We start from the raw sequence: 117835 nt of genomic DNA, 5'->3' as shown, positions 1-117835 counted from the left end.
CAGAGACAAATGGTTCTTTATTGACTTCTGAATAGGAGCTACAGTAAAGCAATGAAAAGACGGGTGTTACTGCAGCAGCAGAGCTGTTAAAATTTGTATGTGCGCCAGCAGAATAAAATTACTGAACCCTGATTATTTTTACAGCTCCCCGTAGCTCCCGGACTGCAGGTGTGATCGTAACACAAGGGGGCACAATGAGAGTAGAAAACACGGAAACACATTAAGGAAGAAGAAAAGCAGAGCAAATCATTCTGTAGTTAAAAAATAAAATGAAATTAAATGTCCATCGTCAGGCCTTTCCGAGATGTTGTCCTTTGTATAGAGCCATTCAACAGCAATACAGCTTCTTTCTTCTTCTTCTTCTTCTTTTTTTTTTCCAAAGATGGGAGCATTTATCTTACTGGTCAAGTGGTCCTAAACATTTCACAATTTTGTCAAAGAACTGTTGAACTGTTGAGAACCACTTAATCAGACAGACTAGGCACTTCTTCATAGCAAGGTCCGTCCTCTAAACTGTTGAGCCCGCTAGTGAAGGAAAAAAGTAGGCAGCATTAGATTCTGTAATCTGTTGAGGTACAAGTAAACAAATCACTACAGTAGATTTCACAAATACGCAAAAACCGACAGCCAAAGTGTTCCGAGTACTCACCTGCAGAGGGGTTCTTCTTTTCTCGTGGTTGTGTTTCTGTCATCCCAGCCCAGACTGACTAACTGCAGAGTTAAGAGCTCTTTATATAGCGTTTTGGGGCTTGGTTCATACAAGCCTCACATTCAGGCAGGAATGAGGCCCATGCAGGTCCAACCGGATGAGCTGGGTTCCACCAGTAGGAGCACGACGGAACAGCCACACTCAAGACAAAGATAGCGATTGCAGGCTCAAAAGTCACATGAGCATAAGGAATTTTATATTCTCTCTGGCTTTTATAATTTGCATAATTTCTCATCATCAGTTTTCTGACACAGCAATTAGGCTGTGTGAACGTGGGTGCTGTGTTTGGGTTTCATATAATAACACCGATTTTGAGGCAACACTCTGGCTCCCTGTCAGTTTTAAGATGATGTTGCTAGTTGTTAAATCACTGCCCTGGCACTAGATTTTCATAGAGGTTTCATAGACATGGCCTCATATTGGCCCCATGGATCTGAGGGACTCCACTCTTTTTTTGGACTTTTTTAAAAATGAAAACGCAACATTATCTTTTTAAATGAGGCTTTTCCTAAAGGTTGCCTTAAGAATGGCTTATTTTCTCAGCCTTTTTATTGTTTTATAATATTGTTAATTTTCTTTTAAAAAACATTTTACTAGTTTGTTACCTCTGCATAGGAGTTTTTTGTTTTTTTTTTGTAGTGTTTGCATGTAATCTTCAAGGTCTTCAAGATCAACTTATGTATAAAGATTTAAAATATCTCACATTTGACCTCTGACCTCTCCTTCAAGGTCAATAGATTGCTCCGAAGCTCAAAGTGATAATAATGCCATATAGAGCTATTTATTAAAAATTTTTTTAGTGTGATTGTTTGTATTGACAGCATAATGTGTTATTTTTACAGCACTACAAAATTCTTAATGTGCATTTCAAAAGAACAAAGAAAACAAAATGAATATATATAAAATACAACACTGTTCCATTAAAAGTAAATACTGCCTTGCTTTTTGTTTAATTATTGTAAGACTTGATATTCAGAGTTGTTAACTCTGCTCTGTGAAGCCCAATTATTACTCATGTCACATTTCTTGTAGAGAATACAACAGCAGTGCGTGTACGGTTTTAAAGGGTTTCAGAGTTTTGAGCAACATGGTGGCAATCAAAGGAGACATTTCTCTGAAAGAAGAAATTTATTTCTTTTTCCACAGAAGAAACTAAATTTCTCAGAGTTTTTGGAACACAACAGCAGTGGAAACAACAGAAAACATTTCAAATAATTATTAAGATGTATATACACTCATGTGTTATCACAAAACACTTACATGTGAACGACTAAAACCTGGACTGCTTTTCAAAAAGAAAGGTAATGTCAAACAGGAACAGCAGTGTTTAACACTTACTTATTGCTTTAATCAAAGTAAAGAAAGAACTGCATGTCATTCGTTTGTGCTCACAAGTGCAAAGAATATGAAAAGACATTTAAAATGCATAAAAGAAAACAGAAACTGTGGCAGTTTGAAGCATTTGTCTGTCTCACACAATACTCTGGATTTCCCCTTTCCATTTTAAAGACAGAGATATGTGACAGTTCCAGCTCAACAGTCAGAACAAGAAACACACTAGCTGAGGCTCAAAGGTAACTGCAGTATTTTGAAATACCTGTTGGAGCAGAAGTAAATGGTCTGCTCTTGGACCAAAGGTATACTTTGGTTGAAATGTACTACTAGGTGCTACAGTTGGATAAAATAACATAATAAAAACACATCCCTATTCATGTATATGATACTCTGCAGCATCTCAAAATAAAAAAAATTAAAAATCTGTGAATGTACCCTGTACTTCCAGATATCATGAATATATTCCTACACAAGAAGAAAATACTACTTTATAAAGTAATGTTACAGTTTTTTTTTTTTTTTTAAACAACTCCAGTGAATTTCACCCTTCACCCTTAATCCTCTGACTGGGCACCACATTAACCAAGTTTCTCCTTCAAACACAGCAATAAAATATTTGATTATAACATGCAGCGCTGTAACATGTTTCCCTGTACACGGACAACTCTAACAATTTCTCATATGCAACCATCTACTCTTGTCTTTTCTGCACACCGTGCACCTCAGTGGTTACACAATACCTTGTGCAATTAATGTTTTTGGAGGGGAAGACTGCAGCAGCAATGGCTTTGAAGAATACTTGTAATCAGTTGACATTCAAGAAAAGAGCAACCAGACGGTGTGCAGAGGATGGCTCGGCGGGAACTGGATGCCAGTGGAGAGCGATTCCTGTCGGTTCAGGTAGCGCCGACTCACTGTGCCGACGGTGCGGCCTTGAATTGGATTACTCCGCTCTGCCATCGTGGCAAACAGAGAGGATTAATATGCAGAGGTGACTGGTGTTTCAGCAGTCTTCAATAAAACGCTTCACACGCAACCACAGTTAAAAGACACACGATCAGATTTTATCTGATGCATAACAGGTCTGACACATGTTTGGCTCATAATTGTGCAGTAGTTGCTTCTCAAAGTGAATAGATTACAAATTAAGCTGGCAATTAGCTTTTTTTTAAAATTAATGATTGATTATTTAGTCTATTAAACCTGCCTGTCACAGTTTCTCAGAGACAAAAAGGGGAAAGTCTTCAAAGAGCTTGTTTTGTTCACTCTAATCTAACACGCAAACATTTTCTGAACATAAAATAAAGAAGCAGCTAATCCTCACATTTAAGAAACTGTAATTGGTGATTAAGGAGCATTTTTGCTTGAATAATCATACAAATGATTAAATTGTTTTCAGTTTTGTCATTACACCTCTATTCCAAACTTTAATCACACTTTATATTAGAATAATTAAATATTTTAATTTGCACTGGCAAGAGGGACTTTTACTTTTACTTTGACTTTTATAATATATAATAATACATCTTTACCTTACAATATAAAGCGCCTTGAGGCGATTGTTGTTGTGTTGGGATGCTATATAAATAACACTGATAACTAATAAATAACACTCAGTTGTGAGTTCAAGCAATCAATTCTGAGTAGGTGTGGGCGCATGCAGAAAAACAGTCTGTGTGGAGACCTAAAGAGTCATTCCACTGGTCAAAATGTTATCTGGAAACCATCGGCTATCAGCTCACATAAATTTAGGTTCTTAACCAGCCTTTTAAAATGGATCTGTATTTGTAAACTATGGCTGAACAGGAAGCATGGAACTGGATATCCTGGTTACTGGATATCCTGGTTACACTGGGCACCCTAGGAAAAAAAAAAACAGGCAGCTTCCCCCAGTTTTTCCATCAGCACACTAGCCGATGGCTTTCCAGATTAGAGACATTTCTGTGAAGATTCTGCATGTTCTTCCCACCCAGACTGGTGACCAATCCAAGTGTATGCAATTCATCTTTTACAATTTATGCTGGGATACACAACACAGTGCCCTGAGCAGGATCAGGCCATGAAATGAGTGGGTGGATGGATAATAAGCAAAAGGCATTGCAGACAAAGAACAAAGGGTGCCAATGCAGCCGTACAAAAGGTGGAATCTCATTCTCAGCACAGGGAACGTGGAAAGTGGGAAATACACAATTGCACTACATCTTATTTACCTCATCAAGATCATCATCATTAAACTCAGCAAATACATTCTGGAATTAAACAAAGCAAGTGATTGAGTGAAAACTGTAGACAGAGAATTAACCCAGTTGTGTTTTGCAGTAGACAAATAGAGATGTAAAGCAGAAAAATGGGAAAGGCAGTGCGTACCTTAGATTTTTTGCTCATGAGTCGGAGCAAAAATGCTACCACTTCCTTTTTGCCGATAGCTTGGGCCTGTGACGGAGGATGATGGAGAGATTTTTTTTTTTTTTTTACTTTGGGAACTGAGAAGTGTTAATAAAAACAGAAATATGTTTCCCTACAACCCACCAGTTGAATTGCTGTCTGCCCATCATAGCCTGGTTGATTCAAGTCTGCTCCAGCAAGGCTCCAAATTTCCAGACCTTCCAGGTCACCACTGACTGCCAGGCTGACACACACAAAATGAAAGCATTAATACAGCAAAGGGATTCATTTCCCCAAATCAGTATTAATATAATATACAGCGGGTGAAGAACTGGTTGTGTAAAAAGATTTTTGAAAGACTGGGAAAGCATATCATTTGAACATTCAGTATCACCAAGTTATATGATCCACAGGAGCTTGAGTTTTATCCTCATAGTGACACACGCAGTGCTTATCATATAAAAGGTGTGTTCCTGAAACTGGAAATCAGAACGGTCTCAACAAAACCTGTTCAGTGTCTCGGGCAGCAAAAAGAAAAGCAAAGAAAAAAAACATGGGCCAGCCACTGAGGTACATACTCACTGACACTAGAGATGCAGAACAGATCTGAAGCTATGCTGTCAGGGAGCATTCCTACAGTTTGTGTAACAGTGGGACAACTGGTTGTACCTGTGTCAGCTATGTAGGATGGGTCATTAGTGACGGTAGAACAACGAAGACCTTTTTGGCTCTGTATGTGCACAACTAAAAAGAAAATGTGTCTGACCTGCACATTTCGGTTCCTGCTTCCTCCAACTCATGCCTGGAGAAGTGGGCTCCGGTCTTTCTCAGCAGCTTCACAACTTCCTTATGTCTAGGTTAGAGAACATGTAATCAGAGAGTGTAATTATTACTGTACAACACATGTAATCCTTTCTATTAATATGAGGGCATCTCAAATGATCACTTTTTTTGTATAATTTGGAAACCTTACAAGTCGGCCCTAGTAACATTTACAAATCTCTTTTCCAGATGGCACGAGTCTGAAGGAATGTAGTAACGTTTATGGGTTAATACAAAAGATTAGGACAATAAATGTCTCTTTAATTGCAGCAATATTAAGACATCAGATTGTGATGCATTTGATTATGTGCCTGTGCGCAATCAAGAGCGGCTGCTGCAGCACACACACACACACACACACACACACACACACACACACACACACACACTGCTCTTAATGGCAATGGCAGACAGACCTAAACACTCAGAAGTATGGTTACACTTCACTCAAAGTGACAATGGCAATCCTTGTGCGACAAGTCCTTTCCACATAAGGCAAAAATGCGCGGGTACTCCATCCCGGTCACTTAGATGTCGCTGAAGCCATAGAGCTTACATGTTTTAAAAGGGCTTCTGTTTAATAAGCATATTAATTTAAATCAGCCCAAGCAGACACAATTAAGTGTAATTAACTATTCAGGGAGAGATATAATGCTAATTTTAAACACTTTCATTTTACACTTTGATGATTTTCAACTTCTAAATTTTGACTTGCAGGGAGAGCGTCAGTGTGGCAGTATTTGTCATTTGGCAAGTAAAAACAAGTTCGTTATCCCCCGCAATGAGCCGCCCACACAGGAGTCACCTGCAGTGATGTTCACAGTGACGAGAAGTGAAACAAAACGGCCGAAAACTTATCACCATTGCCCCATGGACTTTCGAAATAAGAACTGTGTAACAAAGCAAAAGGGGTACATTAATATGAGTTCAATTTTATGCCTAATTGAGATATAGAGAGCAACAGCCAGAGAAACTATTAAGGACTTCCTGTGGAGTATAAAGAAGTCAGTATCTCTCATCAGTGAACCGGTGAGCAAGCTGGTAGGACTGGTTCGGAGGGCACTCCCCACATTTTTTTTTCACCTTTCTTGCTCAGGTCTCGCTGCCTCTCCTTGTATGGGCGTCAGGCCTCGCTACAGTGTGAAATGCTACTCACAATGTGCTCCCACATCCTGACAGCAACTCAAAACTCCAGTTCTATTACTTATTGTCATTTCATTGAAAATATTAAGGAGGGGAATAGCTGCCCAAGCTGTGTAGCATATTGCAGGAAGTGTAACAGCAGGTGTTGTGCTCCACTGCATCCCTCTGCCATCACAAAGGAAACAAGTCCACACTTGCAGCACCAACCGTTGAGAGAGGAGCCATTTGTCGCAGCTCTGACACATACAACGTTTTCACCCTGAGGCTCAACAAAGCACTGAAATATTATACCTGGCTATTCCCTGCCAGACGTTTAGAGCAATGTCAGTGAAAGATACAAAATTAAAAAGAAAATAAATTATAATAATAAATAAACACTGTCTAAATTGTCAGATGACAATTTGCCTAATTAGCTTATAATTCTTGCCTGGCCTCTAAACTCCATTATGAGTCCCTTCCTGGTTTCAACCTCCCCTCTGAAAGCCGCTGCTCCTTTCTTGTCATTTAATCAGAACCTACCTGCAGCTCCTTTAATGAAATCTTCTCTATAGCAGCTATTAAACATATTTGCAGGAGATACTCGGATGTCTAATGGCCAAAAAGGGGGGGATTTAAATGCTGTGTTTACAGCTTCATAAATTACAATATTACTGAAACAACCATATGAAGACAAACACGCTGGCCCTTGTTTGAAGTCTTACCTGAAGCGCACAGCATTGCATAGGGGTGTGTCTCCATAGCGATCTTTAGCATGGACTGAAGCTCCATGACTCAGTAGGTACTGCACCAGTTTGAGGTGACCCTCACAGGCAGCAATATGAAGGGGTGTACGTCCATCGTAGTCATCCAGACATAAATTACTGCCCTATGGAAAGGGAAAACATCACAGTATGTGCTGCTGGTTTAAGGGTTAGTGTGGTGAGATTGTTTATTATAATCTATATTTTTTCCTTGTCTTGAACTCTTTGGAAAATGGGAAATAGTTGCAGTGATCTGTTGAAACATGTTCAAAAATAAAGGGAAAAACAGTAAATAAAGCAAAAAAAAAAAAGGGAGTGGGGGTTGCACAATTCTTATATCAAAATTTTTTTTTTTTATTCTTCATCACAGCCTGAACGCTCTTAGGCAGCTTTCTTGTCATTTCTTTAAGTATTCTTCAGACTTCTTGAAGGACATTCAAAGCTCTTCTTTGGATGTTGGCTGCTTTTTGTTCTGTTCTCTGTCAGGATGATCCCACACTGCTTCAATAATGTTGAAGTCCAGGCTCTGGGGAGGCCAATCCATGACTGATAGTGTTCCACTGTGTGTTTTTCTATCCAGGTATGTTTTTACTGTACTGGCAGTATGTTTGGGATCATTGTCATGCAAAAAAAAAAAAACCTGTTGCTAATTAGATGCTTTCTATATGGTATTGAATGGAAGAACAAAATCTGATGGTATTTTTCTGTGTTCATAATTGCATCAATTTTGACAAGACCCCCAACAGCACTGGTTGCATTGCAGCCCCAAACCATGACAGAGCCTCCACCATGTTTTACAGATGGCTGTAGACACTCACTGTTGTACCTCTCTCCTGACATATTGACAACAAGCTGAACCAAAAAGTTCAAATCTGGGTGCATCACTCCATTAGACCTGTTGCCACTGATTTTCAGTCTAATTCTTTGGCATACCTCAGCCATTTCATGTTGTTTCCCTTCCTTAAGAATGGCTTCTTGACAGCTGTCCTTCTATTGAAACCATTTATGACGAGGCTTCGGCAAACAGCAGATGGATCAGCTCAGGTCCCTTGTCAGGTCTTTGCTCGATTTGTTTCCTTAAGGACACGACTTTCAGATACTGTTCATTTTTTATGCTTCCCCCTCCCCCTTACTTGGATGATTCATAGGTCAATGTTAAGTGGCTTAACAAGGATACAAATAAATAAATGAATAAGGACTGGACTGAAAATGAGTGAAAAGCTGCCAATTTCCAAAGAAAAACTTTGAAAGACCTTCAGAAATCCTGGAGAACTACTCCTTAGTACCACTAAAAAAATTACATGAAAGTCTGGCTCCTTGGAAACAAAATATAAAAGAAATGAGAGGTGGCTAAAGACTTTTGCACAGTACTGCATTTGTTTGTGACCATTCTATTAATGATTTATGTCCTTCATAGGAACAAACGGGAATGCAGAAGAGAGGCAGGGACACGGTAGGGAAGTCATAAATTTATTATTATTATTATTATGTCCTTTATTTAAACTGGTAGTCACATTGTGACTGGGATCTCTTTTTCAAGGAAGGCCTGCATATAAAAAAAAAAAAAAATCTACAATTTGAGAATAGATAGACAGGTTCATGGTTTTAAGTAAAGACTGAATGTATCCTTAGAAAGTATAGGGTAATCTAGACAGCAGTTGCATACCGGTCAGTCCAGATGCAGACATGTACATGTGACTGCTGCGGCAACTCTAGGCTTGCCTTACCAGTCTGTCCCCAAGTTCTGCCTGGCTGACTGCCTGTGTGTTTACTACACCGCTCTAACACAGAGTGGAACTGTGACTCTGAAAATGTTTTGAAAATCTATCAGTGTGAAAGATTTACCAAAGTTCAATAACCTTACAGCCACACACAGCGAAGAAAGAAACGGGTAAAATGCTGCTGTGCCTGTGTTGCAGAATCTGCCGTGTTGTGTTTGGAAGGTTGATGCAGGCTCAAAAACAGAATATAATGATTAATTTTACAGCATGTGGTGGAGGTCATAGGGTTGCTTACCATTTCTTTTAGGGCTTCTAGGGCCTCAATGTCACCAATCTTAGCAGCAGCACATGCCAGCGTGGGAGTCAGAGCATTTCGGATGGCTTCCAGCTCCTTTTCAAACCAAATTGCAAAAAATGTAAACACTGTCTATTCACCGCTTTGTCTTCAGATAAGGCAAAATGACAGGCGCTTTATAACTGAAAGGTAGCTGAAGTCTGTGGAAATGTGCTGATACCCTCACCTCTTTGCAGCTGACGCTTAGAGACTTAGCAATGACCTGGATGAAACGGCTGTCACTCAGGCACAGTTTGGCTCCTGCCAAGTCAGCAATCATTTCACCTCGCAGGTTCTGTGCCATCATCTGGACAGGACCACAAAAAAAAAAAGAAAAGAAAGAGAAAACATCTTTTTAACACTGCTCTCAGGTTCATAAGTTTCTCTGCTAACACTTTGTTGCTTTAAAATCTTCTGCTTTATAGAAATGAAAATGTTGAAAGTGATGCGACATGTGAATAAAGACACCAGCCTTTTTCTTAGCCTCCAGATCGAGCTCCTTCTTGGCCAATACGTAGGATAGTTTTGACAGAGCAGCCTCTGGAGTCATGTCACCGCCAGCTATCAGTCCGGCTTCCAGCAAGACCTGTAATATAAATCACAGGAATAAGTGACTTGATTGATTCCTTCTCTCTCAGCAGAACTAAACTGAACATGTGGAACAAGATCGTGATCAATTGCCAAGCATCATGAACTACCTTGCCTGTGGCGTAGGATGTAGACACTGACCCCCTCAGACACTGTGTGCAGTTGATGATGATGACACCAGCATCTGTGGCTTTTTTTAACTGTTCTAGCAGGTCAGGACGGTTATCAGGGGCATTTCCACTGCCATAGGTTTCCAGGACCACCCCTTCCATGGGTGGCTGCAGGAAAGCCTTTACCTGGACAAAGATGTGAGCGCAGTTTCAGGTTATAAACACCCAAAATTTACAGTCAGCTCAACTGGCAGCTCAACTGTGTAGAATCAAAATGAGAAATTAGTATCCCATGTTATTTTTCCTGCAGCCACTTTAACTCCAATCCATGCAACCATTCACTCTCCTAAAAGCCCATCTGGTGCCATCTCTGCAACCAGTATCTCAGTCACTGGTTGGTTGGCTGGCACTGGGAAGCCCTATACCACATCATTAGCCATGGCATATGACTAGAATGGCAGATGACTCAAATGGCAGAAAGGAGAGCAATTAATCTGAAGGTGTGAGCAAGCATAAAGTCACTTGGCAAGTCTGTGGCAGTTACCATAAAATGGGAGAAGAAGGTGACATTAAAAGTTCCAGGTTCAGTCAGTATTTTTTGATGCCATAAGCAGTTTGACAAGAAAGGTGTGATGCAGATTACCAATGAAGCTCTCATACTGCAGAGTGTGGACACATGAGAGCCTAGTGCCTAATCAAAACGGTGCCTCATAAAGGCAGTTAAAGGCTATAAGAAAGCCTTGATAGCAGAGTTGGGCAGTGGGAACAGATTGAGACAGTAAAGTTGCTCCCCCAGCAGTCGCTGCAGGGGGAGGTGCAGCTAAATGTTACAGTATCTGTAGCAATCCTCCCTCTTTACAGGGTGATTGGACATGGCCCATAACTCTGGCTCATCTTTCTCTGGCTTGAGCTTTGATGGCAGCTTACATGACTGGGAAAGTAACAGAAGAAGGCTAATAGCGCAATTAAATTGAAGTTAACTATATTTTATTGCAGACAAAACAACAGTCTGTTACCTTTGAAGAGCAGACAATTTCAACTACATTTTAGTACAACAGAAAAAAGCAGGTAATTACAACTTTCTCAGATTCAAGATTTGCACCATGCTGCCAATTTTAACATACTCATTTCATCACTTGACTGCATGTAATTTGGTTTTAATTGGAAACAGCGTAAGCAAGCTGGAACCTCTGGTGCTTAAAAATAAAGCCCAATACTGCAGTTCCTCACATGGCCATTTGTGGCTGTCTCCAAATGTGAGAAAACAGAGTCCCATGTCTAAAATGTCTGCTCCAATCCTGGAGTATACAGTTAGGCTGAGGCGATGTTAGATAATCATTTGTGGTGTTGGTGCCTCTCATGAGATTGCATTTAATACTTGTCTGAATATAATCTGCCAAAATGTAGCCCTCAAACCAATGTATCAGTGGATGGCATCTGTGTCCATCTTTTATATACAGTCTATGATAATCATAATAATGGATTTTACAAATTATACCCTTGGAAGATGACGTATTTCAAGTTGGAAGCTTGAAGACACTAAATTAAGCTTCCTGCTGTGTCACAAAGGCTAAAGATAAGAGGTAGCCTCAGAACATTTGGCTAAGGTTCCAAAATTACCACCATGGCTCCACTTCACAGGCAAAAAAAGACATTTCATATCATTGTAATAAAAATTACAGAAATCATATTTCCAAGAAACTTACAGTCGAAGAAGTGATTCCTGGGAACAGCCTAAGGAGGCCCACGTTGCGGTTCAGCTCAGTCTTGACTTGAAACTTTGATGTGGTGTTTGCCCTCCACACTGTATCCCAGTTGACTGGTGAAAAGTAGAAGAAGCTACATTTAAAAAGAATCCTTTAAAAACAAAAAGTGATTTCTTTTCTACATAAGCACTTTGCGGCTTACTTGTAATATCCACTTCAGCAGAGGCCAACGGGGGCAAGTTAGGAGAAGAAAATGCATTGAAACTCCCAGCATCCACTTTGGTCACACGATTCCCTCTGTAGAGTTTGTTGTAGAAATACAGGCACACCTAACAAATGTATGTTTATAAGATGAACTTTTTAAGTTATCTCTTCATTTAGAGTCGATTCATTAAGTCCACACACTAAAATGTAACAGCAGTAAGAGACAACAAAACAAAGCAGCAACTGGTGATGAAAGTCAGCTTCTCTCTCACAATCGAGCACTCATTCGTAGTCGATTAGCAGTTAGAAGCCGTCTCCTTTCTCTCACCTCAGGAATGACAAATTGTCCAGCAATTAGCAATGCCCCAAGCAGATTGTCTCTGCCATCATTCCTCATCTCATAGATAGGCACCTGAAGACAGAAAGTGGCTCATTTTAACAAAGTGGTAAATGCTTAAAACTCCTCCAGGTAGTTTCTTGAAGACAGCAGCTCTTACCTGGGAGCCGGTGAGAATAATTGGTTTGCCCAGATGCTCACACATAAAGGACAAAGCAGAGGCTGTGTACGCCATAGTGTCTGTGCCATGAAGAATCACAAAACCGTCGTAGCTTTCATAGTTTTTCTGGAGTGAAGTAAGAAATAAAAGTCATCATATTGGAGATCATTTGAAATGGCCAGGCACATTTTTCTACAAAACTATATGCTGTACTTGACAAATATGTTTCTGATGCATCTCTTTTAAAAACAGAAATTAGGTCATCTAAAACAACAACAAGAAATAGAAAAGAGTAGAAAGTACCTCAATGTCCTTTCCAATCCTACCCCAGTCATCTGTGGTCATATTGGAAGAGTCCAGTAAAGGGTTGTACTCTAAGATAGTATAGACTATCCTTTTATTTTGTTTACTTAGTCTGCAAGAGAAAAGAGTTCATCTACAGGCTTCATTCTCTACATTTACATAGAGATAAACAGTGACAGATTATACAGCCCATAATACAACAGCAACGTTAGTCATTCCAAGTGCAAATATTCACTCCAAAAGTGCACACGGTTAATAAATGGTTAAATTCTTTACTGGGACAGATTACACTTTAGGTAGATTACTACCTAAAGAAAAATACCTGATATAAGGCATTTCAGGTATGCTGATTCCAACTCTATAAATCAGAATTTCTCTAGCACGTCAGGTTCTTGAGTTATGCACATGTGAGTATTTAGCTAATTATTGCTGTACTGGTGTGCTAAGATTTTCTCATTTTGAAATTGAACAGAATTTAGCAGTAATTTGGGTGATTTTTGGGGTGCTAAATCCAAATATGGTCATTAAAATTCAATCAGCTTAAGTTTAACTGCTAATATTGAGGATCAACAATGCCAGAAATTTGCAATTTCTTATAGTGACTGCTTTGATCTGTCAGTAGATAAAAATAAAGTTTTAGTGCTACGTCGAGTAATGGAATAGTGTTTCTGGAGCAGTCCAAAGTGATGCCAAGCTTAAAGCTGGGATCTTTGATGGACCCCAAGTCTGTGAGCTTATTAGAGACAAAGACTTTCCATCTAAGCTCAGACCCCTTGAACTAAGAGCATGGGAATCATTAGTTCAGGTGGTACAGAATTTCTTGGGCAACCACAAACTATGAAGAACTAGTTGACGACATGCTCATATCATTCAAACTCATGGGTTGCAGAATGTCACTTAAGATTCACTTCCTTCACTCTCATCTTGACTTCTTTCCAACCCTGTGAGCGATGAGCACGGTGAAAGGTTCCATCAAGATGTATTTGAAATGGAGACCAGGTACCAGGGGTGCTATAACGCAAACATGATGGGTGACCACTGCTGATTTCTACAGTGTGAAGCACAAGTGCAAATGTCTGTTACATTTTTGAACTGTTTAGGCAGACTAATTGTGGACTGTATTAATTTGAGATTCCTCATATGATTGATTTTGGTATCTGTGTCTTTTTAAGATTTTTTTTTTGGCCTTTTTGGCTTTATTTCATAGTTTTCCAGTGTCGATGGACAGGAGAGTGGGGAGGAGAAATGGGGGAAGACACACGGCAAAGGGCGGCAGGCCGGAACTCGAGCCTGCACCGGCCACACAGCCAAGCAGCATACATGGTCGCCTGTTCACACCTTGAGCTATCCTGGTGCCCCATCTGTGTCTTTTTTTCCCCAGTTGTATGTTCAAGGTGTACCTTTCTAATAAAATCATTGACGTCGAGCTTGGTGATTGGCATTTATTTGCATAGTTACGTAACTCAAGATCCTGATGTGCTAGAGAACTTCTGTTTACATATTTGGAATCAGCATACCCAAATTAGTAAAAATCAGTTGTTTTTCCTCAGGTATCAGACAAAAAGTTTTTTTTTTGTTGACCAGTGTTATTATATGTACTGCTGTGCACATTTAATAAAGTTGGATCGGGTTCTGATTAAAGTGGAGGAGTTTAAAGAAGCATAAGTGAATGTTAAATACGCTGACTTCAAAGTCCATTTAGCTGAGCCTGCTGTCTGAGCAACAGGGTGCCAAAACCTGTTTTAGAGACACACACAAAGAATTTCAGAAGAAGAAAAAGTGAGTAAAAAGGAGCGGCAAAGTCATACAAGTTAGTCAGTGTAGCACTTTAAAGTTTGGCATTTTTGTTTACCATAGTAAAGCCCTAATCATCTGTGCCACTATATCGCTGAACACTTTAAATATACTTATGGACATAAGAGGTAGCTTATCTGATATATATCGAAGGTTCCTTGAGGTGACTCATACCAAGTTAGAGCAAAAGCCTGTTTTTGTTTCTCATTACAAATAATAGGGAGGGAGTCTTGCATATATACATATTTATGCTGCCTGTAAGTGGAGTTTAACTCAGGCGCCCCCCACAAACCCACCTGCCACACTCCGTGTAAGGCAGCGTGACTGACTGAAAAGCCATGAAGAGATTTTCTTTTTAATCTCCCTTTTAAAGAAACCGGGTGGAAAACCCCCCACATTACCATAGGGCAGCCTCATAACATGAAGATAGGAGGTGAATGGAACAGCAGGGAGAAGAGCGTGTGAGCCCCAGTCCATCCAACCAGGGGGTCCTACAGACACTCTTCTAATTAGCCTCAAGTCGACACATGACCCAAGAACATATGTTGTCGATCATCTCGAAGCCACAAGAAAACACTATTCAAATCACCAATTATTCATATATCTGGCAGTGTGCCCTAAGGTGTAGCAAAGCTGCACATTACCATACCCATGCTAAGATACCTCACAGCTTCAGAATAGTAAACGCATGTGTGAATGTGCATACGTGAAGGAGATTGGAGGTGGGAGCAAACAGCCCTGTGGCGCTGTCTCTCAGCATCACATGAATACGGCTTTTCAGGTAATCAATAAACCAATTCCCTCTTCAGAAATAAGTATTTGGCACAGGCTAAGCTACTGCATAAGATCAACAGTATGCCTATTAGATTTGCACATGAAATTGATATTAACACTGTATAAACTCAAGGATGAGCCAGTAACACATCCATTTCAGTAGAATATTAATAAAAAGAGGCAGACTGCTTTGAAACAAAGTAACAGGGAGTTTTAATACCCTAAACTAAACTTTACCACACTGCAACTGAACCCGCTTTCACAGTACCAGTCAACATGAGGGGAGTGTGGAAATTAGTGTCTCTGGAAAAGGCTACTTTTGCTGACACTGAAGACCCTAAAGAGAGAGGATGCCTGTTTCACTCAACTGCACACAAGCACCAGAAAACAGGACTAAATATAGTCAAACATGCAAGAGTGTTTTACGCCGCCTTGTTAGTTACAGAGCTCAAAATAGCCAGACTCAGAGACACGCAATTACTTCAGGCAATATTTTCTCCAACTGTCAAAGGACACGTGGGCATGCACTTCCCAACAGGGAAGCACACCCAAGCAGGGAGCTGTTAAGGACAGCACAGACAAACCAATCTCAAGCAGGGTGAAGTCACACACAATGCAACCAGTACTACAACACCCGTGAAAGTGCAGGTCAGGATGGGGCGCTGGCTTCCTGTTAAAGCGACAAAAGCAGTTAAGGGTAATAAAAATAACTGCATCTCCTAACAGGAATGTGAGTTGTGTATTTTCAGTCTCTGCTTTTCCAGATAAGAAATGTATCTTGCACTGTGCGCAGATACCATCTTGGGCAGAAACAGTCACAACTGTAAGGCGCAGCATTTAACATGATTTAGGCTGTATAGCAAGTACTGCTGCTAAAAGGCCTGAAATACATTATATTTAATTCACTTCGAGATGGTCTGCACACTGTTCGCATCTATAAAGATCCAAGCTGCTGTCAGCTTTAGCCATTTAGGACAATAACTTTACATTAGCTGAAGTGTAACATTTTTTTCACTATGAAGTCAGATGAATTACAACACTCATGCAATAAATTAGGTATAAAGGAAATTAAAACACACTGGATTTCAAACTTTTAGTTCAAAACAAGTGAGTAACATTACAAATTTACATATGGCAACTTCCTTTGTTGTTAACTTACTCCTGCTGCTTCAGTATTTAACACCGTCCTCACAACATGCTAGCATTGTAGAGGAATTATGAGTTAAATAGTTTGATGCCTGATGACAACAGAAAATACTGTTAATTTTGTGCCTTTAAATGAGTATTGTGGGGTTTTTTGTTAAATAACGTTATATCTGTGTGTTGACCAATGGGTGCACTTACGGCAGGACCAAGATGTTCTCAGATCCATAGTACTCATACATGCGGGTCTGCTGAGCGTACATCTCATCATGGAGAATGGGCAGCTTACGCAGGCTCTTCACAAAAGCATTGGCTTTTGGGGCAAGAACTGTGGGTTAAATGGCAGAAAAACAATGGAGGTTTGTAATATTTCAGAGTTTGCTTTTAGTGGGATTACTACTAACAGAAAGTAAGCACAGTGGATTTACTGTCATCTCAACCCCACAACAACAACATTCTCATACTGAACCCTAGTGGTTAAGGTGGAAAATGGCATTGTTGCTGAAAATCCATTTAAGTCATACTTAGGCACTTGACACACACTTTTAAAATAAATGATTATCTTGAGTATAACAAAGAGTCCTGTGAAAAACTAAGTACACTCCCTGATCCAAAAGCTTGTAGAACCACCTTTAGCAGCAGCAGCCTGAAGTACTTATTTTCTGTTTGACATTATCGGTCTCTCACGTACTTGGGCAGGAAATTTGAGACCACTCTTCTTTACAATGTTGCTTCAGTTCACTGAGGTTTACGGGCCACCACGGCATTTCAGGTGGGCTTAGGCCTGGACTTTGGCTCGGACTTGCAGTTTGTTCAGATGCAACTTTGCAAACATAAGCCGTGCTGCCATGTTCTTTTTCTGGAAACCTTTCCATGAAGTCCACAAAATCTTTGCTATTTGAGCCTTTTATCATACATACAATTATAATGAATATGGGTTTAAAATAAGACTAAAGTAATACTTGCAGTTTTAATTTGAGTCTGTTTAGATCCAAATTGTAGGAGTATAGCAATTACAGCTTCAATGGCATAATGCATTTGGATGCAGTTGCTATAAAACCCACAATATGTGGAGCTCTGGTTACAAAAAACAGGTCATCCTTAGGCTGCAAAAATCGCAACAGATCACAACAGCTGCTTATGGTCATAGGATCCTTTCCAGGGCAAAGAAAAAAAACTTCATAACATCCATGCAAATGAAAAAGAAGTTCAGGCATATCATTATCCAAGTCAGCCATTAAGAGATGACCTCAGGAGGCCTTAACAACAAAATATAAAGGCCAGATTTGCGAGACGGAGAAGGCTCAGAATGATTCACGATCCGAACCAAACAACACAATGAAGGCAGTATGATGGCATGGAAGATATTTCAGTCATTTCCTATGCTAGAATGAAGGATAATAAAGCATTTGATGTAAATATAGTGGTGCTATATGAAATCTATAAAACATAATTTTATCCTTAAATATGTCATACATCTAAGAGTTTATTTAATGTACTTGTTAATCATCTGTTAAGAAACAAAAAGAAAAGAACATCCCTTGGAATCAAACTGAGGAATACTGGTTTTTGGGTGTTAGTGATATGAATACTGATGAAGACTGTGCTGAGAGAAAGCCGGGGTGTGGGGAGAGATTAGGTGAGGAAAGGATGCTTCTGCTGTGGCATAAATCCTGTGATCACTTGTAAATATCTCAGCTGATCAATGAACCTACATCTAGATTTTGTCAGACTCATTTGACTCTGTTTTCTGATTTAACTCGGATTATTTGAAATAATAATATGTGCGGAGGCCTCCAGTGGCACTGGGTCACTTGTGTTTATGCAGTGCAAAAGGACAATAACCCCAAACACACTGCAAAGAAAACCAAGGGGCTTTGAAATATTCTGCAATGGCCAAGTTAGTCATCTGATTGCAACACACTCAAGCATACATTTCCCTTTGCTGCAGTCAAAACACAGAGCTGAGGACAGCTACAGTAAAATTCTGACAAAGCATCACAGACAAATAAAGAGTCTACAAAGTTATGAAAATCCAGTCTTTGTCCAAGTATTTCTGGATCTAATTAACAGATCAACATTTATGCTTAATGCCATATTTCAACACAAAGCAATTTCATCTTATTTAGACAAGCCTATTATAACAAGAATATTTAGTTGCATTGCAAACAAAACAATAAACCACAAACAAGAGTAGGACATTTATTACAGATTGATAAACAAGAAACACAGGAAAAGTTCTGTTTCACCTGCGTGTGAATGTGATGAGGTCTTTATTTACTCAGAAACACTCCTGTCCAAAAGTACTGGAACAGTGAGACCAATCCCTTTATTTTTGCTGCAGACTGCAAACATTTGAGTTTGATATTAAAAGGTAAATATGAGACAACAGATCAACATCTCAGCTTTTATTTCCAGGTATTTACAGCTGGATCTGATACACAGTTCAGACGATGGCATCTTTTGTCTGAAACCACCCATTTTCCTTGTATTGGAACATGATGGGTGTGTTTTGTTGTCCAGGTGTATCCTGTTACATTTGTCATTCAAATAGTAAATGTTGCTGAATGTCTACGCTCAGGTTCAGATTTGTGTGTTGCCTGTGCAGACATGAAAATCAGAGAGCTGTCTATGGGTGAAAAACAAATAACTGTAAAGCTGAGAGAAGATGGAAAATCAATCAGAGCCATTATACAAACACTGGCCATAGCGAGTAGAACCATCTGGAATGTCCTGAAGCACGCTGCCAAAACTACAAAGGAGTTCATGAGGGGCAGGAAGTGGAAGGTTTCAGACTGGCCTATTCAACCTTCAGACTTAAACTCTATAGAGCAGTGGTTCCTAAAGTGTGGGAAGGTACTGCAGGGGGGGCCACAGTAATAACAGAAATTCTGTTTGAAATTACTCACAAGTGTGCATATTACATATTTATACAATGTATTTATTTATATAAAAAAGTGGATTCAAACTGGTGATAAGAGGTGGTTAGTTTGTGATATTGCTCATTACCCTGACCTAAATTCACTGCTCTTGTATTGAAGTTTGTGTCCCAGTGGCAAGTGGGTCACATATTGGCATTAGGACTTTACACATGACTGGGTAGTATTAACAATTTATAAAGCAGCCTGTGTTTTTATGTTTTTTGAATAATTTTTTTTTCAAGGAAATACATCACTTTGTCTTGTATTTTGATGAGAGTAAAGACAGGCTTCTAGCCAGGAAAATTTCACAGCCAGGTGCTATCAGCTGACCGGAGAGGGGGGGGGGGGGGGGGGGGGGGGGGGGGGCATGGAATTTACTGGCTTTTAAGTGGGCTGCTGCAGTCTTGACTTTGGGAGCCACTGCTATAGAGCATGCACTTTACCCACTAAAGAGGAAACTGAAGGGAGTAACAACCCCAAAACAAACAACAACTGAAAGAGACTGCAGTAAAAGCTTGGGGAAAAAAAGAGTTTTGTGATGTAAATGGGCCACAGGCATGCAACTAAATATTAAGTCTTATTCACTTTAATCTGTTTTATCTGTTCCAATACTTTTTGCTCACTAGAAAAACTGGTTCAAACAAAGGCGCAATCTTCTGTACCGTGTATCAGATCCGGGTGTAAAAACCTGCAAATAAAAGCTGAGATATGGATGTTTTGTTTCATATCGATTATTTTCAGTCTACAGCAAAAATAAAAAAGCTTGGCCTCACTGTTGCAGTACTTTTGGAGGGGCGTGTACCTCGGATGTTGCATAATACCCAACGTCAACATCCAGTTATTCATTGAGTGAATCTGTGGGATGGTTTTCACAGTAGTACATTTGACCCATCACGTATTTCGACACTCCAGTCAGCTGTGACTTGCTGAATCATGGGCAGATACAGTAAATTACATCTGATCTCAACTGTCACTGCTTCCTGTTCATTGTAACTATGCTTCATTTTACACGTTCATTCAGAAGACACAGTATGCTCAAGGGTACACCGGTGTAGTTTAATTTGGACGGTTGCCCTTTACACGTCCCATCAGCTGTGCAGTTAAGCTGTTTCCAATTCTATTTTAGGATACACGTGCATGTTATGATCACGCCTCGTGTTCAGACCCACGTGAGGCAAATCTGCAATAACAAAAAGCCACCGGCTATGCTACCCAACCGCTTCAGCTCAGAAACATAACTGTGCAACAAATGATGGAAATGATTGCCATAGCTACCGTCGTCAGTGTAACAAATGATGGCATTGATTGCCATAGCTACCGTCATCATGAAGCGTCATGCCGATGGTTCCTCCGGTATTGATAACAAGGACTCGCGCCTCAGCACCACAAGGTGAAGTAACCAGGTCGCCGTTTTCAATCGAGTTGCAGCTTGACAGCCTTCTCCTTCGGCCTGGATGCAGCTGGAGATTTCGTGTAGGGGAAACATCATTGACTTCTATCAGATCCAAAGTTGGTTGTGATAAAGCCCGGGCAAGAGATGTAAGGCCATTGGCGCTGGAGTCCGCCATGATGCTTTTCAAAAGCCCCGGTACTGTCTCTTTAAACACGCTTCTTAAGAAAAGTGATCAAAACTCTGCTTTCCTTAGTGTTAGCTGCCTCACATGAACTTTGTGCGCTTTCCCCGTCCTCGTCGACGGAAAGCAGCTTGCATCCTAGTTAAATGATGCAGCCAACAGAGGAGGGACGCGGCATATCGGTCATCTTTTACTTTCCCCTCCCACTATAATTCTTTCACACCTCAGACCTTTAAAAAAAAAAAAATCCTTATTTGAACAGAACAGCAGAGAAAAGGGACAGAAAAAATGACAGTTGCAGTCATATTCTACTAACAATCCATAATCCTCTTCCGTACAATAAGGCTACATGCTATTCATATAATAATAATAACAATAATAATAATTCACTGATTCTTGAGAGTCGGGACAAAACATGTCCTACTCAGTAAAGTCTTATTTTTATTAAAAAAACAAGAAATAAATCATGATCTACATACTTACAATGTTAAATAGAGGATCTGTGCTTACCCAAAATATTTTTAGCAAGTATTTTTAACTTTTGTGTGTATGTTTAAAAAAAAAACTCTACAAGTGTGAAATATAGACATCCAATTTTTTAAAATAATTTAAAATATATGAAACGACGCATAAAGTGAACTTCAAACATTATTTACCCTAAAAATCTGCCTGTCAAAGTTGCGTCCTCACTTTTTGTCAACTCCGTCAGATATTTTCATAATCCTCACCAAATCAGGAAATAGCGTGGTCAACTACGTCACTGAGGACCCCAGCGTCTTACTAGCTGTGCTGCATGCATCACAACTGCGCATGCTCAGGGAAGTTTGACATATATATATTTTTTTTTGACAAACAATATTGATATTCTTACAGTCACAGCTGGAACATGTCAACACCGTCTTCCACTTATGATACTTTTTTTTTTTTAACAGTAGGGGCCTGAATTTACGTATTTTAGTGAGGTTACAGGGACAGTTAGCAAATGAGGGAAAACCAGCTAGTTACAGTGTAGAGTGCATTTTTTGGCAAACCATGCCCTTGTGTCAACTCCGTCAGGTCCTATGCCTGACCTGACGGAGTTTACAAATCCAGCTATAACCTCTTAATATGCTAACATAATATTCTTTGTGAATATATCAAAGGATTAAATGCTTATTATTCTGCAATTTCCCCAGCATTTATATTACACATTTATATAGAGAATTTAAGGGGCAGTATGTACATTTTGGCAATATTTAGTGGTGAAACTATTACCTTACATGTTAGTGGCCTCTATGGAGGGACACACTTCAATTTAGGTTTAAAGGACTTATTATAATATTGGGAAAAATACATTTCTTATTTTCATGGAATTATACACCACTTAAACTTGCTTATGAATGTTATATTCACCTTCTGCCAGATTCATTAATATCTTTATTTATGTTATTATATTTATAATAACATAAATTATATTTATTTATGTTCACTATACCTTTTAGATAGATAGATAGATAGATAGATAGATAGATAGATAGATAGATAGATAGATAGATAGATAGATAGATAGATAGATAGATAGATAGATAGATAGATAGATAGATAGATAGATAGATAGATAGATAGATAGATAGATAAACCTGATGTATGTCTCTCTGTGTTAACCCTGTGACAGGCTGGTGACCTGGCTAGGGTGTACCCTGCCTCATGCCTGGGACATCTGGGATAGGCTCCAGCTCCAGATTTTGGGGGGTGGGCTAATGGGTGAATATTTTATTTAATAGTTGTTATCTTTGTAGTATTGCTGTAATGTTAATATAGTTGATTGGATAAGTTGTGTGTTTAGTTCATTAGTTTAATTTTTTGTGTAACCCTGCCCCACCATTAGGCTGTATTGTTTTATTTTTGTTATGTTTTGTGTTTGTTAATGTTGGTGAATAAACACCTGTTAGGTCAGCAATTCATTTCTCCCTCAAGCCTCCTATTTTAATTCACCCACTATGGGCCATGTCTTTGCTTATGTTGGTAAAATAGACTGTAGTCAACAGGATTTATGAATTGCTTATGTATAAAATAATGAAATGATCTGTTTTGCAAGTATCTTTATGAGTCTGCGTTATTGTGTCTACATCATAATCAATCCAGTCCTTTTTGGTCACTTAAAATATCTTTATAGAGCTGTGATATTATATTTGTTGCAATTTCTGCTGCCTTCTTGGCCAGGTCTGTCTTTAAAAAGACAATTTTAATGTCACTGACGCTTTTTAAATAAAGTGTATATATATAAAAGTCACTTTGCCACAAAGTGATTGCAGGAATAGATTTGTCTGGTTCAAAATGACTTGACATATGCTTAACAGATTTTAGGCCAAAAAGTAATTTACAACAGTTTTAATAACAGACATATAATCGGTTTTTTTCAAATACCGGAAATCCCTTTTTTGGCAGACAAATACCAGTAACACCTGTACGACCCAGCCGGTGGACGCTGTCGATGGCATCCTGGGACTTTTTTCCTGCATTTGGGTGGTGTGTTTTGGAAGCTGGAGATGACCTTGGTTCGAACATCTTTGGTCTCCTGTTCAGGTAGTCCTACTAAATGTAGGACCCAACGTGTTTTGTAGCGTGATATCTCAGACAATGCAATGCAGTCAGTGCTCCTGAGAGAGAAACTACAGGAAATGTCAGCAAACACGTCCACCATCTCGTGGATTACCTGTGAGACAGGCCACAGTATGTGAGACTGGGCAGAGCTCTGTCTGATCTGGTGATGTGCAGTACAGGAGCTCCACAGGGGCCTGTGCTGTCTCCATTCCTGTTCACTTTGTACACCTCAGATTTTCAGTACAACTCTGGGACAGAAGGGAAGCAGCTACTTTCAGCGGGAGCCGTTGAAAGTAGCTGCTTCTTCTTTTTAGTATTAATATTATTTCAGTTGGTGTTATAAAGGAATTTCTCAAATAAGTGATAAATATCGTATTTCTTTTCTTATCTGATCTTATGAGCTATTTTCCCCCTTAATTTAGAATGGCATTATAAGGAAAACTTTTGTCTTCACAAAGTAATTTCACTTCAGATTGATGCAGCTCTTCAGATTTTAATTTATACTATAATTAAGCTCAACAGTAGCCCATAATTGTAAATGCATAGGAAGTGAAAGCAAGGGGAGTGTAGAACAATTGCTCTGTGCATCACCGGAATTTCCACCAGCAGCTTGAGCCTACAGCAATATACTTAAGGGATGGTTCAATCTAATAAGTGGAAAGTGTCCTGGCCAGCTGGGCCTTTTCTGTGTGGGTCCTGGCAACCTGTCAACAACCACTCTTACTTTAAAACAGCTAGTATAGACTGCAGAAGGTAAATACTGCTAAATATTATTTAAAATATAGCAAATATATGACATTTCAAATGGCTTTTATTTTGAAATCAGACTGACGTGATACTGATTGGGTAACACTGTGTGGGTGTATACTGGTGATATTAGTTTGTGGAAACACTGAGTTTACTTATAATTAATCATTATATATTAATGATGGACTAAAAGTTTTGGTTAATGTTGAACTCATTCACTGGTTGCATAATGACCATGATAATGTGTGGTCCTTGTTCAAACAAGTTTCATTTAAGCTGATCCACTGAGTTTACCCAGTAAAGGATTCCTTACAAAAGTTAAAGAATGACTGTTTCTGGGAACAGTCTCCTGACACTTGTTCCCATCCCATCAATGTGACCTTTTCACTTTACATATAGGTTGTAGAAAGTTGTTGCAATGTTTTTTTTAATATCTTTTTTAATACAGAGAAATATTTTATTTGGTTGTTATGCTTATTGTGACAAAGTTGCTGCCACATATTATATTATTAATCCAATGCTACTTCCACATTCCATATTGACAAATGTAAATTTTTTTGCTTTGTTTTTATGAAGGAAGTGAAGCAATATGTGTGTTGTCACAGTCTAACTCCACCCACCCCTTTTTTTTTTTACCTTTGTTCTTGTTTGACTCAATGTCCTGTTCCTGTGTTACGACGTGTGTGACGCTGATGTCTTATTTGTTACCTCTTTGTTACTTAACAGTTTGTAACAAAGGTTGTTAACATATACTGTGTTTCTCAGGGTGAGTTTAGAATAACACTCTTACTTTTATGATACTTCACATACATTACTAGAGTAAAACCACACTAAAAGTCTTCTGGATCTAACCTAATGCAGTCTCTGACAAACACAATAGGATCTTGTTTTTGTATTAAAAAGTTGTAGGTGGGTCTTTGAAAGTAAAGGGATTAACACACAGCCCGTGAAAATGTTTTAAAACTAAATAAAATCCTCTGGGACAAAGAGAGAGATCACATTACTCCAGTGCTGGCAGCCTTACACTGGCTCTCTGTGCATTACAGAAACCATTATAAAGTGGCACTGTTTGTAATTAGAGCATTGAATGGTCTCGCACGTGCATATGTGGTAGATGTGCTGCATCCGTGGACTCTTCCAAGATCATTAAGGTCTGCTTCCCAGTCACTCTTGCCCATCCCACAGCTGAAGCCTATTTCTAAAGGGAGGTGTGCCTTTGCTGTTGTTGCACCAAAACTCTGGGATGACCTCCCAGGTGACCTCAGAAATGCATCAGCTGTGACTGACTTTAAATCAAAGCTGAAAACATGCCTGTTTTGTCATGCTTTTGGAAGCTATTGATTTCATGAACTGTGGCTGGAGTTATTTCATGTGTGTGTAACATGAATTTTTAGGGACCCTTTTATTTATTTAGTTAGTTTTCATTGAAAAGCACTGTGGTTTTAAATGTGCTACATAAATAAAATGTACTTACTAGTGAATGTGAAATTGCTTCATAAAGTATTCAGAAAGGTTACTAATCTGAATCATTTTGGAATTAATGCTTAAGAAATAATGAGACTGAAAAAGAGGAAGTGAATTTTGCTCAGAGAGGCTAAAAGAAAATAAACTGATAAAAAAAAAATATTTTTTTTAAATAATATGTGAAAGTCAGGAAATAACATACATACACCATAAATATTAAATAAGTCTTCAGACCACACTTCATTATGTTTTGGATTTATTAGAGCAGTTTTATTATACATTTTGTGTGGATATATTTGCCAGCTTTGCAAATGAATTTTCACTTTGCACTCACCTAGATTTGGGAAGTTTATCCTATTTTCCCTCATAGATCCTGTCAAGCTGTACAAACTATGATGCAAAGTATCTGAACTGCATGAGTTGAATGCTTAAGTTGAAGGTAACCAGACTTTTATTTTTTTAGGTTCATGAAAATGTTTCACCTCAAAGACTTCTTGAGTTCTGAAGGGTAATGGAGAGCATCAGGTATTTAACACTAGTTTTTTTTGTTTTTTTTTTTAAACCTTGGAGGTGGTCCTGAGGGTTGTTGACCTACCCTGTCATCATGTGAGTTATTAAGGTCACATGGTTCAAGGTATGAGTGGAGGTTGAACTGCCTGGGAAAGCATCTCAGGGCTGCGTTACAGGCAGCTGATAGTTAGTGTGACAGATCACAACCTCTGTTCAGATGGCCATTCACAGTGGACATAAACAGCCTTCTTTACTCATCTCTCGAACCATTTTGTCCCAACCAACCAACAATGTTCAGCTTGTATTTAAGTCCACCCCATTAGTCCTAGGGTGAACCAGGTTTTGATTGAGGGTGTTGTTGGGTCTGATGTACACCAGGATCTTATGGGGGGGGGGGGGAGATTCTTCTGAGTTTCTCTAACAAGCCTTCCACATAAGAGATGACAATGTTGTTCCTCCTGTTGTTTTGTTTCTCCCTGGTTAATGTCCGAGGTTCGTTTTCATTCCTCTTCACTTACTTAATGAAGGCCCAGTTTGGATAACTGCATGTTTTAAGTGCTCTCTTAATGTGTTTTCATTTTCTTTCCCTTCTGCCTTGGACGAAATGTTCTGTGCCTGGTGGTGTAAGGTCCTGATAACCCTAAGTTTGTGTTCCACTGATACTGGGAGTCAAACAGTAGATACTAGTCTGTGTGTGAGTTTCCAGTAAACTTCAGTTTTCAGGCACAGTCCAGAAATGGTAATCTATTTTCCATGATATCCTCCCGGGTGTACTTGATGTTCCACTATATTGTATCCAGGCCTGTATGACAGAGAACCTATGCAGACATATCTGAACTGCATTCATCTTTCCTTGAATGCTGGATGATGTATGGTGTATGGTCAGTTTATATCTGACCATACATTCTTTTGTTGTTTGCCAAACTCCAAGCAGGCTGTCATGTGCCTTCACAAACATTTTTCTGTCTAACCCCATAAGGCCTGTTTCATATGACCGTTGGGTTCTTGCATCACCTGCCTGACCATGGATCTGATTCCTTACACAGTTTGGGCCAACCCTTACGAAAATCCACTATGGTTAACTATGGTTTTTATGCAGTAAAACCATGGTTACTGCATAAAAAACCATAGTTAACCATAGCGGATTTCGTAAGGGAAAGAGTTGATTCACCATGATTTTAAACACTGTTCATTTTGCAGTTATTAAGACCACTGTTCTCCTAGTCTATTTCATGAAAAATGTAAAGTATATGGGTTCATCTACGCTAAAAAAAAAACATTTCATTAAAAAAAAAAAAAAAATTCTGTCAGTGCAAATAGACACCAGTGGTGCAGCGTGGATAAGTGCTGGTTCACTAGTGTTTGCATGTAAATCCATTTTTCCCCCACATAGTTGCACAGCGGCAGCAATAAACACAGCAAAGGTTTAACAAAACACCTGTCCAGCAACCCCACGCCACTATAGAGGACAGTCAAAGGAGACAATGGCAACTGCACGAAATGTTCGCCAATCACACATGGGGATAAATAACTCTAAGAAGCCACGGAGGGGTGCTGTTACATTACTTTACATAACTACACCGTCGGTTGACTTGTCGGATAGAAACATTTTAAACTTAAAATGCTATGCATGCAGTGTACTTCCACTAATGTGTGTTAACAATGAACATTTTTATATATAACGTGACAATAATGTAGTTAGTGGAAACAGTTTGGAGTAAAGAACAACGTTATGGGGGTACCTCAATTGTAGTTAGCCAATTTACTATTAACTTTATGGCGTAAAAGGAAGTAGTGTAAGATTACGTTTTATTTTCATGCCAGAAGTGATATTTCATTGTAAAATACTTTTATTACCGCCTGTATTGTATCCTCATGACCTAGACAGTCAGTGCTGTACTAGGCGGTAGTAGCTGAATGAAGCAGACGGGAGGAAGTGGCTGTTAATGCAGCTCCACACCTTTCCGGTATAGCAGCACTGCGACCAGCTCAACTCAAAGGAGAAAGGCGAGAGCTGAGTGGATTTATCGAGACAGGAGGGGGAGATAAGAGGTAAATAACTTAAATCGAAACTAATCGCTTAACTGGTAAAGATTTGTCCCATACATTCTGTCATTGACGCGTTTTTTATTTGTCCAGATAAGATTAGTTTTCTGTAGCTAACTACCGTTAGCTAGTTAGCTCACGGCTAGCTAGCTAGGCAACAAGCTAGCCAATGTTAGCGTACTACCTGTGTGAAACAGCCACGGGCGATAGCGGGCTAATTTTTCATGTCTGACTCTCCCACTGAATCTCATTTCAGGAGGGACAGGAGTTTTGTGAGTGGGTACATGTGCTGCTGAGTCACAGAGGTTATTATCGAAGTCGTCCCGTCCAGCACGGTGAAGTTTCCCCGGCACAACGCTTGATGGAGTAGCCGCAGAAAGCTGCTTTTCTCCTCTGGTAGAGAACAAGGGCGCACCCGGTGAAGAGGACCGCCAGACACCGACACCACAAGGAATTCCCAAGTACCGCGGCGTTTCTGGGGAGGCCTTATATACATAGACACATACAGCGTCTACTCCCTGCACTTCTTAGATCGCCACGGCCCAAATTAAACACCCAGGTTTATGTCGGTTTGGACAATACAATGAAACCACAGCAACAGCTGCTGCCAAGTTCTTAGCCTCACCGTGCCATGTTGTGTATAGGCCCCGAAAAGCGTGTGATATACTGAAGGTAAATGTCCCCGCTCGCTATAGGATCCTGACAGACTTTAAAGAGTTAGAAGACCCAAAGTACTGCTAAGGTTTGACATGCTTAAGGACTTTTGACTTCCCCCATCCCACTCACTCGCTCTTCAGAGTCATGTTTTTGCCAGTAAACTCATTATAAACTGAAGCTGTAACCTGAGTGAGTATTTACCAAGACGGTATCAGAAACTTTTCTCATTAGGCACAGAGTATTTATGCACAAGAGTTCAAAATGGGGAAAATGCTCTCAAAAATATTTGGCAACAAGGAGATGAGAATATTGATGCTTGGACTTGATGCTGCTGGAAAGACAACAATACTTTACAAACTGAAACTCGGACAGTCTGTGACCACAATCCCCACAGTTGGCTTCAATGTGGAAACTGTGACCTACAAAAATGTCAAGTTCAACGTATGGGATGTTGGAGGCCAGGATAAGATTCGTCCTCTGTGGCGACACTACTACACAGGCACCCAAGGGTTAATTTTTGTGGTGGATTGCGCGGACAGGGATCGCATCGACGAGGCAAGGCAGGAACTTCACCGCATCATTAATGACCGGGAGATGAGGGATGCCATCATCTTGATATTCGCCAATAAGCAAGACCTTCCGGATGCCATGAAGCCACATGAAATCCAAGAGAAGCTCGGATTGACCCGCATCAGAGATAGGAATTGGTATGTTCAGCCCTCCTGTGCAACCACAGGTGATGGACTATATGAGGGCTTGACATGGCTAACCTCAAATTACAAATCTTAATGATTGACTTGCTGACTGTTTTAGGTCAAAACTATAATAAAGTTGCAAGTAACAAATAACTTCTCAAAATGAGTATGGTTAAAAAAAAAAAAAAAGTTGATTATTTCCCATTTATTTTTTAATACTATGTTTACCCCATGACTAATTTATCTCTAACTGGGTTTGCCGGCTTAAAGTTTGCTTGTACTCTGTAGCAGGCCTATATCACATTCATTATTTCTGGGGCTTGCTTGATGAATATTGAGTTAATCAGTCCTAAGGTTGAAGCCACAGAGATCACCGCCTTTGCCTATTCTTTTTCCTGTTTTGTATCATTTTTCTAATGAAGCTGAAGTTTTTATCTCCGTTGTTGGACTAAAGCTTGTTTCCAGGTTTTTCAGTCTCTGTTGCATTGGACTTCGATCTTTTATTTTTTTTTCCTTCTAAGGTGAGCTCTTTAATGTTATGTAGCCTACATGGAGGACATTTGTTTTAAGACAGTACTGTGATGAAAAGTATTCATTCTCAATGGTATTGAGGACAAAAAAAAATCACCAATGCTTACATTTCATTGTCACCAGTTGGGGGATCAGAGGAGAAAAAAAAGACTTTGGACATGTTTTGTTACCCCTCTCAATACCCTTATGTGGGCTATATATTTAACAGATTGACCTTTTGTGTCATGTCTTGATAACTAATTGTGCTGAATATTCAACAAATAGGCCTCCAGTAACTCTTAAACATGCTTGTTGGGATGCATTTTTGATTTTTGGGTAATGCATAGTCAGTCAACTCAATCTTTCCAAAGGAATGTCATTCAGCTCTGAGCTCTCAATCTGATACCACAGTTGATTAGCCTCAGCAACGGGACATTATATGATAGCCTATATCTGTAGCATGAGTACGAAAGTACATTAACCCTACATCAGAATCCATCTGTCATGCAGTCAGAGGGAGCTGTTTACTGGTGAAATGTTGAATGACACCTTGTGGTGCAGCTCTTACTCCTATTTTGACTGGGGGTACCATGTACAGAACAGTGTCATTGTAATGTCTTATTAAAAAAGTGATTTTAAATCTTCTATGTCTCTGTTTTTTCAAGGATTAGATGTAGTTTGAGTGATGAAACTATTTCACGTTTGAGAAAAGGTAAACTTGATAGCAGAAAAACTTAATATGAAGGGGCTTTTTGCTTTTGTTTTGGGTTTTTTGGGGGGATTTTAGGATGTGCAAGAAACTCAAGCTCAGAATTCGAGTGTTAAAGCTCAACCAAAGGAGCATTTTTATTGGCCAGATTCTTCATGAATGTTTATATGTTCACCCTCAGACCAAGTTGCAGGCCTCAGTTCGCTTGCCAGTAAATGGGGGAGAAAATGTACAAAACAGGAAGTCCCAACTGCTGTTCTTTTTGGAACAACAACAGAGCCACATGATAGTTTGCATGGCATTTGGAAGGGCAGCGGAGATGTACAGCTGAATTGCGAATTCTTTTTGAATGTTGCACGTTGCTTGTGAGCCATAGTTAAGTTGATGCTGAGCTGTCAGCTATAACTTCCTGAGTCTGCCTTTCCTTGGGACCAGCACTAAAAACGAGAGTCTTGCTTGCTTTTATTCAGGCTGCCTAATGCCCTGCCCTGCTGTTGAGAAATAGAACGAATACATCTGAGTAATGCTCTGTGATGAAGTTGAAATATAGTTTGCCTGTAGGATATATCAGAGAACTGCTGATGGGACCACATGTCCTACTTTTTAATGAGCCTCTCATGACCATATTAAGATGATTTCTATATCCTTTAAAAATAACAGCTGCATAATAAGAATGATACCATGAATAATCAGTATATACTTAAAAGTGTGCTCACCTCCAAATACTTAAGTACCAACTAGCAGACCAGGAATAGATTTGCTGCCTGCTATTTCCATTTCATACTTCTAAAATATGGACCTTAGGAAATTCTTGCTGCTCCTAGGCATTTCTTCCTAGTTCAAGCAGGTGTACATACAATACAAATTTTCAATGAAAAGCTGGGGGTTTGTATTAGTTATAGAAGATTTTTTGTACAGTATTTCTTATAAATGTTTTAACTTAATTTGTCATTTCAACACAGCAGCAGAAGATGAATGTTTCCATTAAAGCTGATTAACAAATGGGGGTTTCCTTTTGGCAAAGACAGGACTGATGGTCACAAATCATCTGGCTGCTATGTTTAGAGCAACAGAAGATTAGCTAGCTTTATTCTACAAATGTCCTAGATTTTTCTACTCAGCATGCTGAAGGACGCTATGTCTTCTCCTTTAAAACTGACACTATGTAAGCTAGTCATAAAGTTACAGTTTTAATATTTGTAACTGCATTATTGTCTATTAGTGTGTTTGCATCTGCAGACCTTTTTTTTTTGTTTTTTTTTTTAATCATGGTGGCAGTTTGTGGAAAATTTGTTGTTCAGTAATTTGCTGCAGGGGCCTCAGGATGTTTGCTTTAGCACAGCGGAGGTTTCCGTCAGACAGGTCAGGTGACATAGATATGACTCGGTTTCTACAGAAGATGTTTCACACAACCCACATACATAATGCAGCAGTGATTTATGTATCCCATAAAAAGAGCTAATTAAAATGATCAGCTACTTCAAATCAAGAAAGGGTCCAAGCTTAGGAGGGTATGAGTAAATACTTGCTTTCAATAAGAGCTTGGTCTAGGGCCTTCATTAGACACTGATGGCAGCTTAATTGGGCTGTAATGGCCACTTTGGTTCCCAACACTTCATTACAACCATATGATCCTCACAGCTTTATTGGCAGCACGGGCCCTGGGGCAAGGACAGAGAGTGTAAGCAAGTTTTATGGCCTCTTCTCTGTAAAGATGAGACCTCCTGGCCCTTCTGTCAACTCCCTCTGCACTCATCAAGAATTCCTTACATTTCCTGAGAGGAAAGGTTAGGAATGGGTTTCAGGTCATCGAAGCAAGGTCAGTAAAAGCGTTACAGGGTTGTCAGCTTTTGCAAAAATTATAGTGAATTTGACTTTTTACAGCCGCAAAGAAACAGGTTCTGTCAGGACCTCACCAGTGAAAATGAGGATAATCAGCACTTGTTTCTCATGAGTCACCAGTGTCATAATTTGCAGAATAAGAAGGGCTTAATCTTCCACTGGTCTGTGCAAGAATGTGTATGACAGATTTGTCTTAGCCGGCCAGAATGTGTGTTTGTTTGGGTGGTTCCTAGGACAACGGCCTGATGGGATCTCTGCCAGTGTGGCCTGGTGTTTTTGGTATCACACTGGTGGCTGGCTGCCGCACGTTTCCAGTGAGTTCCTCTACTCTGCATGGAAAGAGGAAGAGTGGAGAGAAATTGAAGAAGAAAAAAAAAGATCCCAATCTCTGCAATAAGTTCTCTACAATATTGGAATACTTTTTTCTTTTACTCAATAAGGGCATGCCCTTCATTAGTCATCTTCACAAAAACTGCTCAAGAGTAGCTGTTGTTGATAGGATTGTAGCTGCACTCCTCCCATGCTTAGAAACTGAACCTGAATTGTGTTTGTGGTTTTCAGGGGTGTGGTTTGTCTTCCTCACTTGTCTTCACTTCCTCTTAACTCCAGCTGCAGAGTAACATTTGTGAAGGTAGCACTAATATAATGCTCATTTCTTATTGCAGGCCCTGAATATAGTCATTGCTGACTTAATGTTGGCCTGTAGTTTGACAGCCACACCCATCTAGCTAATCACTCTAGGATTTGAGATGCATGCAGACACACATATTCTTGTGCATGAAGCCAAACACCATCATTATTTAGCCGCCAAATGATAGGAGGGAACACCTACTTTAAACCACAGTTTGCAGAGCTTAGATCAGTAGCTTATTCCCAATGACAATAAAACAGCCTCTTTGATTACAGAACGCCCCTCTCGCTATCTCTCACTCTCTGGCCTCTGGTTAAATCTGGTGTGCCCTCTTTGAGTTTGTTGTTAATAATGAACTCGCACAGTGCCGAGTTTAAAACGAGTCCGGAAGTGACTGAAAGCCGTTTTAGGTTTCCTGTTGAGGTTAACGCTGCTGAATGCCATGGTAGATCTATCATTTTCTCTCTGTGCTGTATTTGGGACTGGAATTTGTTGCGATTGCAGGTGTTTTAGAGCAGGTTTTGCTCATAAATGATTTCCTAAACAGTGTTGTGGTTTTGATAGCGGGTACGCTGTAGTACAGGCCCGTTAAATGAGGTTGAAAATATGAGGCTGTGAAATCCAAGGTGGACTCTGGGCATTGGTCCAAAACACATTCCATTCATATCTGCAACTGAAGGCTGCTTGCTGTGGTGAAACTGCAAATTCAGAGAAGCAGAAAATTATTAAGAGTCCACCTGACATATTCAATTTGTTTGTTATGGCACAGACAAAGTGCTCATACAAGCATTAACTAATTTAAGTCACAAACCATACAGTTTTACTGGGTAACATCCAATCTGTCCAGTTATGTATTTAAGCCATGGAGCTTCTGTTTATTTTCTATTATAAATAAATTTGCCTGCAGTGTCCTCTTGAGAAGTGTTAAAATGATTATGTGTGAACCAGTTTAACTGCGGACCAATACACTGTGTTTTTCTAGCACTAACACATATAGAGTGTTAACCATCTTGCATTCAGGTGTCAGAAGTGCTCCAGACTGGGAGGAGGAGGGGCAGGCATTATAAATGGTGCTGCAGCTCGAGGCCTCTCGAGTGTCTTGCTTGCGAGGAACAGAAATCTAAGTGCATCTGTTTCTGAAGTAAAATGAAATCAGTTTGATGTTTTGAGATTATTTGCTTATTTGATGTATTTGCCTAAGGCCTATTCATACAGTACACAGAACACTGACCTTTGTCATGTGGCATCAGTCATGTTGCTTTACATAACCTCCACAGCGTTAAATGATGAGCCACTAAGCAGTGATTTTTAACACTGTAGTGTACACTAATGTAGACAGCAGTCATTCACCCGGGAGCGGTATCCACCAACCACATGGAGTCACCCACAGACTTCACACACTCACTGACAGGATGATGAAGATCCATGCAAAGCGAACTCAGAAGACTTCCTTCAGGAGCTTGCCGCCACACTGTCACGCTCCATGACTGACTACATCTGTGTATCTGACAAGATCGCTGTAATTACAGCAGAGTCAGTGTTTCGCGTGACAGTGCATCTGGATTAAACAGCAGTTTGGCTTTGGAAGGAAATCTTAGATCTGTGGCGAGTCAGACGCTGCTACACACACACACACACACACAGAGTCTGGATTCAGACTGCTGTAAGGTAATGACTCAGGGAAACTTTACACAAAAGCACACACAGCTACGCTGCTTCCCTGCTCTGAAATTCTTCCCTCAGTGCTGGACCACCACACATCTTTATAATGACAAATACATCATTGCACTAGTATGCCGCGGGGGACAGCAGTCACAGGAAGTGAAGTCGCTGAACCTTTGGTATTTCAACCAAGGGATCAATAAACGACTACATTTTTACTGATGTTGGCATCAGTTCCTCATTGACCATAACCATGCCTGGGAAAACTATGCCATATTGTATATATACATGTACATGAACATTATACTTATTAGTTTAAAATTTAATATTGCCCACAAAGGCAGTCAAATGACATTTGATAATCAAGGCATAGTATTGATATTAGTGCACTAATGGGGATGAAAGAAAAGCAAAGTGTGTTCAGTATTCTCACAGTGCTCCCCTCTCAACTGCAGCACAGCTGTCTTAACAGCACCCCCGCCTTCCCCCCTGTTCCCCTACAGGGGTGGGTTGGGGTGGGGGAAGCATTGTGTTTCTATAAGCTAGCTGTCCCATTGGGCTTTGCTTCCCTGGCACTGTACCACCTCTTGCTCTCAGATCCAATGCACAGTAAGTGCTGCAAATTATTAGCATTGTTGTGTCCCATCTTTCCAGATGAGGATAAAGAGACGGCTTTCTGTTTTTGAAAGCAAGGTCTGGCTTCTTCCCTCATTGTGCGCCGTAAAGTTCAGTCAGGTTTCCATGTAAAAATGGGGAAGGGGGGGGGATCTGTGTGGGTACACCTTTGCAGAATCAGAGGAGTCACAGTTTTATGCAGCCCTTCTTCTATTTTTAATCAGCCCAGTTTGATGTCTATTCTTGAGCCACTCCCTAATAGTTAGTGAGAAAATGAGTCTTCCTTTCTGGAGCAGTGTCTCTTGGCTCCAGGCAGCGTGATGATGGTGACACAAAGGATCCTCTGTGTCACTTGGCTGTGATGCAGCAGAGTTGAGCGCACCACACAGACTGCTAGAGTCAGAGTCTCCTCCACCCATCTGGTATGGAGGGGTTCTGCACTGCTACCTCATGTTATCTTTGTTTTACAAGAATCTTAAAGGCTGCATGCTGATTATGGAGTCCATGCAGGTGTTTGCTGGCCCTTGGGCCAGCGAAGAGACAATGATCAAGTAATTCACCTTAAAAAAAAAAAAGTATGCATTTAATCCTATGGACTTGTGTTCCCAATGCAGGTTTTCCATGCTGTTAAGAGTTCTTCCTACTTACAGCACCATCTGTTGGCAGAAAATGCCCCCATTCTGTCTTGATGGTTACCAGAATACACTGTAATGTGTATATATGATATATATGATAACATTACAGAGACACTGCTTCTGCTTCACTGTGGGCTGTCCTCATTTACAGTGGCCTTCCTATTCCCCTGTTGTGTGAGCCTAATTAGTCATCCACAGGAACAGTGCAACTACACCATTTTAATTATTTTGGTTAACATTTAAGGAAAACACCAGGGATAGGGAAATATATTCTGAGTTACTTAAGTGGAAGAGCCATGGGTGGGATGGGGGAGGAAATGTTGACACAGAGTAACGGAGCTCCCCTTTACCCCTCTAATCTCCTCAGTAACCCCTCTGGGTCCTGTCCCCACCACACTGGGGGACATGGACTTAATACCAGCTGTGAGTCAAATTAATTAGCCGAACAAGTCTCAGCCAAACCGAAGGAGACCTCAATCATAGGTTAAGTCTGACTGTAACAGTCCAGCTGCACAATACGCGTGTGAGAGTGGCACAGGAGGGCCACAGGGAATGATTATCTTACATGATCCACTGTAGTTATTTATAGTAACTGTAAAAATAAAAAGCCAATTAATCTCACTTGCTCCTCTTGTTATAGGCATTCTCATCAACCAGCATCTACAGTTATTCAGAGGTGAGACTGTTAAAATCTGATTCCACCCCACACCACATCTCTCTTGATCCTACGCATGTTTTAAACATTTCACTTGCACAATTAGACTTTTTAAACAATCAGACTCTTAAATGGAACATGTTCATGTTTTCCGATCACTCAATTTAGTGTTGACTCTATTCGGAAGGCTAAAGCACCTGCTGAAAATTTGATGATGCGATACTTGTGTCTGCTCAAACAAAAGAAATGCTAACTCTTAATTTCAGGGATATTCGTGTGCAGTGTGCTTTCCTGCCTGTTAGAATGTAACAGATTTCATGCAAACAGGTAAGTGACCATGTGGATCATCTCATTAACATCTAATCAAACTTGCTCCTATTGTACTATTTCTTTCATAAAGCAGTTTGAGTATTTAGGGGCACCTCACCCCGTCAATTTCATTTTATTTGGCCTGAGTGTTGGAGGCCAACCTGCTCATTACACTACAGCTCTACTGTGTAAACAGACAGCAGGATGAAAGGCTGTGAGGGGCCCCTGCATGCCTGTGGGAGTACGGGGCGTACTTCATGGTTTTATGCTTGAAAAGCAGCCATAATCTTCCACCTAATCTGGGGCTTTGAGTGGAATTCCCCTCACATGGACGGCAAAAGCTGTCATTACGAATCTATGTTGTCCTCAGTTTTAAAGATTGGAGATGCTACATAAAGACATGGATCGAAATGTTTTAGTTATTTGTTAGACTTGTTACCTGGCTTCACTTCATATGAAAAGTTAACAACACTTTCTTCCCAGCTTAATATTTAATTGTTGAGTGAGCAGCTTGGCTCTCTAATTAATTAATGTTTTAGTGCACTTAGCAAATGCTTGCACACAATTAAATCTCTTCTTAGGTTAGAGATTTTAAGCAACTATTCCCCACAAGTATGTGAATTTGCATCATTCACAAGATGAAAAAAAAAAAAATCACAAAGAAAACCACTCTGACAGCCACTTGACACTGTCATCATGTGCTCTTGTCTGCATGAGGGTATCAGGATTTTTATGTAAACACAGAATTATACATATTATCCTTTTATTTAATGATAACCCACTAAAAACTCCATGTTTAATGATGCACAAAGGGAAAATGTGGCAGTGATCGAGAGCAGGAGTCCAATAGGTTTCATGTTTGCAGCTTCTTGCAGATGCTTAGGGCGTAAAGGCTTCACTTTCACATCTGCTTAGCTGTATTTTGTATAAACATGTAGAACTGCAAACACCCATGGGGGTGATGCCTCTTGCTCAAACAATGCACTTGTTTCTCACGGCTGTGCTTGCACACGTCTGCCATCTAGCGTCATAGCAATAGAACTACATGGACTGAAACTGAATCGGAAAAAATCATTTCCATGTGTTGATTTAAAAGCGTTTACTCCAGTCAAGTGTCAAAACAACACACAAACACTTCCCTTTAAAAAGCATAATTGGTAATAAATTTAATATCTTACACAAACTCAGTACAGCTTTCAAGTTTCTATTTCACAATCAAGAGGCTGAAAATTAGGCCTTTCTTCGAATGTGCAGAATGTGGATGTCTGGACTGCTAAACTCTGGGTCTTGTCTGTCTGAAGGAATCTTCTCACAGCTGAAGTTCTGTTGAAGCAACTTAAAAAAAAAAAAAGAGTAAGTCAGACGATTGCTATGACAAATATCTCCACTTAGTTTGTGGAAATAAAACCACAGATTCTTACCTCGAAAAACTGCTTTTCCACTTCTGGGTTGACACCCTCGGTGCGCTGCTCATAGCAGCAAATAATGCAGGTCTCTGGTCCAGAAAGCAGCTTCAAGCTCTCCACCAGTGGAACAATTGACTGTATGGAAATTAGAGATGACTCACAATGAGAAATACAGCACTACATGCGTGGTTATGTCCTTTTTCAGAATGATTGTGATGTTAGTCTTGCTGAGGATCATAATGGATTGAAAACTATAAGAAAATACCTGCTCATAATAGATGCAATCTGCCATAAGGATATAATCCGGGTGAGGCAAGAATTCAGACACATCTTCACCCCTTCAGGAGTGGAAATAAGACAGTAAGCATATGCTGAATATTCTGCTGATGCATTGTTGTGAAATCTATATCAGGAACATAAAGAAAATAGGAAATATAAGTACAAACCATTTCAGTACCTTGGCAGTTATGGATCCACTGCTGATAAGTTCCTGGTTTTCTTGGATGTTTACCTTCAACAGGGTCTGCAGATCTTCCAAGTCTGTTACTGTTACCTGTGCTCTGGGGGAATACATTTAACAAAATAAATAAAACCGGCACCAATACTGACTTTTCCCATATGATTACTTAAAGAAATAGTAGTAGTGCGAGGAATGGCATCTAAATATATTTAACCATTAAGGGAATAAACAAATCTATAAATAACTCACCCGAGTGTTGCTGCCATCAGACCAACAACTCCCGTCCCAGCTCCTAACTCGAGTAGAGTCCTACCAGACCACACATTCGTACCTGAAGACGGATCGTAAAACTGCTTCGTCTCTAAATACTTAGCAAGCACAATAGCTGCATCCCACACAACACAGCCAACGTCTCCCAAGTAGCACTGTTTCACTTTTAAGGCACACCCGTTGTTTTTCTCAATTTCTCTCACAAAATATTGACTCTCACCTGCCGCCATGTTGGCTAAGACAGGAACACAAACAGAACTTCCGGTCTGATATATTTTTCTAAATAAAAGCACAAACATTAGGACTGGTGTACTGAGGGGAGCTTGACGCATTATTAAATTATTTTTCTTTCTATAATTATTTTTTATATTATTTTTAGAACAAAGGCATAACGAATAAAGTTTAATAATAATAAAATAAGTAAAATAAAATATTTCAAAATCAACAAAGCAAACCGAATTTAAAAATAAGTTTAAATGGCAATAGAAAATGTTAAAATTAGCAGACAACTTGAATGAATGATAATGGTGAATGAAAATGAATGGGTATGTGCTCAAAATAATGCATGTTTTTATTCTTTTAGTTACTCTTTTCGACAAAACAAAATATATTTGAGAGATGTAACGTCAGGGATGAACAAACTCCCACCTTTTTTATTCCATTAGAGTACAGCTTCTTTTTTTTCCCTCTTTGTCTAACATTACCTGAATTAATTAAAAGATTTACAATTTTAAAATTCTTAGCATTTACAGTGCTTACTTTTATAAATGAAAGCTTTTTATCCATGGAGTGAGCCCATTTAGTTTATACTGATTTACATATTTTAATGATTTTTTTCTGTCTTTTTTTAAATTTTTGCTATCTGATGTTTAATCTCGAGGATTAAATAGAAATGTTTTGTGCCTTTGACACTACTTTTTTTTTGGTGAGGTATGAAGTAGGGGTGCTGGGGATCAGAAATCAATCAATAAGTCAACTTCATCTTTTTTTTTTTGTGTAGAGACTCGATTTTTTTTTTTAAGCTTTATTTATCGTCAAAGTGTCACAGTAACAGTAGTCATGAAAGAACAGTGTACAATAATAAACAAGGACATAAAATGAAAGAGGAATATAGTCATAAAATATAGAGATAGAAAACTGTCAAAACGGAACAGAAGGGGAAAAAAAAAATAAATAATAAAAAGTAAATAAAAAGAAATTACACAAATAAATGCGAGTTACAACAATAAGTTATAGTCTTTCCAAATACTTATTGTTTTTATAGCCTTTTTGTTAACTGAGTTTGAGATTGAGTCAAGATACAATTTTACATCTGTTACGAGTCAACTTCATCTTTTTTGGTGAATTTAATTTATGAGATGACGTAGGGAAGCCGTGACGTGTTTGCGCGCCACAGCAATCAGGGTGCCGGTTGTTACGCTCGCTACCTGAGGCAACTTTTAACTGTTTGTAAAAGTGTAGTAACTGGATATTACAGATGTACATTTGAGTCTGAAAGTGTTTGTCCATTTTCCCGCCTCTGCGTGGGTTTAAAATGTTTGCCAGCGGCACAAAGGAGATAACTGTCGGTGACACGTCAGAATGCAGTACGTCCTCAGAGGACAGAAGCGGACTGCACAAAACCACATCTGGTGATGCCGCATCAGCTTCCTGTGCTTCATCAAAGCAAACCTTGAATGAGGGCAATACGAGCTCCAGCCATGGCCCGACACTACCCGGAATGGCCTCAGGTGATCATTTGGACTGCCAGAGTAATTTGTGCTAACGCTAGCAAGTTTTATTTGGGGGAAAGAGTGAGGTTAGATAGTATAAGACTTACTAACATTGACATTTCTGTTATAAAACTATCAAGTCTTTAAATGTGTTTTGGGGCACAGAGCACAATTAGGTTCTTGGCAGGACACTATAGAAATAAGAGTATATTACACCTTTTCTCTTATGTCTTCCAATGCTGTAGGTCATTTACACAACAGTTTTAGGATGGGGAAGACACCTTCATCCCTCCTTTCATCTGGTTCGGAGAGCTCCTCTTTCCACAGCCGTGGAGAAACACCAAGACACAGAAGGACCCCGGGGTCTGCTGGGGCTCCTGGTACACATTGTGTACAGACACAACTTATTGATTACGCTGGTATTAAATGAATAGTGTTTGGAATACAATGATTATGATTTACAAAGATCTGATTTTACAGGAACAAGTTGCTCAACTGGATCCACAGCCTCTGGTGCTTCTGTGGTTGTGGCAGTGGTTGAAGGACGTGGCTTGGCCAGAGGAGAGATTGGCATGGCCAGCCTGGATTTGAAATGCCCAGAGCTTATACTTTCTCAGTTTGCAGATACAGGAACATATGCCAAAGTAAATCACCCATGTTCTGCTGTCATTTAGCACTCAGAACAGATTGAAATACATGAAATTCATGTTTCAGTCATCTGTTATTCATCTGAAGGTCATAACCAAGATTCACATATTGGTGCCTGTGGAAATACTGATGCCAGACACAGCCAGTGAGAAGGGGAAAGGGACAAAGCTGTTCAAGCTCATCACTGAGAATTTCCCGGTACAAATGCAACAGTAACACACAATGAGTTTAAACATATATCCACTTTAAGTAGAGAGTAGTCAACTTGTGCTCATCTATCATAAACTAGCATTGTATTGAGTGCTCTTTTCTTCAGGGTGTACCTTTCACTGCAGTTCAAAGGAAGTATTTTAATGAGAAGAAAGGGCTGGAGTACATTCAGCAGCTGTGTGCCCCAGAATTCAGCACTGTTGTCATGGAAGTTCAAGCTAAGTATGCCACTAAGTACATTAAGATAGATAGATACTGTAGCTTAATACTTTTCTCGTTACCCAATGTCATAATTTCTTTAGGTATTATTGCCTAGCAGCTGCAGCTGCTTTGCTGAAGTACTTAGAGTTCCTCCAGAACTCTGTCTACGTTGCCAAATCTCTTAAAGTGAGCTTTAAAGGGAGTGAACAGACAGCCATGATTGATTCAACATCTGCCACTAACTTGGAATTGGTGGTTAATAATAGAAACCACAGGTGAGCGGGATAGCAGTGGCAAGAGCGTCGTCTTTTTATGTAGTTCCTTTGTTACGGAATCTGCCTTTGCCTTTGCTTTTCTTTGTCCAGGAGTGACCATACTCTTTTCGGGGTACTCAACCACACAAAAACACCTGGTGGTGCCAGAAGGTTGCGCTCCAATATTTTGGAGCCTCTAATTGATGTGGACACAATCAACATTCGCCTGGACACCATACAAGAGCTGCTGGAAGATGAGGACCTCTTCTTTGGCTTAAAGAATGGTTGGAAACAATTGCAAAAAAAAATTTAATCATTGTAAATCATTGTAAAAAAAAAAAAAAAATGGGAGCATATCAGCATTGACTGTTTGTTCTTCTGGCTCTTTTAGCCGTAAGTCATTTCCTTGACATTGACCAGCTGCTCTCAGTTCTTGTGCAAATGCCAAAGCAGGAAACAGTACGTGCACAGCACTTTCAGTATTTGTGACAATATTGTTTGGTTGCTTCTGTGCACGTTTCAGTACTGTTCCATTTTTCTACAGGCTCAAGTTGCTGAAGCAAAGATTACGCATGTCATTCAGCTGAAACACACACTGGACCTGGTGCCGAGGTTAAGGGTCTGTGCTGCTAACATCCTCAAGCAAAACTGTCCAGTAGCTAATGGACAGAATAAGAAAACATTGTTCATTAAAAGCTAATTGTTACTTAGTTATAATTCAAATACCAAATCTCTATTAAATCATTATACCATATAAACAGATGGTGCTGAAGAACTGCAAACCAGCTCTGCTCAAGGCATATAGCACCACACTTGAAGATAACAGGTAGTAAACCTTGTGCATGTGTACAATGAATTTCCTAATTTTTGTCTCCTGTCTACAAACTTATTCCACTGCATACATTTGTATCTGCCATAGGTTTGACATGATCCTGGAGCAGATCAAGACTGTGATTAATTATGACACAACCTACCTCAAAGGTAGCCTCAACATGCGCACCCAGAAGTGTTACGCCGTGCGACCTAACATCAATGAGTTTCTCGACATTGCCCGGAGAGCTTACACTGAGATGGTGGATGACATTGCAGGTGTCAATATTAGATGTTTAGCAGATATCTTTGTCTTGCAGTGTTTATATAATGTATTCATGGCTCTCGGTATGCTGCATGTCATTGTGCTGCACAGGGCTTGTGAACCAGTTGGGGGAGAAATATGGTTTGCCGATGCGTACCAGCTTCAGCACATCTCGAGGTTTCTTCATCCAGCTGAAGCTCGAAGGAGTGGTCTTACCAGAAGGGAAACTCCCCTCAGAGTTCATCAAAGTAAGGTCCACTGAAGGCAGCCAGACTAATTACAAAAAAAAAAAGAAAAAAAAAAAAAAGATAACTCAGCAGTAGCTGTTAATAAAGGAAGCTAAATTGCCCCCAGTGGGACAGCAAGATTGACACTGAATGAAGCAACAACCTGAATTTCAACATCTTTCCACCTCAGGTAACCAAGCACAAGAACAACTATAGCTTCACCACTGCAGACCTGATAAAGTTGAACAGCCGCTGCGAGGAGGCCCTGAGGGAAATCTTTCACATGTCTTATGTGTGAGGAGATCAGGATCTTGTAACCTACTAATATAAACATTGAACTGAAAAAAATGAAAGATAGCTTTGCACTATGACCTTGACAGCTTGAGTTTTGTACAGTACTGTGCAATAATCTTGAACCGGCCCTCATTTTGCTAGGAAAATGAGAAATAGGTGCAGTAGTTTATTGAAACACATACAAAAGCATATGGAAATACAGTAAATAAAGCAAAAACAGTGCAAAGATACAATTTATCAAACAATTTTAGTAACCTTAAAAGGCAATATTTGGCATAACCACCTTTATTCTTCAACAGCCTCTTCACTTCCTTATCATTTCTTTAAGTAGTTTTCAGGAATAGTTCTCCAGGCTTCTAGAAGGACATTAAAAGCTCTTCTTTGGATGTTGGCTGACTTTTCTTCTGTTCTCAGTTGAGATGATCCCACACTGCTTCAATAATGTTGAGGTTCAGGCTCTGGGGAGGCCAGTCCATGACTGATAGTTTTCCATTGTGTGTTTTTCTATCCAGGTATGCTTTTACTGCATTGGTTGTATGTTTGGGATCATTGTCATGCTGAAAAATAAAGCCACTGTCAATCAGACACTTTTCAGATGGCATTTCATGGTGAATCAAACTCTGATGTTACTTTTCTATGTTTATCTCCAACATCACTGGCTGAACTTCAGCCCCAAACCATGACAGAGCCTCCACCATATTTTACAGATGGCTGTAGATGCTCACTGTTGTACCTCTTTCCTTACCTGCTCTGTATATATTGACAATGATTTAAGCCAAAGCTTTCAAATTTGGATTCATCACTCCATAAGATTTGTTGCCACTAATGTTCAGTCCACCTCTTGTGTAATTTGGTATATTTCAGCCTTTTTTCCCTGTTTCACTTCCTTAAGAATGGCTTCTTGACAGCCATCATCATCAATGAACAGTTTTTGTCAATAGCTCTTTGGGAATCGCCTTGTTGACGCAAAAACTGTTAAACTGGAATTTTTTATAGGTTCAACCAAAGGAATGGGAACAAATTGTGTTTTTTCAACAGGCTGCTAGTAGAGTGATAGAAAGATACAAATTAAATTTGGTTCTTTGCTAAGTTTTTCTGTTATGTGTACACAACTCTGGTTCATCCCTTCTGTTAGGTGCCTTTTTTATTGAGGTACAGTGATTCATAGGTCAGTGTTAAGTAGCTTACCAAACAAACCAAAAAATTCCTCTTAAAATAGTCAGGTACAGGGACTGGACTGAAAATGAATGATAAAGCAGCTAATGTCCAAAGAAAAACTTTAAAAACCCTTCGGAAAGCCTGGAGAACTGTTGCTCAAGACCACATTAAAATAAGATATATGTGATTTGTTGCCAGAGACCTTTCATTAGATGGAAAAGACTGACTATAAAAACTCACAAAAATATTTTTGTGGGGTTAATTAAGACCTTTAAAACCAATTATACAAGCCATTCTTTAAAAGAGGGGGTATGTACATTTTCCTCCTTGACCAAGTTCTGGTTTTAATTATCCTTATATGGCAGGGGTATTCAACTACAGGCCTCAAGGGCTGGTGACCTGCAGGTTTTAGATGTGTCTCTGCTTCAACACACTTGAGTCAAATATAGAAGTCATTAGCAGGACTCTGGAGAACTTGACTGCATACTGAGGAGGTAATTCAGCCATTTGATTCGGGTGTGTTGGATCAGGGACACATCTAAAACCTGCAGGACACCGGCCCTCGAGGCCTGGAGTTGAATACCCCTGTTATATGGACAAATTTATCATCCTTTGTTGTGCTTTGTGTCCACTAGGGGGCACTGTTTATTAGCTATAATTTCTATTCAGTGCAGTTTCTATTCCCCTGCATCATGTAACTTGTCTCCATACAGGGTGATATGCCAGCTGCTGAGAACTGTCCATGAGCACATTCACTGCCTTTATAAGCTCTCTGATGCTGTATCCATGTTGGACATGTTGCTGTCACTGGCCAATGCATGCACTATCTCAGACTACGGTAAGCATGAATCACTGTTGCTTTCAGGTCTCAGGTCAGTCAGACTGTCAAATTAACCTTGGAGAATCTGAACTGCTGTGTGAGGAAGTGCTGTGTACACACAAGGCAGGACAACTTTCGTCACTCATGACAGCCAGTAATGCCTCTGCTGAGCTGACAGCTCTGCTGGCCTCAGTTCTTTTCTGCGTCTGTTGTGGGCAGCACCAACCCAATCAGCCATGTGGATGGTTAGTGCGAGCCCTCAGCTGTCTGAAAGTGTCTCTTTATAGACACGTGCTGACTGCCTGCCCCCTTTCTATCCCAGCCAGCTTGTACTCAGATTACCCTTCTTACATAACTGTGCACTGGTGTGCTGTACTTACTGAGGCAAATCTCCTCAGCAGAGGAGCTAACTGCCTTTAACCACTCTACACACCTCTCTCAGAAATCAGCATGCTACTATACTGTGATGCCTTTAAGTGAACCAGCAATAAATTGTATGTGTATATTTAATTTTATAGATGGTATGTGTATGCTAGAAAATGAATACAGCTTAGATATCAAAGTAACAAAACTCCATTTTTATGTTTTTTTCACCAGATCATAGAAATGAATGAAAGGCTCATCTTGTAGATGAAGTTGTTTTGTGTTTTTCTGTTCTGTCTGCCAGTACGTCCAGAGTTTACAGACACGCTGGCCATAAAGCAGGGTCATCACCCGATTCTGGAACGAATTGGTGGACAGCAGCCCGTGTCAAACAATAGCTACATCTCTGAGGGCAGCAACTTTGTCATCATAACAGGACCCAACATGAGTGGCAAATCCACTTACCTCAAACAGGTGGCGCTGTGTCAAATCATGGCTCAGATAGGTCAGCAGGAAGTCATACCTACCCCTCCATGTGACTTTGGAATGTAGGCCTGTTCAGTTCTGTGCATCAGTTTGATGCTGTATTTTTATTTCAGGCTCTTTCGTCCCTGCTGAGTATGCTTGTTTTCGTGTTGCTGATCAGATTTTCACCAGAATTGGTGTAGATGATGATTTTGAAACCAACTCTTCCACCTTCATGTTGGAAATGAAGGAGGTAATGTCTTCTTACAGTTGCGCACATTCCTACATTACATTTGTGTAAACAAAACAAAATCAATTAAAAAAAAATTGTTAATGTGTAATTAACTGAACGTGTCTTTCTGAAAGATCTCTTACATAATCCACAATGCAAGTGACAGGTCCCTGATTATCATAGACGAGTTGGGGCGTGGCACCAGTGCAGAGGAAGGCATTGGTATTTGTCACTCAGTCTGTGAGTTCCTCCTTCGCCTAAAGGTAGTTAGCCCCAGTACAGCTCTGCATCATCACTCCTCTCTCTAAATTTAAAACCAGATGGTTCAGGTTCTTGTGCACCATATTAACTATTTAACTTTTTATTGGCTTTTGATATACACCTCTAAGATCAACAGTGGAATGATATAACCAACAAAGGGTTTGCGCATTCTCGCTTAATCTTTAAGGTGTGTCCTGTTCCTTGCAGGCATTCACTCTGTTTGCCACACACTTTCTTGAGCTGTGTCAGCTGGAATCTCTCTATCCAAATGTGGAGAACCAGCACATGCAGGTTCAACATACACACAGTGGTGACACTGGTGCTGAGAGCATGGTATACACATATTTGCTGAATCGAGGATGCTCTGAAGAAAGGCACTACGGTACAGAGTCAGTGAAATCCGACAATAGCCCTGTTGGTATTTTTCATGGAAGTGGTTACAGAGCTTGTTTTTGTTTTTCTAGGCCTGAGAGCAGCTGAAATGACTGCCCTTCCTCCAGGCATGATTCAAGAGGCAAAGACAATTGCTTCCAAAGTTAGCCAGCAGCTTTTGGTATGGTTGAGAAAGATGAGTTTTTGATTTTTGTCCTAATATCATTGGTTCTTCAACCTGTTCTCCGTGTCTATAACTGGCAGTCCAGTCTAGCCAGTTCTTTTATGGCAGGCCCAACATTTTGTGCTGCAGTATAACAAACTTTAAATAACAAAAAGCCAGCTGGACCCTGAGAGAATCAAATGTTGGGCCATGGCTATATATTTATTTTACAATAAAATAACCCTGGTTTAAATGAGACAATTGCTGGATAAAAAAAGATTGCCTAACATATTTTATTCTTCCAGGCTAAACATCACACTGATCCAGAAACTCAGAGGCAGCGAGCTGTGTACCACCTCGCCACCCGCCTGCTGCAGACTGCCAGAAACTCCAGACTAGACCCCGACAGCCTGCGAATGTATCTGAAGGGACTCAAGAAACAGTATGAGGCAGAGCTGCAGGCTGAAGGGCAGGCAATGTCTGTTGACACAGAAGAGGAATGACTGACTCTCAGCCTTTCAGTGTGGAGGGGCTTTCATACACTTTTTTTTGGTCTGTGGTCTGTGAACATAGCATACTGAGTTTAAAGATGACCTTATTTGACATTAGATAGAGTGGCAACGCTATCTGGCTATTTTTACAAATACAATGTCATACCACCTACTTTCTGTATAATTTTGGAGTGTTTGTGATTTTTTTAATGTAATGTAAAACATGGAAAGATACGCATTAAATAATACAATCCCAGTACCTTAGTTTAAAATTACATAAATATTGCTTTTAGGCATGGTGGTTACCAAAGATCTGCTGGAACGTGTCATACAAATAAAGTCTGTAGACTTTGGGGAAGTACACTGGACCACTCCCCTTATCGCCTTTCACTGTCGTAAGATTTACGAACTAAGAATGTGCAGAAAGGGCGGTCCCTTTTTATTATTATTTGTTACGTGATGACTGGTGTCCAACGGTGTGACACGAGTCACAAAACGAGCGAGCCTTAGCAGGCTGAGTGTGACCCGCCCCCGCGAACCAGAAACAGCAGAGTCTGTGACGGATAGCGCAGGAGAAAGCCGGGTTGGAGCTGCCCTGGGAAGGCAGGAGTCTGCTGGTGTCAGCGCAGAGCTACGCCATTTCACCATTAGCTAAGGGAACAGCAAACTGAAGCTACAGGTATTTCGAGCGGCCGTTTCCGCATGTCTTCTGTTTGTTTGTTTTTTCTGTGAGAGGGAAAAAAGCCGATCATACCGTACTTTACGCAGCTTAGCTCTTCACGTAGGCCTGGGAACGGCCTTCAGGACTTTAACGAAAGGATGGGGAGTCAGACTGGGTCAGAGATTTCAGGAGAGATGGAGGCTAGGATCCGAGTAGGATAAGGCCCATGTGGTCAGATGTCCACCCCTCTAGAGAGTGTGAAAGAGAACCACAGTATCCGGTCAATATTTGACGTGGTCAGTTTTGTCTGCGAAGACTTCCTCTGTACTAATTGGATTGGCCAGCTAATGCTAGTGCCTGGCTCTCGGTAGTTTGCTAGTTAGCTAGCCCGTTCATAGTACTGAGCTATAGCCGCCAAGTCGAACTTAAAAAGTGGTGACGAGTCTTTTTCCTCGTGCATTTAACCACTGTAGCAACTATTTATGGCCGTGCCTGGAATATAGTTAAGCCCCAACAGCTGAACGTTTTTGCTTGTCATTCTGGGAAGTGATCTTGGTGACATGTGTGTCTTTCTCGCTTTCACATTTTGATTATGACGTTTGACATATCGTCTGTCTGGGCTAGCTTGACGACTAGCTTAGACCACTATTGCTTTTTCTGTGATTACATGCAGCGTTGCTCTTGGTGTAAGAATAGCTGCCATTGCGCATCTTGGTTGAGTAGTCAGCACAAGGCCCACGATGCTACATGTGGCATGACCTAGCATGTTGGGACGTTTAGTTCTCAGCTGGTTAATGGTGAGGTGACTCCGGGGGATATCACCCTGTCTCTAAGGCAAGTTTAGGTGCTGGCAAGTATAATGAGGGTGGTGGCTAAAGAATTACTGTGGAAAAGTGCTACCTTGTTAAACTGACTTTAGTGCTAAGTAAACGTTGAACTAAATTATTTCTCTGAAGGTCCTTGAGATTCCTTCAAAGACCCCAGTGGTCCTGTTTTGAGAAGCCTTTGGAGTTATTAAGAAGGCATTGTCAGTGTTGCCTTGTTGGTATCAGTTTCTTTGAGGTTTGTCTGTAGATCTGTTTTACTTCATTCACTATGTCATACTTTCAGGTTTCCTTGTTAAAGCCTGACCAGGAAGAGCATATCCTTGCAGACAACTTATTTGTTAATGTTTTCCAGTATAACCAGATAAAGTCGCTGTGTACTTTGGGACTTACTTTAGTTTATTACCAGAAGAATGATAAAAGTGAACTTCACTATTCAGAGAGAGCCAACTTTCACTTGACCAAGCAATAAAAATCTAAACTACATTATTTTTAATTACCTGTAATCTCAGACTCTTCCTGGGCAAAAGGTCCCGTTAAGAAAAAATGTATTCACTATGTTTTTATAAAAAATTTCAAAACCCATTTAATTACTATACCATAGATTGGGGTTTTTCAGGTGTATAAATATAAAGTGCACAAAAAAACAAAAGAATACAAACAAAAAATATGTAAAGTAATACAAAGGACATGTAGGGATTAGGTTGAATTAATGATGCCTTACTGAAAGTGTTAAAATGAACCCTCACTGGTTTCCTATGGAGGACGACGGTGGAGGAAGTACAAGAAATGGGGTCTAATTTTAACCCCCCGTTTCTTTTTTGTGGTCTGTGTTCCTCTTTTCTGTCTTTTTACCCCTCGGTTCCCCAACTGGTAGGGGCAGGTGGTTGCCCCTTCCTGAGCCTGATTCTGCCAGATGCCGAAAAGCAGTTTCTTCTTCCCCACTGCCACCAAGTGATGACTCAGAGCAGACCATCTGATCATTGGGGTTTATTCTCTAATATTAAACAGTCTTCATCTTGAGATGGCTGTTGGTGTGGCCCTGTATGAATAAAATTGTGTTGAACTGAAAATATATATAAAAAAATACATATCCAGCTTCAGTAACGCTGACTTGCACCACTTGAATTGCAACTTTAAAGAAGCAGTTTCTTCATTGCAAAGATGTTCTTCATAATTATAACATCTTGTAGTATCAAAGTTTTTTTTCATAATCAATAAGCTCTCCCACTCTCTTAGCGTAGGTTTGATCCAGATAAAACAGTAGTTGCATTTTCATTTTTCAGTGTTTATTACACTTGTATTGGCTGTATAATATATAGTAGATAAATTGCACACACAGTCGGAGTAGCTCTATTTTTTTGTACCATCCTGGACTATAGATGTGCTTTAAAATGACTTTAAATTTATTATGTATGCATGCTCTGGTTTTCAAGTACTGTCTGTAATGCTTTTTGGAGCTGATGGTTATCAGGGGTTGCCTCTGTGTCCATGTCTGCCAAATCAAGAGGGCTGGCCAGCCAAGTGGTTAGATTCCGGGAAGCCAATAACCCAGGAGGGCTTTGTCCTTTGGGCTCATTTTGATGCTGAAAAAGGCTCAGGCTGCACAAAACATCTCATGCACCTTCCACTCTGAGGGTTGGGACTCTAAGCAAGCAAGCTTCATACCTTCGTACTGCTTACTCCACCTACACACTAAATGGCAGGAAGAAATGCTGAGTTATTTTGACACATAATATACTCTGACATGGGAGTGTCCTGGAATATGCAAACAACAATTTCCTGAGCTAGTAGCCACTGAAAGTTATATGCAGTGTGTTCCAGCTAGTTAATGTCAAAGTTTAGGACAGTCTTTTCCAGGACTCTGAAATGCATTTTTTGGTTTTTAAGTGCTGCTTATTAGCCTACATGTAAAGTCTTTCAGCTCAAAATGAATGGCACATTTTCTAATGAGGTCAGAGGTAAGATACCAATACAAACGACAAGCAGAAAGTAAAAAAAAAATCTTATACAGACCACATCTTGGTGCATGCTTTCACAGTTTTCTTTAAACAAACAGCTATTTTTCTGTTCACATATTTCTGTTTGTGTGTGGAGGAATTCAGTCTTTTACACAGACTTTCTAAAGGAACAGAAATGGATGAACAAGGCAGTCATTTTCAATCAGTTATTAAGATGAGACAATCTGATGTATTTGAGTCAAAGTAAAATAAAAATGTTATATAATAAAAAAAAAAAAACTGGAACAAAAAAATTTGTTTCAAAGATGTTACGTAATAGGGAGCTTTTAGTTTGTGCTCGTAGGAAAGGTTTGGTGTTTCAAAGGCAAACAGTTCTTCAAAATTGGATCAACTAGTAATCATTATGAGCCTGATATTTTTATGTGGTGTGTGTAATGAGAAGAGGTGGGGTGGTGTGTGTGTGAGAGTGTGTTTGGGGGGGGGTGAAACTGTATCAACATTATGCTAAGCCTGTCAGTCCACAGGAAGCCCTGCAGTGGAAAGTTATTCTTAAATGTATTATCATGGGTAATCTGCTTAATCCAAATTACTAAAGACGTCTGCTCTACAACACTGACTCCTACGCTGTATTGCTGCCACAAATCTTTAGTATGGGGTTGTGCAGCACTTCAGGTCACTCACTGTCGCTGCCACTCTGTATTGTTAACGACACGATAACTGCTGCCGTCACCCAGGGCTTACCTTATCCCCACTGTCAAAACAATGTAAGGTTTGAAAATGCTTCTTGCTTTGTTTTTTTTGTTTTTTTTAATCAAAATTGCTGCCATTGCTGTTAACTCTTGCAGCACCTCTGATGTACCTTTTCTGCTAAGAATGTCACATGAAACCTATTTAGTTGATTAAACAAAAAAATGATATGAGGTGTGTGTGTGTGTGTGTGTGTGTGTGTGTGTGTGTGTGTTGTGGCGGGGGGCTAGAGGGAAAATATAGGGAAAAATCCCAGTTCTGTGCAAGTTTATTCTTGCTGCATAGCCTTGAGGAGTAAGTTCGAGCTCAACACATAGTTCCTAGAAATATGTTTGTCAGATGCTAAACTGATGAGTCTCAGGACCTCTTGACTCTGTAAACCCTGTTTGTGATGGAGGAACATCTTCTCCTTTTGGCTTTAAGCAGGCAGAGGCCAAACTGCAGCTGCAGCACATCTCATCCTGTGACACTTGAATGTAGGTGTATTTTTGCCCCCTGCAAATTCGGTCTGATATGAGTTCAGAATAACCACTGTGTCATTCTTGTGGGGGCTGAAGGAGGGAGATGACTATTTGAGAGACCGTGAGCCATCTTCTTTTCAAGACTAGTTGCCTTTCTCGTCATCTTGACCTGTTTTGTCCTTCTGAAAACCACTGCAAATTAAGTTTACTCTTACAGTCTGTGTTTTAGGTGCAGGTGTCTCTCTCTATATGACGTTACATAAATGTTAAGCTGTGTGGCTGGGGGACTCTTTTCTAATTGGATCATATCGCTAAGAGGGGGCAGGGTGTCAGTAAGAGTCTTCGCTCACACCTTCTCAGCACTACTGGTGTACTTACCCTCCACCCTCTATGCACACATTTCATAATGCATTTTCACTTGTGAACTCCACCCAGAGAACTAGGTCCAGAAGGTGTCCAGTAGTAAGGAGATCTATGGATCAAAAGCAGGACGAAGCAGGGTATGTTTTCCAGTGTGACTGAAAAGGAGCATGCAATTTCTTTGCCTTCTTGACAGATCCGCCCTTCACTTGTCACATTCAGCCATCACATTGGCTCTTCTGACTGAAATTTAATATGCTCTCAGAGACCCAGGCAGACCTGTTAGATGGAGAAGAGCAGCAAGCTGACTGGGAATATAAATCATATATATCTGATTATCATATCAGGCTCAAAATTTGAGCAGTTATGGCCTTCGGATCTGAGCTTCCCTGTCTTTATCGGTTGCTTTTGTGGGTAGTAATCTGGGAAGTAATACGGGAAGAGTAGCATATTAGCAGATGCGCAATATAATGTGAATTAAACAAGACAAGTGTCCAAAACTAAACCTTGTTTTGTTTTTTGGGGTTATTGTCCCTGTTCAGAATGGCGGTGGATATCTACGACTCTCAGTACCTGCTCATCCTGGCCCCTTCACTGGTCATCGCCCTCATGTTCCTCTTCTTCTGGCTCTTCATGAAAGAAACCTCCTACGATGAGGTGCTGGCCAGGCAGAAGCGTGACCTCAAGTTGCCACCAACCAAGCCAGACCCCCGTAAGAAAAATGAAAAGAAGAAGAGCAAGAAGAAGGAGAGTGCCAGTGGAGGAAGCGGTGGAGGAACCGGAGGGGGAGGAGAGTCGGAGGAGGATCTGCGGGATTTTGATGTGGCTGAGGGTGATGGTGCTAACAGCTCCACTTTGGAGGTAGAGGAGGAACCTGCACCAACGGCTACACCTGATCCTGCTCCACCAACAGCTGCACCCTATGTGCCTATTTCGGTGTCACCAGATGCTCCTGCTAATCTAAGAGAGAGAAAGAAGAAAGAGAAAAAGGCTGCCAAGGCAGCCGCTGCTGCCGCAGCCGCCGCTGCTGCTGCTGCCGCTGCCGCCTCCACTGCTGCAGTTTCTCCCTCTGAGGAGCCAGAAGTGAATGGCTCCAAGCCAGTCAGCCGCAAGACAGAGCCACCCTTGGCTGCAAGCAAGCAGTCCAGCCCACCCTCACCAAAACACGAAGTCCAGGTCCAGGTTCAAGCTGTTCAGGCTCCTGTTCAAGCTCAGACACCTCCCCAGATTTCTGGGAAGAAGAAGGAAAAGAAGAAACAAAAAGTGGAATCTGGTTAGTAGCCGAGAGTAATGTTTAAAGTGGAAGTGTTGCATGAGAATGCTAAGTCGCAGTTTTATTTGGTTAGTTTTGTTTTTTTGTTTTTGTTATAAATTACAGCAGTTGCTGGAAAACTGAGAAGTAATATTGCTGTAGTTGCTACTTTCTCAGGTTTGGACAATGAAAATATATTTATGCCAGTAACTTTAATGACAGTTGAACATTCTGATTTTATCAATCTTGAGACAGACCGAGAAGGTATTCTCAACTTGCTGTCCTGTCATTCCAGCAGATGAACAGCAGTCAGAGGTTAAAGCAGATCAGGCCCCTGCTGCGGTCAAGAAGGAAGCTCCCATTGTGGGTGAAACCAAAGTTTTAGATGGTGCAACTCAAAATGTGACGAGTGGCAAAAAGAGGAACTCTGCCAAGAAGCAGAAGACTGAGCAAGGTAATGGTGATAAAATGTTAAGTTATTAATAACTATAAGTAATGAATAACACTAAATAAAATGTCATTTTCTTGAATCTCTCAAGATAAACTGAAAACCTGAAAATCTAATTTAGAATATTTTCTGAAATCCAGTTGATGAAGCCCACATTTTGGCAGATTCAGCAGCTTCTGCCAACCACCAGGCAGCCCATAATGATGACGCACCATCCAAAGGGTCTGGCAAGAAACAGAAAAATGAGACAGATAAAGGTAAGGAGGGAGAAGCTGTGTGTGTATGTGGGGGTGGGGTCTCAAAACACTGCCGAGCCCTTCTAAACTTGGTGTCTTGTTTTGTTTGCTGTAACAGAGAACACAGAGGTGAAACTGAAGGAGCTGCTCTCCGGTCTGTCCAGCCTGGCTCTGTCAGAAGCAGAGGCCGTCAGTGTGATCGCTCTCCTCCGAGAGAAGAGCCCTAATGCCGTGGATGCCTGGCACAAGGTGAGAGATTAATAAGCGATAAGCTTGAATTAGGTGTTGTCACAAATGGCATTCCATGCTGTTTGCATTTGGCGGGTCACCTGGTATTTGTAGTTGGACTTCCTGTGCCCTCTTTTAAAATGTCCTGTCTTTCACTGCCAGTCTTCGACTAGGCCTGACCCAGCTGCCCAGGAAAAAGAGAAGCTTCTGACAACTCTGCAGGAGGAGGCCTCCATTGCCAAAGACAAAGTGAAACAGCTCAGTCAGGTCTACATTCCAGTCTTTTTTTTTTCTTTTTCTGATGAATTGTGACATGACTGATTTACTTCCAACTTAATTATTGTATTGCTGGAATAATTCCACTTGGTTCATTAAAGAGCTTAATTTGCCTTCATACTATTGTGCTTCAGGAGCTGCAGGTTGAGAAGCAAAAGACAAGCAGGGTAGAATCAATGATGAGGGAGCAACGTGCAGCCATGGAGAAGGAACTGGGGAGCATGCAGGCCAAAGCACAGGGCACCTACCAAGAGCTGCAGACAATGCAAATAAAGGTGAAGGCTTCCATTTGAAATATTATCAGTACAGTTAGTACTGGCTATATTATATTTTATAACACTTGGATTACACTTAGTACTGTGGAAGAAACCAGGAATTTAAAAAATGTGAAGAAAACAGAACTTTTGGCAACTTCTTCAACACTCCATGGAGAGTTGGTGAATGCTGAATCCCATTGTTTGTGTGTAGTTTCAGCAGGTGAGGGAGCAGCTGGAAGGCCAGATCACTCGACTGCAGCAAGAGAACGGTATCCTGAGGGACGCAGTCAGCTCCGCCACCAACCAGATGGAGAACAAGTCAGTGTTACACAGCTGTTCACACTCCCTAGAGCTGTATACATGTCTCCTGCTCAGCTTAGTAAAACATTCATAGTGATTAAAACTATATCACTTAGTTACCTCATTGTCATTTTAGCTTATCTGCCATTGCACAATAGCCTAAGCTATTTGTAGATTGCTTCTTCTACAACTTCCCATAATTATGCTTCAACACTTATTTTCACATCATGTATGTGTGCTCGATAGGAATTCGGCCGAGCTGAACAAGTTGCGTTCAGAGTATGCTGGCCTGATGAAAGAGCTAGCAGACAGCAACAGCAAGCTGCAGCAGGAGGAGCACCAGAGGAAGTCACTGGAGGTCAGCTACAAGCAGAACGTGTCCCAGCTGGAGGTACGCTAATCCAGATGCACAGTGTGTTTATTTAGCCTGTGCTTCAGTTTCCCCAGCTGAGACAAGAATGAACTGAGTTGTGCAAAACCTGGATATGCTTCAAATCTGGTTAGTGGGTGTGGCAGCATTACTAGGGAAATGGGAGGAGGTTGTAGTGGAAGTCCTGGTGAGGGTTATGGGAACAGAACCTGAGCTGGAAGGATTTTATTGCTTTTGGAAGCAGGAATGTTTGAGGCTTTGTACTATGTATAAACAACACTTTTCCTGCTAGACACTCAGATCAGCCATTCCTGACTTTTCACGGACCACAATCATAAGCTGGAGACTTAAATTGCTGGCTCGACACAAACAAGTCTTGGCGAAGAACTTAAATGTTCTGGTGGATTTCATGAAGCTTAAAATTAAAATTTTGTCTGCATAATTTATACAATCACTTGTTTGCTAGTGTAATGTATGAAAGGAAGATGTTCACCAAATTATGCATCTGTCTCCAGGTCCAGCTACAGGATGCTAAGCGACGCTGGGAAGAACTGCAAAACTTCCTCCACAGTGTCAACGCTGAAAGAGAGAAACTTCAGACCTCCAAACAAGGTGATAAAATGTAACGTGACACACACACAAAAAAGCTTTAAATTGTGAATCCTAAAAATAAAATTGGCTCAGTGGCTGCTGTTGTGTGGTTGCAGAGCTCCACAGTAACCTGCTGGCAGTTGAGACGGAGATAAACAACAAGAACAAGGAGATCCAGACGCTACACAGCAGCCTGACTGATACTATGGTTTCCAAGGATCGGCTGGAAAAGAGAGTGCTGGAGCTTGTGGAAATGTCTCAGCATAGTATGCAGGACGAGTCTCTCCAGACCCGGGTTCAGGTGATGCATTGCCACACAATACAAGTCAATCACACTGTATATTTTTGCTCACAATTCAGAATGTTAAACCTATAGCAAGACAAATTAAATTGTACCTGCAGTTATGTGGAATGATACCAAACAGGTGTGAACAGTATTGTGGTATTCGCTGTGTCTGCTGGGTTTCTCCCCCTGTGTTGACAAGAAGAGAGGATTTCTGTCTGAAAAGGACAACCAAATTCTCACTAATAACCTCCGTTTAACAGGAACTTATGAATGAGAACAAAGGTCTTCAGGTCCAGAATGAGAAGTTGCAAGCCCAGAACGAGAGCCTGCAGGCTCAGATCTCCTCACAGGTAAATGGGTCAACTTCACTTACCAGTGATTAAAAGTCAGTATGGGATGCATACTGTGTGTGAATGTAGGCTAATGAGATTTCTGTTCATTTTCGGTTTGCGATCTAGGCCACCCATGTCTCCCACATTGAGGAGCTGCAAAAGCTGTAAGAAAGATTTAATCTTCTCAGACATTGTCATTGATTTCCAGGTTCATATCATTGAGCTTTATTTCATCTCTCTCTGCTTTGCCTAGACTGTCTGAAAAGGAGTTGCAGCGAAAGAGTCTGGAGGATTCTTTAAACGCTGAAAGGAGCAGTGGGGCTAGCAGAGAAACTAACATGCAGGTATAGTCACAAGAGCACTTCATTTACAGCTTCTTTCACTAACATTGCATTGGTTCATTCGTCTGCAGGAATGTGGTGTTGTGTTGAGTGGGAATAAAGACGAAAGACCATGTCCACCACCCTCCCACAAAGTGGGCATGTTCAGATTTGCAGATATTTTGGGTTCAGATGACAAACTGATTTAATGCACTTCTTGGTATTATAAACCTCAGACTGAATTATGAATACTGTGTAATTTTTAAGTGATTACATGGTATGTCAGATCCTCTATTGTCTTGGCATAATAAGTGTTGCCTGTATTCATCTGCAGGCCTTGCACAATGAGAACTTGTCACTGAAGGCAGAGATTCAGAATCTGCAGGCTCAGATTTCTGATCAGGTTAGTTGTGTAGCTTTACTGTTTTTACAGATTAACACACACACACACACACACAAAGCCATTATATGTTGGTGTGTTTAAATTTGACGCAACCTCTCAATTTATTTTTGGCTCTCCTCTTTCAGACTGCATCCCAGTTGGCTTTGGACCAGTTCCAGAAGAGGTGGGTATGAAAACCGGAGCACATTTTCAATACATCAACTTCTTTACCTGTCCATGAAATGAATAATCCATAATCCTTGACCAGTGTCCGGGAGAAGGAGGAAAACATGAAAACTGTAGAAGGCCTGTTGGAGAAGGGGCTGATTGAGGTGGCCAACAAGGAGGAGGAGCTTAAGGTATCTGTTTTCTCTCATAGAGATGATCAAAACATGCTGCCTCGTATGCGCACTCACATTTATCTGACATCAGCTTCCCTTAAGTAACTCTGCATATTACTGTTGGCCTTGTAACCACAATCTTTCATTAATATGAGTCTTAAAGTAATTTGTTTCCCATAATACAGACTGTAAGAGAAGAGAATAAGGCACTTAAACAAGCAGTTGAGGATCTAAAGAAAAAGACAGATAAACAGGTAAGTTCTAAAATGATTGTTGAGAAGGATTTCCTGAGTTTTTGATTCCTATTCTGTATATTTATGTGTTTTTGCTTTTTCTTCCCCTCTAACTAAAGGCATCTTCAGAGTTGATGGTGGAAGAACTCCAGGCCAAGTAAGTATCAATAAAGTTGATTAGGATTATTTAGTATAAACGCTTATTTCTGCCCCCATCTTATACATTTAGCAATTACATATATGAAAGTAAAAGCTACCACTGACTCTTTTGTAAGCATACTAATTCCCCCTGGCAGTCCAGGACACTCCCAGGACCCGCCCATCATAGTAGTTCTTTCAACATCCAATTCCCACTGGCACAAGAAGTTGTCTATTGTTAAATATCCTCTTGTTGTGGACATTATGTTGTAGATCTAAAGATAAGCAGATTCTCTGTGGTTTTAAAATGTAATGAACCTTTTTTTCCATTGTGTTCAAAGGATCCAAGAAAAGGATATGATGCTGAAAAAGGTGGAGGAGAGTCTACAGGCAGCACAACACAGCAGCTCGGCCAGAGACAAAACAATTGAGGTGTGGACCTTTTTCTTATGTCAGTGTAAAAGAGCTTGGCAGATTTCTTCATGTTGTTCTTCGGGATTGTCCTTGTTTGGGCTCTTGTCTGAATCAGTTTTTGTTTCACAGGCTCTGGAGCAGCAGTTGACTGCTTTGCAGGCAGAGATAGAGCAACTGAGAGAGAACGAGACACCAGAAGTGCTGACCAGCTCTGTTACTCAGCTCCAAGAACTCCAGGCTCAGTGAGTTATATCAACACTTCAGTGCAAGATCCCCAGACACACACCTTTCAAATCAGGTTTTTGATGAGCACATTTGACCAACAGGCTGGTGGGAAAGGACTTGGAGATCCAGACACTACAGTCTGAGCTGGAGGCAAGGACAAAGGAGCTAAGTGAGAGGATTGAGCAGGTACAGCAACAGGTGAGGAATATATATACGCATATGCATACTGATGTTACATATTTCCTGGCTGAATCCAAATGACATTTAAACAAGGGACTCTCTTGACTATGTTAAAGGTTGTTATCATGTGATAGCTGTTCCTGTTTTAGTGTCATAAGATATTCAGTTCTCGTTCAGTCCTAGTTTTCATTGTCTTTTTCTCTCCTGCTCATATAGCAGACCCACACAGTAGTGCCAAGCCCAGAGCTCCTTACAGCGTGAGTAGTATTGTATGCCGCATCAAAGCAGTAGCAACCGTGTTCTATTTTTAAGGAAATTTTGCCATATTGTACAGGAAGTGTGATCAGTTTTGTAACAAGTGGTTATGCTGTTTCCTGTCAGGTTGTCAGAGAAGGACAGACAAGTCTCCGATCTGCAGGCTGAGCTGGCTGAGCTGAGGGACACCGTAGAGCTTCAAAGGAAGAAGAACAATGTAGGTTTCATATAGCGATGACCTGAACTGTGATACAGGTCAAACCCTATGAGAAATCACCCCTGCCCATTGTGTTTCACAAAGCACTCCCCTCACACTGTTGCGCACTGCATATATTCATTCTGCCTCTTGTCGTCTGCCACTCGCTTTTTGTTCATTTTAAATAGTTTTTTTTTTTTTTAAACCAAATACGAATCTTTCTTCAGCTCAGGTTGCGTATGCAATATGATTATACACATATCAGTACAATGTCTCTTTTGATTTGGATTGCTTAAGCTGAGCATTGCATAAGAGGGCTTCCAGCCTACTCTTGTTGTGCTCGCCGTTGGCCATGACTGTTTCAGCAAGCTTGTTTGTGCTTGTGGGTGATTCAGAGCATTAGAAACTCGTCTATCTTATTTTTGAGAGAGGTTTGTTTAATCTGAGAAGTATTTAAGCATATTTTATTACTGTATACACAGTATATTTGAAGACATTCTTATTTTAATTTGAATTAAAATTACTTAAATATTTTATTGTACATATCTTGCAAGGCTGTGCATGTTTTTACCCACACATGGTGTGAGAGTGGGACTATCAAGACCTTTTTTTTTTTTTTTTTGCTTTTTTTTCCTTTTTAAACATACTCGTTTTTAGCAGTTGGAGCATGGATGAAAAACAGAATGTAGTCATTTTAACATGAGAAATGCGTTTACCAGTCTTTATTTGAGGGTCACTGAATGCATTCCCTCCCCACCCCCCACCCCCCGAGGCTGAACTGAAAGTAGTATCTCTCTGGAACTGACCAAAACAGGAGCTTCGGGAGAAAAACTGGAGTGCAATGGAAGCTCTGTCAGCCACCGAGTCCATGCTTCAAGGGAAACTCAGCAAAGCTGTCAAGGTTCGATACCTCACCTCAGTCTGCTTCACTCTAGTTCCAATCTGATGCATCCCCCCCTCTCCAAAATGCTGTGTTTTGCCATAATTGACCCAGTGAAATTTCTTTTCTGCCATCATCCATAACAATGCTGCATACTCATTTACCTTCACTCCTCCCCTCTGTTGTTTGGCCTCAACCTTTTAATTGGCTGGTATTGAGCTGTGAACTCTGGTATGCTGCTCCCCTTGGGCATCTCTGACTTTATTTATTTAACAACATTCTTAAGTGTGTATATATATATATATATATATATATATATATATATATATATATATATATATATATATATATATATATATATATATATATATATATATAAAATATAAAATATAAAACTTTCCTATAAGCTTTGAAGTGTAAGAAGTTTTTCCTTGCCCAAAGCTCAGGTTGATGCTTGGAAATGAGTGTGCAGTGACTTAGAAATTCACTAGATTTCATTAGATTGAGATTCACTGTAATCATGTTTGCAGCTTCCTGTCTCTCTGTCATGTGGCATGCTTTGTGACATTGTACTGTTAATATCACCAGTTAATCAAAGAAAATCTGTTTAATTCAAATCTTGTTTTTTTTTTTCTTTTTATCTAAAGGAAGTGTGATCATTCAAAGCTTGTAATGAATCTCCAACACTCCTAATGTTTCTCAATGCTCTGTTCTCACAACTGAAACATCTTAAGTGCAACTAAACCTAAGCCAGAATCAGCTGTACCTTCTTGTGCATTTCTACTTCATGTAGAGTTGGCTGCTGGATAGCCGTGCTATTAAGAGTTACAGTGATGTTTATTTCTGTCATCCTCCTACATTAGGTGAGGGTACACGCTGAACCATCAGCACAGCAGCTGCTCTCCTGCCATTTGAGTACAGTAGAAAGCACCTTCTCACGGCTGAGCCGGGGAGTTCCTTGGCAGCTGTTGTGTGCTGTCAGTGCAATGCTGGTTGGTTGTATTCAACTCGACACTTGTGTCAAAGCTGTTTTGTGACAGTGTGTTAATGTGAGCAGTGGTTAAACTACCAGCTGGCTTGTGTATGGCATGTGTTCCCCCTTCAGGCTTCACAGTGACAGTATGTCGATGCTGGGTTATTGTGAGAGGATTGATTCCTTTTCATTTTTTTTGGAGAGTTTCGAGGTACTTTCATGAAAACAAATGAGAGATGCTCTGAATCTGAGGCGGCACTTGGTGTAGGTGTGGTCTGTTTAAAGATGCTGCTGGTTTCTCAGAGTAGACGGAACTGGGAGTGACAGTGTTTTTGCCCTAAACTAAGAAAACAAGGTGATATCATCAAATCCTGTGACTTTGATTGAGGTGGCCTAATGACTGTTTTGAAACAGATTGATGGGAGTTAAGTGAATTGTAGCGGTCATATCTGCTTGGATGACCACTGGACCCTGTCATCGAAAATATCTTAAGTATTTGATCAGTCATTTCTTAATCTCCCCTTCTTTTTGTCCCTTTAAAATTTGCCCCCTACCTTGTAGGAGAACCAGACAGCGCTGGCAATATGTCAGGCTGAGTGCCGAGATGTTCTGCACAGATTTCTGCCACATGTGCCCCTGCCTTCTGAACAGGTATGAGGGAGACATTTACCTCTACACTAGCTGCATTTATAGACACCGCATGTCGTTTTGCTGATGTTTGCTTAATTTTCCCACCATAATTATCCCCTAGAACCATCAGGAGTGGCTGCAAAGATTTGAGAGGGCAGCAGCTGAAAACTCAGCCGCACAGTCCAGCCCTGCATCAGGAGACTCTGAGGTAAATTTGGAAAAATCTGAAGTTGAACATCATTAGTTCTTTTTTTTTTTTTTAATGGGCACATCAGTAAGGACAATCCTCTTTTTAGGAATTGGCTGAGAAGCTGAAAGAAGCTGAGGAAACTCAAAGGATTCTACAGAAAGACTGTGAGACGTACAAAAAGGTTTTGGCAGAGACGGTAAGGGTTATTGGGTTGACACCCCGCCCCCCCATCCCCATCCCCATCACTGTAGCACAGTGGTCTCCCTTCCAAACTGAACTGTTGTTTCTGCTGTGTCCACAGGAGGGCATCCTACAGCGCCTCCAGAGCAGCGTGGAGCAGGAGGAGTCTCGCTGGAGGGTGAAACTGGAGCTATCGCAAGCAGAGCTCAGCGAGGTATGCATTCAAATTTAGCAGGAAACGACTCCTTGACTAATCACTGAGGTGACGTATTGCATCATGTTCTCTTGTCATCGGATCGTTCTTCTACCTTAGATGAGCCAGAAAGTCACAGCTTTGGAGCAAGAGATTGAGAGACTAACTGATGGAGCGGAGTTGGAAAATGTCAGTCCACCTAACACACTTCTAAAATGCACACATGCAAATGTCTTGTTAGACCAGCTCTCATTTGTATCTCTGCTCGTCTGTTGTGCTCTGTAGCTGAGAAGAGAAAAACAGCACTTGGAGTCTGAGTTGGAGCGGGCGGAGCGTGAGAGTGCCACTTATGTGACAGAAGTCAGAGAGGTGAGCAGAAACTGGACTTCTTCACCCAGTGCCTTCTGTGATCTTCAGTCACGTTCAACCTGACTTTTGTTGTGTGACAGTTTTCACACATGTACTGTTACCCTGAACTTTTCTAGACAGCACCCAAGAGAGGTGCAGGTGAGAATGTTCAACCCAGTCTGATTTGGAGATTTAAACTGCCAACCTCGTAGTGCAGAGTCCATATAATGTCAGACTGCACTGATACGTGACACCCGCAAAGCTTGTGGGTGTCGCGTGGTTCATCCTGCAGGCTCTACCCGGACAGCTCCCCCACGTTAACCACACTAAGTATTTCCGGGAGTGCCGATGTGTCTGTAGCAGGCTATTTCAGCGTTTTCTGTTTCGTGCTACATCTGAGAAAGGATAACAGTGGAAAATATCCCAATCCAAGTTCATGTGTGAAATTTTGTGATATCCTTGAGTTTATAAAACTCACAGGACAAAGGTTTTGAAAAAGTACACATTTAATCACATTGGTATCACTTGCAATAACTTATGAATTGATAATTAGCAGTCATGCACAATTTGTGACTTAGTTTTTTTTTTTTTTTTTGTGGATGCCTTATGGCCTGATCAGTGACAGCTTGTATGACTGCATAAACTGTGTGCTGGTAGTGCTGTCCCAGGTCACCTTTGACAGACCCCAATTAAACAAACCATGTCAAACTTAATTTCAGCTCAAAGATCTGTTGACTGAATTGCAGACCAGACTTGATGGCTCATATACAGAGGCTATCAGACAGAATGAGGAGCTGACTTTGGTAAGCGTTGCTCACCCTCTAGCTAGAGCTCCTTTAAATCTTATCCTTCGTTGCACTCAGCAGTGGCTCTACACTGACTGCGATAGGACGGGGTTCTCTTATCTACTGCAAAACTGTGCGTCATCATTCATAAAATCTGTAAATTTGGACTCACATGATGGAGCCATGAATAAGAGTGGAAAGAAAAAGAAAAAAAAAAATCACAGCTTGTGAGTGATGACTCAGCTTCACACTGATACTTATAAGACTAACTCTTCCTTTTCTACACCTGCACTCTACTTGTCTTTAAGTGTCTAACAAATGGTTTACTAGTCAAAATATTTTCTCTCTACCAGGCCAGAAGTATGCATCCTTTTTGTCTATCACTTATAATTTAATTTACTCTGATGCCTTCAAGCAAGCCTTGTCTGTCTGTTTTGTCTGTTGTCATTAGTGATCATGAATTGTTAGCGGTTTTAAACAAAAGTTTGGCTGTGTTCATGTCAACAATAGCACTATAAAAATGTTCTCAACAACAAGGAGGATGACTTTGTCGTGTGTCATATTCCTTCTGTTATTGTGTAAATTGAGCAATATAATTACTGGCTTTATCTTGCAATTGTGGAAACACTGAGACAGGAATTTACAAGTCTGGAAAGTTATCGCTGGTGCAGTCATTTCTTCTAAGTATAATAACACCTTGGAGCATTAGGATGTCTGATAAAGTTTGGGGAATTACTTTATTACTTAAACTTGACTTCCTGGATTATGATTCATCCCCTCAGCCTATACCAGAAAGCCCACATGAGCTTAGTGCTATTTTTGGTTTGAACATTGTCTAAGGCCCCAGCCCAGGAAAAACTATCAAATCTGCACAAATGTTGAACTATTTAATGTAGGTAATTTTGGTAGGAGGATTTGTAAATGTTCTGAAAAACTAGAACTGGGAGTCATAGGCCAGGTAAACTGTACAACATGCTGAATGTCTGGTTTTGTTCCAGCTGAAAACCCAGCTCACTGAGACGGTGTCGAAGCTGGAGGCAGAAGAGAACGAGAGGCAAAAGGTGGCTGGTGACCTGTACAAGGTAAGAGCGATAATCTGGATTTCGTTACATTTATGCTAAAGGTCAAAATGCAGGCCACAGTGCTAACAAGTGGAAATTTCTGGCCCTTCCCACAGGCCCAGCAGTCTGTTGATTTGATCCAAGGGGAGCTCTCAAAAGTGACGGACAATGCTGATGACCTGATCGAGAATAGCAGTCTGTCATCACAAAGAGTGAGGGCAGTTTCACTGAATGGTTCTGGCACTGAATAATATTTAATGTTGTGACATGCGGGCCTTATGTCAGGCTAAAACCAAAAATTGTGTTTCTGACAGGAGGAGATTGACAGAAAGGAGAAAATGACTGCAGGATTGAACCAAACGGTCACAGAACTGCAACAGCTGCTACAAGCCGTCAGCCGGCAACTCACTAAGACACAGGAGGGGGTGAGGCCTTTTAATTGTGCTCTTTGTTATTTGCGAGTAGGTATCATAGTCCTGTCTTTCCTCTTGCAAGTGAATATTAAAATTTGCACTTGAATATTTGTGCTTTCCCTCAGGAGGCTGATAAAGATCTGCCCAAAGTATAGTGAGACCCCCCACGCAGCCACCCTGACTGCAATACAGAGACCACCTTTGACTATTGGTCTCATCATGACCGCATCACACCATACTGTCACACCCAGCCACTTCCTCCCTTCCAGCCTCTATCACTGCACTTGTACTGTAGGCAGCCTCCAACTGACTCTGGCCAAGGCGCTGGTAAACCACTCCCAGACTTACTGCTGGCCACAGGAGCAGGCAGAGGTTACAGTTAACTCCAGACACTATACCAAAACACCCACTATTCCACTCCCACCACATTCCTCTTCTTTTAGCAACGACGCCAGTTAATTTTTATTCTAAACTTAATGACATCCAGCATAATTTAAACTGTGTGGAAACCATTCCTCTGTTTTAAAATGCTTGTATTTTTCATTGAAATCCTTTTGAATACTGCAGTAGTTTTGTTGTAATTTGTCTTAAGAGGGCAGTGATATGAATTTCCAATTTGACTAAACAAACTTTGTTTTTCTCAGTCCTTTTTCTTCTTAACTTAAAGATATGTATTGTTTAAATGTACCAGTTAGGACCTGCTGAAATACACTATGTTGTTGATCTGTTTGCCTCCTGATCAGAAAACTATCCAACTGTGCATCGTCATGCATTTATTCATTCATAGCTCCATGTATACCTTGGCTCAGTACTGGGTGGGAGAAGGGAGATCAGAAGAGGTCTCAGCATATCTGAAGGGTCACTACGTGACTGTAACTATGGAGATGCATGGACAAATTGTACTCAAATCTGTACTGCAGCTCCAAACAGAAGGGAGTCTGTGACTTTGGCTGTGTAAGGCCAGGTCAACAGTGTAGGGGTTTTTAATCCTACTGCAACTACTCTAGGAATAAGCGTCCCATATCATCTGTAATCAGCACTCGCTATATTGTTGCTAAGCTCATTAACACTGAAGATTTTTTTCTTTTTGTAACGGGTGATGTTAATAAAAGGGATGCTTGATAAATCTGTACAGCCTCCTGTGTTTATTTTTCTTCCATTGCACTTCTCTCTCCTTGCCACAGTGGGGCAGCACATAACCTAAGTTGGAATTTTAAATTGATTTTATTTATAGCCTTTAAAATCCTGAACATGGAAAGGAAAGCTTCCGTCAGTGGAGCCATTACTAGCAGGTAAATACAGAATAAACATGACCGTCATGCAGAGGTGTCATTCTAAGTGTTTTTTGTATTACAGTAAAGAAGCTTGACATTGTGTGCCCTCAATTGTGGAACATTTGGGGTGTGACCAGGTTCCTGTGATGGTAACATGCTGTATAATCCCTCACAACATGATGTTTTTTCAGCTTTGTGTGAAGCTTACAAAGTCTTTCCCATCTGTACAAGGATATGAAAAGAAGTGAGAAGACAACTAGTCACTAAAATCTAAAGCCTACCTAGGATGACAATTGTGTTTGTAATGGTAGAATGTGCCTCTATCATGGTCACCTGGAACAGAGTGAAATCTTATCAAAGTCTGCTATATGCCTTTATAAAGCACATACACACAAGCACAAAAAAGCACAAAGACCTGGGTATATTTATTTTGAAATATTTCAGATTCTCTTTACAACCTCCAGCTTTTTATTTTATCAAACAGCCTCTATGCGACTGGACCTGACTTGAATTTGACTACACAGAATGCTCTTGCTCTCATCTTTTGCATGTTAAAAGGCCTTTAAAACAACAGGACTGTTGTGTTGCATTGGGGGGGGGGGTGCGGTCAGATCAGGAACACGAGCAACATGGAATCAGCACATTCTTCACATTCTCCCACACTGTCATGCTGCAGTCAGCTGATTGGAGATCTAGCTGTTGCCTTCGTGGAAACCTCGCGACAAACACCATCTTCAATATACTTGTAAAACTGGGTCAGACAGGAAGCATCTTTCACAGCTTGTTGCTGCAGGCTGCTTAACCATGTGTGCACAATCACCTATAAAGTAGCTGCTTCCTGAATATAGTCAGTTTGCATGCCTAAAAATATACACGAGCTGTTTGCATTTCATTGTACATCTAAAATGAGGTGACGGTGTGTGTCCTGGGAAAATGTGGCATGTTGTCCTTTGTGTGAAACTTGCGGGGTTTTTAAAATGCAGCAAATCTGAGGTTTCATTGTCAGACACTTCCTCATCATCTCATCTCATCCCTTGCATAGAGAGTCTGACGTGTGAAGCCTGCCAAAGAGCAGTGAGGAAGTTGATCGGGGCTTTGTCTTTCCTTTGCTCACACTCATACCCTCAGTTGTGCAATTTAGTTTCTTGCAGTACGCCTCTGCTCTGCATGCTTCTTCCCTGCTAACATTTGACTCCTCCCACTAAACACAGATTTTACACCCATACTACACCAGCACAGCTTCAGCAAAGCAGCCTACTCCCTGCATCTGCTCTCCATCAGTGTGGTATTTGGTAGAGCCTTTGATCCCCCCCACCCCCCAAAAAAATCTGCTGTGTGTGTGTGTCTGTGCATGTGCATGGTGGAACGTGAGTCAGACATATAGAGCTCTATTACAAAGACAATGGTGGGTGAAAGCAGAAAGAAAGGAGACAGTGACACAAAAGAGCAGTAAACATTCATTATACTCACAGCATTAAGATGAGCCCCTGGCCCTGTAGTTCTAGGTTGAATGCAGCTTGATCCTTATACACAAATGCTGAAGAACCTTATGTTAATTCATGCTATCAATGGGCAAGAATATGTAGCATTAAAGGGATTCAACAAATGCTAAATATTTGACTTGTATTGCTTACAAACACAATATCTTATTGCGGTGCAGAGTTTACTTTGTTGTACATAAGGGTGGGGAGGCTTTTTTTTCGTTTTGTCTGGCCCATGTGTACACCGACCACCTTTTGTTTTTGTGTCAAGTGTTATTGCTCTTTGAAACTGAACACCAGTTCAAATAGAAGGCCATTATTGCAGAGGCAACAGGGCTATTGAAGGGGCCAAAGCAGTAATAGCACTTCCAGCCATGCAGATTCCTGTTAAACAAGACAGAGCCATTTAAGTGTGGAGGAGACTGCTAGACAAAAGTGGCACTTTCACCTGAAAAACATGAGAAAAAGTAGGTATGCAGTGTATGAAGAGGTGACAGGTGTGGACATTTGGTTGAATTAGATCTCTCAGATAGTCTCAGAAAAGCAATTAACCGCATTACTAGGCCTTAGTGTTATTATTTGACTAATTTGCAGCAGCCAGTTGATTGATATTACAGAATCAAATAAGCATGCACTCACAGACCGGAAGCCAACAAAAAGGAATGCTGAAAGAGAGCCAGACAAAAATGATAAAAATGAGCAATGGTGTTGTAAAAATAATCCCCCCCCCCCAGGCATGAACATCAGTGGTACTGTCATTAAGTTGCACAATCAATCACATGCATTAGCCAACTGCAATAAAGTCATAATGAAATAAAGCCCTGTAAAAAGCCCAGGGGGTTACCAGCAAAATTACATTTCTGATTTTACCATTTTTCCCACTGTCTCGGTGTTAGCCAGGAAAGAAGTGTGTGTATGTTTTATTTATTTCTTTTTAACCATGTCTTTTCCCACTTTTTATGTCCCATCCTCTTTTGCTGAAACAGAAGTCCTGTAATGTAAGTACAGGAACAAAGTGTATAAACCTTTATTCGCGTTAAAGATAGAAACCTGGAAACTGCAATCATATCAGGAAAAAGTAGGATCCCTTTAAGAATTCCCAGATTGTACTCTTTGTTTACATAACAGAAGGTGCGATCCATATACCGTGACGGGAGGTTGAAAATTATTGTTACAATGTAGATTCGACTGCTTTGCCTATACAAGAATTAATTGAGGACAAAACATCTTCACATATTCCTATATATGTGTTTAACTAACTATATACACTCAAATTTGACCAAACGTGTTATTTTAATCAAGGAGTTGGTAAAGAGCCCCCTATACAAAGTAAAGAAGAAGTGAATGGTACATTCCGGCCCCGCTCCTCGCTGTTTTTGTATCTGCTTTAGAACGGATTCAACCGCCAAGTAAGTTACGTTTTGCTATGTCACGCAGAGGAAGTTTCAGACCAGTTTATTTTTAGCAAACTTGATTGGTGAGAACACAGATACACATGCTGCTGGGTATGTGATTTGAAATGAGAGTGCGTCGCTCTTTTTAAAAAAGGAATTTTGGTCATTTGTGAGCCGTTGTTATTATACTGTAAAGCTAACAGTGAAGTGAAGCCAGGAGCCTGATGTTTTCGTTAAGCCAAGAGGAGCACTGCGCCCCGTCCAAAGACCCAGTGAAATACGGAGAGCTGGTGGTACTGGGGTAAGTTGAATTACTATTTTATTTGTTTCTGAGTAAGTGTAGACGTGAACCTGAAAGCGAGTGTTTATTTTTAAGTTTCACAGAAGCACACTCGTACAGCTACCTTGGTTGTGGGGCTGTAAGTTTTGAAAATAGCACGTAAGCTAGCAGTAATGCGTTTTTTATTCAAGATCAACTTCTAACTCAGGCAGCATTATATAACATCAAAGAGGCGCTGTGATGATATTCAGGGAACACGTCAAGCTCCGGTTAGAAATTTACAAGCTCACGTTATCCCACAAATCAGACACGTGCGCAATTCCAAATGTGGACGATTGAAATATTCCATTCCCTGGCAACCCTGATAACTGCAAACTACCTATTAATGCAAACACAAGTGTCCGTGAAATAAGAGCGGTTCAGGACAACTTTAGTAACCCGAGTGAAACTGATTTCATATTCAGCACCTCTGACCGGACGCCCCTTCTTACCTTAAAGTTGGATTCGTGGGGTTTCAGGAATTCGGAAGAAGTGATGTCCCCTCCCCCAGCCCCAGGGTGCTTCCTTTAGCACAACTTCTGTAGTCACGCACGTATTACCGGCTGTTCTCCAGAATGCAGAGAGCTTTAAATCACACACCTTACCAGCCCCTGCAAAAAGTTAACTTTACACTCGTAATTTAACAGGTAGGGGACCTTAAGTGTCAGACACGGGGTATAAAGTCCTCTAGAAACAAGGTAGATAATATGGCAAGCTCCCTATGGACAAATTATCTAATCTCACAGCATATATTCTTATCTTGCTTTATACTACCATACTGCTACTCCAAACCCTCTGGATATAGCTTCAAGGGCTGCGCAGTCAAGGTACCTTTTCTGCAAGGTAGTGAAAATGCTAAAAACTAATGGATAACTTTTTTTTTTTTTTTTTTTAATTTTCCATCTCTGTATTTGTTTATTTCTGAGTATTTTATGTCTACCTTGATGTGTAAATTTCTTGCAGTAAGTTTTGTTGGGCATGCATCGAACCACAAACAACACTGAAAACAAGTAGAGCTGTAGCTCTTTCAGTTCTTTTTATTCATTTGGTTTATAAAGCATCTATAGCAGTTTCTTGAAGGCCTTAATGGCATCTTTAAATTGCCCAATCAGTAGGTATGAAAATCAGTAACCAGTTCCTTATTGTCTAGGTATTGGAATTATTTGCCTTCCAGCTTATCTCTTACTTGTATCAATGTTGGCAAGATTTTTCTGACAGTTGCTCATTGCAAAACAATTACGTCAAACTTGTGACTGTGGAAATTTTGCCTTGTAGACCTACATTTTTTTTTAGGAAACTGGTCAGGAGTCACTAAGGGTGATCATGAAAATCTTATCATTAACAGCATCAATAAAATATTAAAAAAAAAAAGAAAAGATTCAATGTCAAAAATGTACTCATTTTGACACTGATATAAAATACAGGAAAGAAGCTGGCTTGAAACACTGTTGAGAAAATATGGCCTAAAAGCATTATTTATCATTTATCAGAATAGATTGGAATTTTTCTGTCAATCAGTTATTTTGTCTTAGGTCTTCTATAAAGTATTGAAAGCTGTATCATGTAGAAGTTAGATAATGCTGACCTTAAATGTCTGTCAAAACATTTCAGATTTCAGGCTACCTTGTTAAATCAGACTTTGTTTTTTCACACAGCTGTTTCTTTTGTAGAAAAACACACCTAATCCTCTTAAGTATTTCCATGATTTAGTGTTCATTCTGTAACTATCTAATTGGCCCTTGTACTGGAAATTTTTAAATGGTACATGGGCTGAATCTGTTCATGTAAAACTCAAACAAATAAGCAGTTCTACATGTCTCATCTTGTCGCTGGCCAAAACTAGTGCGGCTTTTACCTTGATTATTTCATAATTGCTTTGGTGTCTTGTTGTTGTTGTTTGTTTGTTTTGTTTTTGTATTTTGTGTTTTTGTTTTGTTGTTTAGAATTCATTCAGGACAAACTGCTGCAAGCTATCCTTTTAAAAAGTCATATCTATATTGTCGTGGGCAACAGCTGCCACAGTTGACAAAAAACACGAGTGACTGAACTTTGGCCACTGGCCAGTCCTGAAGCTCTTATGAAAGTTATTAAATTTTTTTATAGTTCACATTTATAAGTGTGTTGTGTGACTTTCATTTATGTAGCATTTGAAATAATACACAAAGAACCAGAATACAGTGTGTTTTTGTGCACTGCCCTCCACCCATACACTCAGTCATACTGCTTATTGTAAGGGATAAAAAGTGCTGACTGCTTATTACCCCAGGCTCAGCATGTGGCATGTTTGAAGCTGGTACTTTTGTTCTCTCTCCTGATATAAAGACACATATGTGAATCAGATGTGACGGGTGTATAATCACTGCCATGACATCACATCCCATTGATAAAACTGATGGTAGACAAGATAGCTGACAGCATGGAACAAAGCTTGTTTGAGCAGCAGTTCCCTCAGCGGTTTGTTGCCATGACCGTGGTGGCTCTTATTACTTGCATGGCTGCCCCCCATCTCTGCCGGCGCAGATTGGCTTGGTGCTGGTCAGTGAAAGGAGGGAGGATGAGGGGGGTGCTGCATGGGTATCCTGCAAATGAAAGGATGGATTGATCAAGACTCAGCCTTTGCCTCTCTTCAGTTTCCTCTGTCCATTGTGGCAGGGAGACTAGGCCTATTGATTGAACTTTGTGCATTTTGCCTTAAAGAACTACTCAGTAAAGGAAGTGTACAAATAAACTTGGGTGGGATCTTTGGTACAGACTGTCATAGAGTCTGCCTTTTTTATTATTAACATAATGAATGATGAGATTTAAGTCAACTAAGAAGAGATCTTTTTCTGTTTTTGTCAGTAGTACAATAAAAGTAAAGATTTCAGGTGTAACTGGTTGAATCTGGGGCAGCACCGAGGATAGCATGGTCGTCTCACAACAAGGGTTCAATATTCCTGGTGGATTGAGGCGTTTCTATGTGCAGTTTGCATGTTCTCCTTGTGACTTCGTAGGGTTTTTTTTTTTCCCAGGTGCTCCGGGATCCTCCTACAGTCCAAACACACTCATGTAAGGTTAATTCAGTGGTTCTTAAACTGTAGGGCATGGACAGCCATGTGAAAGAAACACTTTTATTTATTATCAAACAAGACTTGGCTGATGCTATTGCACTGAAAATGAATCATCACATTTTTATCAATCATATTGTCAGTAATTGATTCAAAATTTGGTGGTGTGGGGCATGAAACTGAAGTTGTTTCCCTTATCTGGGGCATGCCAGAAGACATTTGGGATCCATTGGGATATTTGTTGATTCTGAATTGGCTGTAGGTGTGCATTTAAGAGTGTGTCGTAGTCTTGTCTTTCTGTGATAGCCCTCTGATGGACCGGCAACCCAGCCAGAATGCCCAGCCTCTCACCCCGCGATAGCTGGGCTAGGCTCCAGCATCCCTGCTACCCTAAGTTGGATAAATGGATAAGAAAATGGATGGATGATGCTCATTTAGTTGACTCATACTGTCTTTGCTCATTATGCCATCTGGTTGTCCAGTGATGATGTATTACTCATGCAGTTTAGATTGATTTCTGTGAAGTATTGATAAGCTGCAGTCTTAGTGACCTCAAAACCATCTCCTCTGACGCTTTAAGTCTGTAACCTTGCTTCCTGTCATGCTAATGAGTGTTACAGCTACTCAGCATATCTTCTTCTCATTCTGTGAACACTAGCCTTTCATGTTAGCATAGGAGGTAGGAGGTGCTGTTGGCTCCTTATTGCAACCCTGGAGGATAGGTGATATGCCAGAGTCTTCTAATCCCTGCTGCTAAGTATTGGAAGGTAAATCCGCTGTCTGTCTGGCACAGGTCAAAAGGGAAAGCGATCACAATTAGTTGGAACGCAGCTTTAAAGAGCCTGTCCTAGCTAATGTGACGGTGGCAGTTCTTGCATGACAGAATATTGTTCCTCTGTGTAATGATGAATAATTGAAAGCATATGCAGCGTTTCTTGCAGAGCTAGGATTGCATTCTCCAGTCAAAATTCATCATGGCAAAAATGCTAAGCTGCATATAATTTGATTGTGTGCTTTGTATGAGACACACAGGGGCAGGTAGCCAGCCAGTAGACCCCCTTAACTGAATAGACATCTGTATGTAGACCTAGTTGGTCTTTATTTAGGTGGGGTGTTTCTAGGACAGGTCAAATAAAAGTGGAGTACAGAGGAAGCACCATGCAAAATTAGCTTAAGAATATGTGCATTAATGAAAATACCTCCTTTTTTTTTTTTTTCTTCTTGGGGATTTCTTTATAATGGGGGTGGGGGGGTGGGGGGGGGGGGGGGGGGGGGGGGGCATGAAGAGTATATACATTCTTTAGATTTGATGTGACTTCTGTTATGTGCACTTGTGCTTTATTTTGAAAGCAGCAGTCCTCATGTTGTAAATTTCATCATTTCCCCAACTATGGAAGGGTCTGAATTCAAAGTGTGCATTGGTCCAGAGACACAGAAGTAGAATCCCTGAAATGGCCTTAAGAGAATCACCATTAAAAGTAAAAGCTGAAGACTTTAGGAGATGAGTTAACCAGATCTACTGTCATCTGACACTTTCCTCCTTTCTTTCTGTTGTATTTGTTGCATTTAGTCCACAGAATCTTCCAGTGTCTCTCTAGCTCTCTGTGGGTGGCTTGTCCTACAGGCCAGCTTTGTGCACTGTGCTGACTGGGACCATGTGTTTCTATGCCTGGCCAGCCATGTGGAGACATGGGACAGGTGGACTAGCCTGGGAGGGAGGTGGGAAGGAGCAGAAGGAGTCTCTCTCGCTTTTGTGCAGAAACAAAAAGGAGAAATGTCAGATTATAAGGCGGCTTATAGAATCTGATCCCTCTGATGCATTAGTGTGCAAACTTGAGGCATTTAATATAAATATTTCTCTTGCTCAAAATAACTGTTTAGCACATTTGTGGTTACATGTGAGTGTGTGACAGAAGGTCTGTGTGTTGGATGAGAGTTGAGCATGGGGTGTCCCAGCTGTAGGAACCAGCTGGTGGATAGAGAGAAGACCAGTTGTACCGGAAGGGGCTTCTTCATTCACAAAGAGTGGCCTAGGCTGGTGCCTCACAGCACACTAAAGGGCAAAACTGAAATTTGTTCTTAAATGATTTGGAAATGGAGTAGATGGCTCTGTAATCTGTATCAGTGTATAAAATTCAGCTTTGAAAGAAAGTGTCTCAGTCACGTTAGTCAGCTCTCCACCCAGACTGTGCATTCCCAAAGTGATAGCAAACCTGACATGCATCTTAAAATGTGCTCCTGCCTAGGACACAGAGCAAAAGAACAGCTGCAGTTTACACAGTGCACGCACACTGAAATCACCAGCACCAGAGTGCATTATGTAATACGAGACGTTATCCAAAGTAACGCTTAGATTACTAATCGGGTGTATTAGATTGTCAGTGATGTAATGCGTGGCAAAGCTCCTTTTCAAAACACACGAATGTTTCTAATTCTCCATGTTTATTTCTTATATGATTACAAGACTTTTGCCTGTAAATCTCATTAGACACATCTTTTTGCAGCTACGGAAGCTGTTTGCATTTTCACACAGAAAAGAAAATTGAATTTGCTGTCCTTCTCTCCACCCCATCTCGTCTCTGACAGGTACAATGGCTCCCTGCCCACTGGAGATCGTGGTAGACGGAAAAGCAGATTTGCGCTATACACGAAGACCAAAGCCAATGGTGTTAAACCAAGCACTGTGCACATGCTCAACACAGCCCAAGCCAGCAAGGTACAAAAACAAAGGATGAAATAGCGATTTAATGGAAAGACTGTCAGTGGACATCTCAGTTGAATATCTGTTTGCATTTCTTTTTAGAGAAAATGTATGAGATCATGCAAAAAATGTACTTCAGATAGAGGGTGATGAGTATTTTTATGCCTATATACACAGGGAGATTTGGCTGCATATAAAGTTGGAAGGGGCATATATAAAAATGTTTTTTTTTTTCCCTCCATAGGAGCAGAATGATCTTTTAGTGATTCTGGGAGCTAATAAATTGTGCAGTAAAACACTTTACATGGTTGTTGGCAGACCTTAATGTTGACATTTCCAGTACAGCGACTTTAGTTCCTAGCTGGGCTTCAGAGTTTCTCTTCACGGCAGATTGCCTGCAGGGAAGTGCCACATCCAGTATAGCGTGTTTGCCTTCCTGCATTCCTCCCTTCGGTTCCTTATCGAAACTGCTAAACATCACAGAAGGCCTGCTTACCTCTGCACCATTTGGAGGTCAATATTTCAGACATTTTTGGGAGTTAAGCTCTCTGGCTGAAGGCCCTCTGGTTCAGGTTACTATCAGCAAAAATCTGCTCTGAGGTTATTCAGTGACAGAGGCCTTTTCACGGTGTGGTTTCTTTCATTTGAGTGTGAAGTCAAATGTGGCTAAATGTTTCAGATTGTAAGTTATGTCTCAGATAGTTTGCTATCTGCATTTGATGTGGCCATTTTTACTGCACACCAAATTAGTTACTGGCTGTTTCAGGGACGGGAACTGTTTTCACCAGCGTTCCTCCCTGCGACCTTTTTACCAGGCCTGTGAGTAGTAGGGTGAACTCAGGAGTTGCTGCACTATGCCAACCTGGCACTCCCAGTTGTATCAAAAATAAACATTCTTTGAGAGACGAGCTGGGTGGTCAGCTTATTTTGAGGAGAAGGAGGTATTAAAAATATAAATCACTAAAATACTGGAGTCCCCCAGCCCATTCTTGTTCCCTTACAGTGCAGCATACAAATGAACTGAGACTTCTCTGTTGCTGAGAGGGAACGCTCACGTGTCGGTGCACACTCTAGTGTTCATGGCAGATAATGAGGAGCTCCCATGATGCCACTGCCAGCCTCGTATTCAAAACATTATCATTCCAACTCACTCAGCTCAAGGAGGTGTATTTGGGGGGGGGGGGGGTGTTTGGGTCATAGAGTTTATAAAAAAATATACATTTTTGTGTGCACTGTGTATAGCTGAGCTCCTTTTAGTTCTTTCAGGTAGAGCACCATTTGTTTATAGCAGCGCAGTCGAGACAAGACTGCATGTGATGATGACATTTGTCCCCGTCTGTGTCTGATGTTACAGCAGAGCGTGGCAGCTCCGATGACCCACTTTCTCTCTCCCGCTTTCCCTCCTGCACGTGACAGAGAGGAGGGGGATGTTTAGGAAATGGAATTTGCAGATTAGAGCAGGATGGCATGTGGTACAGTATTGATGGAAGCTGGGCTCGGGCTTTAACTCACCCTTCTTCACTACACTCACTTAAAGCAGTTCAACTGCTGGGTGAACTTGTGTTAACTGAGGCCAGTGGGGAGTTTATGGTCACTTTCATGGGAGTGTGACTTTACATGGTCTTCCCTGTTCCTCTTCCCAAAAAAAAAAATCCTCCGATAGGTTTTAGGATTTTGGTAACATCCTGTACATAACAAAATGATGCAATAAGCCCGTAGAGCTCTGTGAGCTGTAAAAAACAAAAAAACAACAAAAAAAAACAATAATAATAATAATGCATATGAATGTTAAAAGTTATGACTAAAAAGACAAAAATAAGGACAATAGCATGTTTTCTTCTAGCAGTGTCTAGTAGTTGTTGATTCTTAGGATGTGAGTCATCACTTGAGTGCCATGTGTTTTAATAGTGGGTTTGCTTTTGCCCTGGCCTTTAATTTAACCTCACTAACAAGGAAATTATTGTGCAAGGAAGTTTTTAGTGTAGTCTTGTTGTGCTATTTGGCACTCTCAGATCCGGTGATAAAGCCACAAATTTGATACTGATTTATTATGCTGTCACACTGTGTACTATGTTATCAACAAGTTGTTGTTTTTTTTTCCTTTCACATTTCAGGCTGTGAACTCTAAAGGCCAGCACAGTATCTCCTACACGCTATCCAGGACCCAGACGGTAGTGGTAGAGTACAGCCATGATAAAGACACAGATATGTTTCAGGTAAAAACCAGTTCAGTTACACTTTTGTACATAACTCCACTGAGATACATTCATTACCTGCTCATTACAATTTTTCGAAGCTAAAGGAGATGTCTTCCTGTTGCTTGTTTTACTGTACTTTACAGTCAAAAGACCTAAAACAAGAAGATTTTTGTTTTATGTACTTTTACATTTAACCTTACCGGTTTCAATCTAGTAAAGCCAGGAGTAGTATTTCCTTCCTGACAGCCAACAATGGTCAAAGCCTCCACTCCACCCTCACCCACCCCATTCCTATGGCAGGATGTGACTGTAATTTTAACAGCAGAAGAGCTGCGAGTTCTCTGGCTGAAACATGCTGTTTGAATTTGATGTTATCTATCCTAGGTTTTAAAAGATTGACACTTCACAGAATGTCAGGAAAACAAACTGCTGTATACTTAGATTGTCGATTCAGATGAGAAACAACTCTTATGAATGGGCAAAATAGAAATACAGATGTAAACTTCAACTTGACTGGTTGGCAGGGCCACACAATGGCAAATACTAGTCTCTTCCTAAACCGTACCCTCCTTCAGGGAGTAGAGTTAAAAGTATTGTTTTTATAAAGCGTTTTCCACAGACAAACTATCACAAAGTGCTGTATGACAAAACAGTAAAATAAATGAGAAAATGCTGTAATAGAAATACAAAATCAAGTTCAAATGCAGAGTGAAGTAAACTGGTAGTTTAAAAACGCTTCCAGTGAATAAAAAGTGTCTGTGCCCAGTTTACACTGTCAACTGCTCTGTCTGTAGCATGAATCTGAATGTACAGCAAGGAGATGATGAGCAAGGGGATGTAAATGCTGCAGACATGCTTCATATTCAGCACTGTATGTTCTCCATGTGTCTAAATAACACTGGACACAGCACAGAGAAGGGGAAGCCACTCAAAGTGTTGGACTTAGGACAATTTGAGAAGGGGGGGGAAAAAAGAGGAAATGAAAGGGGGGAAAGCCTATTTTTACCTCTGTTTATTCAGCTTGAACTGTTTCCCAGTATTGGAGTGTGCCTATTCATTTTTATGTATAAATTAGGTTTATTTTTCAGCTGTACAGCATGATATTTAATTTTTTTCGTGTGTGTGTGTTTTTTTGCAGATAGGGCGTTCTACTGAGAGTCCCATAGACTTTGTGGTAACGGACACAATAGCAGGAGGGCAGGAAGGAGAAGAGACTCCTATCACGCAGAGCACCATCTCTCGTTTTGCCTGTCGAATTGTCTGTGAACGTAGTCCGCCCTACACTGCTCGCATCTATGCAGCCGGGTTTGATTCTTCGAAAAACATCTTTCTTGGGGTAATTTTCTACTTGGTGTGCCATTGTGGTTATACATCTTCTCTATCTATACTACGGTACTTTTTAAAATGTAAGGTTACATGTCTACTTTTTTTAGTGCTTCTAATCCTAGGAAATTGTAACCAGATGAAGAAATTCCCTGTTTCATATGCAGTGTTATGTAAAAATCAGAATGCCACACATCATGTCACTTTGTGTCATCATCTATTTTTTTGTCTTGCCTGCAGGAAAAAGCTGCAAAATGGAAAAACCCTGATGGTCACATGGATGGCTTAACAACCAATGGTGTGCTGGTAATGCACCCTAAGGGTGGATTCACTGAAGAGTCCAAGCCCGGCGTATGGAGAGAGATCTCTGTTTGTGGAGATGTTTACACGCTGAGAGAGACCCGCTCAGCGCAGACCCCAGGCAAACTGGTTAGTAGTTTAAAAAATACACTATATGGATATAGTAAGTGATGTTATAGAAGTACTGCAGAATATTAAAGGGGATCTGCTATGTTTATTGTTTCTACTCTTCCCCTCTATTAGAGTAGCTATACATGGTTCACAATTCAAAGTCAGTTATTACCGTATTTTCCGGAGTATAAGTCGCACTTTTTTTCATAGTTTGGCTGGGGGTGCGACCTATACTCCGGAGCGACGTATATGTGACATTTATAACACATGAACCAAAATACTCCAGCCACTTGACATCTCCGTGAACTGCAGCTTTAAGGCAGTCTTGCGTAACCTGTGGGCGCAGTGGATGGAGAGCACAGCTTAACGGCAACTGGGAGAATGCGCCACCCAACTTTCCTGGAAGTCATTGGATGGATCAAGAAAACATGGGCTTCAGTGACAACCAAACCATCCTGTTGGGATTCAGAAAGGCTGGAATAATTGGAACTGCAGCTGACGACGAGTCTGACTAACGCGACACAGAAGAGGAAGCGGCGCTTCGTCTACGGAGTGTACGGAATTGTTTAGAAGTGACACCGAGGATAAAGAATTCAATGGATTGATGGTTTGGTTAACTTGTTAGTATGTTCTTTATGCTATGGTTATCTGAATAACTTAATGTTACGTTAACATACTGTAGCGATTCTCTTAGTTAGAGAGCGTGTTGATGTTGTGGGATTTCGGACTGTTCGGGAGGTTCGTGAAGGCAGCATGGAGAGAGAGAAAAAGACCGAGAGCTTGCCTGTGTGTGTGTGTTGCTGTTCCGCTGTTGTAGTTGTGGTTGGCGTGGCTGTGGCCTACAGCAGCCGTTTTTCTGTTAATAAAGACGACCTTTGTTGTGAATATCGCCGACTTTGGAAGTGTGTTTACAACGTTACAATACCGAACACGTGTTCGTTGTGCGTCATGTAGCTGAATGTGCTACGTTAGCATAACGTAGGTGTAACCGTGTTCGTCCTGTTCTTTAATCCATTATTATTTTAAATTGCCGTTCAAGATGGAATTTGTGCTCTGAGTCTCGGATTCTATCAACCCCCCCCCCCAAAAAAAGTGCGACTTATAGTCCAGTGCGACCTATATATGTTTTTTTCTTCTTTATTATGCATTTTTTGGCTGGTGCGACCTATACTCCGGAGCGACGTATAGTCCGAAAAATACGGTATCTTGTACAGGACCTTGGTGCAGCCCCTCATTCCCGCTCCCATTAGGCCAACCTTTCTCTGATTGGCTGCCTGTTGTGAACAAAAGGTGTAAACAGCATCTGGGTGGGGCTTCTATGCTCACAGCCAGAGCTGTGTGCCAAGCATCATATAGAGCAAAGAACAGAAAGAAACTGTATGAAACTGAGCAATCTGAACCCTGAGCTTTTTCTCCACAGGCGTTACTTGCACATATGCTGACATCAATAGCTGAAACGCTTTCTAACATGAGCACTCAACATTGCAAAAATGTGTATATATACACTTTTTCTCTATAGGCCTGTATGACAGAGGAAGAAAAGGTAAAATAGGTCCCCTTTTAACAGATGTTGTCAGTCGTAGTGCAGTGTTGTAATAAGAATTAGCAGCATAGCATAGGCAGTATGTTTTTTCCACTTAGAAACTAAATGTGTGCGTGTGCTTCATTATCCTCTGCAGGTGGAGAATGAGAACAATATTCTACAGGATGGCTCCCTGGTTGATCTGTGTGGAGCAACTCTGCTGTGGCGTACTGCCGAAGGCCTCTTCCACACTCCCACCCAAAAGCACCTGGAGGCGCTCAGGCAGGAGATCAATGCAGCACGCCCCCAGTGCCCTGTAGGTCTCAATACCCTCGCCTTCCCCAGCATGCAGCGCACTCGTGCCCTTTCATGTCTGGAAGACAAGCAGCCTTGGGTATACTTGGCATGCGGTCACGTCCACGGTTACCACAACTGGGGCCACCGTTCAGAGCAGCAGCCCAACACTGAGCGAGAGTGTCCCATGTGCCGGGTGGTGGGGCCCTACGTTCCATTGTGGCTGGGCTGTGAGCCGGCCTTCTACGTGGACACAGGTGCACCCACACATGCCTTTGTGCCATGTGGACACGTGTGCTCAGAGAAGTCGGTCAAGTACTGGTCAGAGATCCCTCTGCCCCATGGCACTCACGCCTTCCACGCAGCTTGCCCCTTCTGTGCCACCCAACTCAGCCCAACTCAGGGCTATTCCAAGCTAATCTTCCAAGGACCAGTGGACTGAGCTGAAGGGTCCTGCTCTGGCAGAGAAGATTAAACAGGAATGCTGACATGCTGTGAAAGATTATTTTGTGCTTTCTTTCATTTATGTAAGCCAGCTCTGGAAAGAAGCAAGTCTTTTTCAGATTCTGGTCATATACTGTGGATTGACAACAGAGAGCCATTACAGATTGTTCAGGGCCCTTTGTGGCTGTTTGGATGGCCACTGTTGGATACAGAGATGTGGAGCCCACTGGACCACAAATGCACGGCTCTTCCAGAATGAAATACTGTTTTAGCTGTCCTGCCAGCCAACCTCTTTAAACAAGGCTCCAGTGCTGGGCTGTAAACTACAATGCCTGCTGGTTTTCCATCAGAGGGCTGTAACACTAAGGTTGTAGAAGGAATGAGTTGAATTTACTCATGAATCAGGCTGAACCAAATTATAGCAAGCAGGTGTAGTTGGGTCTGCTGGGAAATATACACAGGGGAGGGGATATAATTCAGTTTCTGGTGGGCCTGAAACTTAAGATTTTGCAGAGCCAGACAGCTGGACTGTTGGCTGAGAGCAAAGCCAGGAGAAGATGAGGTTTTAATGGTTAACTAGTTAACGGTCCACACTGATGTCCTGGTCCTTAACCCTTAATGGCATCAATATCTTGTAGGTCTCCAGAGTTGGTTTTGGAACAAACTAAGGGAGAGTGGGGGGGTAGGGGGTAGACTTTTTATGTACAGAGATCTAATCCAGTGCCTCAAATCCCATCAAACTATGGGAATATTTTTCATAGTTGACAAAAAAAAAAATTATTTTGTTGAAGGTAAAGAACGAGAGTTTTGCATACAGACGACATAAGGAAAATAACAACCCACACGGATTCTAACACAAGAGGTATTTTATTACACTGAGGCCCTTGTACTGTTTTGTATTGCAAATGTTAATATATTTTTCTCCAGCATATATAATGTGTGTGAGAATGTTAGAGTGTATGCGTGCCTGTGTGATTGTGTGCGTGTGGGTTGGACTGCGTGGGCGCCCTCGGGCTGTTTAAAATTGCCCTGCATCACTTCACCCCCGATCCCCAAAACACTACCATAGAGAACACAGGATTTAATACAAGGTCACAGGGCTTGACAATGAATGTACTGAAATGCATTGACCCACTCCCCCCCCCCCCCCCCCCCTTTCTTGCTGGTGGTGCTTCAATTATACAGCGTGCGTAAGCGAAGCCTCTTTTCAGTTAAATAAATCATCGGAGCCATACGACCATATGAATCAAGCTTACCTGCTTGCTAGCTAGCTGTCACTGCCCCACACACAACACACATGCATTGTACTCATCTGCACTGTTGTTAGCTTTATCCCATGCTGGGTCTGATCCAATGATTTGTACGCTGTCGAACCTGGGCACAGTCTCAGCAGCATCCAGAGATTATACCAAATATAAGGAGGAGCTGTTTTCTCTCCACATGCACGATGTGTCGGCCACTTTTCCTCCAATCCAAAGTGTTTCTGTAAACAATGCTACCCCCAAACTGCTGCTGCTGCTGCTGTGGTGGAATGTTGACAGCTCTGGATTACAGTCAAGGCTGTTCAGTCGCTTCATGGGAACAATGATATTATCACACTCTGTGCCAAATTTGGTAAGTTCTATTGTGTGTGGATGAGTCAAGTTGTCCGAAACAAAGTAGCAGATGAATTGAAACTAAAGAATCTGGGACAAATCTGTCTGTGATGTTAGCTTTCCAGGCTGTGCCCATATGTAGAGTGTAGTCAAAGGCATCATTTCCACCAATAGCTCACAAAATACAATAGTGAGAATTAAAACAATGAGATGTTAAGGGTGATATTCCTATTATATAACAAAATTTTTTCCCCTGACTGTATTATGATGATTAAAAATTCAGAGGTATCTCTGGGGGGGGGGGGTCTGCCTTTGTCCTAGACACAGTATTTTTCTTTTTCTTCCTTCTGAAGAGAAACATATTTGGCATTCTTAAAAATGTCAGCAGCATTACACTTTCCTCTCACCACAGAGCATTTCAGAGTCTCTCGATTTCTGCTGATGCTATTTAACTGCCATGCTGGGTCAAGCACTAAGCCACATACTGTACGGTAGCATTCCCTTCTAACCTTGCACGCGTTCGGCTCAAACACTGTGCCCATTGCTCAAGACCGTGTTCTGTAACAGCTGCAGAGTAGCTGCCTCAAACATTCCTCCTCGGTAAACATGGGTGGGGCCCACAGTTCACCCAAGGGCTTGTTCTATGATTTTTTTTTTTGTCTCTAACAGGAACTCTGTACACAAGCCATAGAACGCACTGATGCTCCTAATGCCTCCTTTGCAAAGAATAAAATATTTTTTAAAAACTCTGCGCTGAGTTGGATTTCTCTGTCTGACACTTTTGGTTTCACGCTCGTGGGTAATGTTCAGGGACTCCTTTTAAAATGATTCGATGACTTTTTCTTTTCTTTTTTTTTTAAAGGCTGTGCACAGTTGATGGGGATTTGTTGGTTTTCATTCAGCTACTGCCTTTGAACTCCAGATGTCTCAGCTGTGTTTGCACAACCAACACAGCAGTAATGTTTAATCACAGTTACATATGTGTTTCATCATTCCTCTGCATGAGCATTTCTCTGCTATCTTGGTTGCCAAAATGGCTCTGAAATGTGTTTGCTCTATCAGGGTTTTTTTTTTTTTTTTCTTTTTCAGATAAGGCAGAGGTTTTTCTTCAAGTCTGTTTTATTCACGTTTCTTGTTCTGTCTTATCGGCTTCATCTTAATATTTATTAGAGAATGCATGAATACAGCCCCCCAATTTGTTAAGTGTGTCGTTTCCCTCTGAAGCCACAGGAGGGCACTATTTCCTCAACAATAGAGCCGTTGGCACTGTGCCTATCAAGCTACTGAGCCTGCGGGATCCAATAGCTAAAAACAGAGCAAATAAATAAAAGTTTGTTTGTTATGAAAAACATTAAGTATAAACGCATCAAACATACATGTAAAACAACAGAAATTGAATTATCTAAATTGGCATGCCAGTGAGGACTAAAATCCTCCAATTAGACTATCAGAGGAGATGCAAGTAGGCAATATATTTAGTTTGAACTGATTAATCTATTACATACCATATGTCTTTGCTTATGCAGTCAAATTAATTATTTCTTTTATCCCATCTAAATCCTGGCATGATGTGTAAGAAGTGCCTGAAAAATATTGCACAGTTATGTGCAATATTTAGCGTTTTTTTTTTTTTTAATGTATATGTAAAAATATTGTACGATGATGATATTTTTCCATCATTCGCATGTGACTTCATCCTCTCTATAATAAGGATGCATGAAAAGGATTTAAATGCATAACATGTCATTTTGGCACTGGGAGAGGAATGGAGCTGTGGGATGCCGTGCTTCCTAATTAACATTTCTGCAGTAGACGTGAAATAGGTTCATATGTCTGCACACTTGCCTGTTTTTCTTAATGACAGAAGAGACACTGAAGGTGACAGCATGCTAATTTCGAGATCACTCGGTGGCTCCCCTGCCCTAAGCAGGGCTGGGTTATGCAAATAAAGCAGGATGATGCTTTTTTTTCTGAGTTTCCTGAGTAAGAAATGAGGTGCGCATCCTGCACTAATGCTGTGAGTTTATACAAATCATGGTCCTCCTATCATCCTCTTTTATTAAAAAGCTTAATTGACCAACAGAGAATAGTTTTCCCATTTCATAGGACTATTATACTAAAAAGTTCCTGTTTGAGAAGCATGATGACTGAGCAATCAAAGATCACAAAGCCGTGATATTTGCCCAAAACAAGACTGTATTGAGAAAGACTTGGAAAAACATTGTCTTTTAGCTCCTGATGAATTTTTTCCTCCTTTGGAAAATTCAGTGTACCCCGCTTTGTCCAGTCCTGTATAATATATTGGTGGAGTGGCCCTTTAGGGAGCAGTGTGTCTTTTAGAATATTAACAGTCTAGGAGGAAACTGTTACCTGCATACATACAGAGGTGTTCCCTCTTTGTGAAGGCATTTAGAATAGTTGGGTGGGCAATGACAAAAAAGAAATTTGCTCTCACCAAATAAAGTATGCAAGCACAGGAGTAGTTTTCATTTGATAGCTGAGAGAATAAGCTGCCATGTGTGAAGCAGTGTTATGGAGGACTGTCTAAGCAATTATTTCTCAATGATCAATCAAAAAAAATATACACAGTGATAGTAATGAATAAAAAAAATCAGTTTGCAACGCCTGACGTCAAAATGTTGCTGATGTGGCAATAAGTTTGAACTGCAGGTGGGGAGGACTGCAGTCTTCAGAAAACAATGAAACCATTTTCTCCTGACAGCAGCCAGCAATAGCAATAGTGGGTTGTTGAAATAAAGTCAACAACAGCTGTCTGTCATCCAGCTGTTACACATCAGAAGGTTGCATTCAGAGTCTGCCTTAGTTTGCGTAGGTTTTGTTTTGTTTGTTTGTTTGTTTTGTTCTTTTTTGCCCTGAGACTTCACCTAACATGTGAAATGCCACAGGTGGCTGCAGGCTGTACGCCAAGCTATCAGTGGGATACCTTTGCTGGCAAGTTGAATGCTGTGATATTTACTTCAATTACCCAGCATGCAACTGAGGCAAATTATATGCAGATCATCATCTGTAAATAAGAGATAGTGCTCTTCCCCTCGTGTAAATTAAGTAACAGCACATACAACCCTCAGAAGCTAACACAAGACACATTTGTCTCCCTGGTTTTTTAATAGTAAACTTGGCAGTTTGTTTTAATCTTCTGGCAAGTTGGACTGCCACAGCAATAGTGGCACATATTGGACTGTGCTGCTAATTCCTCACTATTTCTGTCTTGAGTGATTAGTCGCTGTTTGTTGCTTCCATCATATACTCCCATATTTTACTTTAACTCAGGTCCACCCTTTGTTCTCCAGACCCAAGGTCAAGCACCTCACACAGGGCTCTCACTTCAGAGTCATGCGAATTTGAATTGTCAAACAAAACCATTCCCTTCTAATTTAAAAAAAAAACATTTTCTCCTTTAACTTGCAGCCAGCTCTGTAGCACTACACAATTCAACGCTGTATGCAGTGCAGTTTGAAGAGGATTATGATTATATCAGGCCTATTTACTATTTCATGTGGCTCTTGATGATACTTTGTACTCAGCCTACTCAGCTTATTACTTTCTCAATGAATAACAAATGAGTTGTCTAATAAAAGGCAAATAAACACAGGCTAAAGAGAAGCCGATACAAATATTTTATTAGAACATATGTGGGGGGAAAATAGGTTTGGAAAATCAAGCATTAAATTCAAACACTAATGTGGGGCATACTTTGCCTCTTTGAGCACCTCATACCCTTTTCTCTCATCTGCTCTTACACAGGCACACACGGCGTCTTGCCTACTCATCCAAACAAGAGGACAAATTACTTTAATTATGGAGTAATTGCAGAGTCTTGTGTTAATTAAATCTTTATCAGTTCAAGTAAGTGGATTGCTCCCACATGGAACCCATGCAGTGACGTGCTGCCTTGCTCTGCCCCCCCCCCTCTGCTCTGTCTAAATTTTCAGTCTAAGACCATCTTTTATTCACAGCCTCACCCGACTCCACCGTCTCCTCACCCCTGCGTCTCACACCGAAATGATTGGGATTAGCATGATTTGGGGAAAGGGGCTGTTTTAACGAGTCTGTCGGCAGCCAGCTGTTTCTTAAAAATACCATAACAAACATGATAGCACTGACATGAGGGAGTGTCCTCCGCTGGAAAATGAGATACAAGATTTATCTCAGGTTCCTGGTGTTTGACAAAATTGAATCCTCTCATTTTAATTGCTCTCGACTAGGTGTGCTGCTCCAGGCGATGAAAACAGGAGCTCTGTATGTTGTCCCTTGTTCTCTGCAGACTATTATGTTCCATTGTGCAAAATGCCGATTATGATTTGCTTTATCCTTGTCATCTATCTTATTTAGGATCATTTAAGTAGCCACATGTTACAAAGGAACAGCAGTCGGCCCTGTTATTATGTGTGTTTGAGTCCCCTGCTTCTTGTAATGAGAACTGGATCACAGAGGAGAATTAATCTCTCTGAAGACTTAGTCTCTGGTTCAAGGCCTCACTCCATGTACATTTTACAGGAAATGATCTTATTTTTCCACTTACAACAGCACAGCATTAATGCTCATTGTTTCTCTCAGCTTTCAGTGTTGACCAGTGTTTGGACCATGATTTCTAGAGCAAAAGAGAGGCAGTTTTAAATGAAAGGAAGCAGCAAACTTACAAAGAGATCTGGTCTGTAAAATCAAGAACTATTTAACTTTGTCAAACAGAAATGACCTCGATATGATTTCAAATGATTTTCTTAGAAAAATATGACTAAGACACATGCTAAGCAGGTTTTCTGTTGGACAAAAAATGAGATAAAGTGTTTCTAAAGGATCTGCAAACTAGTTTGGCATTATGTACTGTAATTAATTGTTACATACTTTTTGGGGGACAATGTTCACTGATACTCATGGGCTGATATATTAACATTTGACTGAAGGTTAAAAAAAAGACCCACAAACAACGACAACTTAAGAAAGTCGCAGTCTAGAAAAGTGCCACAAAGGAGACTTGTTCTTTGGTTAATGTCTGTTGGTTCCAGGTTTCAGCCAGTTGGCGCTGCATATAAAGGATTCTTGACAAGATATTAAAAATTAGCATTTTATTTATGATTATGTTAATTTGTCCAATTACATCTGAGCCCTTGACGAGTGGAGGGTGGGGATGGGTGGATGCATATGAAACTGTTCAACCCCCTGAATTAAACCTGAGAGTCTGCACATCAAATGCATCTTGAGCAATTTCATATGCATCACAATGGCCTACAAAGTCAATGTTATGAAAACTGCATCCTATCCAGTTATTTCTTATCCTGACTGTATGCTGCCTATTGATTTTAAGTGAGGGGAGGTTGAGTAAACATGGCTGCTCTTTTGCAAGCTCAAATACTGCAGAGTTTTAATCTTTCAGTGTCAAAAGAACGTATATTTTGGCTTGTGGACACTGCCAATGTGCAACTGTTTAGTAGAGAGAATGTTTATGAGTCGATGAATGGGTGTAATATGGCTGTGAAGCAGATTCAAAAGGGCTTAACTGGATTACACCTCATTTCAAGGATGCTTAAGGTAAGATTAAAACTGATATGTGGTAGGCTAAGTGAGGAAAATACAAAATCAAATAGATGGAATTTCAGTCAGTGGTCTCGTAAGCCACTTGCTCATGCACGGCTCTTCTTTTCCTGTGTGTGTGAGGCACTGATTTAAAAAAAAAAAGAAGAATCAGCAACAAAAATCTGAGAAATTATGTAGATTGTTTGTGTAAAAAGGACTCAACAAAGGAAGCACGTGTACATTTTAAACAACAGTTTTGCTCCACTGGACCGTCACAATTCACCGTTAATGCCCTTTCTTATCTTATGCTACAAATCCCCAGAGCTGGAACATTAGAACTCTCTAATCACACACACTGGCACAGAGTATGGGCGCTCTGGCCCCACACAAACACACACATACAAAATCACACACCTCACATCCAATCTGAAAAGATAATGAATTTAATACTACTGCTATTACAGTCAACTAATGTTTGTTAATAGCCTGGTGCCATATGGAACGAGGGCCTCGACCATGTGGGTAATTCCGCTCTTTGGACAAGCTGTCAATATAAAGACCCAGCATTTATTTTGTGGATGGATGGGATGGGGCCATGGAAAGGAGGGGGGTTCTTAATCCAGCAGGCTCTCTAATGATTCTTCTGTGCCCCGAACAGGAGCTAGAGGCCTGTGAATATGCCTACAGTTGTGTTTTATCTCAACTATCAGAGCTAATATATGTGCCCATATTGGCACTCCACTGAGCATTTGCACATATGTTGTACAGTTTGGCTGGGTGCAAGATGAGCTTTCTGTGTTGTGGTGGTGGTGGGGTAATAGAAGTGATGGTTTTAGAGAGAAGTCTTTATGACGTGCCTGATTACACCCTCCGCACCCCCCCCCCCCCACCGCCCACACCCCATCCACCGCCACAAATTCATTCCATCTCCTCCCCACATCCCTCTTGCCAGCACTGCACCCCAGCGGATAACCAAGCTTGGATTAGCAGTGACATCACACTGAAGAGATGGCTGAGCCCCAGTGTGAGGAAGGGTGAGTACTTTGGTTTGTGTGTGTCAGATGGGTGTGAGTGTTATGTGTGTGTTCAAGACTGATTAGACGGTGAGGGTGGTGGTGAGAAGGAAGGGAGGATTAGAGAGCCATCTGAGAGTTGGTTAGGTGCTGACACCACTCCACCTCACCAAGGGCTCAATTTACTGAGGGATCAGAGTCATTTACGGTGGGCTGGGATTATTATCAGTTCAATAGGGCAATTTCTTTATTACAGTCACCTCTCAACCTCTGAAAATATGGACACTTGTGATACATTTACAATCTTGTTTCAGGTATAATCTAGTGCTTTACTGTGCACGTAATTGTGTATTAGAAGCAGGTAATGTAACAGCTCTAGTATAATGATGTTTTAATCAAGTAATGATGCCATTTTCACTATAAGGCTTTAAAAAAAGGCCCCTTCAAATTAGAGAAGGCAGGCTATGTTTGAGTTTGGATACTCTGTACTGACCCCTTGAAATGCACTGAGAAATCATAAACATTAGAAATGTGCATTTTTTTAAGTGCATATTTACATGTTGATCCTTAAAAACAGTGCTTGACAATAAATAATAGTCACAAAACAGTCCCTTCAGTAGCTGTTCTGAGCCTTTTCACTTCGACACACAATTTCCCTTAGCGGATGAATTTTCAGTTTACAGATTAGGCAGATTTAGTTATTTCTATTTCATTATTTGTCAGTACATTTTAACACACAATATTACACTTTGAAGCATCACTTAATACGCAAGAATGTGTTACATTTAAGATTAAAACGCAAAAAGGAAAGACTTTTAATTATTTTTAGACTCAATTTGACTCAAAAGCTGTCGCTGGACAGACCCACCACTGCTGTACATTCCTGAATGACAGCGAGTGAACCAGGAAGTAATCAGAAATATTGCTCAGCCAATACGTCCGATATAAAACACTGGGCATCCTCATCTAAAACACGCGTTAATTGCTACCTTGTTTCCATGTACATTACAACCCCCCCCCCCCCCCCCCCCCCCCCCCCCCCCCCCCAAAAAAAAAAAAAACAAAAAACAAAAACAGCGAAATCCATGATTAATGCAACCTTTTGAGAAATAGTACGGTAATATCGCGAGGTTAGCCTGTCGGCGTGAATCACTTGGCTACTTTCCGCGGGCAGGTACGACCTAACTGAGCACACTCGAGTCTACACAAACAAATCTGGAAAGTTTTTACTCGGACCTTGATTAAATTCACATCAGCTCTATCCAACACCGGTTTGGGGGTGGCTCAATGTTTTATTTATTTCCAGGATCGTCCGAAATAGATGAATGCTAACGTTAGCTCGCTAGTTAAGAGACATGCCAGTGAAAACTGTCGGTATTTCCCCTGAAAGAAACAAAATGTCCGCGGAGCACAGGGCCAGCTGGATACTGACAGGCACCGTGGTCGTTTGTGTCGCCGCTCTGTATGTGCCCTGTGTGCAGAGGACTGTCCCCGGCGGAGACTCAGGTTGGTACTAGCAGGCTAGCTAAAGCTCATCTGGTCACGTGGCTTTGTTGTGCTGCCGGTAGCCAATCATATTGCGGCTTGTTGATGAAGCTGCTGCAGCTTTACTGGTGCTGTCCGTGGTGCTTAAAGCGGCTTCGGCCGACATGACAATGTAAAAAAAATACTTGGTTGAAGAAGCCTACCAAACCCCAACTTTAAGTACCTTTTTACAGTATTTAAGACTGATTTTAGAATCCACGTTGGTAAAGACAAAAAGGGCATTCTTTCATAATTTTAAGCAATCAGTGTAATGAACAAATACTAAAATATTCCCGAATTTATAAGTGTATTTATTTAATTTTTTTCTTTATTATTTTTTATTAAATATGTTAACTTAAATTCTTCTTGCTCCTGCTGTAAAGAACAATTTCCTATCCTATTGGGATAATGTAGTTTATGCTTTTCTGTTCTATAAATTTATCAGCAAAGACTTTTGAAAGTTAACTGCAGTTCATTTGATTTTATTTCTCTATAGATAATGCTTTTAATTGATAACATAAGTCATTAGGGTTGTTTGAAGTCTGTAGATGTACAGTTCTTCACAGTTTGGTTTGCACCTCAGTTCTTAAGAGGGAATGAATCACAAAAACAATCTTTTTAACCACAGGTTTGATAACTTGATTGTGATTCAAACCTAATAAAAAAAAAGATGCTCCACATGGGTAAAATGGTATGGAAAGATGTAATCACAGTACAAACAAATATTAAATCTTATGTGTTTTAGAATTGTTAAAACCCTATGAAATGGATATGAAAAGTGCTAACAGGAGTTTACCATTTTTATCTGAAAACTTTATTTTGTTTTGTGACACCACTTGCGGCTGCTACCTTATTCACAAGGGGTTGCCACCGTCAGTAGTTCCGCAGGTTTGAATTGGCAGATTTCTTTTTTATGTCAGATGTTCTTCCTGATGCAATCCCAAAGGGATTTGTGTCTCCTCAAAGGGATCGTTCACGTGTAAACCACCTTTGCCCATTTGACCCTACACCTAATGCAATTTGTTGTCATTTTACAAATTTTCTCCACATTTTTTACGTTTTCAGATGTTTCTGACTGTGCCACCCTGTTGAGTAATACAGACACCATTCTTAATGACAAAGCACTGTTGACAGCCATTTACTCACACATACTTTTCCTCGTTTGTTTAAATTCAATATTTTGTGTGCATGCATAAACCTAATTTACATTTAGCAAGGCTCACTGTGGACTTGAACATATTCCGCTCAGTACCTTCCGATGGCCAGTGTGTTTTCCAACATTCTTGTAATGCAGTTTATGAAGGAGTGCCTTGAACAATTACAAACAGTGTTTAGAAGTGATACCAAGGTTACAAACTTGTAAATTATGGACTTGAGGGCATGAAGGCTCTGCTTGTTAAGTTTGTACTGCTCTGGCATGCGAGCTGCAGAAGGGAATGCATTTTTGCTGAATGAAAGCATAAGAAAAGCTCGGCCAGATATGAGCGAGGAGAGATGAAGCGAGAGCAGGCAATTGGAGTGCTGAGTAGCCCTGCTGGTTGTGCTGCTGTCTAGCGAACAGGGCCTTTGAAAAAATGGCCAGCCCCTTCTCCACAGTGTTTAGGGACGGTGCAGGATGCCCGCTCTGATAGTGCCAGCTGAACACCCTTCTGAATTCTCCAGGTCTCCGTTTCTGTGTCCTAATCTCTTTAGGTGTGATGTGCCCTGGAGAGGCTTGAGCGCAGCCCCGCGGGTACGCTGTTGTCTAGGAATGTGGAGTGTGGAAATGATGGGGATTATGGGAAGACTGGTGTGGGTGCCCATGCTCCACAATCACAAAGACTCTTGGCACCCGTGCTGCTACCCCGTTGAGTCAATATTTTCCCTTTTTAGTATTGGGGCTGCAGAACTGCGTCTCTGTTGCACTGAGATGGATGTTTTGGCTTGGTATTAGTTTGAGTTTCAGTGTTGAATGGTGTAAAAGTGTGCCACTTCTAAGGGGAAAATGAGTGAAATTGAGAAGCCGATGAAGGATGAGAAAGTGTGATGTTAAATGATGGCAGGTAGCTGGCGGCTCATGCCAGGTGAAATGGAGCTGTGAAAACATTTAAGCTGTGCAGGTGGAGGAGTTCTGACTTCATGGTCCATTAGACTGATAAGAGTTAGGGCTCCTCATGTGGCAGAAATTTAGGCATCATAATTCACTGTATCAGCAAGGTTGCAAAATATGTGAGGAAGCCAGTGACATCTAAAATTCAGCCGTTCTGTTTTGTAATGGTTGGTACTGCATTACTCCATATGTACATAGTGTTCAGATGTTTATTTAAAAAAAAAAAAAAAAATTATATATATATATATATATATATATATATATATATATATATATATATATATATATATATATATAAAAGCACTAACAGCTGCTTGGATTAAAAAAGCTGTATTTTTTCTTTTTTTTTTTAAATGTTATTTGTTGGAACTGTAAACACTGAAGAGCAGTATAAAGTAATTTACCTTCATGTGATTTAATGTGATCATGTGTAGTGTCTTACGGATTCGACATAGCTTATAAAGTGATAGACTCTGTAAGAAACAAGGCCATCGTTTCACTGGATGTTTGATGGAGGAAGGGACTACCCATCTAGTACCAGTAGAGGGGGCTGTCCTGAACCTAAACATTTATCAATGTCATTTAATCTGAACCAAATTTCAATTTTCATGAGTGGGAGATGCAAACATTGGGTGAGAAATCAGTCTAATTTGAAACGCTCTGGGTGTATTCTGGCACAAATGGGTTTGTGCCCAGATACATTAAAGCTTCCTCAAAAAGCTTTTAGGGGTTTTCTTTTCACTTTGTGCTGCGCCTCACACAGAGCTTGTCAAAAAATTGTGCAGCCGGCTTTTATTTTTACAGCTTACTTCATTCTGTGACTGTCACCAGCGTAGCCTTTCTGTTTGTGCCCAACGGACTAAACGAGACATTGAGACATTAGAAGTGTGGGAGCAGGAGAGAGGCACGTAGAGCAGCAGAAGAAAGAGGAAAGGAAGGGACCCTAATGCATGGGGAGGATGGGACTGGAAGCATTATTCTCAGATCTGCATATGTGTGTCTTTGTGTGACAGAGCATTGGAGGGGGAGTCTAGTGGTTTGTGTGTATGTGTGTGTGTTTATATCTATGTGTATGTGCTGGAGAAGGGAGGGAGGCATCGGGGGAGAAGTGAAAGATGAAGAGAATGAGCGTGCCGCTTAGGAAATGTCACACTGGGAAGATTTGCAGGTTTTGATCCTGGCAAATTAATGCAAAACCCCAGTGCAAGTATTTGATTTGGGAAAACTTTGGGAGCAGACTTGTCTCTTAATAATAATTATTGGGTTTACATTAATTTCCTCCCCTATTCTCTTCCACAGGAGAGCTGATCACCACTGCTTGTGAGCTGGGGGTAAGTATTAGCTGTATTGTTTAATCAATTCACTCATTAACTCTTATAAGCATTAAGGAAGTTTAATTAAGCATGGGCAGAAAGCAGATTAATTTACTTTCAGTCCACAGGTTTTTCCCCTTCTTTTCTATACACTTATTTTACTAAGTTGCAAGTAGAGAATGCTATAATTTGCAACCCGTTTTTCAAATCCAATTAAAGTCAATGGTAAGGCGATGGCTTTTGTAGGCTTTGCCTTATGTACGGTATAAGGCTTATTATATCCACCCCTCTTTTTTGTGTGTGTGTGTAAGCCGCGAAGAATGAACTAAATCGGGTTAACAGTTATAATAAGTTTTATTATTTAATAAAGTTTATTACGCCGCTGTGATCCTTTTAGGGAGGCTGTGTCGGTGTCACTATGCCAGTAATCCTGCCGTTAGTGCTGCAGTCCGTGTGGCCTGCCTGTCTGCCTTTCAGGCCTCCCCAGGGCCTTGCAGGCCATCTCTGGGACCCAGGCTGCTGGCCCCCCTCTACTGATCCCCAGAGCTTGAGACTTCTGCTTCTCTTTGCCCCCTGTGGCCTTTATCAGTCAGCTGTCCTTTAGCTACATGTCTGTACACTGCTGTCAGCCCACACAGTCCTTCCACTTGCTCTTGATTGCTGCTTATTTTGGTGAAGGTACCCACCTGTGTGATGCTACCATTTAGTTCACCAAACTGTCAACTATCAAACTGGCTGCTGGAGCTTTTCTTTTTCTCTCATATTTACAGCCTCTTTTTTGTTTGTTTTTTTGCTCACCGACTTATCATGATGTGCCTTTTCCATTCCCAGCTCCTCACTCAAATTCCAGCCAAGTTGTTTGTATGGCTGAACGTAACCAGAGAGCCTTTTCTGCATTTGAGGTGACTGGTGAATCACACTCTCACCTTTCAGCTTTATGCTCATTTGAAGAGCTGCCCCTTCTCACTGCCTGCATGCTTCGTGTTATCTGTGCCAGGGAATGAGTCTGCGTTTAATGACTGAGCCCTTATCTGGGTGGAAGAGACTTAGTGGCTAATTGCTGTGATTGCTGAGATCTCCCAGGCGAAAATGACTACAGCTCTGCGGTGGTTTGGGGGTTGAGGCTGGCGAGCACCACGTGCTTTACCATGGGCTCTGGGGAGCTGCACTGTCCTTGGGAAGAGGCCAGAGGAAAAGAAGTGAGAAAAGGAAGAAAGAAGGGGAGAGTAGGGTTCTGCTATGATAGCAGTCAGAGTAAAGCCAGGCACGATGTTTCTGACTCTTCACAAATTTTGCACTTACAGGGAACTGCTGAGGATAGTGCTGTGAGATTTGCTACTCAGTTGCAAAGGGCTACGGAAAAATATAAAACTGTCAGTCAACATTGCATAAGTTTTGGGTTCTCTTTAAAAACACTCCAAGATGTCAGGGAAAAACAAAATGCCATGTAGACTTTCAGCGTCCGAGCTCGTTGCCCATGAATACGTGTCGATACAGCAGTATATCATATCGCTTTCTTTTGCGATGCAGTTACAGATATGATACACTGGTGTCAAAAATCAGATTTTGTTTAGTAAGACTTGCAGGAACTCTCAACAAAGTTCAATTTACCAGAGTCACTACAGCTGCTTATCAAATAATTGAGGGTAAAATAGAAGTTGCAGTGAAGAAGAAGAAACTCACAGGGGGACAATGGCTGAAAGCAAATCAGAAAGCTAATAAACTGAACTGTTGCATTACTGAAATAGAGCAATAGTAACGATTACTGATACATACTGACACTACAATGGAGTGAATAAATACATTTTTTCCCTGCTATTTGTCTTTTCTTCTTGCACAGTTAAGTTACATGTATCATAGATTATTGCCTCTTAATGTATAGAGTATCATTATCATGGCTAACCTATTGTGATAGTATCATTGTTCAGTGAGCTGTTTTCACATACACTGCAGCTCTCTGAACATCAGGACTTTATGTACGATTAGGTCACTTTACCAAAATCAGTGGAGTATTTCCAGTAGTGAAAACGTGTCTGAAGTGGACTGTCTCCTGCTATATGCTGCATGTGAGGAAGGGCAAATATCCCAACATGATTCTCCCAAAACTGTATGAAGTTCATGCGTGAAAATGGCTTCTGTCTTTGTCATTGTGTCTTTAGGTGGCCCATCCTCCAGGTTACCCACTCTTCACTCTACTAGCTTGCCTGGCTATGCGTCTACTGCCCTCACTCTCTCCAGCCCACAGTGTTAACCTGATGAGTAGCCTCCTGGGGGCTGCATCTTGTGGTGGCTTCTGCATTACTGTCTGCAGGTAGGCATATGAAAATGTTTCCTATTTCTTATATATATTCGTACAATTTCTTGATGCTTTGTGTTCTGTTTTGTCATTACTGTGCTTTGATTTTGGTGATGGTATGAAAAAAAATTCACATTGGTGTCTTCTGCAGTACATGAGGTATCAGTCACTGAAGTACCTGAAATTTCAGGAAGGTAGAAAGAACCTCCCTCCTTCAGCAGAGGAGCCTTCTAGTGATTAACTCACATCAAGGGAAGTAACAATAAGACATTTTTGAGTGGCGGCATTCTTTAAACATTCCCCTACTGACTTTTTGCATCTTGAAGCTGTCTGGAACAGAGAGTGGTATTTTTGGGTCCTGACTGACAGGCAGTGGTCTCTCTGATCCTCTGTTCAGTATTCAGAAACAGAACCCAGTCGCCGTCCTCCCTCACAGCACCTCACCCTGCCTGTTTACCCATCAGCCACCCATTGTGAGCATGCGTGTATGTGTATGTATATCCCAATTATTGTGCCCTCCATCCCCCAACCTGACGCCCCTGTTCTTCTGCCCCCCCACTGCCCAGCATGCTCCCAATCCTGACATGGCACGATTTCTAATCTCTCTCTTCTTGCCTCCTGGGTCTGAGAGGAACAGGATCACTCTCTCTGCTCCTCCCTCTTCGCTCTCTTCAACCTCCTCTCCCCTCGGTCAGTCATGAACACAGTTTACGGTCTCTGCATTGCCATCTACCACCCTGCAGTTTCGCCTGCTGCTGACCCTATCATGTAAGGAGTATTTTACCCCTTCCTGCTTTGTCTGTGTGTTTATCTTGCATGGTTAGCCAGACTACCTTACATCACCCTTTTGCTGATTTTAGCCATTTTCCACACAGCATTGTTGGTGGCAGCTTAGTGTCAACATTTTACCTTTTTGTCCCAGTTTATGCATACTGTGCTGTTTCCAATCATGTTATATATTTCTAAGTTACTACTTCCAGAATAGGAATTGTTGAAGATGATGTAATTTCTTCCTGCTGTACACCTTGGCAGGCTGTGAAAGCTCAGTGATAGTGGGAGGACAGCAAGGGAAAATGAAATTGTGTGTGTTACCAAGTGCACAGTGCTGGGCCTGCTTCCTGTGTGCTTGGCCAGGGTGTACGAGGTGGCAGGGGGGCCAGAGAAGGTCAGGGTACAGGGTCAGCCCTGCTGAACTAGGGCAGGGAATGGGGAGAGAGAGCTCTCCAGGGGACTGGCCCTAAGCCCAGACTGCATCACCCGTAGACCCTGCCCTGTCTTACTGTTCCTGAGAGGTGAACCAAAGGCTGCCAGCTTAAGCAATGTTTCCAGGAAAGGACAAGAATGATGAAAGAATAAAAAAGGGTAAAGCTCTTCACTTCATTTAGGATGTTTTGACTGTGCATCCCTACTGCTACCCTGGTATTAATGCATTTGATGAGCTACCAGTCAATTAGAGGATTGGACTCAGTTCTTGGCCAGACATTTACAGTTATTTTGGGGGCAGAAAATATCCATGCAGTCTGGTGATATTTGGCTCCTAGTTTGCATGTTAACTGTAGCCCCAGTTTATAATCTCAGGGGATTTAGATCCAGTTGTGGATTATGGTCAAGTAAAAAGTCATTATAAAGCGCTACAACCCCCTCACCCACAACCCCCCAGCCGGGGTTGATGGGTGGCGAGGACATCCAGAGCACACAGTTATACCGTATAAGCTCTTAAGTGTGAATGTATAATCTATGCTTTCAATTTAGAGAAATGAACATAAAGGGTTTTGGTCATTATCTGTTCAGAGCCTAGTTTGGGATGAGCTGTGAGGCTGTGGATCAGCTGGCACACTCGGGCTACTGAGGGGTTACTGGAGAGGGCAAAAGATGAGAGAACTGGGAGAGGGTTCCCGGATGGTTGGGACCTGCTTCTTGGTTCTGGCATAGAGGGTATTTGGGTGATTTAACCCTGTCAAGAATACTGGCATAAATGTCATGCCACAGCCATGCAGAGACCCTCTGTCCAGGCCTTTCTCTCAGATGAAATGCCAAAACTGACCAACCGTTCATACACTATATTGCCAAAAGTATTTACTCACTGATCCAAATCATTGAATTCAGGTGTTCCAATCACTTCCATGGCCACAAGTGTATAAAACTAAGCACCTAAGCATACAGACTTCTTCTACAAACATTTGTGAAAGAATGGGTCGCTCTCAGGAGCTCAGTGAATTCCAGCATGGTACTGACCCCCCTGGTCGTCCATTACCGCCGGCCTGTGAATTTTTTCTGTCTAGAACCCTGAGAGTGGGGTCAACAGATACTGAGGCACATAGTGCGCAGAGGTCACCAACTTTCTGCAGTCAATCACTTCAGACCTCCAAACTTCATGTGGCCTTTAGATTAGCTCAAGAACAGTGCAGAGCTTAATGGAATGGGTTTCCATGCTCAAGCAGCTGCATCCAAGCCTTACATCACTGAACCTGTGGATGCTTTGCATTTGATGCAGTGGTGTAAAGCACACTGCCACTGGACTTGGACTTGGCCCCTAGTTCCAGGAGTGCACAAAGCAAGGTCCATAAAGACATGGATGAGCAGGTTTGGTGTGGAAGAACTCGGCTGGCCTGCACAGAATCCTGACCTCAACCTGACAGAACACCTTTGGGATGAATTAGAGCGGAGACTGTGAGCCAGGCCTTCTCATCCAACATCAGTGTCTGACCTCACAAATGTGCTTTTGGAAGAATGGTCAAAAATCCCATAAACACTCCTAAACCTTGTGGAAAGCCTTCCCAGAAGAGTTGAAGCTGTTATAGCTGCAAAGGGTGGGCCGCCATCATATTAAACACTAAGGGATGTCACTCAAGTTCATACGCGTGTGAAGGCAGATGAACGAATACTTTTGGCAATATAGTGTACCTACTCTGCCCTTGCTTTGAGTTTGCTGTGTCATTTCCCAATATAATTAATTTCTTAAATGTCATTTGTTATTTTTGTGCCTTTTGTGGCCTTCATAAACTATTTTTTTTTTTACTACTTATCATTTTTTTAGGTTTGCATTTGCTCAGAAATAGGCCTCCCTCACCCTCCCAAACAAATTATTGCTTTGTGAAATTATGTTCAGATGGCAAAATATTTTGAAGTTAATACGGGTACTTGAAGTCAGTTTCTCTCAAATAATAAATGGTAAGACCTTGAAATTCATCTGGAATATACCCAACATTGTGAGCCTTTGATGTATCAATTTAAATTAGTCGGCCAGATTGCCGTGTTTAATGTGGGGGAATGTAAGTTGATAGGCTTGGAAGCCACTTCTCTCTCTTGCATAAGTTTAAATGTAGCAATTTAGCCTCCCTTTGATTTGTCAATTACAGTTCTCTTTGCTTGATCATATAGTTTGATGGCCGAATTGCATGTCTTGTTGTGTTTTCACACCATGGCCTGACAAGCCTTTGAGGATGGTGGCCATAATGATAATTACTATCGATTGCACTCGGAGGTTCACAGAGAGAAACATTTGGCTGGTGGAATGCTAAAGGCCTCAGCTATGAGTCTCTGGAGGAATGCACTCTTCATAGCGGGATAATCCAGACAGCTCTGTATTCTGTGCCTTCTCGTTTCATAGTTTATCTGCTAAAGCTGCTCTGAATCTCTGCTACCTGAGAGGAATCTCTCTCCATTCCCCAGCTTATCCTGAGACACCATGAGCAGACACGTTAGCGCGCTGACAGCCGTCACAGCAGAAAAACAACCTCGCCACACTCAGTCATCAGCACTTTTGGTTTGATCACATGATTACATAACAGGCCTGTTGAAGCACACCAAACGTGTCTGGCCTCCCTCTTTCCCGGTGGCTCTCGAAAGAAAAACTGCACACCTGCGAGAGGCTCCCCTGCCAGGAGCTGGCCCATGTGGCACAGCTGACACCTCAGTGGACGGGAGGGTGGGCGTGGTGCCATGCCCTGCAGTGTGCTGCATCCCCAGCTCCTTATAAGGACCTCCACCATATGGTCCCAATGGTGCTTTCTCTCCTTGCTCAGGTGGGTTGTTTTTCCACAGGGGTGGGGTTGCGTGTGCCTTGTTGAGGTCGTGTCAGGAGCAACGTGTGGGGGAATTGTTTTTAGCAACCACTTATGTAGGTTTGTATCCAAAAAACAGCTTAATAGAGTTGTTTTATTGGGTAATGTTCTCACCTCTACCTGTAGGTGGCAAGGATGCCCCTCCTTCTCACATCTGCTACTCTTGGATAAAATCTTCAGCCCAAGTGGCCATAAAGAATATACAGCCATTGCTGTTTATTGTTTTTTTCTGAAAATGCAGAAGACAATTTTAAGTATGTCTGTTTAAAAGGCCTCAATCACTAGACCTTTTGTTCCTATTCTGCTGTATCTCATCCGTCATATTGTAGTCCAACAGACCTCCTTTACTCCCACCCTCCTCAGCATGACCAATGGTTCCCCCAGGACTCATCCTCTAATACAGTTAAACAGATGTCTAATGAAGATGTTATTTCCTCATTACTGGCTACGGGATGGGGATAGAGCGGAGGAGGGAGGAGGGCTAGATAGACAGCAGAATACAGTACCAGTTTAATATTCCTTTCGCCCGTGGGCCCGAGATTGTGTCTGCCTCGGACGTCAATATTACATTCCTCACCCACCACAGGCAGTCTTAATAAGGCACCAGGCACAGAGACGGATCAGACTCGGCAATTACAATTCACCCAGAATTAGTTAATGGAATCTATACAGCAACATTTATGTATCACTGGTGTGTGCCTAATGACTTTGTTGGAAAAAGCAGCAATAAAAATGGCATTCAGAGAATTGCATAAACACGGGATTTTTCTAAATTGTTTTTTTTTTCCCCTCTTCCTGTAATTTTTGTGTGTTGGGTGGAGATTAAGATGGCATTCTGGGAGAAATTGTCATGTCAGTGGCTGCATTGTTTGAACAGAATTGTGGTGATTAATTTTACACGCACTTGTAGCACTGGAGCGCTTTCTTGGAGGAGGGGTGTCTGAGCGGCAGAGCCAGGACCCTTGTTTACCCTCCTTTCAGCGCAAAGAGACAGCCTCTTCTCCGCACACCGCATGGTGAAGCAAAGACGGGGAAATGCTTGATTTGGAGACTGGCTAGAATTTTTTTTCCTCTGGCTTTAAATATAAAATATTTAAACAAACTGTTTTGAAGTCAGTTAGTAAAAAAACAAAATTCCTCAGTATCAATAATGTAATGATATTTTGAGGGTGGCAATTGGTTCTTTTGGGAGATAATTTTACATGAAGTAATTGGGAAAATAACCATAAGTGACCAAAGAAGTTAAAATATGATGAAAATTTGATATGATATGAAATCATATCAACAATATTTCCATTAAAGGGATGGGTAATTTTACAAATGTCAGTGCTTGTCATATTAGTAAAATCAACTTATAACACAATTATTATTTAATATTTAAATACCATAAGAAATAAATAAAATTAAGATCTTGGAATATTATTTTGTCTGTGTTTACCTGCAATTGAAATCTTAAAGTTAGCATTGCATGCCCATACAAGCTGATAGAAGATGAATTTAAAATGAATCATCAAAAGTCATAACAGCAGAGGCTAACATGTCCTGGTTGTTACTCTCAAGTATAGATCGAGCTCCCCAAACTCTTGTGTCTACATTTCCTCTAATGCAACATTGTACATCTTTTTTTCAGCCCTTTTATATTTTAAACTCCAGTCTCATATTTTGTGAAGTAGATTTTCTGTTAAGAATTTAGGGGCTCTTGACCCACAATAGCCCACAGAAGACTAACTTACAAATGTTTCTGCTCTTATGTGACAAGATAACCTGTTTGAGCTGGAATTTATAAAATCCTAAAATGGTATGATCATATTGTCATGATGTAATTCCTCTGAAAGACAATTAAATGTAACCATTTAGTAGTACTAAATCAAAGCTGATACTTTGATTTTTCTGACATTCCTTAACATTTGTGTATCAGTTGCCGATTGGCTTTGAAACTTCAAAGCAATACATCATACCCCTGTCATATAATAGCTGCTAAGTAGCCTGCCTGGTGTCCTGGCCAGAGGGGAGCCCTGGGGTGTTTGCGAGGGCCAGCTGGAAACCTCAGCCTCAGCCCGAGCAGGCCACCCCCTCTCTCTCGGGCTTTCTACCCTCTTCAGGAATGTGTGATTGTTTTCCAGCACTGCTTACCCAAACCACCACTCGGTTAGAGAACAGTGCAGCGTTGATCCGCGATGGCACAGCTGTGGTATTGTCTGTTCCCCGGGGTGGTGTGTAACAGTGGCTCCCTTAGCCAGCTCCATTGTGAGGCTTCATTCAGAGCCGAATGCTGGTGTAGGCTTTTTGTGTGCTGCTATTTAGTGCAGACGACTGATGCTGGCATGTCTCTGGCCCATACTGTAGAACTGAGTGGGTAAATGAGGCAGGTCTCATTTTGACACTTCAAAGTGATTATACTGAGCTTTTGTTGTGTCCTTGAAGGGGACATTGTCTCTTGTATTATTGTCATTTTTTTGTTTTATTTACCTTTGATCCTCCCTTTTGAGCCTATGCTCCTGTTTCACTTTATTCAAGTTGAATTACAGATAGTTTTTACTTTATAACCACTCACTTTATTTCCAAGTTTGTGCTTCATTTCAGGCTTTACATATAATATTGGTCATTGACTTAATTATCCAAGTGATGACACAGACATTTTTTGGCAGGGTGGATCAATTCAGGGTTGAATAGTCTCGTTGTCAGCCATGTTATTCTCCTGCCACGTCCCAGCCAGGCCATTGTCACTGAGCCATAACATTTCAGTACAGCAGCAGCATCCTGCACAGCGCTGAGTCGCGATAACAGGGAACACGGCCACAGTGGTGTCAAAATGTGTCCTGCTTTATCCGAGCGCCCTGGGAGCAGCCAGCCTGGAGAATGAGCTGTGGAGAGGCTGAGTGGGACCCAGGTGGTCTCGCGCAGACAGACAGGTCATTTACAGGCTGCACTGTACACACATCACTGGGTTCTTACCGACTGACAGGCTCTAACAGAGAGATTTGTCAGGCACTCAGGGAGAATAAAGAAGTTGAGGGACAGAGGTGTGTGTCTTTGAATATGTGACGAGTGGTGGCTATCAGACGAGCTACAGAAGCAGAAACAGACTTGGTGTAATAACCCCTTCTTTGGGACCCCCGTGACTGCTCTGCACCCTGTGCCACCCCCAAACCAGCCCCCCTGCTAGGTGCATGAGCTGTGGGTTAATTGTCATGCGGGGAGGTAAAATTATGGGTGCGGGAGGTCTCTGCACCTCAACAAAAGTCCCCATCTGCAACCCCCACCCCAGAAAACGCCACCCTTCTTCATTTTTCCTTCAAGTTACAACTAATTCCTGGAGCGGTGCGGAGAGAAAGTCGCTGCTATCTCTTATTAAGACCCACTCCTAGACGCCCCCCCGCCCCCATTAAGTGCACGCAAACACACATGCGTGTGCTCATTCACTAGGCTCGCCTTACAGAAAACACAGGAAAATAGTGGAGAGTAGGAGAGAGAAAACCCAAGAATAAAAGGGGAAGTAGTCAGCGAGCTAAAGTTTTTTTTTTCCACCCTTCTCTTGCTCTCCCTCGCCTTTTTTTTTCCTGATTTACCGCGCTTTCCTCAGAAAGCTCCATTGTTCCCCTAGCCTAAGTCTCATCAGGCCTTTTGTGGCTGACTATCACAGCGGCAGGCAGAGAGCTGGAAATGTATAAATGGTATCATGCCTTGTGATTAATGGCGGTGCTTATGAGTCAGGTCTGATAACGGGCCTGCTCTCTACTCAATTTCAGATACCGTTAATGGAATCTGTCTTCTGCGATTGTAATGTGAGAGCGCCTAATTTGCTATGGAGCTTGAAGCTGTCACCGGCAAGGGATTGTGGGGTCATAAGGGACCTGGCAGCCGTTTGGCCTGCAGCTTGTATCTGCGGTGCTGAATAGAGCAGCTCTCTGCCTGTCAGTTAGCTGATAGGCTGATGAGGACTCTAAGCCACTCCACACAATGGCGGAAAGGGCCATACTGCCTGACTTCCCTAATTGTCGAGCCTGCTCATATTTCAGAGCCAGCATGCTGGGGACTGGGTTGCTTTTTTTTTTCTCCTTTTCTCTTCTTTCTCCTCTCTCTTCTTGAACTTTTTTCTTCCTTTTTCTATATTTCATCCTACATCCCGCACACTGTCTCACCCCTTTAATGCACACTTTTCTGCACTATTTTCCTTTTCTTTCCCTTCTCCCCATCATTTGTCGCCTCTCTCTCTCTCTCCCCCTCTGTCTCTCAGTTTAGTAAGTGGTGGGTCTTAGCGTATGACAGATTATCCCAAGTTTGCTTCAATTACCGCAGAGGAGATGGAGACAGTACAGGAGAGGAGGAAGGGGAAAACTTTTGTGCACACATTATATTTAAGAAGCTGAGGATAAAGTGCTATCTGCACCACGGTGGTTTCTGTGCCAGTCTGTTCAAGATCAGCTGGCTGCTGGAGAGGGACTTCTCGTGATATGTGAATTACCCCAAATCACAGAGAGTGTTTTTCAAGGTCTTGTCCGAGAAGCAAACTTGGGTAGAAGGACGATTATAATGGGTCCCCAAATTAGTTAGAGGGAAGTGGTGGCTTTTTTGACAACAATATTTAAAATTTGTGTGAAGCTGCTGACTTTGTTATTTTGCTCCTTTTTGGTGTCATTGCGGTGTAACTTTGATCAAATAAAATATTAGAAAAAGCAATTTAAGTTCTGCAGCCTTTAAAAGTACTTTTTTTGAGATTCATTTTAAGTCACTTGTTTTTAATAATTGAAACATTCAGATCCTTAATTTAGTACATTTTAGTGGACCAGATGGTAATTAACTCCTCCTCATTTCTCTTTGATACCTCTTTGTGGTTAGATCCAAGTGCTGTATATGATTTTGGGGGGGAAGAAAATGCTGTTCCTGGATTTTTAGTGTAAAGACACAGTTCTGTCTAATTAATGAAACCCTCTTCTTCTACACTGTCAGGATGACAGGTCCTGGTCCTGGAGCAGTGCTGGCTGGTGGGCTATTCGCTGTGTCCAGACTCAGCTGGCAGTGGTCTGTGGTGGCAGAGGTCTTCACCCTCAACAACCTTTTTATCGGCCTTCTCTTCTTCTTGACCGCCAGCTTCCACTGTGCTGAAAATGCCATGCAGCGCAAGAAGGTAACTCAATACACCACACAGCAGGAAGGGAGCTTTCCTGTGATGTTTTTACTTAACTTAAACGCACAATGCTGCACTGTTTTGGTTGTCCCTCTCAGATTGCACACTGGGGGGCATTATGCTGTGGCTTGGGCCTCTGTAACCAGCACACACTGGTACTGTATGTGCTGGTCATCATTCCTTGGGTCCTTTACCAACTCTACTCTCAAAAGGTAGGTCACGGGCCTCATTAGATAAAGCATGCATAGGATTTATAGACAGCACAGAAGAAATAATAAGTTTAAATATGTTAATGGATTATTCAGGACTAAAGCTGTGTGCAATTTCTTGATAGAGATAAAAAGAAACTATAATAATAAGGTATCTTAAGAAATTATTTATTATGGAATTATGTTTTTCCTTATTCATTATTTTCTTCCATATATCCTCTTCAAACCTTCTGTTTGCGAGGTGCAGCCAACCAGAGGGAAGTTGGATTAAAGTGAGGGTAGCCTTAAAGGGACAGGAGCTTTAAATATGGATTATCTTCAACTGTGAATTCTGCAGAACTGTCTTAGTCCAAGAATAAATATGTGGAGCTGGTAATAAGCATAATGGGTTCACTTCAAAGTTACTGTTGGTCTGAAAAAAAAAAAAAAAGATCTGTTAAGGAAACGCATGAACAAACAATCAGATTTCTCCAATCTTGTTGACACACCCTCTTCAAGGGAAGCTCTTGCCATTTTACTGTTTTGCTTGCATTTTGGGCAACATTACAAATTGAAGAACATCTTATCCGTGTATTTAAACAGGAGCTGTCTTTGCATGGCCTTGTATCTCTGGGATTCTGTTTCCTCGCTGGCTTTCTGCCCTACATTTACCTGCCAGTTTCATCTTACCTCAACACAGCCCGCTGGAGCTGGGGTGACCAGACCACCCTGTCAGGTCTGTTGACCCACCTACTGCGAGCTGAGTATGGCACGTTCAGTCTAGTAAGTGCTGCTTGCCTTGCTGTATTTAAACTGACACGAACCCTGATCATGCTTTCTTAGCTTCCATTGTTTTTGTTTTGCAGGCAAAGACAGAAAGCTCAGTTAACCTCACCACAATGCTGCAGTAAGTTTGTGTGAGCTCTTTTTTTTTTAACAGCCTTGCAGCTGTTTGCACTCAGAACTTCCTGACATCTTCCTGGTCTGAATATTCTGCGCTTCAAAGTTAGATTGTCATTTAAGTCTAGATTTAATGATTATCAGTTAATCTACTCACTGTTTGTTTGGGCTATTAATTTGATTAACTTTGATTAACATAAAAATTCACATTGTGTCTCAGAGCACAAAGTAATGTCACTGAAGTTCTTGTTTTTCCACCCAACAAACTCAAGCCAAAGATGGTCAGAAGGAGCACATTTTCACATTTAGGAAGCAGGAAACAATATGTTTGCCATCTCTGCACTCATATCCATAAACTACCCAGCATGTTTGATTTCTGGTACTTCATTTCTATTTAGATAGTAAGATCTAGAAAGAAAGTAGGGGGATTTGATCTGAGGACAGTGAAGGCACATATTGGGCTAGAGATGGAAGACCCAACTATTCTTTGTGATGGTTCTGTTGATTTATACAGGTTTAACCACACACACACACACACACACACACACACACACACACACACACACACAAACACATACACACACACACACACACACACACACACACACACACACACACACACACACACACACACACACCAATCCATTATAAGAGCCCACAGTCATTTCTACAGCCCATCTTTTTCCTTACTCTCTCTAGCAGCTTTTGTTCTTCCCATTCCACTCTCTCCCATCAAAGCAGAACTGAACCTGCTTAGAGGGCCAAATCGCTGTGTTCTCTTTCTCCAGCAGTTTGAAATGATCACTCAGCTCTGGTGTTTAAGCGTGACAAGCTGTGATGACAGACATTGCAATAGAGCTTGAGAAATTGTATTTTTCCACTCTAGCACCTCCCCACCCCCTCCACCCAATTCTCTCCCTTGCTTCCCTCTACTACCACCACCACAGTCATCCCACTCCTGGTATCTTTCTCCAACTGACGGGATGGGGTGCGTGTGCGTCTTAAGACCCCCCACGACCAGCCCCCCCTCTGCCAGGCACCCACCCCATTCCATCACCCCTGCTGCTTGATGGACAAGCACACCTTCAAGATGGGGAAGAGAGGCGAACATGACAGGCATGTCGCACTGGAGACGTAAACCCACTGGAATAGCTGACACACACACACACACGAACACACGCTCATGAGCACATTCACACATAGTGTACATTGGGAGATATAGAGACTCAATAAGCTGTCAAATAGAGATGGGTATTAAGGAAGAGGCAGGAAACTATCTCTCCGCTCTGAGCAAGCGCTCTGTGACTGACAGGCGCTGTGAGGAGAGGATGGGGCTGTGGGGGGTGGATGACACAGTCATTCGTATCTGTCAATCCGATTGAAAGGAGGAGTGCACAGTCCAAGGAGTTTGTTTTGATAGGGGATGAAGGGCATTTAATAATTGGTGTCCTTGAGTTCAGTAGCAGGGAGGGTAATTGAGCTTGTCTTTGGTGTCCGTCATGTCTGTGTGTGTGTTTGTGTGTGCAGGGCCCAGTTGGACCACTGCCTGGCAGAACTTTCACCTCCTGTTTCGGTACTGGCAGGAATAGGCTTTCTGCTCTCCTCATTGGACAGGTAGGATGAGTTAGATGCCAGCACGCAACTCACCAAACTCTGTCATGCACATCTCAGCACCCACTTCAACTAAAAATCTAATCCCCTGGAGTAAAAGACAGGGAACAAAACCACTGACAAAATGCTGATCTTAGAAAAAAGAATACAAAACAACACTGAGGCACCTAACTGTCAAACTGTCACGACGCTCCACATTCAGATCAAGAGGATTTGATGTGTATTTTGGATTTTCAAAATCATGTTTGTGTGTACAAGTAAATCACTGCCTGTATGCATCTATATGTGGCAGTGTGATCCTGTAATTCATTACAGGGGAGCCTTTGCTGGGATCTGTGGGGTGGAGCTGATAAAGCCCAGTAATGCCCCGAAGCCCTGCAGGGCACAAGCTATTCCCCTTCTCCCGAGGTGCACTTCAGTAAACCGGGCTACATACACAGACAGATGATGAAGAAGAGGGAGGTCACCTAATAGATTGCCTAAATGAAAGCCTGCAAATGCTTATTTACCCCATTTTAACATGTTAAATTGTAAATAAAATTTTGGACGATTTTTTTTTTTTTTTTTTTTTTTTTTTTTTTTGCCAAGAGGGGAAATATTTTCTTTTTAGTGTATAAGAACATTTTACAGCTGTACTGTAATGAGTTTGTGATTCAGTGGTTGGCACCAGCTCATTATTACTCAGTCTGCATTAGAAAATCAATCATGCACCTCTTAGCTTGCTGGCAGATACATTTTCTCTCAGGCTTGTGATCTCCGTCCGTGCATTAATATTCTTACGGACTTATTCAAAACAAGTATATTTTTACAGAGTAAATAGACACAGTAATACATTAGACTAAAAATATGGAAATGGCAGAATATGCATTAAGAAAAAAGGAAAACTAGTTAAATATTTGTGCGTTGAATAATCCGAGGTGTCTTGTTCTAGGAGGTGTCGCTCGGTGTCCTGGCTGTTAACTGTCATGCTGGTGGTCTATTCGCTGTTTTTTGCATGGAGAGCCAACCTGGACATTAGCAGACCCTTACTGCTCGGAGTGGTGAGCTATAAGACTTTGATTTACTTTGACTTCTTCTCTCATAGCTGAGCGGTTACATTGTTTTGGAATTTGTGCTCAGCACTGAATTACAATTATGACTCAGTTTTCCATATTTTGAAATAAAACCGCAGACAGCAGTATATTGCATGTTGATGCTGATGCTGGTTCGATGGGAAACTAAGCCACACAAGAAACTATGGGAAACACTTTTGTGCATGTGTGGGTTGTACCTTGGTCTGTATACACACTTGTATGGTCTCTTCCTGCAGGTTGAGCGTTTCTGGCTCCAGAGTGATGCTGCAGTGTGTGTGCTGGCAGGCCTCGGCTTGAGCCGGACTCTCGCTGAGCTGGAGAGGAGGCTGGCCTATAGGGGGTTGTGGAAGACCACAGGCTGGGTCTTCACTGCAGCTCTGCTGGCACATATGGTGCACACCAATCACAGGTGAGCATTGCACTCACTTACAATAACAAGCTTGCTGTTGTTTTGGATGTGATGAAAATCTGCAGTGCTGTTACTGGTATCTGCAACATTGCATGTGTCTAAAATGGTACATTTTGTCTCAAGCAATGAGTTTAAAATGCTGACTTTAAATTTTAAGATTTGTTGTGTTGTTGTAGTAAGACTCGTTTTTGCCCTTGCCTGAGAATTGCACTGCGTGCGAATGAAGACATTATCAAAGTGAAGCAAAGGCAGCATTCTAAACTCATTCTCATTGTTTCATTTAAAAATCCAGCGCTCTGGAGTTTAACTCCTTACAAAATCCTTACAGTTCCATTTCCACTGTTGTAGATTTGCAGTAAAAGGGCTGAGTTAGGACTTTGTAACATCTGAATTTGCAGACAATTAGAAAACTAATTCTTAGCAGCAAAGATTTTGATCACAGTAGACCTAATTATTGTAGCTGCATTGTTTTGTTCTTCTACAGGCTATTAGTGATTTCAGCCTCTAATAGTGTTTTTGTGTCAGACAGCTTGTGTCTTACAGTTTCTTTTCAGATATGTTCACAATCCATGTATCTGTCAATTTAATATTTTTTTACAGTATTCATGTTTGCAGTAACTACACTGAACCCAAATGTTTGTGAAGTATGAAGTTAAATACTTCTCTCTTGTAAACTTTAAATGAAGTAAAAACTCTCATCTTCTAGTTCCTTCTAAAATCCCCATGCACAGTTTTTTCCTGAGTCAACCTGATTTGTTTCTCTTTTGCTTCTCTGCACTTCATACTTGCAGGTCTGAACTCCACATGTCAGGTTTTTCTCCGCTCACCCCATGGTAGGGGCTAAAGAGAGGCACGGTTAGCACATAGATTCCACTCTCAGAGCTCAGTCTGAGATGTTAGCTGTCCGAGAAGGCAGATTACACCAGTGTAGCGCTGGGGAGTGCCAGACAGCCATCACTGAGCGGCTTTGATCAAGAGGAGAGCATGGCCTGTGCTGTCAGACCCATCACACCTGTCTCCCCACGATTAGATAGGCAGCTAGAGTGAGGGGAAGAGGCGGGGGCACTGACAACTTACCCTCAGAGCACCTTGAAAGCATACCTACAGACACTCACATATACACCACCGCGCACATCATACACACCCCTGAGCAGGGGTAATGATGCGTTTAACCATTTTCAAATGAGAGAAAATGCAACTGTTGTATTGATGCTAGTATACAGTAATTGTTTGCGAATGTGCTGATGATCTTAGGGAGTGCGATCAGAGTGGTAACAGTGTGGTGGAGAGGTTCGGCAGGGAGCTTCTGGCCTCCTTCCCAAAAGACTCGATCATCCTGACCAGAGGAGATCTGCCTGGAAACTCTCTGCGTTACCTACACTACTGCCAGGGTGTACGGCCTGATGTACGCCTGGTTGATCAGGAGGTCAGAGCCTTAATTTCAACTCTGTTCTCACTGAAGTTTTGATATTTGATGCAAACCAAAGAATTATTACAGAATTATTAAATACAGATGTGGGTAAAGAAGAGGTACAAAATGAGTTAAGCTAACTTTTTCTTATATTCCCTGTATTGAAATAATTATCCTTTGCCCTTTGTATTATAAACTAAGGCATCTTATTTATGACAAAACTATCTGATCTTATTTTTATTGTCCATTAAAACCATTCCATACTGAAAAAGAGGATTTGTTAATTTTCAATAAGTAAAAAACAAAAAGAAAAAGTGTTGTGAATAAAGCACAATTTCTTATTATAATATTGTATTTAACATATTTGTGCAAAGTGGCAGCTTTATGATGACTGTAAGAAATTCATTGAAAGTCATAAATTAGATCCTTACGTCAGCATTACAGGCTTTATAAATGGGTATGTTGTCGTTATATACTTCTTGGTCTGTATGCGTTATCAGTAAGATTCACGAAGTGCTTTAAGATATGAATAGTAGTTAATGGAAGCGAAATAGTCAATCCTTCATTTTCAACTAATTGCTCTGATGATTCTTTAACTGATAATCCACTGGATATAAATATTTCTCTGGGATTGGTGGTACTCTTTGTTCTTACTAGATGATGACATATGCTTGGTATGTGGCCAAGCTGGCACAGCACCACCCTGGGGTCCGCTTTCCCGGCCACTGGTGGGACCCGGTCCACCCCGAAGAGAAAAGCACCTTCAGTCTCGAGGAATTTCTGTCCCACAACACACAGTGAGTGCCTCAGACACATGAAGAGAGCAGAGAGGGAATAAAAGGACGGTCTGAACAGCTATACAGAAGGATGTTAAATGGAGAGAGAGTGAATTGGGAGGGCAACAATGGTCCAAATGAACAAGTGGGTGATCTAATGAGGCAGAGATCAGTAGGATGGTCGACACAGTGCAAGCACAAGATAAGCCCACAGAACTGTTGAGGCCATAAAAGGAGTCTGATGAACTACAAAAGTCAACTAATCTACTTGATTTGGTTAAATGGTCTCTGGTGGACTTACTGCTGCTCCCTGCTCCTGTGATTTGCTCCTTCAGGAGGAATTGAGACCCAGAAACTGGATGGTGCCTTGTTAATACCAAGCCCACCAGGGGGCAGTGTTTGCCAGGCCAATATGTATGTCTCTCTGTGGGGCAACACTGACCTGTGGGATTAACCCTCAGGGTGTGTGAGAAGCATATTGCTAATGTGAAGCTAGAAGGTGCTAGGATGTGAGGAATATTTGTCTATATAGTGTCCTGTATGTGTCATTATAAACAGCTACCTGGAAAAAATAAATAAATAAAAAAATTGAGGGAGTGAGCAAATCTCTATCTGATAGTTTGTCTCTGTTTTTCTGCAGGAGGGATGTGTTTGCCTGCATCGGACTTCCTGATGGAGACCCGAGCTGGGAACGTAGTTATTCCCGCTGGCCCCTGGGTGTGTGTGACTACTTAGTGCCTGTTCAGAGGCAGTTTCACCCTGAAGAGTGGGCCCATCGCACACGCAGTATCTACAACTGGAGTGAGCCACACAACAGGTGCACACACAGACACAGTTAACGCTGACCTCCCTGCACATGTCTGCCTGGGTTATACTATAAAAATAATATATTCCAGATATTGTGTGGTTTGTTTTTTTTTTGTGGGGGTCATTTTATGCTCATTGCTCCAATATTCAACCTGACATTTTAAATGATTTTAGAAAACAGATCTCTGTGATGTTCATTAAAAAAAAAATGACTGGGTCACTTCAGAGGTTTAAGTGGTTAAAAACGATCATGGTGTAATTTTCGGGAACTGCTGTTGGCCAAGAAAATAAACAAATCCTTCGGGGGTGGGGGTGGGGGTGGGGGTGGGGGGGGGGGGGGGGGGGGGGGGGGGGGGGAATCTCCATGCTCACTTTTCTCTCTGTGGTCTTCAGTCATCCCTCCACAGACTCCACAAAACGTCCCTCAGTGGGCTTGTCCTCTGTTCTCCATGCTGTGATCTAGCTCTTTGTGAATTTAACCAGAGCAAGACATTAGGCCCTTAGCCATCTGAAATGAGACTGAAGATGAAAAATAATGAGTTTCTTATTGCGTTTTGTCAATAACTGTGTCAAAAGTGGAATTAGTCAAAGCTCCATATTTTGTTGCTGTTGCCAGCAGCCCTTCATTCACTCAGATATCCACGGCTGAATACTGTGACATTATTTCCCGCACCCTCACGACAAGCGTGTCTGCCGATGCCCACAAGCCAAATATTAGCTCGGAAACCCTGCTAAAATATTCTTTTGAAGAAGAGGTCAAGTGTTTACAGTCAACAAAGTGAAAAAAAAAAAAAGGCAGACGTGGTTTTACTCCATGTCTAATGTGCTAGCTGGTATTGTTGCTCAGTCACTTACTGTTTATGCAGCAAACATTGATGTTTAGTGTATCAAAACCTGCACAGCCAAGTGGAACAATATATTCACATAAATAATCATTTATAGTTAGTGGAACTGTGAATAAGCCAGTGCAGTGCCTGAAGGTAGTTTAGATAAATTTTTTTTTTTTTCCCCATGTATGAACAGTTTCCATCCTGCATCCTGGGAGCATGTTGCTAATGAAGAGATGTGGCAAGCCAGGTATGTTAAATGCTTTACAGGAGATGCTGGTTTTCCTGTTTGGACTGGATGTATATTTTAGAGTGTAAATAAAATGCTGTGTCACGATGCATACTGCCCCACTAGAACATCTCCATAAACCAGTCTTGTGTGGTAAAACATCTACATGTACATTGTATTTGGTGCCGGCATCTACATAAATCACTCCATTGGAGTGGTGCGTCTGAGAGTGTGGATCTGCATGGCTCATCCATCCAGCACTTAGCCCCAAGCCTGCGTGCTTTGTTTCAGGATGAAGACGGCTTTCTTTCTGTTTGACCTGGCTGAAAGGATGCAAGGAGAGGGGAAAACTCGCCTCTTTGAGCTGTCTTACACTGTGAGTCTGACCCCAACAAGCATGTAAACACTCTCATGTACCACAATAGGACAGATTAAAATGCAACAGGAAAAGAATGACTGTTTTTATGTTTGTCTCTTTTATGTTTGTCTCTCTGATTTTTTATTTTTTAATTTTTTTTTGCTGGGCAGCTATATAAGGAGATTGTTGAGGCCCACAAAGACTACCCGCCAAACTGGGACAAGAACCTGGCTCTGGCTTGCGAGAGGCTGCTCCGCTCAGGTCACCGGGGTTACAGTCCAGACAGCCTGCTGACCTGCAGTGCCCGGCACTTTAGTCTTTACTTAGAGAAGGACCCCACTGATCCCCAGGCACCTGCCATACGTTCAGCTATTACTCACCTGCTCCAAGAGAGGGACAGATTCCGCCAGAGCCGGAAGCAAACCCCGTAAGATCCAGTGAGACCTACATGGAGCAGGAACACTGAGAGAGTGCTGCAGGGCCCTGGAAATTATGGCTGAGTCGATGTGCCTCTTCATGGAGTTTGAAGGTGGTTCTTCAAATGGATAGAGACTGATGCAGTTTTGCTAAATGGGACTTATATGTCAGAAATTGGAACTAAGGTGAATGCTGATTCATAAGTTCTGGTTTGAGGTTATCAAACAGGACTGCCACCTAGCTGTGCCTCGTTTGATGAATGTTTACAGTTGGCAAGAGGCAGGCTGTGACTTCAGGAAGCCTTGACTGACCTCAGTCAAGCTCTGTACACTTCTCTTAAAGTCGCCATTCAATTGCTTTATCGTTACATCTCTTTCTTTTTTTTTTTTTCCCCTATTCTGCTCTCAGAGCTTTTAACGTTCTGATTATTCTGCCTCAGCCTCTGCTCTAGTTCTTTTTCTCACATTAGGATGGCAAGACTGAGATTGAGGGAAACCCAATTTGGGGGCAGCAATGGGGGATTAGAGCGGCTGTTTAATCTAGGACAGACTTGTGCTGTGCCACGCAGTCCTCACTCAACTACACACCCACCCACCCCTCTATCCTTCCATCAGTCTATCTTAGATGGTCCTTTAAATGTTTAAAACTAATGGATTCCGTGAGTGTTTTTTTTTTTTCCTCTTTCTCTCTTCCTTCCTGACATGAGGGCTGTAATCCCTCATGGATTTAAATGAAATGTGAAATGTCACAATGCCAGGGACCCTTTTAGAGGTACGTTTGTGTGTTTGTCCATGCGTGCTTCTATGTTGATTTGTGTCTGCATGCGTGTGAGAACATGCTTAAATCTCCCAAGTCCTCTCCCTGCCAAAATTGCTCATAAACCTATTCGATAAACAGATCGGCACACCAAAAAGCAAAACGCTTTGATCATTAGAGAGAGACACAAAGTCACAGAAAGTTCACGGACAGACACAGATACGTAAGACCTTCAGCGCCCAACTCATCGGAAAATGGACATTTTTTGGTCTGTGAGTGTTGGGAAGAAGTGCTGTCAAACTTAATCAGACTGGACCAGGGATTCTTGAAGAACACCCCTAAAGTATGCCTTTGTATGTCTTTGACGTTTTGGGATCCGACACCTCGGTTACACGCTGTTTTTTGTAAATGTTGGTGTTGATGCTAATGAACCTCGTGCCATGAAATTTGTTGTGCAGAGGTCAAATCAGCATATTGCCATAAGCTTTATAAAACATTTCTGAAGAAGCCTGCTGTTCGAGATACCAGCGAAAAGCGAGGGACAGTGAATGCATGTGTAGTTTTCTCAGAATGTAATCTGCCCTCTCTGTTCGCAGGCCTGGTTAGCGGCTGTCAGCTGGCTGGATGATGAGGTTCGACCTGCTGTAGCACAGATGGTTTGGTTTCACATAAAAACAAGGGGAAACTGTCATTCTGCGTTCTACAGATTAAAATATTTCAATAAAGATTCTTTCTTTTTCTTAAGTATTTTTTTGTGCTGTTTTCAGACAGTATTTTTGGTCAAAAACTCTTATTTGTTGTTTTGACATTACAGGAATATTAATGATGCAGGGTTAAATCATGTTTTTACTTTACTTGACTCTATTTGTCTATTTTCATGTTTACATCAGTTATCTGCTGCCACTTTGCTCATCCCCTCTTATTTTTACTTTACCTTCCTTTTATCATCCCTCTCTTGTCACCCACCCTCTCTGCCTCCCACCCCCTCTGTCTTTCCGTAACCCCTCTGTTCCTCTTCTCTCCCCT

General features: G+C 41.3%; 7 protein-coding genes across 18 annotated transcripts; 5 read left to right on the top strand and 2 right to left on the bottom strand.

Annotated features, from left to right (window-relative positions):
- Positions 1-1824: 1824 nt before the first annotated feature.
- On the bottom strand, positions 1825-21009 carry aspg (asparaginase homolog (S. cerevisiae)). 4 transcript variants are annotated; one of them, XM_030719466.1, is made up of 18 exons: positions 20548-21009; positions 16510-16636; positions 15800-15835; positions 12598-12709; positions 12295-12420; positions 12126-12209; positions 11796-11922; positions 11594-11706; positions 9888-10073; positions 9662-9775; positions 9377-9496; positions 9151-9246; positions 7096-7259; positions 5196-5282; positions 4574-4673; positions 4412-4477; positions 4255-4293; positions 1825-2997 (listed from the first exon to the last, which is right to left on the bottom strand). In XM_030719466.1, the coding sequence occupies exons 1-18, from the start codon at positions 20795-20797 to the stop codon at positions 2956-2958; spliced, it is 1989 nt and encodes a 662-aa protein (XP_030575326.1). In that variant the 5' UTR covers positions 20798-21009; the 3' UTR covers positions 1825-2955. The 4 variants fall into 4 exon arrangements, with proteins under 4 accessions (XP_030575326.1, XP_030575328.1, XP_030575327.1 ...); XM_030719468.1 differs by lacking the exon at positions 4255-4293; XM_030719467.1 differs by lacking the exon at positions 15800-15835.
- Positions 21010-28014: 7005 nt separating this feature from the next.
- arf6b (ADP-ribosylation factor 6b) lies at positions 28015-30655 on the top strand. Its single transcript, XM_030718678.1, has 2 exons — positions 28015-28159; positions 28410-30655. The coding sequence occupies exon 2, from the start codon at positions 29072-29074 to the stop codon at positions 29597-29599; it is 528 nt and encodes a 175-aa protein (XP_030574538.1). The 5' UTR covers positions 28015-28159; positions 28410-29071; the 3' UTR covers positions 29600-30655.
- Positions 30656-38213: 7558 nt separating this feature from the next.
- Positions 38214-39461, bottom strand: vcpkmt (valosin containing protein lysine (K) methyltransferase). The gene is made up of 5 exons (XM_030719354.1): positions 39189-39461; positions 38926-39039; positions 38745-38817; positions 38495-38614; positions 38214-38408 (listed from the first exon to the last, which is right to left on the bottom strand). Exons 1-5 carry the CDS (start codon positions 39437-39439, stop codon positions 38304-38306), a joined length of 663 nt encoding a protein of 220 aa, XP_030575214.1. The 5' UTR covers positions 39440-39461; the 3' UTR covers positions 38214-38303.
- Positions 39462-40598: 1137 nt separating this feature from the next.
- On the top strand, positions 40599-48403 carry msh4 (mutS homolog 4). 2 transcript variants are annotated; one of them, XM_030719235.1, is made up of 20 exons: positions 40599-40939; positions 41167-41301; positions 41402-41565; positions 41657-41767; positions 41886-42001; positions 42082-42255; positions 42346-42518; positions 42626-42693; positions 42779-42853; positions 42996-43060; positions 43154-43323; positions 43421-43557; positions 43727-43830; positions 45702-45826; positions 46476-46676; positions 46771-46889; positions 47003-47131; positions 47337-47511; positions 47594-47682; positions 47970-48403. In XM_030719235.1, the coding sequence occupies exons 1-20, from the start codon at positions 40744-40746 to the stop codon at positions 48165-48167; spliced, it is 2724 nt and encodes a 907-aa protein (XP_030575095.1). In that variant the 5' UTR covers positions 40599-40743; the 3' UTR covers positions 48168-48403. The 2 variants fall into 2 exon arrangements, with proteins under 2 accessions (XP_030575095.1, XP_030575094.1); XM_030719234.1 differs by having other exon boundaries at positions 41636-41767.
- Positions 48404-48619: 216 nt separating this feature from the next.
- ktn1 (kinectin 1) lies at positions 48620-67212 on the top strand. 6 transcript variants are annotated; one of them, XM_030718121.1, is made up of 36 exons: positions 48620-48834; positions 53712-54442; positions 54717-54875; positions 55010-55126; positions 55224-55354; positions 55496-55600; positions 55744-55884; positions 56078-56184; positions 56413-56557; positions 57052-57148; positions 57244-57428; positions 57674-57763; positions 57872-57909; positions 57999-58089; positions 58400-58468; positions 58594-58631; positions 58716-58806; positions 58974-59042; positions 59141-59178; positions 59501-59591; positions 59703-59815; positions 59900-59996; positions 60198-60235; positions 60360-60450; positions 61244-61330; positions 62844-62933; positions 63034-63120; positions 63209-63298; positions 63404-63496; positions 63596-63664; positions 63761-63844; positions 64543-64626; positions 65607-65690; positions 65786-65881; positions 65984-66094; positions 66208-67212. In XM_030718121.1, the coding sequence occupies exons 2-36, from the start codon at positions 53713-53715 to the stop codon at positions 66235-66237; spliced, it is 3876 nt and encodes a 1291-aa protein (XP_030573981.1). In that variant the 5' UTR covers positions 48620-48834; position 53712; the 3' UTR covers positions 66238-67212. The 6 variants fall into 6 exon arrangements, with proteins under 6 accessions (XP_030573981.1, XP_030573984.1, XP_030573982.1 ...); XM_030718120.1 differs by having other exon boundaries at positions 48621-48834; positions 54720-54875; positions 60195-60235; XM_030718119.1 differs by having other exon boundaries at positions 48621-48834; positions 60195-60235.
- A 2993-nt stretch (positions 67213-70205) lies between these two features.
- On the top strand, positions 70206-83629 carry peli2 (pellino E3 ubiquitin protein ligase family member 2). Of its 2 annotated transcripts, none has more exons than XM_030719365.1 (6): positions 70206-70532; positions 76184-76313; positions 78413-78514; positions 79635-79832; positions 80060-80248; positions 81910-83629. In XM_030719365.1, the coding sequence occupies exons 1-6, from the start codon at positions 70456-70458 to the stop codon at positions 82486-82488; spliced, it is 1275 nt and encodes a 424-aa protein (XP_030575225.1). In that variant the 5' UTR covers positions 70206-70455; the 3' UTR covers positions 82489-83629. The 2 variants fall into 2 exon arrangements, with proteins under 2 accessions (XP_030575225.1, XP_030575226.1); XM_030719366.1 differs by lacking the exon at positions 70206-70532 and adding an exon at positions 77653-77770 and having other exon boundaries at positions 76183-76313.
- Positions 83630-91774: 8145 nt separating this feature from the next.
- On the top strand, positions 91775-117510 carry tmem260 (transmembrane protein 260). Of its 2 annotated transcripts, XM_030759141.1 has the most exons (17): positions 91786-91807; positions 92024-92139; positions 95546-95577; positions 97719-97870; positions 106870-107047; positions 107146-107259; positions 107839-108018; positions 108102-108142; positions 109663-109749; positions 110678-110786; positions 111056-111228; positions 112483-112654; positions 113297-113436; positions 114056-114232; positions 115246-115299; positions 115570-115654; positions 115807-117510. In XM_030759141.1, the coding sequence occupies exons 2-17, from the start codon at positions 92031-92033 to the stop codon at positions 116065-116067; spliced, it is 2064 nt and encodes a 687-aa protein (XP_030615001.1). In that variant the 5' UTR covers positions 91786-91807; positions 92024-92030; the 3' UTR covers positions 116068-117510. The 2 variants fall into 2 exon arrangements, with proteins under 2 accessions (XP_030615000.1, XP_030615001.1); XM_030759140.1 differs by having other exon boundaries at positions 91775-92139.
- Positions 117511-117835: the final 325 nt, after the last annotated feature.

Source organism: Archocentrus centrarchus, chromosome 22, assembly GCF_007364275.1.
Source record: "Archocentrus centrarchus isolate MPI-CPG fArcCen1 chromosome 22, fArcCen1, whole genome shotgun sequence".
In the NCBI taxonomy this organism is placed as follows: domain Eukaryota; kingdom Metazoa; phylum Chordata; class Actinopteri; order Cichliformes; family Cichlidae; genus Archocentrus; species Archocentrus centrarchus.
Note: the sequence above shows the minus strand (reverse complement) of the source record. Positions and strands in the feature narration are given on the sequence as shown.

What these genes read in the sequence shown, in the direction of transcription:
- ktn1 (XM_030718119.1), top strand. Translation starts at nt 53,713, where the DNA reads ATGGCGGTGGATATCTACGACTCTCAGTACCTGCTCATCCTGGCCCCT. An exon ending in CTCTCCAGACCCGGGTTCAG is followed by an intron (nt 57,429 to 57,673) that starts GTGATGCATTGC and finishes TCCGTTTAACAG; the next exon opens with GAACTTATGAATGAGAACAA. An exon ending in AGCCCAGAGCTCCTTACAGC is followed by an intron (nt 60,236 to 60,359) that starts GTGAGTAGTATT and finishes GTTTCCTGTCAG; the next exon opens with GTTGTCAGAGAAGGACAGAC.
- peli2 (XM_030719365.1), top strand. Translation starts at nt 70,456, where the DNA reads ATGTTTTCGTTAAGCCAAGAGGAGCACTGCGCCCCGTCCAAAGACCCA. An exon ending in GGAGAGCTGGTGGTACTGGG is followed by an intron (nt 70,533 to 76,183) that starts GTAAGTTGAATT and finishes CGTCTCTGACAG; the next exon opens with GTACAATGGCTCCCTGCCCA. An exon ending in CGAAAAACATCTTTCTTGGG is followed by an intron (nt 79,833 to 80,059) that starts GTAATTTTCTAC and finishes TCTTGCCTGCAG; the next exon opens with GAAAAAGCTGCAAAATGGAA.
- tmem260 (XM_030759140.1), top strand. Translation starts at nt 91,989, where the DNA reads ATGCCAGTGAAAACTGTCGGTATTTCCCCTGAAAGAAACAAAATGTCC. An exon ending in AGTATGGCACGTTCAGTCTA is followed by an intron (nt 108,019 to 108,101) that starts GTAAGTGCTGCT and finishes TTTGTTTTGCAG; the next exon opens with GCAAAGACAGAAAGCTCAGT. An exon ending in GAAGAGATGTGGCAAGCCAG is followed by an intron (nt 115,300 to 115,569) that starts GTATGTTAAATG and finishes GCTTTGTTTCAG; the next exon opens with GATGAAGACGGCTTTCTTTC.
- arf6b (XM_030718678.1), top strand. Translation starts at nt 29,072, where the DNA reads ATGGGGAAAATGCTCTCAAAAATATTTGGCAACAAGGAGATGAGAATA.
- aspg (XM_030719466.1), bottom strand. Translation starts at nt 20,797, where the DNA reads ATGGCGGACTCCAGCGCCAATGGCCTTACATCTCTTGCCCGGGCTTTA. An exon ending in CATCCTACGCCACAGGCAAG is followed by an intron (nt 9,776 to 9,887) that starts GTAGTTCATGAT and finishes TTTATATTACAG; the next exon opens with GTCTTGCTGGAAGCCGGACT. An exon ending in GCAGGAACCGAAATGTGCAG is followed by an intron (nt 4,674 to 5,195) that starts GTCAGACACATT and finishes TGTGTGTGTCAG; the next exon opens with CCTGGCAGTCAGTGGTGACC.
- vcpkmt (XM_030719354.1), bottom strand. Translation starts at nt 39,439, where the DNA reads ATGGCGGCAGGTGAGAGTCAATATTTTGTGAGAGAAATTGAGAAAAAC. An exon ending in ACTGCCAAGGTACTGAAATG is followed by an intron (nt 38,818 to 38,925) that starts GTTTGTACTTAT and finishes CCACTCCTGAAG; the next exon opens with GGGTGAAGATGTGTCTGAAT. An exon ending in TGGAAAAGCAGTTTTTCGAG is followed by an intron (nt 38,409 to 38,494) that starts GTAAGAATCTGT and finishes TTTTTTTTTAAG; the next exon opens with TTGCTTCAACAGAACTTCAG.
- msh4 (XM_030719234.1), top strand. Translation starts at nt 40,744, where the DNA reads ATGTTTGCCAGCGGCACAAAGGAGATAACTGTCGGTGACACGTCAGAA. An exon ending in AAATGCCAAAGCAGGAAACA is followed by an intron (nt 42,694 to 42,778) that starts GTACGTGCACAG and finishes ATTTTTCTACAG; the next exon opens with GCTCAAGTTGCTGAAGCAAA. An exon ending in ACCACACTTGAAGATAACAG is followed by an intron (nt 43,061 to 43,153) that starts GTAGTAAACCTT and finishes TATCTGCCATAG; the next exon opens with GTTTGACATGATCCTGGAGC.